Here is a 144,179-nt window from a genome sequence, read left to right as displayed (position 1 = left end):
GGATGTTAATGGGCTCCTTCACACACCATCTTTTTCTCTCTCTTTTTTTTTTTTTACATTCCAGAAGTATTACAGGTGCAAGTGGCTTAAGTTAACTTTTATATAGAACTATGTTAAAACCCGTTAGCCCACTTCTGGAAATTTCTGATGCTTCATATCACATTACTTAGAGGAATTCTCTTAGTATTACACAGCACAGCAAGGAGACTGACCACCTTTGAGGTTTTGAGAAAAAGGATATCTCTGATTCTCCGAGTCCTCTGTTAGCAGCTTGAGGTCCAGGGTGCAGCTTTGGATTAGCTCATCCAGTTTCTTCTCTTCCTGAGTCAGTTCGGTCACCTCCTTCGTGAGGCCTTGACGCTGTGCCAGCATGCCACCGTCCTCTGACAGACTGCAGCCCCTACGGATACAGAGAGGGAAGACGCCCTTTCAGCGTTTGTAAAACTTGACCCTGGGCTATGGCAAAGGGAAGAGGCTGGCTTTTACAGTGCAGAGCAAGTCCTTAGCTCCTTCTCCCTAAACCTGCCCACAGCGAGTCAACGTAAACTACGATTTCCAGAAAAAGCGTCTTTTTATCATGACAACACGTTCTGGAACTACCACCAAGATGGAAAAGTCGAATATTTCTAAGCTCTTCCAAAATCTTGCTTCCAACTCCCCTCTCCTCTAACCACACCCTGAAAAAGACCGAGGAAGGCAGTAGTTAGAGATACATACCAAAAAACTTACTCCGCTTGCAAAAGCGAATGAGTTAATCCAGTGTTCAGACAAAATGCTGGTTTCTAATTTCCCTGACAAATGCTATTTATACACTGAAAACCTGTCTTAACAGAAGAAGAAAGCTTTATCCTGATAGAAGGCGTTTTGGATGATTGCTTGGAGCAAAGTGTTAGAATGGAAGGTGGGAGAAGAAAAACACTGCTGCTCCGTGACAGTGAAATCAGCCAGCAGGAATGGAAAAGGATAATGAATACTCACATCCACTGAATGTTGTTTTTGGATTTTTTCTTAATGAGATGGATGCCTTCCAGTACATTGGTGATATCGTAAATCCTCCTTTTTTGCACCTTGAGGACCTCTGCTGCTCTGTTCAAATCTAAGACCCCATCAGGAGATTGGCTCAGCAACTGAATGAACTTCTTTGTAAGAAGGCCAAGTGATGTATCATACCGAGTCTTTTCTGAAGGAGATTTTGGAGCTTGGAAAGAAAAGAGAAACGAAACCCCAGATAAATCAGTTTTCTCATTTTGGTTCTGAAAGCAGCATCCAGAAATGAAAGGATACATATTACAGATATTTCTTTCATTTTTACTAAAGAAATCTCTCAAACTTCTGCATTAAGAAGACACAACTTACGACTGGGTATTTATTTGTATTTCAAGATGTACTTTTCCAAAAGTCACAGGTACATGAGCAAATACATACTTTTTTTTAAATGCAAATATTTCCGTTAGTCTGACAGATACATATAGCAATATTTTACTTAGGCTTTCACTATGTGAATTCTTAGTAGTATTTTTAGTATCTATTTATCCTGGCAGCAATACCAAAAATTCCCCTATGACGCTCCTTCATCAGGCTGATAGCCAGCTTTCATCAGGGTTTGATTTTCCCCTCTTGTAAGATAAGTGTTTCACATGCAATTAAGCAGGACTTAGGTGTACTTCAGTGGGTGAACACAATGACAGATTCCATCAGCGCCAGACTCCACAGCTTACAGAAAACTCAAGTGAATTAGAGGAAATTGGCGCAAGTTACAATTTATAATCATCATTTCTGCATAACCAAACAATGCTCAAACTGGGCAAGAGTATCCACTTCTTTTAAATTAGAAGTCAGCAAACGACTTGGGTCTCACGCGACAACTCGCTGTTTTCACACACAAATGTAGCACCTATTACTTAACAGATGAGCTTTTAAGAGTTTAAATATGTATATCAGAATAATTTCTAATTCTAAATGTTCAAGGCCTTTGTGTCAAGGGAAATGAGTCAGCCATTATTAGAAGTCTGCTGGGCTGGTACATCTCAAACCTTTCATTTGCTTCAGGTATTACGCAGGATGGATCTTTGGCTGATCTGGTGGTCATTTTCATGTTTTCAAGGTTCAGGTCCCACACTTAATTGCAGAAGTCAGTCAAAACTGAAATCCTACCTGAAAGCAAACCTTTAGACTACCCTGAAATATTTTGAAGGATATGATGACTTTTCAATGAAAACCGATTCTTTTTTTTTTTTTTTTTTTTTTTTTGCAAAGAGAACCTGCTGCATCTCGTTCTTTGGTAGATGCAGGGCTTGTCTGCACTGGGAAATGGAGGAAAATTCATGCCAATTAGGTGACCTTGTGAATTTAGAGCAGGGTGTTGCTTGTTTGTTTGTTTTAATTTGAGGTTTGGAAAAGAGTAAGAGGATCAGAGTGAGAAGGGCAAGAGGCTACTTGACCCCCACCTAAAATGGCATGTGCTCCTGATCACGCAGCAAGGAAGTTCTCTGCACGGCCTTATCAACACTGCAGCAGCATCCTATGCTCTGAATGGTACTGAACTTCTGTGAGAATGCGCTTCAATTTAAAATGGGACTTCATTGAGCTTAATGAAGTTTAGTTTAATTAAAACAACTGTGGTGGTTTAACTTGTCTGCTTTAAGTTCATATCTTCAGCTAAGTTCACTTTTCCCATCTGCCTCAATAGAAACAAGACTTAAACTGGTGAGGAGGGACGAGTACCCCTTCACATCTCTTGCTCCTCCATCACTACCCCTGCTGCCCCAGTCCTCCTTTTCTCCATTCCCCTCTCTCTGCAAGCCTATTTCTCCTGCTGAAATCCCCCAAACAAGATGGCAAGGCTACACCCCCAGCTTCTGTTGCAAGAAGCCTACTGCCCAAGGCAATACAGATGTGCAAAAATTAATACTTGCAGCAACTAAGCAGTGGCAGTTATAATCTAGTCATATTGCAGGGAGAGAGGGCAGCTCAGAGCCCACAAAAAGCATTTCGCGTACAACGCTGCTGGGGCACAGCTACCGGTCTTTGCAAATCCCTGCCAGGGGGAAGAAGCCCTGCCAATCAGCTGCTGTAATTTTAGCAAGGAAAGAGGAGGCTGGCCTGACTAGCCTTGCCTAATAGCTGTGCGTTTGATCCCGTCATAACATCTTGATTCCTCAGCATCTACCTCTCCTAAGCATCCCCGAGTTCACATCCTTGGCTGGAGAGGAGGTCCTGGACGGAGAGGCTGCAGGGTGCCCGGCAGGCAGCGGGACAGACCTAGTAGCCAGGAGCCTCTGCGGCCTCTCAGCAGCTCTGCACCAAGCGATCAATGCACACTGCAAACACGTTGTGCGCTGCCTGGCTGCGGGGTTGAGTATGTTGCACACACATCCAGGTGAGGACAGTAATAAACACACGTTTTTAGCTAGGTAATGCAGCCTGTTGTACTGGTTCACTCTGATCTCAAGCTAGTAAAATCAAAAACTCTGTGCCGTACAGCATGCTACAAGTTCCCTTACTTTTTGGGCTATCTGGACTTCTTGTCGCAGCTCTTCCTTTCCCCTTTGGAGTCTTTAGTCCTTCAGCAAGATACTGGTGGCCAGTTTCTCCTAGCTCCAGCCTTCGTTTTGCCTGTTAAAAAAAACAGTAGGTTTTTTTTTTTTAATTGATGAATTGTTAAGAAGTGTATTTCACTTTATCAAACACAATACTGGGGTTACAGGAAAGGCAAACAGTAGTGAACTTTTCACAGCAAGGCCCTGTATCAGTACAGGTTCATACCCCGCATTCATCACAAGGGAATCTGAATATTTATGGGAATCCAAAGGCGGACTTCAGTGTTTCACTCTCAAAGGCTAGGTTGATGGTTTTGTTTGGAAAATTCAGCAAATTTTTTTATTTGAAAAGCTGAGTGACAGTTGTATGACCTGCTTCGGTCTAATCTGGACCTTTTTAAATACATATGAAAGATTTCTACCTCCACTTCAGTTGAGAACGTTTCAGTTGAGAAAATCAAAGACACACGCTCAAGCACACAGGTATGCACCCACAAAGCTACCTTTCTTTTGAAAAACTCCTATATCCATATAAGTTTGTGCACAGGTAGTATTAGTGCAAGTTATATTTTTCCTTCCCCATTGGAAAGGCTGGCTTTGAGAGGACCAGTGACTTCCACTACTATGAGCTTTCCATCAATGAAATACAAGACATGACATCAAGAGCGGCATTGCACAACTGTTCTCCTCTGCTTGTCAACAATTTTTGTCCTCATTGAAAGCACAATCACTACATTTATTTCACATTAACTAGCACGTTTGCAATAAAACTGCCTACATAAAAGCAAGGTGGAGCAAAAGTAGTATCAGAAAGATGATGCCTGAAAATCAGCTAAATGTTGCATTCAGCTCAAAGGAAAGCTGTGTACATCTTGAATAATAAAAATAATGAATGAAACTGTTAAGCTATGCAACACACAGACACACTGCAATGAAAACCACCACCAATATGAATCTTGTTCCTAGACAGAAACACAATCTACTATCTTTGGAAACAATTCTATACCCTACCACGCTACTCAGGTTACTGAAATTAAATCTGGGGATACTTGTTATCCTAACAATAGAAAGAACATTACCTGGGAAGACACAGGAAAAAGAAGAAAAAGAAGATTTACGTCTAGCGAAGTTTAGCCAAATAACTGTTTCCGAAGAATGTTGTTTATTCAATTAGGTAGAATAATTCAAAGTATTTTATTTGCTTGCTCCTCAGCGAACCAAGATAAAATAATACATTCTGCTATGGAGTTGTAGGCAGATATTTCTGTATTGTGGATTTAGCTTATGCATTTTACTTTGGGTCTGTGACCAACAGAAGGCTCTAAATAAATTAATTTATATGCATTTATTTATGGAAAGCTAACTAACGTATTTGTACTGGACTCCGTTTGCAAACCTCAAACTTATTAAAAGGCAAGTTAAAGCATATGAAAGTTGTATAAGCCCACAGTGTAACAGCATGTCCAGAGCGCTCAAGCCACTCTTCTCTACATTTTGTGCAAAGAGGCAAGGCACTAATTCATCGGTGACAGAGCAAAACTGAACTAACTGCATCCTTCTAACCAACGCAGGCACCAGGCTCCCAGCGGCTCATCGGTGGCAGCTTCTAACAGCCTGAAACACCTCTGCTCCTCTCCCCGAGACATCGGCTCTGTAATCCAAGGACACAGATTTTAAAAAGGTCAACTGTTAACAAAAGCATCCAGCTAATGTGTTTAGCCACCGTAATTGGATTAAATTAAGATTACAGCTATTCCAGAAGGAGAAATACATTTCACACTTTTTTTAAGTAAGTGTTTTTCCACCCTGAGAACTATAAGAGAAAAGGAAGGAGGGGTGAAAAGGGAACAACTCAGGGCGTGGGAAGACTAGGCCAAAGGGATACAATTAAAGATAAAAGAGAATCTCAAAACCAGGTGTGAGAAGGAGGGGAAATGCTAAAGACTTAAAATCCAGAGATTTGCAGCGGCTCTCTCCATCAGAAGAGAAACTCCGGTTTGGGCTACACATCAAAACTTTTTGTCTCAACTTGTTTGCAAGACACAAACAACGGTATTTGGCCCCTGCTTTTGTGGTTAGACACTTACAACTTTCTCCTGTGAACTTCAAATAATCAGGTTTGGTAGTGAGAGAACAAAACCAGCACCCTTTGGCTGGGCGCAGCAGCACAAGCCCCTCCGCGTGTGTCGGGGGGTGTTACAAACAGCACGCTCTTGTCGGTCTCACCAGCGCACCGTACCTACGGGCAGCGCAGGACTGTGGACTGGCTTCTGGAAAAATACCAGAGGGCAGAGATAGGACAACAAGATGCTTATTTTGTAGGGCATGAAGTATACAGAAAACCTGAGAGAGAGATACAGAGCAAAATATTTTAGAGGAGTTTAAAAGAGCTTGGTGAAGTTACCAAGAGGCAATTTTAGCAAACCCTGGGGAATGTTTAATTTCTGGCCAGATGTTACACATCACTCAGCAAGTGCTTTCTTCCCCTTCCTGTTTTACAAACTTCATAACAAGATGCAGGATTGAAGTGGTATATTCTCTCAATTTCTTCTTCCCTGACTTACAGACCAAAGATCCTCTAGTGCCTTTTTCTTTGCACCAGAGATGCTGGGTGACTCAGAGTTTCTCTCTCCCATCTCCAAAATTATTCATAGTGCTTTCTGATATCAGACTTCCATTGAGAAATCTCAAGATCTGCATTCAGCAACCAGCAGAATCAGTAACCCTTTTCAAAAAAAAAAACCACTTGATTTGCATAACTTCTGCTACAGCACTATATTCATTATTTGCAGTTTTTGTACAAATTTTGCATTGTCTTTATTTGCATTGTTTGATCAATCATAGCATGCAGAATCTTCTGACGCAGTACGTGGGACCTGCTAAGTAGCAGCAAACCAAAGGACACCAGCCCAACGCATCCCAATGACCGGGAAAGACAAGAAGTACAGGGACCAAGAACTTCCCAGCGACATGAAACTTGAGTGCGATAAATGGAAGTCAGGTTCCTCAGGGGGATCGTGAAAGGATCATAAAGCATGTGGGGCAATGAGACAGGTAAAGCCACAAATTGATACATCCAGCAAGAGAAATAAAAGTAACAGGACAGCATCCTGTTGATCTGAACCAGACACCTACCTGGTGGAGACCTAAAAAGTCTGGCATCAACTTTTTTGACTCCATTTTCTCTTTCAATACTACAAGCAACTGCTGATATAGACACAACTATGTATCCACTGTTCAGTGCAGACCACTAAAGACAGGTGGCACCTTGACTCCTATGTAGTTATGCCCTTTTAGCTTCAATCCTTTTTTTTTTTAAAAAAAAACATTTATTTTTAAAAAAAAAAAAAAAAAAAAGAAACCCAGATAGCTACCACAATTAACATCAGAGCTAAACCCACAAGAATGTCTTAATGAGAACACTTGTGTCTACAGGAAAATAGTTTAAAATCTACTAGGATAAGCTAAGTATTTTCAAGTAGACAGGACCTGATGAAATTCACTTTGCAATACTCAATCTCAGGATTAACTTTTAAGAAGAGGTTGGAGGCAGGTATGCAAATGGAAGACTAGAAAAAGAGCAAATGCAGTTTATCATGAATTGAAAAAAGGGGTAGAAAAGGTGCAATCAGGAAATTACAGCCCACCCCTCCTAATGGCCTGTTTCGACCTCACAGCTGCCTGGGTCTAACAGGTTGCTGCCACCACCTCTTCTCCTGCGTCCTCCCTCCACCCCTGAGCTACCCCTGCTCCCCTGGTGCGGGCAGCACCTGACCGATGGGTCCTCATCGGACCCCGCGGGGAGCTGGCTCAAGGGGTCACAACCAGCAGAAACCTAACCCTCCTCCAAAACAGAAGCGAGGAGTTTTCTGCCGGGTTAGCCCTTGCCGGGTGACTTGTCCGCACTGAGGGCTGCCAAGCAGGAGCAGCGGGACACCCTCCATCCGCCTTGGGGCACCAGCTTGGCATTCCAGTGGCTTCGCTTTCGTGTCACACAGCAATCAGCTTCAGTTCTTGGGGAAAGAAACTGGCGCCAATTAAAAAGAAAAAAAAAAAAAGTCAGAGCGTTACCTCGTAAGAGTGTAACCGATAGCAGAGCGCTAAGTGTTCTGTAACAGCCAGCGCAGGGTTTTGTCAAGAGAGCAGAGAGGGAAGTGCTGTGGTGGGGGACAGCCAGCACCAGTTTTTGAAGACTGCACCATGTCAAACCAAAGCCTCCTTTTCTATGAGGCTTATATTTCTAAGTTTGAGGGAAGAAGCAGTAAAACGTCCTCTAATTCTTTCCAATGATAAAACCATGGAGCACGACTTTGCCAAACTATGCGCATTTGAAATTTTTCCTGCTAGATGTCTCCCTCAGCTTTATTACTGGACACAAGACAGTTGCGCTGTTTGCAAGAGACAGACCTAAGAAAAATTACATTACCTGAGCTGCCTACTGAAAACGCTTTGTCTGAAAAACTGCTGCACCCATTATGCTTTAGCAGACACGTAAAATTTGACAGAAGGATGATCTGAGTCACGCATGTGCCTTTCTGTTCCCTCAAAATCCCAAACTTAAAAACACTTGGAAAAGCACAGCTGGTCCATTTTCAATATAAACATTAACAGCCAAATTCCATTTCAAGCAAGCGCCACAGCTCTTGGGCCTGCCCAGGCTATGCACATGCCATCTCCTGGGAGGTCCCATCCAGGACCAGACACATCTAAGTCCCCTGCTCCCCTAGCAGGCATTCAGGGTATATTAGAGCAGCAGCAGTCTGATTTAAATACAAAGGGACAAAAGTTGAACTCAGAATGAGAGCAAAAGTAAACTGGGACAAAGCCTGCTGAGATGGGGATAGAAGATAAAATAACTTATTCCAAAAAAAAAAAAAAAAAAAAAAAAAACCAACCAAACCCGAATGAAGAGTTGGAAAGCAACTCCCACTTAGGGTTGACTGAGCAGGGAAAAATAGGAAGATTGGAAATGACCAAGCATAGCAAGGAATAAGTTGTGTGCATTAAGTGATAGCTGACGGTGAACCAAGCAGCAAGCCAGAGAAATGTGCCTTAGCACTCAGCTGTGTCTCCATCGGTGTCTGAGAGCGAGGACTAAGTTGGGCAAGTTAAGCAAGGGCAGATGACTAAGGCTGGCGTAGTCTCTAGAAGATATTACAATTGCTAGGGGCAGATAAAATGGCAGCTTTTCTGTATGTCACCACAATGCTGATATTACTGGGGAGGGGACGCAAGCCTATCCAGAGAGCACAGATAAATTTTGACCGCAGCGAGGAAGCCGTAGCACAGATGCTTTAACAATCCCCACACGCTTTCTATAGGCTTTCCTCCCTGTTTTCAAAGTTAAGCAGTCACTTAAAAATACAATTTAAAAGCCAGGGTTCTGAGGCATGAACTCTAGAAAGCTGTTCTGGAGGTCAGGAGCTGCAGAGAAGAAAGCAAACACCTTACATGAAAAGGTAAATTAAGCTGGAGCTTGATGAGGGAGAAACACAAGAGAAGCAGCAAAGAAAAGAGACACCTTGGGGTGAATGCACAGAAATATTCACATGCTAGGGAAATTTCTCCACTGAACAAGGCTGTGCCTTTTGAAGGTGCTCAAATGAACAAACTCTGGTATGCGGAGAGCCCCGAGTGCCTGCCAGAGGGCTGTACCCAGCTGAGGGCATGGCAAACACTACAGCTAGCACCAGGAGAGAACGAAAAATGGGGAAGGGTGCAGAAAGGAAAGCAGGGGAGCTCTCAGCAGGGAAGGGGCTGAGCTCTGCAGGTCAGCTCACAAGTGAGGAAGCACTTGAGGATGGCAAAAAGATGCAAGAGGACTATCCGAGTTGCCGCCTTTGGACTCCTAGTGACAACTCCTCGTTCCGTGCCCTATTTCTGTTGAGCAACGAGGAGATAAATTTGCAGTCCAAACGGCTGGAAGTGAGAGAGATATCAGTTTTCCATGAAGAAATATTTACCCCAGTGGTCTACACACAGACACCAATAATTTGTACCATACTACCCTTCGTTTTTAAGTAGTTAATTCTGACAGTATAAAACCATAAAAAGGGGGTTTAAGAAAAGGAAGATAAAGAAATAGCTGGGAATTAAACTATTTGCATGTAAAAGTAAGTGTGTTCTTTAAAAGGGAGGTTTCTAAAAGGCCTCTCAACTCTTCCCAAAAATGTCACTTCTCTGTCAAAAGTAGACATTCCCCTACTACCCTACACAGAGGAACAAGACCAGGAATGGCCCTTTAATGAAAACATGAGCTCAGAATTAAGTTTTACACATAGCTCATTCATTAGACTGAGGTAAAAGCATATAAAAAGATACACAAAAAACAGTGCCTTGAAAATTGAATAAATTGTAAAACCAACAAAGAGAAGAACAGGAGTCTGAAATATCGCTACTTATTAGTCAGGATTATTAGCTGAGTGACAAGCAGCTGGTATTTAAAGTAACATTTAAAAGAAGCATTTTAAAGCAAATGAAAACACAGCTTACAGAAATCATCCTGATCAACCTACTCCAACACAAAAGCCTCAAATTTTCTTCTCAGAAAATGGCAACTGTAGTAAAAAGGGGACAAAAAATCCTTTCCACTATACCAATTTACATTTCCTAAACTATCAGCTTATTTTTCAGCTTATCAGGTATCAACTTATCATAGTTTTGACTGAGGGAAGTTCTTCTCTAGCTCCTATATTGAAATTATTCATTCAGCTACAGTCAAATTGCTTGTTTTTAAGGTAGATGAATATTGAAAGAAAATCCCCTTTGTATGTCTTAATCAGGTTTATTGTTCAATAAGAGGCACCTCACAATTACCAAATTAAACTACATTCTGATAATCTGCAGCCTCTCCTTATTAGGCGTTTGAACCTGAGAGTTGAAGGCTGATAGTGTTACTCTGATGAAGTTTCTTTCAAGGCCTAATTAAACCATCCTATTTCCATCGATTTTCCATTTTCACAATTCCCTCAGAAGTATCGGGAGTGTCAAGGAAGCCACGAACTGTAAGCACTTGAATATCAAACCGTAAAACTTATATTTAGCTCAAAAAGTTAAAGTGTGGGCGGCCAAGTTTCAGCGGCAGATTCTTGTTTGAAAGTAGGACCCAAGCCAGAGGAACCTAGCGATGGCTTTCCCTTCTCAGGTTGAATATGCAGAAAGAAGTAACGCAAGTGTCATGACTGCCTCCCAGTCATTACTGCAGAACATCACACAATGCCATTTTTAACACCCACCGAGAGGAATACATTAGCTTTCGGATACGCTCAGCAGTTAGAGCGCGGAGAGCTCGCTCCCGCGCTCGCAGCACTCTGCGCCGATGCCCTGCCTGTGGCAGTTCACACTTCCCTCAGCCCCGGCCTGTCTGAACAGAAGAACATTTTCAACCGCTTTTAAGCGGAACACAGTGACCTGAACTTAACCAAGAAAGTAGCGAAATGTAGCAATGAAAAATTGTGGTTTCTTCCTAGACCTACAGCAGGTCATTTTTTCTGAACGAGGATTAACATCTCAAGGTACCAGTTCCCTTTGACTTTTATCCTGATATCTTGTGGAGAGCTGAGCTGCCAGAAGGTCAGAATATCCCAGAGCCGCCACCGCCAATGTAACTCGGGCACAGAGGTAAGCAGACAACCCATTTTCTGCTCATCTACTCATCTGATCTACTCGGATGCCATGGGATCAGCCTACGCCCCGTCAGGCTTGCGGTCAGTCTAGTAGCCACTGCTAAAATGTGCAGCTTATCTTGTTCTCCTACGCTGGTGCAGTACTTCGTATTTTCTTTGCGCTAGAAGGGGAAGGACATTACAACGGTTGTGCAAGAAATAAACCAAAGCATAAACCACGTTTCAGGCCTCAAACCAACAGAATTACACCTATGCTGCATAGGAAATGAATCATCTGAGATCTTACTATTGCAACTTTTTCCACCAAATACGAAACAATTACTTCTTACTGGAAGCAATGGCTTTGCACTGTACTAAGCTTGAAGGCTCCAGTTACCACTTCATGTTGAAATACGAAAAGCTATTTTCAGGAAACTGCACCCAGTTTTCATCTCAACTGCTGAACTGCCCAAGGTGAGGAGCACCCAGGTGCCTGAGCAGGCCTGAAAATGGCGCCATCTAACAGCTGCTCCCTCAGCCCAGCGGCCGCGGGAGGCTGAGCGGCACCCGCCCGGGCAAGCTGGGAGCTCCGGAGACAAACCTTCCAGGCCACACGCTGACCGACAGCCGAGACTCGCCCGCAGAAGCACAAACAGACCAACCCGCATCTCGGGGGGAAGCCTGACTGCAGGTTTGTAGGGTGGCTGGGTGCAGCAGGAGAGCTTCCCTCCCCAGCGAGCGTGGCCAGGGCCATGGTGGCAAGGCTAGCCCTGCCACCAGCAAGCTTTAACGCCAGCCTGGTCCTACAAACTGATGTCAAAGCTACCGGCCGTTCGCCTACCCCTGTTCCCAAAGATACCACTTCAGCAAGGCTGCCGCCGTCAGAGCAGAGCTCAGGGGTTTTCAGCTGCAGTTCACAGCAGTAATTTCTCACCACAGACATCCTTTAAAGAAAACAAGACTGTCATAAAACGGGCCTGACACTGAACTTTCAAACTGATGGCAAGAGGGCGGGGGGGCAGGACGTGACGACAGACCGGCTGCGTAAGAGACTTCTTGGTGTAATTGCTTTGTATTGCTTATACATGTAACAATTACACCGACACAGGTCCACTTTTAACGTTACCCATCGCGATCAAAGTAAGCCAAATAAGAAAAGCGATAGCTTAAATTCACACGGCGTGCAAGAGGGTACCACCTCTTCACGTGGCGGCAGAGCTGCTTGCAATGTTTCAGCCCTTCAGGAGACTTTCAGCCTCCTGACCGGTGAGGCTAAAACTGAACTGGACCGAGGGAAATAAATCTTCCATATCATTTTAAGGTTGGTCCCAAAGAAAAACCATCACAAAGCAGTCAGTCTTAAAATATATCCTAGAGATTATTTTGTCTTTTGTATTTAAGGACTATTTTTAAAAGTACTCTTTTAAAAGTCATTAACTCCAAAATAAGATTGCGATTGGATTAGTTCCACTGAGTGGCTTCCATTCTACGTGTAGAAATTAGCACAGCTACTTAAAAAAGAAAAACTTTCAAACACTGTCAGTTGTCTGCCAAACTGTCTACTAAACAAACGAGCTCTGGGAGGGGGGAGGAAGGACATTAAGGGAGCTGGAGAATAGGATAGGATGAACTTCCTTGGAGGAAATTCCAGTAAATGCCATAAAGTATCAGATACAGAGGTTAAAAACCAAAGTAGTAGTATACTGGGCATATATATCGCATAGGAATTGGGAGGAGAGTTACTCCTTACTTACAGAACATGTAGAATACAGTCATAAAACTCTCTAGGAAGATGGAATTAATAAGATTTGATACCTACAAAGTGAAAAGGGAGGAGGAGGAGGAGGAGGAGCACTCGCTATCTCAGTGTAGGTGCACTGTCATGATGCAAGATTGGGCTTGCATCACCAAGTTTGCTCACTAAACTGCCAGCCGAAGCCACAGCATCTCGAGCTTTGTTTTCCTTGGATACAGGACACCTACAAGAAAGGACGGCATCTGTGGAATGACACCAATGAAGTTTCTGGAGTGCAAGTTTTCTTGTCTGCACAGGTCTGCGGTTTGAGATTTCCCATCCTGGCACCCCAAACCTTCCTGCACTCCACGCAAAATGCCCATACTGAGTTATACCAGCGCAGTGCCAAGGGACTGCATCACTTTACGTACTGACAAGTGATTCACAGGGAACCAGCTAACTTGTACATTCTTTCAAAAATTAACAACACAGAGAATCCATACACAAACACTTCAGAAACTACAGCACAGAGCTACAAACTAGAAGGCAGTAAGTTTTAAATACTCGGGCGCACATGAATGTTAGTGTTGGGTATTCATGCTCCCAAAGGAGGAGAATCCTTTCTTAAAAAAAGTCAACACCGATCTTGACTCCATATTTTTAATTCGCTGCCTGAGGCGTGGTGGTTCTTACATCTAACTACTTGTTCAATTAATGTAATTAGCTATGAGAAGTCAGATCTAAAGTAGTAAAAACCTTTTATTTTGAAGTACTTCCTTAACCTAGTTCCACACAAGTATAAAAACATACAGTTGGATTCTCCCAAAGTCATAAATGTACTTTGAATCCATTTAGGGTGATAAAAATATTATATAGATTCCAAAGGACACTGTGAAAGTTGACAAAAAAAAAACTTTCAGGAGACAACCAGACCTAGATGAGATGCAATGATTGGCACTTACAGAGCCAGACGATGAGAAATAACATAGGGTCCTAAGCATTTACTGTAATACAGGATAGTTCTGTAGTTATGTAAACCGTGGGTTTTTTTTTTTTTTTTTTTTTTAGTTTAGTTTAAGGAAGTCCCAACATTGTCCCAACAGATTAACCCTGAGAAGTTATATTTGCACCTACAGGTAACTATAGTGCTGACTTTGCATGGAGAGACCGATTTATCATTCGCAAGAAGTTAATTAGCTACAGTTTTGAAAATGAAATTACTAGTATCAGATAAATAAAATAATCCTTAAGTAACCTTGAAGAATTTAACACAATAACCTTCTCCACATACCAGACCTCAGAGTAACAAAAATAAATAACAAGTGCCCAAGAAACAGGAAACACAGTTTACATATCCAAAAGCAACTATTCCTAGAAGCAGTCGGAAAGGAGGCTCCAGATCAGTAGAAGTCACAGAAACGGACAAAAGCATGTAAGAAGAGAGAGAGAGGTAGAGAATCACAGATAGCAGGGACATAGAGACCCTGCGTGTGGCTGACAGCCCCCTTCCTCCTAGATCAGGAGCCGGTACTGCTATCAGAAGGTTTCTTCACAGCACATTTCTTTGACTAAAAACTGAACTTGATTTTCACCTAGCCTGGGTTGCTAAACTCTAAGGACCGACGATTTCCTCCCTCCCCACGTCAAGGTAGGCAGCTGTTGCATATACTCTTATTTCACCGGTCGGTTTGGCAGCAGACAGCTTACGTGGTTGAAATGGCACAAAGACAGACGAGTTCTTAATGTTTTAAATTCTGTGTAATGTCACAAAGAACAACTAATCCACCGAGCTTTCGCTGTGATGCACATCCTACGTCGGCAGTGTTTCATATCACTCCATCAGCCACACCAAGGAGCAGAACAACCTGGGAGTGCTGGCAAAATGAAGATAAATTATTTGGTTCAAATGGCAAGATTTACTTATTCCCAGTGACAGAGAGGGAATGAGAACAAGACAAGACGACAAACAACAGTTCATGAAAAACGCGAATGAGCCTTGGTAAACTAAATTCTCTTTTTCACATCTAGGTAAATTCTGTCATGCCATGCACGGGGCAATCTAAAAAGCTGATGTGATAGCCTAATTTACAAGACAACATCCAAAACAGATGTGTCATCACAGAGAATAAATTTCAAGGGGAAAAGAAGAGAAAGTTGCTGTTCTTTCTCATATTATGAAGTGTATTTCGAAAAAGTATCCCTTTTGGCTCTGGTGAAGCAGAACATCTCAGGCCATAAAGTCAAGCAAGGACTTGACCCTATGTCAAAATTGCCCCACACCAGACACAATCTGTCCATTCCACTTCGTCTTTGTTACTATTTATTCCCTAAACTTCCCCTTGAGATGGCTTCTCCAGAAAAATGAATACTACCTTTAACTCTCAAATTTTAAAATTAAATAAATTCACATTTTTCTCTCTAACCCGCTCTTTGATCAAAGAAAAGAATCTGACTTTCTAATATGACCTCCTACATATCACAGACCACTACATTTCCCCTAGTTGTTACGCAATTAGTAACATTAAACTATCTTGTAGCCAAGGATAGGAAGACATTGCCTTGCAATTTTAGAATCTCTGTTATGAGAAAGTTAAACGAGCAAGCACCTGTCAGGAAGGACCATAAAGACGGTTGCTCCCACCCACCAAAAAGCAGGCAGATGGACTTGCTGACCTCAAGGCTGTTGAGAGCATAACTCTGCAGAGAAATTACAGAGCAAAACAGTCATTCTGTCAAAACTTGAAGGTATCAACTCATGATTATTTTCCCCTCAGTTAAAAGAAAAAAAAGTCTGATTTCCACTTTGAGTTTGCATTGTTTCAACTTTCAGTAGTAAGTTCTTGATGTGCTCAAGTTCAACAATTTAAGAAGTCCTTTAACACCAGAATCATCTCACAGAGTGGCTGAGGTGGGAAAGGACCTCTGGAGATCATCTAGTCCACCCCCCCACTTCTCAAAGCAAGCACAACTAGAGCAGGATGCTCAGGGCTGTGCCCAGTTGGGTCTTTAGTATCTCCAACGACAGAGACTCCACAACCTAAGAAACCTGTTCCAGCATTTGATCATCCTCGCTGTAAAATCTTATGTTTAAATGGGATTTCTTGCATTTCAATTTGTGCCCGTTGCCTTTTGTCCTGCCACTGGCCACCGCTGAGAAGAGCTCAGCTCCACCTTCTTCACTCCCTCCCATCAGGTGTTTATACATCTTCTCTCCAGCAGGCTCAACAGTCCCAGCTCTCTCAGCCTGTGCTTGTATATCAGATGCTCCTAGGCCTCAATCACCTTTGTGGCCTTTCACATCATATTGGATCTGCTCCAATATGTCCATGTCTCTCTCATACTGGGAATCCCAGAACTGGACCCAACAGGCCAGACGTGTCTCACCAGGGCTGAGCAGAGGGGAAGGATCATCTCCTTCGACCTGCTGGTAACGCAATGCCTCATGCAGCCCAGAGGTCATCGGTGGTCTTTGCCATAGGAATGTGTTGCTGGCTCGTGGTCAACTCGATGTCCACCAGGAGCCCCCCCCGGGCTTTTTCTGCAGAGCTGCTTTCCAGCAGGTTGGCCCCAGCCTGTCCTGGTGCCTGGAGTTATTCCTCCCCAGGGGCAGGACTTTGCACTTCCCTTTGCTGAACTTCACGAGGTTCCTGTCAGCCCATTTCTCCAGCCCATCAAGGTCCCCCTGGATGGCAGCACAACCGTCAGCTGTATCAACCACCCCTCCCGATTCTGTATCTTGTATATCAGTCAAGTCATCCCTTAATACTAATTTCATAAGCAAAATATTGCTTAAGTCGCACTGTAGGGCATTTCCTTCAGACCCCAAATAATTTTTGCTGCCCTATTTAACATCATTTTCCATTTTCAGCATTTTCCCTTCACAAGCACTAGCACTGAATTGTGTATGTTATTTTAAGTATCAGCTGCATCAAAACTGTTCACTGAGGCAGCAGTATCCCCCCTCCTGTTCCTTTTTTTTTGTACGCGCCAGGATGCAAGCCTCAGTGCCATCGCTCCTCGGCATTGCGCTGGAAGCCGATGTGCAGTTGCTTGTCCGCTACAGACTTCTGAGAAGTGCTGCTTTCCAGGATACAGGCCCTCTTTCATAAGGCATAGCTTGCATTCCCTGTTCTCTGGCATACAACTTCGCCTTTGGCTGTATTAAACATGCAGTGTGTTTGAATGTGCCTACAGAGCAAGTTGTGAGAGCTCCATTATCATTTACTATTCTGCTAGCAATTACTATCAGCAACAGGTTTTTTTGTTTATTTCTGGGACAATGATGAAAGCACTCCATAGTATTGGAATTAGTGCAAATACTCACTGGAATCAATCAAAAGGATCCTTTTCCTGTCACTTAGCCAATTTTTAATCCAATGCCATACTGACAGTTACTTTTTTTTTTTAATCAAAGTGCTTTACAAAATTAAACATCTTTTCTATCAGCCTCATGCACATGTCAGACAGCTACATCTTTGTGATCTTTTAGTTGGGGGGGGGGGGGGGGGGGAGGCAGGAAAAGAAGCAGGGTGAAGGTGGGAAGAGCTGGCTGTTGGATACTGCTGGTAAACATTTTAGGAAACACCACAAGCGCTTTTTGCAGTGCTGTATACAGGAGAACCCCATCCTCTTAATTGCACGCTACTTAAACTCTACAGAGTTATTTCAAGACTGTTGGACATCCCAACTTTTAGGAAAGTTTTATGGATGCCAGAACAAGACTGGAAGAGCAGAACATTAGCAGAGAGGTAAAAGAGACAACACCTAGGACGAAAGCAGAAACTCAGGTGTCTATTCATGAGCTTTAATTTCTATTCATTACAGCCTAAAGTTCAGAGAAAGCCCATTTGGCTTCTCGCACTGCTGCCTTCCCCCTCTTTCTCTTTCTGCTACCTGCCTTGCTGTATAACCATGCAGTTATTAGAACCATCCTGTAGGCAAAGGACAGCTAAATGGGATTTTCCAGAAGCCTGGAGAAGTATTCCAGTGGAATCTAGCACTAAAATATCACCTATTAAAGGCTGCACTAAAAATTCCTTTCTTTAAATAGATTTCTTCTCTCTTCAGAATTATCTACTCAATTCAGGCTCATGGATTCCTCCACAAATATACTGTAATCTGTTCAGAAGATGAATGACCATATGATTTAATCGTGCCTTCTTCACAAAAACCATAACTTTCTCTCTTATGATTGGTACACCTCGATCCTTTTCATTTTCAAATGCAGTCCCATTTATGAGTCATCATTCCCTCCTCTCACACGCACACTTCTCAGTCTCTCCTCTTCTTTTCATCCTTTTCCTCTTGTTTTAGTAAAAGCTGTAGGTAGGGCAAACTAAAATAGCAAGTTTCACAACTGGACATGAGACATCCTTAAATTTAGATCAAATGAGCCCTTTCAAAGTACACAGGATCTTTCCCTCCAGACAGATTTATAAAAGCTACATATAATTAGGGAAAGGAATAGGATCAAAAATAGCCTGTGTACGATGGCCTTTCTCAACAGTATGTGGACAGGAAGAAGGACAGCCATATTCTCTTAGCAGCAGGAGGAAGGGTAAGACAACTCAGGGCAGCCATGGGAAGCCCCCACCAGCCTGTAGGCTTCCTAGATTACTAAAAAACCTGAAGTGTGGTAGATTCTCCCCGAAAAAATCCTCCTTTTCTACACTAATTTTTTTCCCAACCCTAATTCCAAACTATATCAAACTGTAAAGCCAAGATTACCCAAGAAAACTCAACTACATTTCACTATCTGAGGTTGCAGGTTCTTACCCAAGGTGAAGCAAAAGCACTTGAAAGACAGTCTTGGAAGAAACCTGCTTTGCCAGTCATTGGTTTGTCTTGGAAGTATAAAACTCAAAAAACCCAAAAACCTGTCGTCTTGCCTTGACACCCATAACTTCTACCCTTTCAACAGGCGCCTGTTGATGATAGCAGTGAGACTCTTCTTACTCCCGACTTCCCTCCCACGCTTTGCGCTGGCAAGAAGCCCTCACACGCTCTGCACTAACTTGGAACAAGTTCTGCAGCGCGGCCCTACGCTTTCCACAGCAAACTGGAAATTTCGTGTCCACTTTGGCTATTTAATTCAATAAAATGTATTTACAAGAAAGTAAATATGGCAGAGTTACAGTGTTCCTTGTGTAAAAAACTGAACTCCAAAATAAATAAGAATGCCACGCAGCTTTCACATTTTACTATCCTGCAGATGTTTCAATGCACAATGGTGCTAAAGAAAGTATTGGGAGAAAGACGGAAATTTTGGCAGCTGCCATGGGGAGAGCTGAGGCTTCTGGCAGCGGGCAATGTGAGGAAAGATTGCGAGATAAACACATCTGAAGTTTTTTGCTGAAGTAATCAATAACAAAATAGTTATGTTCAAAATTAGGCAACAGATTAAAGTGATAACTCTTATTTTGTAGCCCTGTTAGTTACAGGCAGTCTCCAGAGTTAATTAGTTACTACCACACTAGTTGAGTTTGTGTGTGGAGGTTTCCTTACAACCACAATGATACACCTCCTTTTAAGCTGAAGCTGAAATTCACTGGTGTATTTTGACCACAAGAGCCGAATTCTGTAGCGGCATGGAACAAGCAGGGCTCTGGGTGCTCTCGCCGCCACGCAGGCTGGCTTCACCCCTCCATTGAGGGGCAGAAAGGAGGCTTTGCTATGAGTGCAGTCATGAAACTCAGCCTTTCTCGATGTACTTTCCATATGACTAGCGTTCACTACCACTCATCTGACCAGGAGCTCCAGGAGCCTTCCCACATTCATAATCCATGCAAAATAAGCCCCTCACCTGTGGCTATTGGCAGTAAAAGCCATCCCAATTGCTGTCTCCAGGGATTCTGTGACCTCTCATGCAAGACCACGACGCCTTTACTTTTATCTGTTAAAAATCAGTCATGTTAAATCCCTGCTAAGAGCAACTGTACCTGTCAAAGCAGCACAGCCAGTCATTCTTCAGGAGGTATTTTCCGATAGCGAGGATTTCTGAGAAGGCCTCCAGTGTTACACTCTCACTCTACATACATAACTTCTAGGCACAAATTACGTTTATATCTTCACCTACTTCAATGCCAGCCATCAGGCTGTAATTAAATTACATGTAGCCTGGGAGCCTTGGTCAGGGACTGGAAGCCGAGCGTACGAGGCACGGTACAATCACAGCACAGAGAAAACGCAGATTCGCAGGTTAAGCAACTCTGCGAATTGGGAATGTTTTCAGCCATGTTTTCTCCTCCATGTGCTCACAAAACCCCTAAACTGCCCCCAAGCCTTTGAAAGCTGAAAGCCAGAGATGGGGAGAGGGCACAAGTTCCCTTCAGCCCTTGGGCGCTGCCAGCAAGGCACTGGCAGCTGCACGCGCTCGGTAACCTAAGCAGTAAGTAACAGCACAAAAGCTGCCTATTTCTTTACAGAGCCATCTGTTAGGATTTCGTTACGCACAACTCCACCAGCTTCTAGGAGATGCTAAGGTCGCGCACAGAGCAAGGCTCCGGGTCCGCTGCCGCACCAAGCGCGGCATCCCACGCGTGGCAAGAGCGCATGGCCGGAGGGCGCGTGCCGGCATTTGCAGCCGAGGGTGCACCTCTGCACCCCGCTGCCAAGGGGCAGCCCCCGCCAGCCACCTCCACCCCAGCCACGCTGCCAGCCAGGCCAGGGAGCTCGCTGGGCTGAAAACTAATCGCTCACCCAGTGTTAGCTTTCAGCTGGAGCGGGTCCCCAGTCTGGCCAAGCGCAGGGCCGTATGAGCCGGGGCGCCGACGCGGGGAGGCGGTGGGAGCGCGTGAGCGGGGAGGGAGGGCAGCATGACCCCGTTCGTGGTGGCACCGACTTGGATCGCCTTAAGCTGACTGTGAAACCGCATCCCCAAAGTGTGCCCCAGGATGGTTCCAGGAAATCCCCTCCGTCATGGGAAGCGCTCCTAGTAGCACAGACCCGATCCCCAATTCATCTTTTCCTTCCTACCCCAGCAGGCAATTAAGGTTACCCTGACTACGAGAGGATTACATTTCATTTCCGAGAACATGCAGATAGGAAGCAGGAGGATAGTTTAGTTTCCAAGACAAACAGCCATTCCCGTGCTGCTGAACTGAATGGAGCGAACGCATTGCTCTGGGGCACAATGGTGAGGAGCAACGGGAAGACCTTTGTCCCTCACTCACCCACTGCAGATACCTGTCACGACTGGATTACTTAGCGCTTGAGTCCCTGTGTGAGGCTAGTGACCATCTTCACATGGTATTTAATCCTCTTCTATATGTTATTGTCTTTGGTTATAGCGAATAGTTTACTAAGTGGCACAACTGTTTAATAATAGCACGTGACTATTGAATTTAATATGCTGAAAGCAAGTCTTGTTCTATCTATCCCAGAAGAGTATCTTCAGAGTATAAGAAGGAAGAAACTGGAAGCATCAGTCAGCAATATTATCACTCTGCTCTCACAGCTGGAGCTGCATCCATCAGACTGACTGCAGAAAACAGGGAGAACAGAGCTAATCAAATACTACCACCTTTCTTCCTCTCTGTTATTGCCTCTCCTAAGATTGCCCACATTTGTGGTTAAATGCAGGGAGTCAAACTTCCTATAAGCAGTGTCGTTACGGTTCCAGATTTCCACTGTGGTTCAGCCGTATCACAGCTCTGGAAAGGCATATTGGCGTATGCTCAAACCACCGCCTTCGCTCGTTAAGGTGAAAAAATTCCATATTGCAACTCTAAAAGGTTCTCACCTGAATCACCTCGCTGGCTTGTCTTCTTAAACATCTTAATACTGAACTTAAAAAAAATTTAAAAAAAAAAATCACTCTGTTGAAGTTGGTAGTCTGGATAAAAACACTTAGTGAAGGGACTGAGCGATTTCACCGTGCTAGGGGAGATGCAAGCAGCTAGTTAAACCGGAGAAGCAGAAGCCCAGCTCCTCGGGATCCCCAGCGCACACCTCATTGCACTGCTCCTGAGAAGGGCTCCTGCTCAGCCCCCACAAGCCCCAAGGCTGTATATGCATAATGTCCCGTCTTTCTGTCTGTGTAATCAAAAGCCTTCATCAGTTCTTTTGCAATTTGAAGCTCACATCACCAAGATCAATAGTCCAATCTCAGCCGTAGCCAAGATGCTAGATGCAGCTGGCTGATCCAGTAGCAGGTCTAGCAACTTGTCCCCTCAGAGGCTCTCAGAAAGCAAGTCTGAAGAAGCCACAAACTCCACAAAGTCACAGGTATTCCAAACATCTGCTGGTAAACGTGGCTCCTCACAAGAAGAGAAGCTCCTAAGTTTGTCTTGAGAAAAGGATCAGCTCATTGCAAAACGGACAGTGAAGCATACTGATTTTTGGACCATTTTTCTGAAGAGAAAAATCGTATCGGGATACCACAGCCCTGTGATGGTAGTCAAAGTAGACCTAAGAAATTCAGTTTCAACTCCACCTCTGAAAGCGATAGGAAGCTAAGTGAAAGCTGAAGTTTCTCCACTCTATGCACTCACAAGAACAAGGACGCAACTAGTCATGGCTCTGATCAATGTTACTATCCAAAAAATTCCAGTCTTGCATGTGTGGGGTGCAGATGCACGAACAGGTGGAGCTGTAGCGGCATGTGCATAGAGATCTCCTCCATGCAAGTGTGCTGCCACATCAGTCCTGGCCTGCATGCCTACCTCAGTTCAGACTAATACACCTACTAAGTTACATTCCACATTTTTCCTCAGAGAAGAGCAGACTGTGTACCTTCCCGCACTCTTAATTCAAGATACTCTTAATTCAAGGTTCTAGCTGGGAACATCCCTGTACCTGCTGCATGCTGGGGGTCAGGCCTCACAGCCCACGCAGTCATGGAAGGGCACTCAAACACAAGGCAGAGTAACAGAGACGACAAAAAGCATCGTCTCTGGCTTTCAGGGAGAGGTGAAATAATCGCAGAAAGTGTCCAGCATTACTTTGCAGCAGAAGGAATGATACATTTTTGTATGATTTGCACAACATTAACCAAAGGGCCTGGGGCTGAGCTAGGCGAAGTATCTGGCAGCGGCTTTCCAGGAGGAAAGCAACCCTTCCAGGACCATTCCAGCTGCTGGCAGGCAGGCTGTCCCTAATCTTCTAGGCATGCCACACTTGCACGACCATTGAAAGAGCCAGTGCTGCCCTGGTGGGCAAGTACGTTTGCTGGGATCTTTATGTCACCTCTCTTGTGTCATTGCACTATTATGTGAAGTCCAAGAAATCTAAAACTGTTCCAGATCTGTTGGCTTTTTTCATTTCAGTGGGGCATCACCATCAAACAAGTCAATAGGCAAGCCAAAGTATCTGATATTTTTAGCTAGATACACTATAGCATCTCACAGATGCCTAAAGTTTTCTCCCTGCAAGGTCTTAACAAGATTCCTCCCTTCTCTGTTGCCAGTTGAGCAGAGTTTGGGGGCTGCTTTCACATGCTGAGGCAACCGAGCTCTTGAAATGGCTTGGAAAGCCACATTTCTCCACTCCACATGAAGTACAGGCAACAGATAAAATGCCCGCCTGGTACAGCTGGTGCTGCTTCCCCCCCTTGGAGGAAGCAGGGAAATGTGTTCAAAATGGCACTGAGGCCATTGAAAGAGCCAAAGGGGAGTCAAGAAAATAAAAACTAGGCAAATCAGAAGGGGAAAACAAAAAGGCCGAAATTCAGATCTGTTCTTACTAAACATGGAATGATTCAATAATTCCCGATTCATTTTGAGGCAGAAATACCTGATTCCAGCCTTAAAGAGTCCATCTTAGTCTCTGCATTGCAGATGAGAACAATCACATTTTTGCTTGCTCTGACTTACTGCTAAATTGATTATTCTCCACGACTGGGAAAGAAGGAGAAAGGAGGGAGATTGTAGTCACCCTTATAAAATTCTTTAAGAGGGTGAAAGAATTGAATGCATCTTACTTTTCCTAGCAACCCTCTTTCCTAATTCTGAAGCAAATAAATCACACTAAGGATAGTATCCTGAACATATGGCTTTCTCTGAATAAGGGGAATTTGCCTGCCTACAAGCTTGCTTTTCTTTTTTTTTTTTTTTTTAATTTTTTTAATTAAATATATCAGTCTCTGGAATTCCCTACACATTCCCCTTCACAGCAAAGTGGGTTTCTGTCCGTCGTCCCCCCTCCCCCCAAAAAAACCCACAAAAAAACCTTTATAAGTATTACCTTATTTCTGTCCACAGAAGGCTGTACCTCAGCTTAACATCTAGCCAACGGCATGCAACCTGTTCACTACTGTTGCATTCACTTCCCACACGTTCAGCAAAAGCATGATATTACCAAGCCGAGAAAAGGGAAGGACTTCAGTGCCCCAAGGCCTGCAACAGTGTCTTTAGAGAATGGGTCGCAGGCAAACAATGTTGGAGGTCTCCAGATGATCTTGCACCTTTCTTTACCATCTTTCTCCTAAACACCTACAAAGCACACTGCTCCAAGTGCAGCGACTCATGGGATGCATTTATATTTTGCCATTTCCTTCTCCGTGCACAAGACACCCTGTTTTGCACAGTCTGGACTTCGAATGCTCCCCGGCCTTTCTGTAGAGCAGCTGGAGCAGAGGACCACTGGGAGGGATACTGCTGACCTCGGGATCTGGAAGAGCCTTCCTGCAGGGGCCCTGCAGGCTCTCGGGGGTGAAGCGGCTGTTGCAAGGGCCCTGAGAAGGTGGAAACACCCCCTGAAGCTCCTCACTCCCCTACCTGCAATCCAAGGCGGCAGCTGGTGGCAACGCGCATTAGACGATCACAGAGAAGTTTGCCAACAGGAATGACAGGGTAGCAAGAATGCCAAAAGGCAGTGGTCTGCTTTTTTTTTTTTTTTTAAAGTAACAAATAAAAACAAGCAACAAAAATGTGACTAGCAATTGAAATCAGAAAGGAAACTGAAATGATTTTACAGAAAGAAGTATGAACAAAAGTCATACCAAAAGCCACCTGAATTTTTCTCTGACTATCATATGCGATTTCCCATGTTCATTTATGTCATCTTCGCGGTGTCAGTTTTCCAGAGAACAATTCTCAGCTCAGCACGACAGAGCAGTAATACCGACGGGCATGCAGAACATTAGCATGTTATAAATAAACTGCTAATTTGAGGTGGGAAAAATCATCAAGGCAGCTCTTATGATTAAGAACCAGAGAAAGAAAATGAGAAACTTGCTTATGCTTTCAGGACACTGTCTTTTACAAAAAGAGCTTTTTCTAACCCCCAGTTCCTGAGGGGAAAAAAAAGAATAAACCCAGTGAAATACCCACTGTCAAGACAAAGCAGCCAGTGAAAATGCTATTATAATTTTTAAAGCCCTCCCTGCCCCCACCTCAAGCAGTAAGCTGTCTTTTCTACCGGCTCAAGAGGTTTGTGCTTAAAAAGAGTACTACAGCAGAGTTGTGAAGTTTCAGCTTCCTCTCACCCAACTCGCAGTTTTACATAACTCCCAAGAGACGGTTTTAGGCTACAGATACCGCGCAGTCAAAAAAAAAAAAAAAAAAAAGAAAAAAGAACAAGGTGCAGAACTATTATACAGCAATTTGGATCTGGGTTATTGGAGCCACTCGATAAAAGTCTTACCATGAAAAGTAAAACTTTATTCTGCTGAGCCGACGGCCAGGATTATTCGTGCTTGCGATAGCCCTGATCACCACCCTCCGTCTGCCCCACGCGGGGTTCCCTTCCCACCCTGTCCCCGGTCTGCAAGGACAGATAACGCCCCGCCGCGGCACGGCTGCCACCCCGGGTATTATTTCTGTACCGCTCCAGCATTGTCGCTCTTTACCAGCATGCCACTTACTAAGCAGTATTATAAAAATTTCTGCGAATATCTATGTTCGCCACGAGCGGGGATAATGGCCTCATTGCAATAGCCTTGATAAAAGCTCCAACAAGACAGCTTTCAGATATTGCCACACAAAAGCCTTCTGTCAGAGCTGTAACCAACATCAATTCCCACTACGCAAAGACATTAGACAAAGTGTGAACTAGCTTACTGTACGGGGACAAAAAACTGACTGTCAATGTGCGGGAGCAACGCTGTCTAAAAACACGATGCTGGCAAGGCAAAATAACACCAGCATATATACATGGTAATTGCCATTTAATTCCAGAGTTAGCAGCACAAGAAAACAAGTACTGAAGGCACTATCAGGTTACTAGCATCACTCAAGACATTATAATTCCATAGAATTCCATTTCTAGCCTCTCTGGTTGGAAAAATGACCTTACAACCAGCAGATGTTAAAAAAGCCCAAGCAGAGGGTGAAGGAAAGCCCAGTTTCCATTACAGAAGCAGTCAGAGAACGCAGCAAACCCTTCAGACCTGATCCTTGAAGAATGTATTTTCTAGTACACCGTAGATAACCTGATACACAGGAACTGCCATTCCACGCGAGATCCTCCCTGCACATCATTTTATATTTTTTACATACTTATCTACTTACACTGTGGTAGCAACCAAAAAGCCAGAAGCCTACTGTCAACATAAATGGACCGTACCAATATAAATGGCAGGCCAAGAGGTTAGCTTTTTACTTCCAGACCTGAAATTTGCCAGATGACACCGCTTAAACGGGAGTCTAGGTAGGAGGGATGCAAGCAAGTCTACATGCCAGTTTGTTTCTGAACAACATGCAAAGCAAATTTGAAAGCTAAGTTCCATAGAGAGCATAGTACACCCGCTCTACAGAGAAGTGTTTCACTCTAAAATTACATCTGTACTTTAAAATGTGTAAAAACCATGAAATCCTACAGCACGGATTCAGTGGCTTGCAGAAAAAAAATTGTATCTGTTACTGCACTCCAATTTTAGTAAGATTTTGTAACTAACGGGTAGAACCAAAATTAAGAGAAAGTCATATTTAGAGAGAACTAGGACAGTGGATCGATAAGCCTGACAAAGTATATAGGAATTCGACTCTTGCACTGCATGGTGACAGCCACCATGGAGTCCTAAACCAGAGACTTTTAATGTCACCTTAATTAACAAGGAAGGAAGTTTGCCAATGAGTTTCTTCCCCCGCCCCGCTTTCTAGCAGTAAGTTATGCAATATGCAACAACCTTTGAACCAACAGCTGTACAACAATCAAAAAAAAAAAAAACCAAAACCAGAATAGCATTGTAAAGAGGAGAAAGTCTTTCAAGAAGTTCATTAATGAAAACTACTGCTAGAATCCATGCATACATTAACCAACACATACATACCACAACTCGGAGCAGGAATGATGGAGCTGAAGCAGCCAAGGCTAAGCAAACACCTCTTGTTATCCAGTTTCCCAATACAATTTATTTTTACCAAAATTAATTGTTTACGTGTTTTCTATGACTTTTCACAGATCTTTGCAAAACGGCTAGCGGCTTGCAATTTCTACGTGATGAGACTCTAAAATCCCGTCAGAAAGATACAGAAATGAAAGCCAAAATAATAGCAGCCTCTGCTTTTAACAGTGGCTTTTTCATATAAAGCTCGAGATACCAAGGACCCGATGTCCGCAATACGGCAACTGAACATCACAGGAAGCACCAAATATCTTCCTAAAAAGCGGGTCCTAGACCCTTGAAGCAGGGCACCTGAAAATGCCATCAGCCTTAGGCAGTGGCCACTTCTGGGCCTAGTTGGAGCCACATACATGTTGGATGAAATCTTGAAAATAGATGCCGATAATAAAATTAAGTCTCCTACTTAAACGAAGTGACAAAACAGGGTACTGGTTTTACTTCTAGAGGTAGGAATAAACAAAAGCCATACTTGCCCACATCACTCAGCGCAGTCACAGAAAAGATGCCACCTGATTCTGAAAAGGTGATCTTCAGTGCTCCACCTTTCCTTCGTAGCTTAGTCCTAGGCAAAAGGCCCTGGGCACAAAAGCCCGAAAGCTGGAGGCCAGGCACGTGCAGTGGTGACAGGGCCAGCGTGTTCGTTTCCACACTATAACAGGGCAACAACTCTTCACATTTGTAAGTAGGACAGGAGAGACACAACACATGCCATTAACCTTAGGCAAGTTCAGTTTGCCAACAGCTACCAACACATTTGCGATGTATTCATATATGTACAAAAGGAAGGCTACAATGCACGGAGCGGAATGCTCCTACCACATAGCAGAGGCCATTTTCAGTATGCGCCAGCTTCATCAACATCTAGTCAAACTCTTGTCTTCTCCCTTTACAGGGCTTGCAGACGGAAATATTTACCACAGCTTACGGTGAGCCCACAAGCCATTTAGAACTCCACAAATGCCACGAGATCCAGCAAATAGCAGCACCATCCAAGCAGACAGCATAGTACTTCAGGAGACACCCATGCCAGGCATAGCACTTCCAAGTGTGGTTTTGGACCAACTCACTTGAGGAAAACAGAAGTGAAATAGTTCCCTTTTAAAGATGTGATAAATTGGGCAATTTTGCCAAGTCTGTCTTCAAACAGAAGAAGACAGAACTGGAATTGAAACCGAGTCCAAATACTTCAGCAGCAGCACCTCAAGCGCTGCAGCAGCCCCGTCCTGGAGGCACCGGCAGCACACCACCGCCCCGGACACGTGAAGGGGCTTTCTTCCCCCCGCAGCAGCAAACACCATTCTGCTCTCGAAAAATAATGCAGGGAGTGATTAACTCCGCCAGCCAAAACAAAAGCCTGAAGTCCAACTTAGTCATTTGTAAGGAGGAGAGTTGCCACCATATATACACACTCAGTGCTGCCAGCTGTAAATGAGATTATTTGCAGATACTGCAAAACCCAGAGGTTTAGTTACACCAAGAGCTTTCCATCTGCCGAAGCCTCGCTCTGGGCATGGCTGGATCTATGTTACCACCACGGGTGCAAGAAGCCCATCTAAACTAAAGTCACCGCCTCCAACCCATCCTTAGCGGGCAACTCCTCCGCACGCCAGGATTAAAGCCTGAGCCACCCTCCCACCCCTCCACACCAGCACCAGGACCAACCCTGCCACCAGAGCCACGGCCATCAGCCCAGCACACACCTTCAGAAGCAAAGCCTGAAGGTTTGAAAGGTGTCATACTTGAGGGTACTAAGAAAAGCTCACATCTTCGTTTCCCACCCAATTCCCCTGGACGGGAGGGGTGGGCTGAATTCCCCTCCCACAGCCACACCAGACCTACAGGCCCTGCACGGGACAGGGGCTCCAGAGAGGAACGGTGCTACTTCATTTTCCTTTTTGCAACGAGCCGTTCCCACAGTAGTCGGGCACACTTGGCCCCTCTTCTCCGCACCTCTGTTTCCCACCCGGGGCCAGGTTCAGACCTCGTGAAACAAGCTGGCTCTGAAAGGGTCTCTGGCTCCTGCCAGGCCTGCAAAGTAGGCCCACCATGCCTTCAAAACATCTTTTGAAGCCACCAATCCCCAAAAGCTTGGCGAGTAAAACCTCACAACTAACACACGTTTGTTCTCAAGAATCACGTGATTCTTTTATAAAAGGACACTTCTATTTTAACATTAATCGCTTTCATTAGAGAAATTAAATGGTCTATCATTCTTCAGCTTGGAGAAGACAACTGAGGACAGAAGATAATGTATCATAAACTGTGTTGAGAAACATATGAGGAAATCATTTTCCCCTACCGCAATATCTAGGATCACCCAATGACACGATAGACAGCAAGTTCAAAAAGAAAAAAAAAAAGGCAGAAATAAAATTATTTTTTCTTCCATACAAGATAACTAAATCATAGATAGAACTTGTTGCTACATAAGGTCAGAACTACAGCTAGATTCAAACGGGGATTAGACAAAAATCACAGGCCATTGGTAGCTACAGAACTCGGTGCAACCCCTGACCAAGGAAGTGCTCCCTCACAGCCAGCAGAAGGGCTGTCCTGTGCAAGCCCTCTTCTCATGTTCCTTCCTCAAACGTTTGCCAGTCATAGTCAGAGAAGCAGGAGGAGAACCTTTCATCTTGCAAAACACAGCGGTTCCTAAGCTTAAAGATATTTTTTTTTTTTTAAATGCTCGCACATACTCACAAATGAGCACGCTGTAAAAGTTAACAGAGCAGCACCAACGTACCTGGGATAAAGTGAGGGGAAAGAAAATGCCTTTAATTGCTCCATCAGTTGAAGCAGCCTCTACAGAAGAATAAACTGGCCCTAAAGTGACCCATATCCAGCCTTTGGCAAGCAGGCTGGTGGCACGAGGAAGACACCTGCACGGTAAGAACAGCAAGACCAACTTCTGAAAACTGAGGCTCGGTGAGCCAATTTAACACCTCAACACCACTGCATGGGAAAACTCCTGTCTCCTTCCTTCATCTCACTCATCCCATCTTGGGCCACCTACACTCAATACCTGCCACATGCCAGACCTAATTGCTCATCAGACCCAGCTCTTTTACCTTGTTAAAGCAGCAGAAAACCAACTCACCAGCACAGCTGGATGCTCCCCAGGCACAGAGGTGCGGGGAAGAGCACTGCCAGGCCAGGGGTAGGGTGAAGCAGGTGCTACAGAGGAGACGGTGAGGGAGAAGCAAGCCTTCTCCTTCCAGCAGCAATAAAGCCTTTGAGTGGCTCAGCTGCTCATGGAAACCTGCCAGAAGCCCTTATCATCGTGGAGAAAGAAACCTACCGTGCTTCGGTAGTTCTGGTGCAGACGCAGCCACACCAGCATAGCTGGACTCTGTGTGAGGACAGCAAAGCCACCACCAGCAAGCTACAGGCTGTTGCTGTACATTTTTATTAGGATGCCTGCTTTCCACTAGATGCTTGTTGGCACAGTTAGGGCAATCAGGATTTACGCCTCTTTGAACTCTCCTCAGACAGCTGTGCCAAAGGACCATGTGGTACCTCCTTGGGCTCAGAAGCAGTCCGTCGCTGGAGGAGATGGATTTAAACCAAAGAAACTCCCTTAAATGCTATTCAAAAAGCAAAGGCCCCGGACACATGCTAGCATTCATTCCTATTAACACAAGCTATCAGGCAAAGAAATATGAAAACAGCTCTGAATATGAAAACACCTATGTCTTCTACACAGACAAAACTTTATTCCTGCAAAATAAAGAAAAGCTACTAATTAACTACCCACTTCTTTTATGCAACTTACAGCTTTCTCTCCCATACCTTAAATCCTTGTTCAGCATTTATGTCCTATTTGGCCTGCTCCTTTACCTAACACCTAGAAGAAAGACTGTGCCTTACCCCATTTTTCTCCCCTTCCAGCTGTGACTTGCTGAGAAGGAGGGAGGACGAGGTACTTTCTAAACTACCAGAAAAATGAGAGAGGTGCTAAGTATTCAGTTTGGAAATGTAAATCCTCCCGCCCCCTTCTGAAGTATGCCGAACCAGCCTCTCCACAGCTCATGTCATCTAAAGGCCACAGGAGTTCTCTAAAGATATTCTTGTTAAGAGGATTTAGCCCCTTTTAAAAAGGACTTAACATGTGGGTGGTGTCTCCATTTAAGCATTTTCTCATGGCTAAGAAAATGGCCCTCTTCTTAAAGGCTTATCTTTATAACCCAAAGACAGTAAGAAATTCTCCACTATTTGAATTAGAAACATTTTGAGCAGCTTGCTTTTATAGCAGCCCCATTTTTAAGTACCGGGATTTGCAAATGGTAGTGACTTTCTCACACCAAGCGAGAAGCCAACACCAGCGAGAATGCTTTTGGGGTACCTCCCCGAGCATTAATTTCTCCCACATTTTCATGAGGAGCCGAGTCGATTCGCAAGCTTGCTGCCACCAAAACGACAGGGCGTCACCACCCCTGTGCCCTCTCCCTGGCCACTGCCTTCCCTTGGTGGTCCCTAGCACTTACCAGACCTTCCATTAGCTGGTTCAACCTGCCTGCCCAGCAGAAAGCCCTTTATTTATTTATTTTGGTCAAGGTTAATTTTCCATCCTGGGAAGCCAGCGGCAGCAGGCCCCAGCAGGGCGCAGGAGGGCAGCGGAGGATGCAGGACCGCCAGCCCTGTGCAGCAGCACTGACCCCGTCTCCGGAGGCTCAGGCTTTCCCCAGGAGCGCAAGCTGATGGTTGCTTTGCAAGGGTTAATTCTTCATTACCGCTTGTGTTTAAGCCATGGCAGGGGTTCAGATCTGCCTGGTAACACTTTCTATTAACTCCACAGGAATCGTGAAAAAGCTCCTCAAGTTGAAAGGGCGGGCAGCCTGGGTCACAGCCTCCCAGAGCCTGGGCTCACCAGGGTACAAAGGCCCAGTTAGCAACCCTCGGCCGCAGGAGCCACCGCAACAGGCAGCGACAGCGCAAGGAACAGGTTTTGGACAGTATCGAGACACCTGCTTGGGAGATGGAGGAGTGTGCAAACTCTCATCTCTCCGAGGCTGAAGCTGCCTGTTGTTGTGGACTAGGCCACCTTTCAAGGCTTTTCCAGCACGGTTAACGCTTACACAACCATAGATAAAGTAATGAATTCCCAGGGGGGAAGCGGCTTACTTGGGCAAAAGAAACTTTTTCATTGCTGGTATAGTCAAACACCTCCCTGAACAGCCTAAACTACACTGCTGTACTGACTCTTTTCCAGTCGTACCAGTTTATATTTGGAAGTGATGGGTGGGTTGCCAGGGCAGTTACATCTGCAAAGATAGAGTATTTTCATAACCCTAACCAGCGCAGGTGTGCTGGCCAAATTTTAGACTTATCCCTACAGTCTTTTGCATAGCAGGGCCTTGTTTTCAGCTGAGGGTCTCGGTCTCCATGCACTGCTTGCAACTCAACTAATCAAGCGCTAAATTTATATTGGTGCTGCTCGCCTGAGCTCGCTGCCTCAACTACCCAGCGTTTTCTCGCTCCTCTCACCAGTCTCTGGTATCAGTTTCTCAAAACAGCTCAGCTAGGAGCCAACCAGGAAAATACCCTCGCCTCCCAGTCCCAGAAAATCCTCTGTGAGTTTTGGGGAAAACTAGGTGGGAGCCGGAAAACTGCGAAAGGGCTGGATCGTCTCCCCGCCAAGCGGTTTGCGGAGCAGAAAGACAAGGCAGAGCACTGGGAGGCTTCAGCCTTACTTCCCAAAAGACGGATCTGCAGCAAACCAGCGCGGCTCCGAGAGGGGCACTCACGTGAGCGCGGCTGTCAGGGCAGAGCGGGACGGGCAGCCCCTTTCCCGGCGTCTGCCATGGATGGCTTATCGCCCTGGGAGGGTGCCAGCCCCAGCCTGTAGATACCGCCGGCCTGACCACTCTCTTCCTCCTCCATCCCACATCGCTCCCCAAAGTAAACACGGGGGCTGAGGGTATACAACAAGCCCACTTACAACTTGCATGGGGACTTTTTTTGCAGGCAGAGCCCAAAATTGCCTTCCTGCTTCCAAACCTTTAAGAGGGAAAGAAGCCCTCCTAGACTCTTATGGCCAGGAGTTTCTCCCATTAGAGAGGTGAATGCTATACCAAAAAAAAATGCACTAAATTCATATTTAATGGTCTTGTAGCACCCATTAAGAAGAAATTTTAGGAGTCCCCTATGACGCCAACATCCCTCCCAGAAAGCCGAAAAAGCCTGTACAATTATTCTCCCAGAATCATCCTGTTATATATACTCCTTTTTGTATTCGCTTAACACCACCTTCTAGGAATCAAACCTTTGACAGATCAAACCTAGGACAGAAATATTTACAAAGCAGCTTGAACCAGCCTGCTTGACGCCCATACCTTTAGGATGCGCTGAAGACCAGGAGCTCTGAAAAACCAAGTATCTTTTACAGCAAAGATACTTATTTAAAAAAAAAAAAAAAAAAAAAAGCTTTAGATGGGATTTGACAAGCCTTGAAACTTCCATCACTACTTCGGCAACCAACACCTGCAAAAACCCACACGGAAGGCAGCTCCTGCCATCCCCACCGTCTCCCAGCTGCACGAAGGCGCAAACGCTGCTCCCAAGCTCTTGCAAAAGTCCCTCAGAATTACAGCAGCATCTGATACCTGGACCATCACCGACTGGGGGGGGGGGGGGGGGGGGGGGGTGGTAAAACCCCGTCTGCCCGGGCAGGGCCGCGCCGGGGCGGAGGCGGGCGGCAGCTCACCGATCCCCCGCCGCCGGCGCCCACCCCCCGCCCGGCGGGGATGCCCCGCGCCCTCCCCCGCTCTCCAACTCGGCGGAGCCCACGAGGGCCAAGCGCGCACCCGAAAACAGCGAGGACAAAGAAAACCCCACGGGGGGGGGGGGGGGGAATTATTTGGGGGGGGCGGGCGGAAATTTGGGGGGGGGGGATTTTGGGGACGGGGGGTGCTGTCGGTGCGCGCCGCCACCCCAGGAGTCACTGACCTGCTGCAGGGGCATCTCCGAGAGCGGCGGGGGCCGGGGGCGGCCGGCCGGCGGTCGGGCTGTCCCAGGCCAGAGGGAGGAGGAGGAGGAGGAGGAGGAGGAGGAGGAGGAGGAGGAGGAAGCGGCGTCCCCCTCCCCGCCCGCCCCGGCTCCCAGTCACAGCCGCGGCCTCGGCGCACGTGTGCCAGACGTCACCGGCGGCTCCGGGGGTGAAGCGGAGACACCGGCGGGGCACGGCCCGGCCCGGCCCGGCCCCTCGCCCCGGGGGGAGCGGGGCCCGGCCCGGCCCCGCCGCCGGCTCCTCGCTCTTTGCACCCGTGCGACGGGACGTGGCGGGGGATTTTTTTTTTTTTTTCTCCTTCCCCCCTTTTTCTCCTTTTTTTTTTTTTCTTTTTTTCTCTCCTCCTTTCAAATAAGACCCGGCAGCGGGGGGTGGGAAGGAGGCAGGAAAGTTTATTGCAACAAAGCGCTGCCTCCGCCTTTCCTGCCCTCCCCCCCCACCCCGCCCGCCCCCGGGCCCGGACGGCGGCGGGGAGAGGGGCCTGCCTGGCGCTGATCCCCCACCGTCCCCCTCTCCCTCCCGCGGGGACGGGGGAAAAAAAAAATTACCGGGGGGCGGCCTCCGCCTCCGCCGAGAGCGGGCTGCAGCAGCGCCGTCCTGCCGGCGGGTCCGTGGGGGGTGCAGTACAGCGAGCTGCCAGCGGGCTGGCCCCCGTCCGCCGCCGGAGCAAAGGCACCGGGAGCCTGGGAAGCGGCGGCGGCGGCGGAGGAGGAGACAACACAGGGCGCCCCCGCCGCCGCGCCGGTGCTGCGGATCTGGATGAAGGTGCCGGCGGCAAAGCGGGCCGGGAAGGCGGCGGGGGCTGCTCTGGAGTCCGTGGACGGTGCGGGCGGCGGCGCTGCCGGGGCCGGCGGCTGGAGTCCCCTTCTCATCCTTCCCTCCGGGTCTGTCCCCGCAGCCGCGTCTCCTCCTCCCCCCGTCCCTCCCCCCCCGGCCTTCCCAGCTCCTTTCCTCCTCGATGCCGAGGCCCCGCGCAAAATACTGGGGGCTGCGGGTGCCGGGGGGGGCCCGGCTGCAGGATGCGGGGCGCCGGGGGGGGACGGAGGCGGCGGGGCGGGCAGATGCGGCGGATGGAGCGGGGCCGCTCCCGCTGTGTGGGGCCGGCTGGAAAATGGCTCCAGGAAGCGGCGGCTGCTGACAATGAATGAAGGGAAAGGAGACGGGTTACGCGCCAAGGGCCTCCCGCGAAACTCGGATTTCCCGCCCTCTTTTCAAACCAAATTTGCATGGCCCCGCCCCCGGGACGCGCCCCGCCCGCCTCGCCGCCTCATTGGCCCCCGCCGCCTTCCCCGCCGTCCAACGGGGCGCCGCCTCCCCGCCCCTCTCCCTCCCCACTGGCCCGCCGCCGCCGCCCCGGCGCGGCCGCGATTTGCATGCCGCCCGCCGATTGGCTGCGGGGGCGAGGCTGGGGGATTCCCCCGCCGAGGAGCCGGGATGCCGGTTCGCCGGCTCCCTGACAGTGACAGCTGCGGCGGCGCCTGCCGCAACGTGCCCGCCGCAGGGGCCGCCCCGGCCCCGCCCCCCGCCCCGAGGCCCCGCCCCTCGGCGCGGCCGGGCAGCGCCCGCCGGGTCCCCTCGTCCGTCCGTCCGTCCGTCCGTCCGTCCGCCGCACCCCCAGGCCCGGAGCGGGAAGGCGCCGACCCGGCCGGCGTGCGGAGACCCCGCCGCTGCCGCCGCGCCGGCGGGGCTGGGAGGTGCGTGCGGCCCCGTTCCGCTGGGCCGGGCTCCCGCCCGGGGCCTCTGCTGATCGGAAGGGGTCGCCTGAGCTCTCGCCGCGGCGTGCTCGGAAGGGCGCCGGGCCCCGCAGGTGAGGCGTGTGGCGAGGCGGGTAACGGCGTCCCGGCGCGGGATCGCACCCTCCGGCAGCCGGAGAAGCACCGTCCGTCCTCCTCGTGCTTCTGCACCCCGGCGCCCGCAGACCAGCCCGGCCGCGGCGCGCCGTTTGGTTTTTTCCGCGAAAAGAGAGCACCCGCCAAAATACTCCCTTCCTTTAGGAACCGGGTTACCTCCAAGAAGGAAAACAGCGGAGCTACGTCCGCCAGCTCCTTCCACGTTCTGGGCAGCATCTTCACTCATTAAATGCCCCCTACACTTAAATGCCCCCTTAAAACTTATTAAATCCCCCCACCCTGCCCAGCACCCACTACCCGTCCCCGGTTTTCCCATGTTTCGTTCCCCCTCCCTCGCACCCTGCCGCCCGTGCCCCGAGCAGACGCGGGGCAGGCTGCGCGTCCCGGCTGCCGCCGCCGCACCGGGCGGACGAAGCCCCTTCCCCTTGACAACGTTCCCCGTTCCCAGCGCTAGCAGGTACGCGAACAGGTTGCTCCATCACGTCTGCAGCCCTGCTTATGCTTCCACGCCAGCTCAAACAAGAGCAGATGCCTACGGCGTGATGCGGTTGCACGTGAACCGAGGGCATCTTCCACCCTGGGCATGTTTTCCATCAAAGGAGGAAATTCTGCTCCATTTGGCACTGGAGAGGCCTCAATTCAGCTACTGCATACAGGTTTGGGTACCACGTTCAGGAAGATACAGCCTGGAGAGAATCCAGAGGAAAACAAGAACAATAAAACATGGTCAGAAAAATGTGTCCTACTACAAAGGTTGGCTTTTGTTTTGTCGAGGTGAAAAGGAGGGAAGAGAACATGGCAGTGGTGATCTGATACACAAAAGGGCACAAAGAGATTGCTCTTCTTCCATAAGGAAGGTAATGGACTTTTTAAGCAATATTACATTTAATCTAGATAATTGGGGATCAATAGATGTTGAAGTGAGGAAACCCTGCAGCCACCTACCCAGGGGTACTGAAGAATTTTCATAGATGAGGAAGACTTCTTTTAGGGGTGATGCAAGTTTGGGCTGGGCATCCAGGACCTTTCCAAGTCTAAAAGCCTTTCCAAGTCTTCATTATCGTCCTTCCAGACCCAGCAAGAGCCGGGCTCAGCTGAAAAATTTCATGTTCTTCTGCAGAACCTTAGCATTGTTACAAATTTTGTCTAAATCTGCAGTTCTGCTACTGTGGACTGCTTTTAAGCAGTCAGCCAGCGATGTCCAACTTTGTGCCCGTGCACAGCGTGAAGCGGCTGAGAGCTGTGCTCAGCGTGGCCTGGCCACGGCAGGTATGGCAGCACCTTGCTGGCCGGGTGAGGCGTATCCTCAGTGGAAGCGGGGAGAAATACAAATCTCTCCCTACTGCAGGGCGCACCTTCGGTCTTCTTCTGGAGCATCTTTTATGGTTTTCCTCTGCCATGGTCTCTGCCATCTTCAGCAAACTGCCCATCATGCGAGGGTGTCCTAGGCCAGGACTCGCTGCCTCGCAGCAGGAGAAGGTTACTGGGGCACATCCGAGGGCCAAAGCAGGGCAGAAGCTGAGGAGTGAGGGCGGCAGGTGAAGGGGGAAGGAAAAGTCCAGATATAGAGAAAAGTGCGGGCAGGCAAGCAGTAAGCTTGCTTATAGTTCAAAATAAACATTTTTTTTCCATGTATGGGAATAGTAACACTATATTGCTTTTGCATATCCTAGAGGAAAGGGAATGGAAATAACACAAAAGAACGGTAACCGTGGGCAGCTGTGAAAGGAGTAATGGGGACTCTTCAGGAAAGAGAGGAGAGGAAAAAAGGTATCTAGGAAACAATGTGGATAGAGACAAAAGTATAAAAAAAAAGAAAGAAAAAGGGGAAAAAAGGAAATAATCGAGGATCCTGCGAGATGAAAAGAAGAAAGATGGGCCATGATGTTATGTCATAAGGAAAGAAAAGCAATAAAGAAACAAAGCAGAAACCTATAGCAAAGTGACAACAGCAAAAATAGAGAGTCCTTAGAGCAGACCTTTAAAAAGAAAGAACAGAGAAAGACTGAAGTATAAAAAGAGCCAGGTAGATACAGTAGAAATAGCCAGGACGCCAGGAGCAGAAACAAAACACAGTCAAACAGAGGAAGCAAAAGAGGCAGCGCATAGGCTAAGGCACAGTACACTTCGGAATTCACTTTCGTATATTGGTTCTTTCATTATTATTTCTAGTAGCTCATTACTCTGTAAAGGGCATAAGTCAAGCAGTTGAAATAAAGTAAAGCTAAACTATTAACAGTTAAATCCTATATTGTTTCTTTGTGTGTTGTTTTTTGTTGTGAAGGAAAAGGGTCTGGCTTAATACATAAGAAAGGCTAAAAGTTTTCAAGAAACAAGCAAAACCGTGTTACACTCAGAAAGACACTTTTAACTGAACTGCAACAATCCAGAAAGACAGCATCTATTTTTCCAAAAGTAAAAGAATAGAAAAGAAATCCTTACCCCTGCAGGAGAAGAAACTCTGCCAGGTAGCATTTCCCCGTAACCAGATGTAAAAAGCTAGTCCCAGAAACGTGCCCCAGACGAATGGGATGGCCAGGAGACGCGGCCCGTATCGTCTGAATGGAAAGGTCGCATGTTCCTGTCTTCTGGAAGTGGAGCTGTGCTGTGACTGTGGTGGGGCTGGTGGAGAACCTTCAAACAAAAGCATGGGGTTCATCTGAAAAGCAACTTTGCTGTCCATAAACTGACTTGTGCAGAAAACACTGTGGGAGAAGAGGTGCGTTTTCTTTTCTTTAAACACAATTCTGTGGCAGATATTTCAGTTTGCAGCGGGACCTATTAAACGTGTAATTCACTTGCTAGAGCTAATGGAAGGCACCTAAAGGAAGTGGAAAGTAAAACATACATAAGAAGTGTACAGAGAGCTACATGAAGGAAGCTAATTGCAGGCCCAAGAACCTCTGTTGGTCTATAAAAAACAAATTGCTGCCTACTGGGATGTCATCATCCAGGTATCTATTGCAGAGAAAATACACTGCAGAACTCAAAGGCTTAGGAGAGACCATGACGATGTGCAGCTGTGATTCGTCTGTCCTTGTGAGTATGGTACTACGGTACTATACTGCTATCCTTGTGAGTATGGTCTTTATCTGTATGATGATATGCAATTTTACCCACGCAGTGTCATTTAGGGAAAAGGCTGTGTTTGTCCTGAAAATGGGGGGACCTGTGTAATGAGGATTGCTTTCTTTGGGATTCTGACTGTTGTTGCAGGTAGTGGAAGCAACAACGGAGATTAAGCTTTGCATCGATGTTAAAATCATTAAAAGCTGCTCTAGAGACCTGGATTCTAATGTGACTTCTCCCACGAAGAAGATTCTGGACAATGTAAAAATGAAGACTGCAAAAAAGTTCCTGAGTTAAAAAAACTGTCTCTAATAAAGCTTTGAATAGTAATAGGCAGTAAATAAACGTATAGCCCTGCACATGGAACAATTATGAGGACAGAAAATACTGAACAGCTACTTACTACATGAGACCTGCCCGTCCTTCATACTGAATGAAGAATTGTGCAGGAATAATGTTCACATAATGAAAGACTGCATCATTATGCATACATGCAAGGGGCAGAACTGAGATTGTACAAAAAAACCACTTTCCTAATTATTAACCTTTAAGAACTCAATTTCTTCAGTTTTGGAGCTTGACTTCAGAAGCATCCAAGAAAGAGCTGAGAAGGGAAGGATGGGATTATGTGCTCGTGATCACACATCTGGAACACAACCTGCATGAGAGCAAATGGACATCTGGAGGGAGTACGGAGAGAGGTGGGATACATGCTTCCTGCTGTCACTGGAAGTGTGACATCCAGGTCATTAAAGAAGATGGTAAACACTGTGGGGCCCAGTATTGACCCCTACCAGACACCACTAATGACTGGCCTCCAGCTGGACTTTGTGCTGTTGATGAGAACCCTCTGGGCCACACAGTTCAGACAGTTTTCAATCCACTTCACTGACCACTTAGCACAGCCCATACTTCATCCATTTGTCTATGACGATGTTACAGGAGACACTGTCAAAAGCCTTACTGAAGTCAAGATAAACATCATCCACTGCTCTCCACTCATCCACCGAACCAGTCAATCTCACTGTAGAAGGCTATCGGGTTAGTCAAGAATATCTTTGTCTTCATAAATCCAAGCTGACTGCTCCCGATCACCTTCCTGTCCTTCACGTGCTTGGAAATGGCTTCCAGGATAATTGGTTCCCTCAGCTTCTTAGGGACTGAGGTGAGGCTGACAGATCTGTAGTTCCCCAATCCTCCTTCTTGCCCTTCTTGAAGACAGGATTGACATTTGCTTTCTTCTAGTCATCAGGAACTTCTCCCAGTCACCATGACCTTTCACAGATTATCAAGAGTGGCCTCACAGTGACGTTGGCCAGCTCCCTCAGCACTCATGGGTACATCCCATCAGGTCCCATGAACTTGTGTACATCCAGTTTGTTTAAATGTTCCCCAACTTGATCCTCCTCTACCTAGGGTAAATCATCCTTTCTCTAGACCTTCCCACCCATCTCTCAGGAATCCGAGATTCCTGAAGGCAAATCTTACCAGTAAAGACTGAGCCAAAGAAGGCAATTCAGTACTTCAGCTTTTCCATGTCCTTTGTCACCAAGTCCTTTTCCCCATTCAGCAGTGGGCCCACATTTTCCCTCATCTTCCTTTTGCTGTTGATGTACCTAGAGAAGCTCTTCTTGCCTTTCACATCCTTCTCCAGATTCAACTTCAGGTGGGCTTTGGCTTTCCTAACCCCATCCATCCATGCTTGGACAGCATCTCCATATTATTGACGGGTCACTTGTCCCTGCTTCCACTTCTTACATGCTTCCTTCTTACGTTTGAGTTTTGTCAGGAGCTCCTTGTTCATCTATGCCAGCCTCTTGCTGCCTTTGCTTGTTTTCCAGCAAATTGGGATGGACCAGTCTTTAGTGTGGAGGAGGTCATCCCTGAAAAGCAACTGATCTTCTGGTCTCCTCTCCAGGACAATCTCCCACAGGATTCTTCCAGGCAGATACCTGAAAAAGCCCAAGTCTGCTTTTTTCCAGTCTGGCTCGTGATCCTACTTTTTTCCTTGCTCCCTCCACTCATGATTGCCACCTTAGGATGACATCTTCTGAGCAGCTACTAAACATTAGTGAATCCCTGCTAAACAATTGCAAGCTGCGATGTTTAGTATGTTTCACTTCTCAGAAAAAAATAATTTTCAGAAAATTGTATTATTAGAGCTATCCTTGACCAAATTTCAAGGCTTTGCTTCAAAGAAAAGCCTGCCAGATATTTTAAAGACAGCTTGTGTTCCTTTGCCTCGTTTCTCAAGTAGTTTAATAGTTCTGGCCAAAAATGTCAGGCCAAGGCCATCATCTTTGTGAAATTTCAGACCAAATTATTTAGCTTTTAGAAGGCGACAGATGATTGAAAAACTGGGTCTCAGAATGAGAAATGCTGGATAACCTTAAGTATAGGCATGCCTACCCTCCCAGAGAATAATATATAGGCATCCCTTCTGGAGAGCAATTTGAGAATAAACATGACGGAGCTGCAGTAAAGTAATAGCAGATTCTGCTTTTGTGTAGGGGGCTAGATATTTGGGACATTACTGGAAATAATCTAATATGTTTCCACAACCTTTGAACACAGTTTATGTCATTAGACCCTTTTTCCTCTTAGCTGGAACTCAGAGTTAAAAACAAACATCCAACTAACCAACTAAAAAAAATGAACCCTTAGAAGTAAATGCCTAAAACCTGGGCAAATTCATTAACCATGTCTACACTTACGAAATTTATGGGGATTATAATGATATTTTCTAGGATAGAGACCGAATTTTAAAAAACAGAGAAACGAAACTAAACAAACTAGACTGACTTCCTTATTCTGTAATTTCTACTAAGAAGGTGATCTGAGAATTTAGGAGGGAAATGACTCCTGTGAGCAGCATGTGACCTAGTTACTGGATATATTTACTTAACAGTTTCTGGAAACATTCACAGGCCTATTATCCCTTAATTTTTAAAAGGCTTCAACCTTGAAATGTCACTTTGGTGTAAAAAAAGAATTAGACATGAGCACAACCTTTTTTACCAACGAGCCATCCTTCCTCTTTCAGTGGTTGCAGGGAAAGCAGCAGACCACCTAACTAGAGCAAGGGCATACAGTAACATAGCATAATTTGGTAGCATCTCCTCATTATACCTGTGTGACATCTATTAATCCATTAAAGTTCAAAAGAACTTTGTGGTAGAGAAATGATTGCCTGGTTCATGTGAGTTTATTTTTCAGAGTTAATGATTTTTTTTTTTTTAACTGTTGGCAAGCTCATCCAAGTCTGTTGATATTCCATAAGAATCTCAATGCTTTGCATGTAGTCATGTATTTATGTTAAAAAAACCTCCTGTATATATCTATAAACTTGTTAATGTCTTCCATTTCTATACTTCACTACCTACATACATTGGGAAACATATAATTTTGATATGCAGCAAATGATACTTATGAAAATACAACAAAAATCATGCATGCATTATAAATTCGGTATGTCAACATAGTTCTGCTTTAGGGAGGATTTTAGTGAGGAACGTCGAGTCTGACTGTCTGCTTGAGGAGATGGAAGGGCGCTACGCCCCTATCATGGAAAGACAGAAACATAGACTTGACCTTGTGCAGGCTAGTTATCACAAGGTGACTTTAAGTGTCTGTGTACTGCAGGATTAGGGGATCGGCTACTTGCTGGACTGGTGGCCCTTCTGTTGCAACTTTCTGCCTTTCCTCTTGTGGGATTACATCACCCCTCACAGTTTTCACCCTCTGAGAACATGGCCCAGTGCGAGGGGTTTCACCAGGAGGGAGAAGAGACATGGGCTCCGTTGCTCTATGGCCAGTTCCTATCCCTTTTGTCAATTCAGTCCAACTTTACAAAAAGAGTTAATGTCCGTAGCAGCCTCCCGCACCATGTCTTCACACAGCAATCAATTGAAACCTTGTTCATCTTGATCAAGTGCTATTTAAGACACAAAGCAACCTAAAATAAAGCTGCTCTCAAGCCATCTAACCCTCTTAAGTCTCCTACTCAGACCTTCAATCTTTAAGTTCTTTCAGCCTTTGTATAACTGAACCAGTTGCCTTCCAAAAGACCAAACAATCCCTTGTAATCATCAAGGGATCACTGTCTGTGAAGAGACTCTGCACCCAGAGGGGATTGCTTCGCCTCAGCTCCTGGCCTCTGGAGCATGCAGAAGCCTGTGCGACAGCTATCCATGCAGGCCCTGAACCTCACATGCTCTTAACTTCAGAAGAACCGGCTTCAAAAGGTTATTAAGATCAGGTATATAATATTGATGATACATGTTTTGTTCAATTTTGTGTATTTTTATCTTCAAGGGCTTCTTTAAAGAGCAAGTTATTTAGGGCCTTTTTGGGTGAGAGACAGTTCCAGGGCATGCTCAGAGGAATCTGTTTCAATTTCATCTTCTGAAATTTTCTCCAGTTTTCCTCACTGGAGCAAGGGCTGCAATCCAGGTCTCTGGGTCGATCCCTTGAAATCGTTTGCTGAGGAGTTGCTCTGACAGCGGTCTGGCTGGCAGTGGAACAGCTCCATTGGAGGGTGCCCACCGCCCGCGCACTCTCCTAGGACAGAGATATATGTTCAAACCCATTTTCCAAAGCAGGCAGAAGACAAATTTGAACCCAGGCCTCCAATATTCCTTGTTGTGGGCAAACAAGGAGAGAAAATGGCAACTTCTGCTCAGTAAGTAACTTGCTGTGAAAAGCTGGAGTAAGGAACCCTCTGAAGCTTCCTGCTCATTTTGGTGGGTTTTTTTTTTGAGGGCGGAAAGCCAGCTTTTAATCTTGGGTGCCCGTTTCTCTCCATGCACTGGATAAGAAGAGCTTGTGTGCTTGGTTCAGGCCCGTAGGTGTCCCTAGGCGGCACAGGAACGGCTGCTGAGCACACAGGTACAGGCGGGAGCCGGGGCTGGGGACGAGGTTAGGTGGGTGGCAGAGAGCGAGGAAGAGCATCAATGGCTGAGTGGCTGGGGGACTGTTTCCTTCCCTGCGTCAGAGCCTACAAGACGGGCACCGCAGTGCTCAGCTTATATCCCCCCCATCAGTCCAGCTCGAAATTACCTCCTATTAGAGACAGGAGCAGGACTACTTTATCAGGGTGCTGTCTCTTCTGTAACCAGAAGCTTTTCATCTCTCTGTACACAAGGTCTCCTTTATCTTTCTTTAACTAGTGGGCTTGTTGTAGGAAAGTTATACTAGTGGAATGTCTTAATTCAATCCAGGTTTGTTAGGTTTCTTTTCCACATTCATCCAGATCAGATAAATCACATGCTGTATTTACTTTTTTGAATGCTTGCCTAAAGAGTCTATGCACTGAGGCTGTTTCTCATAATGTTCTGACTTTTGGAACCGACTCTTTTATTTACAGGCTTTGGCAAAATGGTTAGATTTATTATTTATTAACCAGAAAACCAACAGCCCTTTCTTTTAGAAAGGTACAGAGTTGCACAAAGTATACTGTGCTATCAAAATTACAAGTTTTGTTCTGGATTTTTTCATAATTCCTATTATCTATGGTTTGATGAATATAGTCATTACCATTTTTGGAGATGGACATCCGTTTCTTCCTTCTCTTTCACTTGCAAACTTCCCTAACATTACATGAACTCTTGTTGCATCAAGAATTTTTTTAAAGTTTGCTTTGAGATCATAGTTAGATTTTTTTGTGCCTTGGAAAAGGCATTTTTTTACTGTGCTTTTAAATTTTTTCTTAAGTAAATCCACCTTTCACCTCACAGTGGGTTTCTATAAGTAGAGTTATATTCATCCTTATCTTCCTCTTTAATATGCCTGGATATAACATCAGTTAGCATTTTTCTTTGGTTTGAATTGTTTCGTCAATATAGCTTTTGCAGGAATGTGGCCTTACTTCTCCAATACCTGGCAGCTTGTCCAGAATCTCATACTTCATCATCACAGGACTGTAACTGCGAGACATGCATTTTGGAGGCATCAGAAGTATTTACAAAAAATAATAATACTTTCAAATAATGCTTGGATATTATTTCAGCATATAAAGGCTTCAGAAAAGCATTCTATTTAGACTACAGTGGAAGCCAAGTTAGCAAGAGCCCAAGGTTTCCACACATGGTCAGAACTATCCCTGTGGACTATCTTCTGCCTTCCCTGTCAGAAGCTAGGTGCTAACAGAGCATGATGCTAACGAAGACGTGTGGGGAAATCCTGTTTTCTGACTGCTGGCCTTCTGTTTGGTCCAGAGCTGTTCAAATTAGGTACCTTTTGGAGACACATGAATGCGGGGTACAAGAAGAGCAATCCAACATTGCTCCAACATCATCCGTAGCTTATTCAGGCTTGAGCACTGACGCTAAGAGCCTCTGCTCTTAGCCTGTAGTTGCATGCACAACTCGAGCAGGCAGAAGCTGTCACAGCCACCAGAAGAAGCAATTCTGCCTTTCACGTATCATTTGTTCCTGTCCCTGTGCTACCCCTCCCTTTGCTTGTGGCTGGGGAACTGATCTGAGTTAGAGCCAACTATTATTTGGGCTGGGTTAGTCTTAGCTTCTATCAGTTCCTGATCTGTTTCACTGCAGGGCTGCACAGAAATTTTTTGTGCCAACACAAGGGAGGGGACAACGTGGAGGCAGGAAAAAAAGAGAGCTGAGACACCACCAGCTCAAGGAGTTCATTAAATTCCAGCCTTTTTCTTGATTGTGCTTTGCAGGAGTTCAGCTAATGAGGTCAGTTGATTTTTTGCTGTTTTGCCATGTTTCAATTGTTCCTCATCCATCCCTGCATCACTGGTGATCTACACCACTTCCCATTCCTCTGGGCTTTTTTTACCACTCCTGCTTTCCAAGGTGGGACGCTGGGAGCACCGAGTTCAGTGAAGACGTGGCTGTCACAGCTGCCTGCATTCCAGGCAGGATAGTGGAGTCTGGTGGTCAAAGAGAAAATTGCAACCAACGAGATCTCACCTTCCACCGCCGAGATCTTCAGCAAGCAGCTTTGGCCTTACAGCTTCTGCTCCATCTGGACAACAGCCCCACGCAGGCTTCCTCCTGGCTGAGCCACAGCTGGACAAACTGCTTAACACTGCACGCTCCTAACAGCAGCCGCTGTACTATGTTGACTGTAGAAGGGATCTTAACAGGGCTGATGCTTTCTCTCGTTGCTGTGGCTCTGGGTTGTGTTTGCTTTGTTGGAGTGCAGCTGCAGATCCAAGTTTCCTCAGCCCTGGCAGTAAAAGCTGATATAGTAGAGACCAAGCTGGCGTTGTCCCACTCTTCAGGACTCTTCTGCATAAAATGTGTGTAGGGGTGATACCATCTGCCCCCAAACTCGAGGGAAGAACCAGCTGCAGATGCAGCTGGGACAAACAGCTACAGGAGCAGCTGTTGATCAGCCTCTTAATCTCAGTTTTACTGCACACATATCCTTGGCAAGGTCCCACCTGCCTACTTTTCTTATTATTTGCTTAGGTTGGCCTTTCTCAGAATCTCCTCCCACCAAACCATGCCACTTCCTGCCACCGCTTCATTGCAGCTGACTTTGCTTTGATCTCACCAGCCTTTGTCTCTTTGAAATAAAAGTAATCTCTTTATAAGCGAGTGTCATTACACTCTGTGGGCACCATTGCAAGGACAAGGATTATAAATATTAAAATAGTTGGCTGTTGAGGTTGTGAGTGATAGTGGTGAGATGGGAGGGACTCCGAGTAATGTCACAAAGATGAGCAAATCTTTCTCCCTTCCTCTGAAGAACTTCCATATGCAAAAGTGGGGGTGCTATCATGTGGCTGTCAAAGTCTTAGAAAATGATGAAACTTGTGGAATGGGCAGTTGTGAGATAAGACGCTAATGTAAATTGCTCTGTACTTCTAGTAGGGAATAGCGTCTGTTGTGATGCAGCCCTTGCCCCCAAGGAAAAACTCTTGTCAGGTTTTCTGGTCCCTGTGTGTCCCCAGGTTTGAGCACAATCTGGTCATGCATAAAGATTTTAGGATTAAATTCTCAAAATGATCAGTCCTGCTATGCATCTTTTACAAAAACAAAGAGATTGAAGTCCATGAAAATCCTCATTAGCCACACATCAATATTCTGAGTCTAAAGAGAGTAGCTGTTGAAAGAAGCATATACTTGCAAAGCATATTATTATTTACCAAGGTGAACTGAGGGGAAATGCTTCTCTGATTCTAGCTCTTTTTTTTTTTTTTTAACTTTGTGTAAAATATCTTTCTTATTATAATCAGAACAAAGATAATTCATGTCTCAGATTTAAATTCTAAACTTAGCAAGTAGAAAATAGAGGCTTGTGCTCTGTTTTTCATAAACAATTTAGCATTTCAATTTCAGTAAATGTATGATGCAAGTTGAGTTAGCTGTGCTGGGGTATAAATGCATTCTTGTTTTGGTCCTCAGTTCACTTTTATGTCTGACTCATCTGGGAAGATCTTGTCTTTCTGGGAAAGAGATGGCAGCAAATCAATTGGGAAACAGCAGATTTCTTCAGATGTCACATTCATCTGATTTTGCAGTATGCCATTTCTAAGCTTGTGAGACAGATGGGAAACCTTAGGAGCTTGGAAACTTTGGAGACTGTTGCACTGAGATTAGTGAGATCTTCATGAACTAGTCAACAACTTCATCAATGTTGTATCAAATGTTATGTCTCTTTGCATTCCAGGAAACACCATGGGTAAATATGCAATCTCTCAGAGATACAAGAAATCTCATTTTTGAGGTAAAGGGCAGCAAAGACAACAGGATAATTGCATACTCCTGATTTACCCAATGGGGCAGCACTACTGAAATACACAAAAAGCCTGAGAAGCAGTATAAAATGTGCTGCCTGAAGATTGCTTTCTTGATCTAAGGACTGCCAGAAGCCTGCGAAAGGGTGCCATGCTGCAGAACAAAGAGCCAAGCCTCGTGCGCGCGTACTTGACAGGTTCACATGCTGCTGATGGAGGATACTGGTGTTGTTAACTTAGCAGAGAGTTGTAGAAGCAGAGGATGCTGCCAGGACACGTGGTGGCTATGCAGGTCGGTCCCCTGCTTGAAGCTGAACTATTGCCTGACTAGATCAAGTCAGATGTCACCTTGAAATGGAAGCGTCATGACAGACAGCAAGAGCAATCCCCTGATTATCAGCTTCCCAATAACAAGTTATAGATTTTGGTTTTCTCCCTGATGCGCTGGTCATAACCTTACCCACACACACTTCCTCCGTTCACTGACAACTCCCTCTTCTCTTCCAATTTATAAAGCCCTACTCACCTACCAAAAGACCCAATGCAAAATAAAAACGAACAAAAAGATATATATCCAAGTCTTCTCAGCTGTTGCTCAGAATTCCTTTCCACCCGCTGCCACTTTACAGTCATTTTAAATTATTGTGGACTTAGGGAAGCAAGGGTTGCTGCTGAAAAAATACTTACAAACCTAATAACTAAGTGCAGTCAAGCTTTTTTAATAGCTAGGTTTCCTTGGTGGTGCCTATTTAGGCTGATTGTGATTTAAGGTTAAAAAAAATCAGCTGTGCTAGTACAAGTATGAGGTCAGTGAGTAATTTGGTGAATACTGATTTCACGGGAGTGCCAGCAGAGTATGTTAATAAAGTCAATGCTGAGCACTACAGCTTGCTTCTGCCTGCCATTGAGGCGCTTTGTCTAAAGCAGGGCTGTCTGTTTAATCAGCATCTTCTTGTGCTCATTGAAATTATAACAACAACTTAAAACTGTTATTGCAGCTGCTCACGCCCAGGTGTCTGCAGATCGTCTCTGACAATGTTAAGATGAAGTTACCCTTCATACAAAGTAAGCTGCTTACATCAAACTGATGTGCAAGCATTAACGGTGTAAATTGGGATGTAAATGAAAGGAACAGCAGAAGTAACTCTGCTGTTAACAGGCAGGGAATGGGGTGCAGGCTAAGAAACAAAAATCATCCTCTGTTTCTGAGTTTTGCTTTTTCCTCATCTTTTGTTTCAATGAGACCCATTTAGGTTCAGATGATGCCTATCTGGAGATCTTCTGGCACCCCGTGTGCATCGTTAACTGTCTGAGCAGGGTACATTTAGAAAGCAAGGGTTAGATAGGGGTTGGGAAGGGAGGTGGTTTTTCTTCTTCTTCCCTCTGTCCTGTCCCAGAGGTGGGCCCGAAGAAGGTAGGGTGAGGTGTGTGGGTGGGTTAATTCAGTGTTCTGTACCTATAAACTGTTCCATTGAGCAATTCTTTCCCTTGATTTTTGTCTAACTCATAGTTTTGCTGAGGAAGAGCTTAGTTTTTGTGTGCTGCTGAATTGTGTGGTGTTGCACTTTAATTCCTCTAGGTCTGAATTTAAATAAATGGTCTAATTTGTGCCTTTTTTTGTAAGAAAGAGAGAAATAAACAAAGAAACCTAGAAGCAAAAATCTCAAGTGAGGTTATCTGTCCAGAGATTTATGTGTTACTAAGAAATTAAAGAGCATCAGGGAACGCTTCTGGACATGGATTTTATTTTATTTTATTTTATTTTATTTTATTTTTAAACTTTTAAATTACTAGAACAGTTGCTGGCATGGTTTTGGTCCAGACTAACCACTGTTCTCTGAAAACAGTTCTGGGCATATTTCAGGAGTCGTGGTGGGCCCAGGACCATTCCTGGTAAACAACTTGAATGTGGCTGTCCTGTTTTGGAGGGTATTATGGACTCCTAAATTTCACTGATATATCCTACTAGTTCACCCAATAACTTGTGTTTTATTAGAATACTAAACTGCAGTTCCTGGAAAGAAACTAAAACTTGATTTTAATATCAAAAGAGATGGAACATTTCCCACTTTTTTTTGAGAATTTAGTCCTCTTAATCACTTGAGGTTACAGTCTGTTTCAAAGTATGCAGCTCCAATTTCCAGTCACTGATTGTTATTTTATTTTTTTTTTCTGTTAGCGTACAGTCATTCAGTACTTCCTTCTTCAGAAGATACTTATACACTGTAGTCAAACCCGAATTTTATATCCAATTGTGTTTTTCAGGTCTCTGTTCATAAGGCATTTTCTACAGCTCTGTAATAAATACTGCTGCTCTCTTCTGTATCAACACCCATTTTCAATATCCTTTTGAATAAGGATAACTCATGCAGTCACGCAGACTTCTATTGCAGTCTTAGTTCTCAACTCCCTCCTTCCTACCCTTTCTCTCGGCATTATTTTCCAAGCTGTGCCAATTCTCAGCATTGCACTTGGAGACTTTGTTCAGCTAGTGTCTCCTGTAATTCCTCCCAGAGTCACTGCTGTCCGGTCTACAGCCTCCCATGCTGTAGGCAGAGCCTCCGTTTCTTGTGCAATTGTATGTTTGGCTACAGTTTGTTTGAAAAGGTCCAGGTCATCCCGGAATGACTCAGATCGCCCTGTACAAGGGCCCTATCCGCTCAAGTAACTCTAATCAGGCAAATCCGTGTTGTCCACAAATGTTATGGGAAGTGATATTTACAGCCTTGAAACAATTTTACTATCTTCATTTAATAATAACCACAAATAAAATAAAGATGTCGGACTAACAAGGCCCTGCGAAAGTCAACAGCAATTCATTGACCTTTATGTCCTAATTTTTTAAAATTTCTTTAATTCTTTTTTCTACATTGGGTTGCTATCTCTTCATCCATTTTCCATTTATTGAACATTTCTTTGAGTACTGTCCATTTTATTGTTAATACGGCATATTTTTCTCAATATATGCCGACTAGGTTTTTTTTTAAGGAGCTGCTACAAATCAGATGCTTAGTGATGCCATTCAGGCTTCAGCATCATATTCTTTGGGACAGATTTCTCTGAGCATGGAGTGGTTTCTCAAGACTAGAAAAGCCTTAATAAGGCAACCTCCTGAGCCAGTTTCACTGTAAACTACAAGGGGACAATGTCAAAAGGGAGCTATCTGGCAATGAAAATAATAGTATTTGAAAATGCAGGTAGTATTGTGCAGAAGCTTTTGCCTGGCCAATTTTGTATTCTCACCGAAGTCTTTTATAATGTATCCATCTAATTCTAAAAAGCAATGTATTAGAGAGAGGGGAAAAAAAAACAAAACAAAAACAAAACAAAAAAACAAACAAAAACACAAACCAAAAACCAACCACAATTTAACCTAAGTAGCAGTTGATGAATGTGACTGGTTGTAAATCTGGAGTAAAGTCTGATTGTAAGTCTGGAGTAAAGTAGAAGTTAAATCTTTTATCCTCATCTGTTTTGATATATCAAATACAGAGCAGAGCCCTCCATGAAGTTCAAGGTTCTCAAGTTTCCTGAGGCCAAAGCCATAGTTTATAGAGTCAAAATAAACAATTAGCACAGCTTTTAAAAAAAACGCAGCTAATCCATTTCTATTTGTTATTAGCCCAGCTGGTCAATTATTTGCTTCTCAGCATGCCTGCTAACCATCTAGAAGTTTCTACTGTTCTACTCCTGACCATGTATAAGATACAGTGTTCACTTCTAACTATTTACAATAGACTTTCCTCTTTACACTTTAGCTGTTAAATAGGCTCTTGAAATATTTGCTTGGAGTAATAAGTATTTTCAAGTATGGAGTTTCTTGCTTTTCATGTTCACAGTCTTGAATTCAGAAATGAACTTCGAGCGCTAAAAGCTGCTCAGTTTTACTTTTCAGCAGTAAATAACTTGGGCTCTCTCGTAAGTTACAGAACTTTGCACTGTATAAAATGTAAGCCAAACGCAATCTTCAAGTGTAGTCACATACTTAGGAAATAATTGCTGGCATTTCCTCGTAAGGATGAAGCAGTAGCTGGGTTTTTCTTGTGCTCAGCTCTCTTAGGTTGGGGAACCCCAAAGATGGTGCCAGAAACCTGAAAGCAAATGCACAGGACAGCCTCAGGCACATCCTGCAGAGGTGAAGGGTGGCTTGTTTATGTAGAAGGAATATTCCTGCCGGTAAAACTATTGCAATTTGCAGATGGCAATGAGTATGTTATGCAACAGAGTGAGCACCTACTGAAAGGACCCCACTTTTAGGAACAGTGTGGTTTTTGGATCTACAACTTGTTCAGAATCCTTAGTGAGCTGGAATAACTTTACGTCACAACAAATCTTTTAATCATTTAGTGGTTTGCATTTTCTTGTTTTCTTTCCGTTACGTCCCTTGGGAATATTAGGATTATCTGTGGGTTTTGCACCCTGTGCCATATCCAAAAATGAAGGTGAATGCTATATCTGCAGGGATCTTAAAGCAACAAACTTGGACTTTGCAACAGAATATTTTTATTTCTTGATACCAGCATGTGTGAGAAACCAAAGGAACAGTCTGAGCAAGCAGTCAGCTCTTAAGTATCTGCACACCCAACCCGAGCTGAATTAAGCAGAGGCAGATTCGAATGGGAGTTGCAACATTAGGTCATGCTTTACCATCCTGTACAGCACAGGCTAGTTTTAGCCTTCCAAAAGTCTAATGTAAAACTCTGGGAGGCTGTTACCAACCTGACCTTCCATTCCCATGCCCAGAAGAGCCTTGCAGGAGGAAAAATCGCTGTGCAAAGCTATGGTTTGCCAATGCAGAGGGGACAAATAGCCTTGCTTTTCCTTCCCTCCCCCAGTGTCAAATCTACAGTGCAGGGCCACGTGGAAAAGCTGGCAAATCCAATGGAAAAGGAAAGCAGGGATGCTTGGAGTTAATATACTTTCAGCAGTATTAATTCTCTATTGCACCCTATTGTTTTCTCCTGCACGTCGCAGGAGTCAGAGTGCCGTGTGGGGAGAGTCAGGCCACGACAGCACCGTCACTGAGTAAGCTCCTCCGCAGTGGCTGGGGAGAGGGCTTTGCCTGCGTACATGGGGGTTTGGGACTGCAGTCCTAAGTCTTGCTCTTTTTCAGATACTGTCCCACTGCCTCTTCATTTCACTGGTCCCACAGCCTGGGTGCAGAGAAGATGCTTCCCGTTGGTAGCCACAATGGAGCACCGGAGCTGGAACCACTTTTTCTCATTTTCAAGACAAACAACACTTGGATGCGTCTCTCTGTTTACATGGTAGATATAAACTGCAATCCTCTATGGTTTGAATTTAAACCAAAATCATTACACTACTTGCTTTCAAGACATCAGGAAGCTCTTCCTAAAAATCTCAGGCCAGGCCCCCAAAATCAGTAGTGGCATTTGAAAAAACCCACATAGCTAGAATATATGTTGCCCACAGTGGCGCTCAGCGGTGAGCTACGGCAGCAATCTATAAGACACATCTGCAGCCTAGCTAAAGAAGATAAATTTAAGTTAGATCAGAAGCCTAAATGCTTCCTCGTAGGGATAACTCAGGCAAGCGGCAGCCTTCAATGGAAACTACAGGAGTTCAATAACTACGTGATGGCGATCACCCTTATTGTCACCCTTGGCTGTGCATGGGATGGAAAAGGAGATATTTCATTAACTGTATAGAGGGCTGTCACTACAGCAGATCTGTACCATACTCTGACAAGCAGAATGCAATTTGTCAGTTCCTGTGTAGCAAATGATGATGATATCCATTTAAAAACATGTTTGCAAGCAGTCAGCTGGCAAGTGCATTGTGCACCGGCCCATCTCTTACCACAGTAATTGGGTCATCCAATTCAGATGAAGCTGTTTTGCCCATGTTGTGACAGAAGCGATGACCTCATATGTAGAAAGCCTGTATCTGACCAGGGATTCTAACAGTGGCGTATAGGCAAGAAAATACTTCTGTGGAACCAACTGGGAAGAGCAGACCCCCATTAGGCACGTGCTCAGCTGAGGCTCTGGAGCAGGTCTAACTGCGCCTCAGAAATGACGCTGAAGGAAAACAAGGAAAAAGGTTCTGAAAGTTATCGTTGCAGAGAGGACTGCAACCTACGTAAAGAGAAGGTTGCCAGGACTAGCTGTCTTCCTGTCCAGTGCTACAGATCACCAGCTTCAGCGCCCTTCTGTTAACACCAGGTACCACCCATGTGAAAAAATGATACTGAGAAGGTACTGGTGTATTTTAAACTTTTAGGGTGGCAATTTTTATTTGGAGTGTCCTTTTTAAGAAGAGTTAATAACAAAGTTGGTTTCCGATTTCAAGATAACCAGGGTTTTGGTTACAAAAATTACAAATTTATAACGCTCATTTTACCTGTTCATGGGAGGAGAATCAGGCCTTCTTGTACATTATTCATTTTCTCTTCTCTCTCTGTCTCTCGGGGCAATTATCCATTAGAATAACTTTGCTAGGATTATAACTCTCCTCTATCCCTATACCTGCCTTTCTTAAAGTTAGGCTCTAGTCTGAACAAGAAATGATGGTTACAAAAAGCGTATGTTACCTAATCAGACTAGACTTTTCTTTTTCAGTCTTTAATTCCTGAACCTTTTGATTTTCTCTTCTGAGACAAGCCCCATTACTGCATGTACAGAATGAGTTTCTGAGAGTTCAGATGTCCATGATGCCTTGGCCACCTCTGCAGTACAAAGTCAGGTAAGAGCTTTTTGTAGTGAAACTCAACAGCTTCTCACTGACATAGATACATGGATAATACATAAAACAGAGAAACTTCCCCTCAAATGTAAGTGAAGCACCTTATAGCTTAGTTTAAGATTAAGCACCGAAAATATATACTTATTCTCTGAATGAAGTCCAAAACTGATTTAGTGGAAAGAAAACCAAAGTAGGAAGACAAAAGGAGAGTTGAATCCTTCTGAAATGAAGCTTCATCACGCTCTCCCACTAGTTCAGACTTTGTGACCACCAGGGTGACTTCTGGCCTTATAGCCAGTGAATCTCCACTGCCAGCGATGTGTGAGTGGAATTTTCAGCTACATCAGCCATTTCCATCGCTTCTTTCATGCTGGACTTTAAAATTCCCCGAAGTAATTAACAGAGTCTTCACTTGAACAAGACAACAGTTGCTGAAAATCATTAAAGCCTGACTTAATCTAGGAGACTACGTCACTGCTGATCAATCCATTTCTTAGATGAGCCTGTAAAATATGCAGTGAACAACGTCCAGCACATTTTTGCCAGCTTGGGTAAAGGGGGGGCGGTCCTTTGTTGCTAGCGATGAGTGAGCTGACTTTTGAAAGAGGAGCTAAATGGTAGGACTGAGGCAGACAGGGTAATATTCAAACATCTTTTCACTATGTGGGACCATGTCATCCATGTAGCATCAAGCCCCTCAATGCAAATAATCTTTGTGTACTCTTCCGTTGCACCGTTCCGATGGCACTTGGAGGCCCAGTTTTCTAGGCATCCGCACCATCTTACCCTTGTGGAAAATGCACGCTGTGTGTTATGAGATTGGTCTAGTTAGACCACTAATAAAACTAAACATTTATTTGGATGCCCGGCTTTATAGTAGGGCAGATGATTTTTTTTTTTTTTTTTTTAATTATTTTCCTGCGCTGCTAAGAAATCTGGAATTTGTTCACATACTGTCTCTTAACACTGTAGGCATCGTACGCTCTCTGAGCAGCTGCTAAAGCAGGCAATACTCAACTTTCACTAAATTGTTTTCCTTAACCAGGTCTCCTTTTTCCTGCAGAAGTAGCCTTACACTTATGGGACAGCCAGAAGGTGTGTCAACATCCATGGTAAGTAAGTGTATAAAATATCTGCTGACAGATGTGATTGACAGGAGACTTCGAAGGTGAAGGTCTCAGTTTCTCTTCCTTGTAGTATGCACAACCTTTCTTTGATGATCCTGGCTTGAGGCAGTGACACGAGCTCATCCACCCAGGAGGGTCTGTTCAGTGGCTGCCTTTAAAACAAACATCATCAATGTTTTACAGATCAGCCAGCAGGGGTCCTGCCTTTGCCAGTGATGAAAATACACTTAAAGGTCTCATTGTTAATTGGGTCATGTTCTTTCTGGTGGAGCTTACTGGGCGTTGAATTCAGTCCTTTCCCCCATGCATATAAATATTATACTCATAATAGTAATCACAGCAGTAATACATTTATTATGTTTATTATCACTGCGCCAAGCAGCTGTATTCATGGGGGAAGACCTTATTTTGTTGGATGTTAGACAACCACAGAATAAAGGAGGCGGCCCCGGCTGAAGGGGCTAGTGATCTAAGTAGGAGGCAGGATTCAAAGCTGGATATAGACCAGCTGGCGTAGGAGGCCAAGGAAACAATAAGACAGCACTAATCAGTGAATACGCTGTGATCTCAGCATAACAACTCTCTGTTGACAAGCTTTCAGTAGAAAAGCGTTTTTTCCCCCTTGAAACAATAAGGAAAAAAAAGCTTTAAGAAGTAATTAAAAAGAGGATAGAATATTAATCTTGCGTGTTTATTGGGGTCAACTCCTAATTGTAAAAGGGCAAGTTCAGAAGAAAACCCAGGAGTGCTTGTTTGAAAATCTAACATAAGGGCTAACGCTTGTCTTAGGGTAGACAGATAGACAATTGGGAACCTAGAAAAGTAAGAATGATACAAGACGGAGCAAAACAGAACACGCAAAAATAGGAGTGACGTGTCCAAAGAGGCGAGTTCAAGAAATAAACTTTGCAGTAGTATTCTGATTGGACAAGGGTAAATTTAGCAATGCTGCAGGAAAAAAAAAAATGTTTCAGTAATCAAAACAAAAGACAAGGAGAGCCTGGAAAGGAGATTTTAGCTGAGCATGTGTTGACTACATCTCTACAGGTATTCACTCAAACAGAATAGTGAAGTACCAATTTAAAATAGAAAAAGGCAATTTCTATCAAACAAATAGATTAGAAAATCTTTACAATCCAGAATTTCTTGTAGTTGAATAATTAATACATTGCTTCTCTTAAATAACACTCATCAGCATCAAATCATTCTTACCCCCAATTTCTTTTTTCCTTTGGACGTTATTTGAAAAAGTCATGACTACCTACACCTAGAATAGTAGTACACACAATTAGACCTCTTGAACAGTCTACTGTAGGACAAAGTGTTCAGTTAACGCTAGTGTTACTAGATATCTTATTCAGGCTGTATGTGTTGTGGAGCAGTGGATTTAGCTAACAGTGTTATCTGATAGCATTAGTGGACAAAAAACTTTGTAGATCTTGGCTCTCTAAATCCATGCACCAGTACTGAATGATTCCGGCAATGTAACTTAATCATTTCCATGAGATTTTTAACAACAATTGAAAGGGCTTGTTGGCTTATATAATTTTACATAAAGAAAAATTAAACTTGTAATGTTACACATACAGCTTTAAAAACATCAGAATAGCTTTCTGCTAACTGTAAGTCTTGACTGGTTTGAACATCTTTTTTTCCCACCTATTATATTTGGCGCAAAAAGGATTTCTAGAAAAAAATATTAAAAAGAAAAAATCTTGTATCTTGATTGACACTATAAATTGACTAACCCTCATGGAGACACTATCAACAATTCCTTCTATTTTTTTTTTTTCCTAAATAAAAATAACATAAGGAATTGGAACTATTTCTCTAACTTTCTGGCAAAGTTAAAATGACTTTTCTCTGTGTTGTACAGTTTCCCCTCTAGATGGTAGAAGAGAACAGTGCACTTACACTGTGAAGACTGGGATGATACTAAAGAAAAACAATGTTGCCGGTGAAGTACAATGCAAAGAAGCTGAAAAGTCATGCTATATTAAGGTATCTTTGTGTTCTGCTTTCATTTGACATAGGTAAGAAAAGTTATGCTGCATACACTGATGGTTCCTAGTGAACTTAAACCTGGAATTTTGAAGGAGCGTTACTATCAAAAAACTTTCATGCGCTACAGTTTGTTTTTACATGACTGTTCTGAAAATCCCTTCTTAAGAATTCGAACATCATTATGTAAATAGTTTTTTAATATAAAACATTATTTCAATACTCCTGGACATCTTCTGTTTTCTTCATAAAATCCTTCTCTTGATATCCTTAAATGTAGTTGCACTGAAATCTCCACGTGTCCAATAGTTCCTGCCTGGATCCTGAACTGCTTCCATGAACCTTTACCTTTTCCATATTAGTATGAGTAATTCTTATTAAACTCCAGTTTTGGAAATTTCTCACTTTGTAAATCACAAAATGCCCTTCCCGGTTTTTAGTTTCAAGCTGTATTACACAGAGAGTCTTCTACATCTCAAAGTCTTCCTGAATGAAGAGTAGCAGAGCTCACAAAAAGATCCAATATAAACCATCTTCTTTTCCACTCACTAGTAAATGGAAAAAAAGAATCCTTCTATATTTACACGTGCCTGCCTTGTGACCACTGGTTTTATTAAAAGTCCCTTGCAGCAGCAGGAAAAGAAACCAGGCTGCAAAAACTAGACACGGAATGCCTCATGCTGGTAGAATGAATCACAAGCTATCAAGTATACGTAAACCTCTGTTCATTTCTTCGGTTGTTTTTAATTTTACATTAATACATCCTGATTCTAGTTCACTATTATTTGAAAATATTAAAAATCATTATCCAATGATCTCTGAAAGAGGATAAATGAGCAGGTAACATTCTGTTTTGATAACAGTGAAGGCCATCAGTGCTATGCCTTTACCTAGAAAAAAATACCCAACCGCTGTCTCTCCCAGTTGCTCAGCTTTGTTTCTTCCAATATCATGTATCTACAGTTCATCCACAGGCCACCATGGTCCCTGTGCCTGAGTTTCCAATGTCAAAAGGAATCAGGATTTGAAAACAAACCCATTCCCCTTCATTCTGAAGCAAAACACCAGACTAATTTCTAGCTCGTCTCTGGTGAGGTTCATTCACCCACAAAAGACACCTTACGGCACTTGCGCATCATTATTTCCTTAACTGTGGAATCAAATTCTTGGTTTCTCCCCCTGCCACCACTTTTTCCAACATTTTCTGGATCCTTCCAAAACTAGTGTTTGGCAGGGTCAGAGTTAAAAACACCTGTGCGAAGGTAAAAGGGATTTTTTTAGTGGCAGACTAACATTTCTATCGATGAGATCATTCTAGATGTCTTACAACATTGTTACGCTGTGCCTTGGGTGCTACGCTGGCAACCTTCATTCCTGCATTTCCCAACTATTACATGACTGTCTTTGCGACCTCTCCATGTTGTCCAGTGAATTGCCTCTTACTGTTTAAATCCTAAAAAAACACCTTCCACTGAAGAGTAACACTCACCGTATGGGACTGTATCAACCAGGCAGGGTCAGAAAATCACAGAGCGGCACTCACTTCCATACACAACTGGTAGAAACTGTAGACCAAACGACGAAATGAGTAGACACTCAGGTAACTATGATATAATGGGGAAATTATAGCCATTGTACAGAAGTTACACATCACAAATCCATTAGTGTTCTTTGAACACTAAGGGTGATCCTGCCAAGAAAGTATATTCGTATTGCCAGATTGTTGGGGGTAAGGTTTCTCATCTACAAAAATTAAATAATCAGAAAATAGCAGGGACTACTCTCTCCTGGTTTAATAGCTGTTTAGAAGTAAATAAATAGAGGCTGAGAATAAATGTCTAGTTGGAAATTAATACGAAGGAATCTGTCCTGTTGAACACATTAAGTTTTCGGAAAAGGATATGAGAAGACAAAGTCAGCAAGGATATGAAATAATTCAGGATAATTAAAGCTTGATTATAGAGTTGCAACAGATTTCACAATGTTCTGTTGTGGAGCAATTTAAAGACTGTTAATGTTTAATATTGATAAATGTAAACAGGAAAAAGCAAGTCTTGATTATACATACATGTTAGGCTCTAAATTACCTATTACCTTTGAGAAAATAAACTTGGAAGTCACTGGGGATGATGTTAGGAATTCTCGGTAAAGAAATATAGACAAAACATTATGTTACCACATAAATCTATAGTCTCTCCCTTTCAAAAATAGACACAGAAAAGAATGAAAAGGAAGAACAAAGACATCCATAACTTCCATATAATGAGAGATTAACTAGACTCCTCAGGACAAGAGACAACTCAGGATATATAAAGTTACGAATAGCATGGGGGAGGTGATTAAGCAATGATTACTCACTTATTTCTCACAGCACAAGAACAAGACAGCACCCAATGAAATTACAAGGCAGCTGCTTTAAAACAAACCAAAGGAAGTACTTTTTCATATAGCACGTAATTAAATAGCGGAACTCACAGGATACTGTGGAGGTCAAAAATATAAGTGAATTCAAAAAATATTAGACATGTAACATAGGCCCATCAGTGGCTATTAAACATGATATTCCAGATGAAATTTCCATCTTTGGAAGTCCTGATGGCTAGAAGCTGGGAGAGTACAAAGTAAAAATATTGCTCTGTATTTGCCATGTTTCTTGTATACCTTGTCTAAGTATCCACAATTGTCACTGACAGAAACAAGAGACCTAAATAACCTTTCGTCTGACTGCTTATGCCTACTTTTACACCTTGTAGGTGGTCCAGCCAGTAGAGGAGGGGGCGGCAGACAATGACATACAATTTCCATGTGCAAATTAGTTTATAAATCAAATACGGCAGTGGTGCAAAGATATTCAAGATTGAAAGATATTCAAGCTCGGTCCGTTCAATCTCACTTGAGTGCAGGAGAGCTTTCTAGTTTAAGTGCAGTATATCATGAATGTACCTTTGCTGAGCCAGTTTTGGGTCCAGGAGTGTGCTCACTTGGATTTAGCCCTGCTGAATGTCCCTTGGCTCCATGCAATGTCAGTTCAGGTGTCTCTTATTGCAGGGCTTCCCGTTCCAGGGGCACAGACTCTGCACAACGTGAGAGCAGGGGCACTGCACTGCTGGCTCCGCACATCTGTACTACCCTGTAACCAAGCTAGTTAAGCTCCCGCAGAAGGACGTGCAGCAAAGACTGCATTGAGGAGACATCAAACCAAGCTTTGCTGGTCACAGCTCAGGTTTGGAGGTGGAATCTACCCTTTCCTTCTTTTGGGACTGTACCAGACTTCTGTGACTGTGAGCTGTACAGCTGACAATATTTTGCTTATGTGTTTGAAAGCTACTAGCTAAACAAGAAAAGGAACACTGAAATTCATGAATAGTAGTTTTCAATATTAATAATTCTCCTAATAATAACTCCAGTTTTCTTTCATCCCGTCTTGCCGCTCTCAGCTTCTCTTGTCTCTCTCCGAGGTGCTTTCATCCCAATACCATCTTGCCTGTCTTCTCAGACTTCTGTCCTGCTCCCTTCTTGCTGGTACACCTCCCTCACCAGTTCTGTCCTCCTAACCATAGCTCCCTTTGCTCCTTTGGATCTGTATCCAGCTTTGCTCTAGTTCCCTTCACTGGGCTTCTTGTCCTCACCCACTTCAGAATTGCCATCTTCCTCCTGGCTTTCTCCATCTGTCTTTTTCTCCTTCCAGCTGTTTTCCGGAGCAGCTGTTTCCACCACCGCACAAAGCCCAGATGGCCGAGTACTGACTATAGACAGCAGGCACGCTCTTCTCAGTTCCGGTGCCTGGAGCCCTGTGACATCCCACTCTGCTTCTGTAGTGGCAGAAATAGTTGGAGTCTAGTCACATGGAGGAAAAGTGAAGGGCTGAAGAACACTTATGGTCTTCCGAGATGTTACATATTGACCTCCTGAGCCTCCACACGGATCACCTGTGGGTTTTTTCCCCAGAACTCTGGCAGTTGGTCGCTCTTGAGTAGTTTCACAAAGACAATGAAAGGCATTTCCTTGATTCCAGGACAACTGCCACATCTAAACTTGAAGTCATCATCCCAGAGGTACAAGATTTCCACAGTGAAAAAGCTTCGAGAAGATCTGTAGTGTGTGTGTAATAAATCACTTTTATTCTGTTCCCAAAAGCAGGTCAATGGTTTTAGCCGAAGCTCAACAAGCAGCCTGCTTGTGGCGGACACAGTCCGTGGAAAGTTCCATCCAGATAGTTTCAGGCTGGCAAATTTTAAACAACTAGAAAGAGGGACTTCTAATGGAAAACCTTAGGAAGTCTTATGCATGGCTACCCAGTCCTTCTGAATGGTTTACTCTCCCTACTTACAGTATGTGTGTGCATGTATGTATGCATATATATATTTATATATGTTCAAACTGGTACCACTTAAACAATACTATTAAGAGAATGTCATTGCTGTAAAACTCCTTCCCTACTGAACAATTTGTGCATGGGTTTTCCAGCACAGCACTCACACAGCATAAGCAGGGCACTTTGAACACGTCACGCTACTCTTTTAAGCTGCTACTACAGTTTCAGCTACCACAGTTGGCAATTATTCGAAGAAGAGAGAACGATGAGCCTATTAAAGAGCCTGAAACCGAGCCTGCAAAGAACCTTTGGGGTATTTCAGGTTCTAAGCAGGTCAGCAGCACGAGCTGAACAGAAAGCTCTGCAACGCTGCCCGAGTTCTCCTTGCAACACAATACTACATTGTCCGGGGCAAGCGTAAGAACACTCCTGCAGACAGATGATCTTGGCAGAAGTACCTTTTTAATGGCCATATTTCACTTACAAGATAAACATATCAGTTAAAACGCCTACTCCTTTTTCATTTTTTTTTCCCCTACCAAGGAAAAGTCATTATTTCCCCAAATCACACGCATCTTCGTTTCCAGCAATGTGCACCCCAGGCTGAATGCTTGGTAATTCTCCATTAAAAACGTTAGTACTTCTAAGAGTGATGACTGAAAAAACCATACTTATGTTAAAAAAAAAAAAATTAAAATAAAATCTTACAACTGTTTCGGTTGTGGAACTCCAGCTCTCCCCTAGCTTGGGACAGCTGGAACTGGCAGCTTGGCCCCGCAGGCGTCGGGGAAGTGAATGCTTCTGACAAGAAGCCGGGTCAGGGAAGCCGGTTTTAGCTGCGGCTCTCGGTGCGTACCCGGTTGGGCCGAGCTCGCCCGGCGCCCGGCAAGCCCGGTACCGCTGCCGGCGGGTGCCCCGCACCCGTACCAGGCCCGCCCGCTGCCCCCACAGGCACACGGCGCCCTCGCCAAGCCCCCGTGTGCCCGCCCCGTGCCCGCCGCCGGGCACGGCCACCGGGGCGCCCCCCGCTCTGCCCCTCTCCCGGGCCCGCCGCCCTCCCCCCGCCGCCGGGCACGGCCACCGGGGCGCCCCCCGCTCTGCCCCTCTCCCGGGCCGGGCCCCGGCGGGGGACGCGCAGGATGTTTTTCACTTCCCGTCACAAACGCGACGCGGCGGGGGCGAGGGGCGCTCCCTCAGGACGGAGCAGTTGCCTTTCAAATTCGGATCCGGCCGGGGCAGCCGGCCGTTATAACGGACCACCCCCAGGCGCGGGCTCGGCCGCCTGCTCCCCCCCTTCTCCCGGGAGCGGCGGGAGGCGGCAGGTGAGGCCCCGGGCATGGCGAGGGCTCCGGGCTCCCGGCTCCCCCGCCGCGAGGCCCGGCCGGCGCCCGCCCCGCCCCCGCCCGTTGGCGGCGGCCCCGCCCCGCCGAGCGCCCCCTGCGGCCCGGCGGCCGGCGCAGCGGGGCGGCGGCCGGCGGGCGCGGAGCGGGGCGGAGGGGTGCGGTGCGGTGCGGTGCGGTGCGGGCGGGCGCGCAGGTGCCGGCGGGCCGGGGGCGTGTGGCGGCGGGGGGGATGCAGCATGGCCGAGCCGCCCGGCGTCCCGCACCGCACCACCGGCTCCACCTTGCTGCACCCGCTGAGCGGGCTGCTGGGCATCCCGCTGGACCAGGTGAGGCTGCGCGCCAGGCCGGGCCGGGTTTGCGGGGGGACGGGACGGGACGGGACTCCTCCGTGTGTCCCGAAGCGGGGGTCTCCCGGCGCGGGAAGGCTTCTGTGGCAGAGCCGAATTAGCCCGTGGCTGTCACGCCTTGCATCTGCCACAGGGCCCTGGGGGCAGCGCGGAGATACCGCCCCCCGCGGAAAAACTGGGGGTAGAGGGGGGTTTCGGCGAGGGGAAGGCGCTCGGCGGAGCGAGGCGGGGTCGGGTCGGGTCGGGGTCGAGGCGTGCCGCTCTGGCGGGCTGGCCGGCCGGTGTCCGGTGCGGCGAGAGCCCTTTATTTTTCCCGGCAATGCCTGGCGCTTTTGGTGCTCTTGCAAAAAGCCGCTGCTGCTGCTGCTGGATGCTGCACGTCACGGTGCTGAGCCGACTGCGGGGAAGTTTGAGATGCTGGAGGAGTTCAGGTGCTTGCCCACCTCTGGTTAACCGCTTGGGCGCGGGCTCCGGGCGGGAGGGCGGGTGCAGCGAGCCCGGTAAGACATCGCTACGTTCAGGCACTGCTTTTGTGGCTACAGGTCTGTAGCAAGGCGGCACAGAAGTCTCCTTCAGCCTAGCACAAGTGCCCGATGGAACCACAAAGCGCGCGTATGGAGATGCGTGAAACGCACAGACGCGAAAGCTGTCTTATGGGCGAGCAAGTTTGTGCGAAATGCTTAACGGTGTAATATATTTTTGGCAGTGGTGTTGTCTGGTTGTTGATAGGTTCCTAGTTAAACTGACCCCTAACAGGCAGAAAACGTTGCTCCCCCCCCCCCCCCCCCCCTTTTATTGTCTCTCAAGCCTGCGTGCACCTGCTGCCTTCCCGCATTCTTTCAGCAACAAGGAAGTTAGGTCTGGAAGTTGGTGCTGACCAGGAAAAGTCTCCACCAAACCATGAGGAGGCTGAGCTGTGTTCTAAGAAACCAGGGCAGCGCGGACGTGCTGGTGAAAATCAACAGAAGATTTGAGATTTATTGGCTTTCTTCTGTTTGCAGAGTGGCTGGTGCTATGTGTCATTTTTTACTACTGTTTGTTTTTAAAGTTGAGTAAGAAATATATAATTTTATAGCTTAAACCCCTGTATCTGACCATGCCAGTTTTCCCTTTTTTAACAGAAAACAGGCTTTGATGCAAAAAAGAGATCTGTTGCTCAATGCTAAAGCAGTCAAACAATAAAGGCCTATAATTACCTATAAGCTATTAATTTAGGAGAAGGTGCATGAATAGCGATAGCTTATTTTTGAGGTATTCCATGCCATGATTGATGAATGTGGGAACACCAAAGGAACCAGGAATAGCAAACATTTACTGTTCCGGCTTGTTTGCGACGCCATGGCATACATACAGTGTTAGGCTGACTGGGTCACGGAACAGGGAAGACTTGACAGACTGCAGTTTTCCTTTCTAAGCTTTCAAAAACTTGTCCTTTCATTCAGCCAAGGTGATACAAAGATGATGTTGTCCGTGGAGAAAATTCTCCCCATGCTCTTCCGGGCCTGAGGATGTTTTGCTGCATCTGGTTACGTGCTGTGTTTGTCCCAGGGCCCCGGTCCCATGGGTGCTGATGGTGGGCACCCGTGCACCTGGTGGTTTGCATCTTGAGCCCACACTGGTAAGCGGCGGGCACATGCTCCGGGGTTAGCAGTGTGGCTAAGTGTGGCACCCCGGGGCTGTGTGAGCGTACGTGCAGGCATAGGGGCTGTCCCTGCGAATGACCCTGCTGGCTCCAGCGGCACGGAGCAGTGATGGGCCAGGAGGAACCCCGCTTGCTGGGTTCATAGCAGAACTGCAGCACAGCTGTGCTGAAATGTAGCTTTCCTCACCTGAAAATCACCTTCCCACCCCCATCCCCGATCCTGCTTAATTGTCCCTGTGAGATTATGCTATCACTTAAAATTTTAAGTCTCCCCTACCCCTCTTGCCCTGCTGCAATGTTCTGGACCATGCCAAGCATCAGGGATTTCTGCTGCCCTGAAGTAGGAAATACCCAGATCACTGTGTGGAAGCGTTGTGCCACCACTGTTCCCTCAAATGACATGAGTTTCAACTCTGACCTGCGGTGCTAATGCCCTCGGAAACAAAATAAAAACACTTTCAACACTTTCACAGAGCTCTTTTGCCAGGTGGGTTGGCTACCTTCCTCCTTAGAATGAGATAAGTCTTTTGCTGAGGGGGAAAAGAAAAGTTCACTTGCTTCTCTGCACAGAATGGAGCTTTGCATATGAAAGACCATTGTTAGATATGAATCCTACGTGCAGCAGGGACTGGTTTTATACAAGTCCCTTATTGCAATGTGGACAGGCTCTCTAGGCCTTCCACTCGGTGCCTAGGCTGCAAAAGGGGGGGTAATCTCTGGTTTGTCTCTGTATGTCAGCGTCATCGTGCTCGGCCTGTTGGATGGTGACAGCCTAAATCTCCCTCTGGTCCGTGTAGCTGGCGGTTCCCCATGGCTGGCCCTGAGCCTTCAAAAATGCCGAGAAGTGCCCAGAGAGCGAGAGACAGGCTGCAGGTGGAGTTTAGACCCTCTGGATCACTGTGGTACGTGAAAGCCGTGCGTGCCCGCCTCTCCGTTAAGCGCACAGAGGACTTGTCCCTTCTTTTATAGAGATGGTTTTCCATGAGGCCTGTGCTATGAGAGGTTTCAGTCTACGGGCAAGATCAGAAAAAAAGTTGAGATGAAGGTCTGAAAAATGAAAGTCGTAATCATTACCCTTTGATAGCAGGGACAGAAAAGCTGCAGTAATGGTAGGTGGAAAATGTTTTGTCATCTGATAAGTAGCTATTGTATCACTCGCTACGGGAAGCATGGTTGAATATGAAAATGTCATTTTTCACATTGGTTGTTTTCTTAATTTTAAAAAAATTACAGCTTAAGTTTAAAAACAGTGCAGAATTACAGAAGGTGCAACTCCTAGCTGTGCTGTGTACCTGGCAGACTGTTCAGATTTTATTTAGCAAACAGTGTACTGCATGAGAACACAGCGATGTTTTCTGCTTTAGATGCTAAAATAATCCTGATGTCTCAGTGTGTATTTGCATCTCTCTTTAATGGATGATTTATCTTTGAATTCAGCATTGAAATATTATTTTTTAATAAGTGCTATATTCAGTAACAAGACTAATGAGCTTGAAAGAGGATGACAAGACTCTGTGTTTAATTCATCCTCATATCCCAGGAAAGTAGACTTTGAAGTTTAGCTGTCTTGTGTTCTAAAAATATCTGGCTAGGTCAGTGACATACCTCCAGCAGCATTTGGAAAAGAGTTTTGGGTTTGTTTTTTTTCCCTTATCACGTATGCCCCAAATCACTTATTCTGAAACATCATCCCTACTGTATGCTTATACACTAACTTTTGGCAAAGCATATACTTTTTTGTCATATGTGCCCTAAATCACCAATTTTGGAACACCATTCTCTACCATAAATCGGTGAGATATGGGAAGTTAACCATTAAACTCTTAATAGTGTAATTTCTGTGAACACAGTGCATGTGTGTATAAATACAGTGAAGAAATAAATATGCTATTTAAAAGTATATTAAAAGTAAGTTTAATGGCATTGTTTATCCATATGTAGTTTTACCATACCTTCCTAAGCTGTAGGCATCTCTAGAAGTAATTCAGATTCAAAGGGTTAAGACATACGATTAAAAAGTTTCACTTCTCAAGGTTATTTTGCAGTACCCTTGATATCCCAGGTTGCCTGTTGCCTTAGAAGCAGCAGCCCAAATGCAAGTCTTCAACTGCCATACAACAAATCTTACATTTTAACAGGCCTTACCCTGACCTATGTCAGACAGTACCAAGTCTGTTGACTCTCAGGGAAATATGTTCTGTGTTCAAGGAGACTCTCTAAAAAAAAAATGTATGAGCATCTTCTCAGGTCTATATCGGAAGGCTTTTAACTTCAGTGTTTTCATTGATGAGGCCAGCCCCAAAGGGGAAAAAATGTGCATTTAAACTTAATTTTGGATGCTTTGGCTGCTGGTTGTACACCTTGTTTTTCACTTTAATCCTTTCATTGGAGTTGGTTTGCATATTTCTGTTTTGGCAACAGTTTAAATAAAGCACTGATTCTGTGGGGGGACTGTGGGACATGCCTCCGAGTCTTGGGATAGCTGAAGTATTAGAGATGTCTTCCCACCATTCCTTGAGTTTGAATAGCTCTCTGCACAAACCATACTGATGAATTGGTTTAAAAAGGAGAAGGAAGAAAAAAATATATATACTTTTTTTTTTTTCCTTTTACAAAAATCAGCATGAATTCTGATCCCAAAATCAGGGCTTGTTTTGTTAAATTTCACATTTTTCAGCTCTTTTACTGTCTGACTTCAGTTTTACTTCTACACTTTCTTGTTTAGCTAGTCAGCAGATGTGTTAGTTCCAAGCCTCTTTGCATGAGTTTCTAATCCACTTTTTGGGCAGTGAAAAGCCAAATACAAAATCAGCTTTCTAGGAACTCAACAGACTTAGGCTGAGAACTTTGAGGTTCCTTTAATGATTGTCAATAGAGGCATTAGTAGTAATGCTGAGGAAAAAAGGTAATTTGTTACAGATTGAAGCGAGATAACTGAAGATGGAAGTTCATTGAAGACATAAGTGGGGTTAGTATCGGATTTTTACCCGAAAAAAGCTACTCTAAGGCAACAGCAGCAATTGTCCATGTTTGGTATGAGCTATGCTACATTTTAATTTCCTAATGCCAGTCATTTTGCAATTGAAAATTCTGTGTTTTCATTTTGAATCGCAGCAGTACTTGGCAGATTTAATGCCTCCCTGCCTGACACCCTCAACTGCAAAAAATAAAGCTGTGTACCTTTTAGTTATTTGAGAAACAGTATGCAAAAATGAAATTTGAAATCAATATCTTAAAATACATTTATAGAGAGATATTACTTAGATTGCCAATACCAACTTTAATTTTGATATTTTCCAACTTTTGAGTACCCACATGTTGTAAAACTTAAAAGAAATCATTAGCTTTTTAATATAATGCCATGAAGGACATAACACATGATTTGACGAACAGAGGCATTGTCTTGCCGACGCTGTTTTGGGTCTCCAGTTAAACAGGTGCCTGCAAGCAGGGCGGTTCATAGTGCTTGGGGGCTGCACGGCTTTTCTGTGCATTTAGAGCAAATCCACTCTTGAACTTGTTGCACTGGCTTGTGCAGGACCCAAGATTCTGTACGTTCCTGAGACAGAGGTATAGTACTTTCCAAAGATTAAGGCCATCTCCAAAGCATTTATTTCTGTTCAGGTCAGCTATTACTAACAATTGCAATAATACACGTTTTCCTGTGCCTTGGAAACACGTGCTGCCTTTTTCAACATGTTCTCACTCAGTTTGGCACTGCAGTCTTGAACCTCATGGCTGATGTCTTGATACTATGGGTGTAAATATTTCCACATCCCTCAGGCCTTGAAAACAAAGTCTGTCCTTATTAAGTTTTTCATTTGGCAAGGGACAAAAGTGCAACTGGAATCAGCCACTTGCAATTTTCCCCCTTTTAAGCACTTTCCTTCTCATTTGTGTTAAATGAGATCTGGAAAAATAAATGTTGAAGGGCTGCGTAAAGTTTCCTGAAACCTTCTCTGCACATTAATCACACCAGCACTGATTTAGTGGTGCTCTGCAGCTATTTTGAGACAATATAAAGTAGTGACGAAGACTCTTGGGCTCCAGCCTAGGGGTCTAGGCACCGAGCACAGAGCTGGCTCTGTGCTTTCAGGGGAGCCCCTGAAGCTTAGGATTTACTGCATGTTGGCCAGCCTGGCACGGTATTTAATGCCCTGGCTGCTCCTTGGCTCCTGTTACAGTTCACGAGAATGGGCAGCACTCGAGGCAGACTTGCCAAACTGCAAGTGGTGCTGGTAATCCCTGGGCAGGGGAGGCTGCAGCGCTGGGCTTGGCATCAGTGCGGAGGTGAATCCAACCTTTTGTACTTGTCCAAAACCAAGTAAAAAGTCAGATGTCAATGGGCCGTGTTTCTCTTTGGAGTGAAAAAATCCTTCTGTATGTGCCCTGGTAGTTACAGGTAACCTTGAGGGTACCAAATCTCATCTCCTGGATGCTTGGGTAGTCTAGTGAGGGTACTTACGGAGAGCTTCCAGAAACTCAGGCTTGCTTTTAAAAGTACAGCCTGATGCATAAATTTCTACTGTCCTTTACTAATAGTGGGAGTGTTTATGTTAACATGTAGTTTGGATCAGGAGTGTGCTTTGGGAATGAATCTCTTGACTGTCCCCACTTAGCACGCTTTGTACACGAAGTGGCCCCGGTGCGTCTACACCAGGTTGCTTTCTGAGAATGTGAAGCTGAAGGATTTGCCCCAGGAGCCTGCAGTGCTTCAGCTGCTGAAGGTCACATAGCCCGCAGCACCCGAATTCAATTCCTCTGAAGTGAGACCCTCCAGACAGAGAGTCACGTGAGTGTGGGGTCCTGATCCTCACCCGTTTTGCTCTTCAGACCCACTTCTGCTGCACCACAGCGCTTGCTGAGATAGGCATAGTGGAAATCTCTGCCCTCCACTTGGTGGTTTCTTCAGAGCATAGCACTGGTCAGGCTTGTTTGGTCACTTCTGACAATGTGGAATCCGGTCCGTTCTGCATGGGGCTCGGCTGGGTCAGCCTGTCCTGCCTCTGCCAACGGCGAGAACCGCACATGGAGAGAAACGGTCAAGGGGAAACCCTTTGGGTGGTCCTTCCCCAGACCAAGGTGGGATTTGATCATTCTCCCTTCTTACGACCTTGATTAGAAATGTTCGTTTTCACCACTTCTTTTTCCTCTGGCTTAAGGCATTTTAAACAGCTTTTCCAAAATCATAGGTGAGCACTGAAGCAAAAATAAAAGCACAAACAATAGTTTCTGACATAAATGTTGTTTTTAGAACTTTTTGGGGAGATCTACTTACATTATGTTGCATCCTTAATGGAGTTGGGTGGGAAATAATTTTTCTACTGTGTTTTGTGTTTCCCTCATGATAAGAAAATTTCAGGCTTAAAAAAAAAAGAAATCTCAATAATGTGAGAAAAAAAACCTTCTAAACTAATTTTTGAATCAAATAAATTGAAACATTTACAAATTCCCAAAGTGTTTGTTCTCAATTATTCCTCTAAGTTTTAGTAAAATACCTGAATGAAAAATAATTTTTAAACCAAAATTCAAAATATTAACTACACAGCCTTACCAGCTTGGATTTTTTTTTTTTTTTTTTTTTTGAACTGGAAATGGTGGTCATTACTCTGAAAACTATTAAGAAAGTTAGTCAATCAGTCTATAGCATGACTGTTGCGATGCTATGTGCTCTTAGACAAAACAAACCATAATATTAGAACAATTCTTCATTCTTGGTTTCTCTCTTTCTGGATGCTTTGTCCAGGTGGGATTTGAGGACTCTGAACATTAACCTGGTGTTCCTGGGTGGCTGGGTGGCTGGATAATAGGAATTTTGCCTGTGTCCTCATGTGACACTGTGCAGCGTAGTGGGTGGGATGCTGTCTGAAAGCATGTGAGCTACCCACCTAGATGACTTATGCAAAGGGCAGATAGACCTTAGTGTGTGTATCTGCCTGGTAAGTCCCAGGCAAAAATCTGGCAATCCTATGGAATAGCAACTTAAAAAGTTATTGATCAGTGTCGGATTCTATTCTGCAGTTTTCAAGTTCAGTGAGTGTGTCAGGCTGGGGACGTCTGGGAGGGAAAAAGGAGGCAAGAAAATACTCCTTTAGATCAGTCTTTGGGATTGCACGCAGAATACGAAAAAGCTAAATAACAATTTCAGGCCAAGAAAGAAACTTCAGCTGCTGGCTGTCATGCACAGGGTGAGCATTTGCTTCTTCTACAGGCCCTGGTCTTGTGACAAAAGCTCTAATTGGACTTGAGCACTTTCTTCATTTGTGGTTTCTTGTTCAAGTGCAAGTTGGCACTGGTATGCAGATAGGGCAGGAATGGGAAAGGCAAAGTGACAAGGCAAAAAACAAGACATTTGAGGACTCCCCGAATAACTTCCATGCTTGTTTTCATGCTCATGTATCAGTTTTATTTTAAACTTTTTTGTAAAGGACCACTGAGTAGAAAAGATTTAATTATTAACTCTCACACCTAGCTTAAATGACATTATAAACTGGTGAAAAACTGGTGAAAGTAGGTTTTTTCCTGTTATCAGTGCAAGGGAGTGTTAAAGAGTAGTGCGGTATTGACTTTGTTTATCTCATGTGTGCACACACAGAGGGCAGGTTCAAAGCACTGACTCCTACGGTTTGCAGTAAGTATTTACATCAGCAAATTCCAGCTGATAGATCAATGATTTAGCTATTTGAGAGAGAGTTTTAGAATTACTTTGTTCACTCACAAGCGGAGTTTAAGTTGTCTTACATTTGTACTTCTTATGCGGCAGGGTTTCTCAGGATGTTTTGCCAACTATGCTGTATTGAAGGTGAAAAACGAGGGTAGATAAATGGTTTAGAGACAGTGACTGGGAAGTTAAAGGACGTACTTTTTGAGTTAAATCCAGTTTTTGATGGCAGCATTACACATCCACAGTGAGTTGTGGGCACTGTTAGCACCCCCAGCTGTTAATGCCTTTGTGTGTATGTTTGTGTTCATGCTGATTCTCTTGAGGCAAAAAAATTGTGGTCTGTAGTTGCCACAGCAACAGGAACACTGCACTCAGTGCATGGGTGGGTTTTGCCTATTTTATACAAGTATGTTGAAAGTGTAGGCACATTGCTGTGGTACATTGTGAAATACGAGAGACTCTTGAGAGAGGAAACATTTGTTTGTTTTTTATTCAGAGAATGTAACTTTAATTTTGCGTTACCTTTATTGCTACTTCTCTGCTAAGGCTCTAGTTCCCAATTGCAAATGTAACATTGCAGAGAGGAAAATGGGCTCAGCACTTTGGAAAAAGAAAGTTTTAGAGCTGTTCTGCTGATGCTAACCAGTAAATAAAATGAGGATTAGAACAAAGAATGGTCCAGGGCAGAGGGAAATGGGTGACATAATTATGTTTCTGTCCCATTGTGGTTGCTCTTGTCAATCAAAAGATGACTATAGTTGTTCTTTGCTATGAAACCAGAATGAAAATATGAACAAGGTAAAAGAGAAAAAAATAGAGGGTAGACTTTTTTTTTCTTAAACACGCAAAAGCAAAATGAAGGAACCGGGTTGTTTGCTTTAGAAATGTGACTGTTAAGAAGGATCATGGTGAAAGTATACGTGAGCAGCATAAATGAAATAGATCTAGGACTTCTTCCCTTCTGTCTCCCAGTATTTCTCCATGTGAAGAAAAAATGTGGTAACGTTGGAAGGCTGCAGATTCAACACTGATTAAAATGAAGGTCTTTTTCATGCAGTCCAGAACTGGACTGTGAAACCCATTTCAACAGGAGGATGCTAAGGCCAAGAACTTAGCCAGAGCCTGCGTGGACTTGGATGTTTATATGAAAAACATGAGTACCTAGAGTAAGATGCTTAGTAGCTTAAAGGGGAAAGCTTTTGGAAGTACGTGTTCTTCTGCTGGCGCCTTTCAGGGCCTGTCCCCTCTGCAGGCACTGGTTTCTGGCAGCTCTGCCTCTGGTCTTGCTGATGCTTTTGGGATCCTGAGTCGCTGCTGGCAGTCCCAAGTGCGGCTGCTCCTGTTACGGATGAGTGGTTCTGCTAGAGTCGTCATCCCTTCCCAGGGCTTAACTTGACACTGGATTTATTACTGGAGTTTCTTCACATGGTGATACAGCAGGAAGCAGCAGGTCTCTGTAGGGAAGATCAGCCAACGCCCAGGAGAGGTCACTTCTCCAACATCCCACTTTCAAGGAGCTCAAGCTACAGCTGTCCTTCTGTTAGTTTATATAGAAAGTAACTGGCCCCTTTTATGCTTTGCAACGTATTTCCCTCTTGGTTATCCCCTTACTTGTCTGTTCTGATTTTTAACTGTTGGAGTTTCTTTTTGTCCGTGTGCTGAGCATGTCCTCTCTGTTCAGTTCATGCTGCATATCTTTAATGCTGTGTTTGCGGGTTTTGTGATCTGCATATTCTCTTTGAAGAGACTACAGCAGCAGGTGTCTGGTGTAGTCTGCCTTCATCCTTTGATAGGGTTCTGACATCCTGATCCGTAGTCTGTTATCTGTTTATCAATCATACATTTTACGTGCGCCATTACCTCAGTTGCCTAACTGTCTCAGTCAGGCTTCCTGTTTTTTTGGCCTGGATAGAGTTGAGTCAGGGTTTAAATGATTATTAGGAGAAAATTGATTCTGTATCTGCCTCCTCTTTTCCCCTGACGCTTCAGTTTTTGAGCATAGTCACTAATAAGGGCAACAAACCAGACCAGTTTAGAAGCCCCTAAATGGCAGGTGTGCCTCTGTTTCCTGTGTCTAGGATCAGGTCTTTGCAATTGCTTGGACTATTTCTGCCTATGAGACAGTGGCCTCATTTATTTGCTGGCCGGTGGAACTGCTGGCTTGTGCCCTGGAGAGGCTTTGAGCAGTCAGTGGGGACCCAGGTCCCTGGTCATCCTCTTCCGAGTCTCCTCTCGCTTGTCCTGTATAAAGTACGTGCTGCTCATTGCTCGGGTGCCTTCAGCATCAGGGAAGCTGAAATGCTACCACGCTCTGCCCTTTAGTGCTACAGTAACAGTGGGAAAAGCTCTATGAGCATTTTGAGATATCTTAAGTTTGCTAAAAATCAAACCTGAAATTCTTTCTCAAAGTTCTTCTGAGATAGCCAGATGTTACTGGTATAAAACCTTGCAATAGAGAGAGAGAGAGAGAGAAATAAATTTTGCAAGCCAGCTGTGCAGGTCATGCAATGCCCTAGTTCTTTTAAAGCATGATTTTTTAGGCTTTGTGTGTAAAGGGCATGTCTGAAAGGGAAGTTATAATTATTTGTGCAACTTAAAGGATTATTGAATTTCTTTTCCCTGGCTATGTTCAAGTTCATAGGGTATTTCAAGAAGAGCTTACTTGGAGTTTCTGGAATTTTGTTGCTGTACTTTGTTTCTTGGACAGCAAGTTGCCTGTCACTGCATAGTAGGAGCATCACTGTAATAATTCTAAAATGGAAGAGCATTCTTTTCTTTTTTTCCAAACTGTTAAAGGGGAAAAAATGAGACTTACTCCTGTTGCCTAATGATTGCTGTCCTTTGTAAAGGAAAGCAAGTTTCTGCTATTGCTGACTCATAAGCATGGCAAGAATACGCCTGGGGAAAAATATAATACTGTGGTTAAGTAATACAAACTTATTTGGGTGGGTTTTTTTTCCTCCTGATACGACAGTTGTCTTTGGAAAATATCAGCGTTTTAACCCAAAGTTCTGCTGTACTGTATGCAAATAAAAGGATGGAACTCTGGTGGGGGATATATAAAGAAGGCAGCATGCTTTTAATGAGGCAAGGAAATTAAATCTTTTTTCCTCAAATATAGTATAGTGCAAATAAAATTAATGTATAGCAAAATCCAAGTATCTCTTCCTTTTTTTATTGTTTACTTTACATTTCTTTATGCTTATTCACCAACTGACACTTGCTCATGCCATGTGTTTTCCTGTTAGTTTTTGTTTTGATTTGGTTGCTAAGTTTGAAAACTAGGAAATCTTTTTTTTTTTTTTTTTCTTTTCTTTTTTTGGAGGGGATAACCCCTGGAATTTGTTCAGAGCATGACTTTTTGAAAAGGTACTAATGATTTCCAGATAGTTTAGTGATGGTTGAGATGTTTGACTTGCACGAAGTCCTGAGTGCTTGTCATCTCCAAGTTACTTGTTTTCAATAGTGTCTGAAGTTGAGCACCTAAAATTAGACATGCTCCAAAGTTCAGCTTCCAGAGATACTTGCTGTAGATATAAGGTGCTTGTAACACAGGCATAACTAAACAGCTGAGACTACGTTGTCTTCTTGCATGGTTCAAGATCCAAAATAAATGAGCATGAAGTGAGTGTGCTGCAAATTCTGAGCAGAAATAAGGAAGGAAAACCCAGCCGCAACAGGATATTGTCGCTGTACACATTTTATTGGTGGCTTTTCTTCCTGCCACAGTTCTGAAGGGATTAAAAATAAGTCTACAGCCCATATGAATGAAGGTTAGATAAATATATACTAAATAGCATAGAGGAATAATTTTACTTTTAGACTGTAGAACAATAGGGAAGAGCAGCATTTTATGACTGTGAAATCTCATGACTGTGAAAGCGAGTATTTGAAGCTGGCAGATACAGAGGCTTGCTAATTCTACACAGTCACTGTTATAGCAAAGGAATGAAACAAAGATAATTGTGCTTGAATTGAAAAAAGAAAAAACAAAACAAAACCAACCCATACACAGCTCTTTGGAAACAGGCTAAAAAAAAAATGAAGAAATGAAGCTATCTAGAAAATTTGCTTGCCAGCACAATCAAGGGCCATGGTGGAAATGGGGGACTCTGCAAGCACCTGCAGAATATAAAGTTTTCATTGTTTACAGAAACAAAGAGAGTGAGTTACTAGCTGTTATGTTTGCAAAGAAAATTGGCAAAATATAAACTGAAAATATGATTTTCCCAGTCAAATAAATGGCTCTGACTAAAGTTTACTATTAAGAAAGGTGGTTCTGCATATATTCCCTCCCCTTGTGCCATGCTTCTTTTTCTTCTCTTGTGAAAAATCTCAATTGGGCATCTGCACAGGTTGAGCTGACTGAAAATTAACTAAAAAAAAAAAAAAAAATCCAAGCAGATTCACTGCAGATCTTCCCTGGCCCTTACTGATGGCTTCCCAAAATCTTCGTGTATCCTCTTCTGCCTGTGAGGGGGTTCCATGTTGAAAGGAATATTTTCTGTACCTCTTTTAGTAGATTTTGTGGCTCTGCAGTGTTGGAAAGGGTATGGTGGCACCCTGAGATCGGTGCCCCATATTTTGCTAGGTTGGAGCATGGGCAGAAAAACATAGATCTTCACCTCTCCATGTTGATATACCCTGAAGTGATGTTTTTAAGCTCAACGGAAAGCATTTTCTTTGCTGTTCACAAGTGTTTTCCTTCCCTTCTTCTGCAAGTGCTGTTACTGGGTGTTTCAGAGATGCAAAACTGCTTAGAGAAGGAAGAGGGCAGGAAGAACTGAGGTCTGCAGCACCTGCTTGCAGAAGCAGGAAACTGGGTGCATGTGACTGCACCCATTGCGTAGGAGCACTGTTACCCTAAAACTCTTCGACACATACCTGGCAGTAGATACACGAGTAATTTTTTTTCAGAAGTGCCTCCTGATTGGCGCTCCCCCTGCCCCGCTTTATTTCAGGCACTTGAAGTGGGCTTAGTTTATTGCAGAATACCAGCTTCTGGAATAGGATACCATTCTGTGATGTCTGTAAGTGGTAAACCAAAAAGCGGAGCACCAGGAACTGTGGGTCATTTTTGAAAATTTCATTTCTTACAACTAAATGGAAGTCCAGTTTCACAGTCCAGAGATTTCTTTTTGCTTCTGTTAAAGTTAATGCATGTAATATGGCTACTGTTCACCTTTGTAAGTCTGCAGTGTACATTTCTACATCTAAAGTCACTCATCTAGATTTTTATAGTAGAAGTACCTGTTTTAGACTTGTGTTTTAGGATTAGATGAATTGCAACCTAGAACTGCCTTTTTTCCCCATTGACAATAAAAGAAATTGAGATGAACTAGCTCAGGTATCGACATCAGTCTTAGGACAGGTAAATTCTACCCCTTCTTCTAGCGAAGTCCTTGCATAAATTTTTAAAGCATGTCCTAATACACTAATTTTTACAGTGCCCTTGTTTTAAGTTACTATGAACAAGATTGAGCGTTTAAATACAGGATGTTCCAGATTTTCGATGTGTAAGAGCCTAATAAATTCTTATATAATACCATTGCAGTGCTGAAAGGTTTAGTCTTTCATCAAGCCACTTAATTCCAAGCATAACGTGCCTAAATTTAACACAGTGCTGACAGTTTCTACAGTGGGCAAAAAAAGCCCCACTTTCTTTTAGTTTAGAATAACTTGTGGAGTTGGCACTTTTTTTTTCCCTTACTGATGTTTGTTTCTTTCTGTTGCATACACTTACTGGGATATCACTGGGATAATGTGAACAAAGGTGCCCTGTTTGTATTGGTGTGTATTTTTAAAGACCACTGACACATTTTTGCATAGAAAAGGAACTGAAAATAGAATCACACAGGCATTGCAACAGCAATGATGGGGCAAGTTATTTTAGATGTGCCAGTTCCCGTTCTAGTGAAGGTTGCACTTTAAGCCTATTGTTTTATTTTTAAATTGGTGAATATGTGCAGGCGCAAGGCTTTCATCTGGCCTGAAAGTTAAGTGTGTTTCTGAATTGGGACTTTCGAAACGTTGCTATAAGGATCCTGCCATTCCTACATTCATGCAACTCCCATTGGTATTCAGGGAATATAATTTACATTGAAGCCACAGAAAGGCATGCCAGTGGGGTGGCTGGGTGTACACACATATGTATGTATTGTCTTCCTTCTTTGCATTTTGGATTAATCACCTACATACTTGTGTCAGTTACATAGACAAAATGAAAAGGTGCTTGACTTGCTGTGCTGTGTTCTAAGTTTTTAAAAACTAAACCTTGAAATCTAGGGGAAAAAATGCAGATCTATGTTGATGCTACTCTTAGGACTGCTACTTCGAAGTCATTTAGTGAAGAATACAAAAGTAGAAACCAGGCTGAAATCTCCAGAGCAGTTAGTGCTTTGCGGCTGGTGAACTCAAGCTGAATCATGCCTGATGAAACCTGTCTCAGTCCTGCTTCTTTTTTGTTGCTGACCCGCTGTCTGTGGTGGATGAGGTGATGGTGTTGGAGAGCAGGGGCTAGGCAATGCTCTTGAGAGGTTGTGTGAAAATAATTGTTTGGGGTGTGGGAGCACTCATCAGGTCTGAAAAGACCAATTGGGAACAATATCTATTATCCAAGAATTCATTTTGGAGAAAAAGATGGGTAACCAACCGGTGTATTTAACTAATGATTATGAAAACTAAGGATCCAAGCTCCAGTTAGTTGCCTGAGCTTTACAGGTGGCAAAGAAAGGGGCGAAACAGTGCTGTGGTGTCCCTGCCACGGGAGATTCCTAGAGCTCTAGGGACTTTCAGAGGAGGCTTTGCAGGCACTCAAGTCTCTGCTTTGTTGCATTTTACTCTCCTGGAGTTGTTGTTTTCCTTGTTCTGTTCATTTTCACTTCAGCATCTGTCTCCTAACTTTACATATGCTTAAATCGGGTCTTCTGAGTGAACCCTGTGAGAAGAGCTGGAGTGATGGAGTAAGGTGATAAGGTCAGCCTGTTCCCTCTGCATCAGTATGAATCTACGCGTAAGCAAGGAGGGTAGGTGGTACAAGATGCCATCTTTCCTTTGAGAAGTACAGGATCCCAGTGACTTCCTACTTCCTGTGGAAGCCTTTGGAAAAGCAAGGCAGGTAATCCTGGTGGTTTGTTTGGTTTTGGTTTTTTTTTCTGTCAAAATTCCCATTTGGATAATGACATTTCACTCCTCTTTTTCCTTTTCTCATTAAAATATCTTCTGTACTCTGACCTGCTGGCTGTAGTTCTGCTTTTAGAACTGTCTGCCATGTTATACGATGCGATACTATACCTCCACAGAGGTATGTCAAATTATTCTTTTTAAAGTACTCTTTTTGGGTTAAAGGTACTACCTTAGTGTGCTACCTCACTGCTGAGTAGTCTGAAGAAATGAGGCAGCTCTCCTAACAACCTAAAGGCATTTTGGTTTAAAAAGAACACCTGAATGACTAAAGGCTCCAGCTTCTTTGATTTTACTGCTGCTTCTATCACAGGTAGGCATTAGTGCTGGCTATCTCAGGTACAAGGGAATTTCATCATGCTATGTTTTGGCATTGCTCACAGAGACAACAGTAATTACTGAGTTACAGGTAGTGGCAGAACATCGCTGCACGTAAATGATCACTACTTAAACATCTGTCCAACATAGGGTTATTACAGTTCAATGTTAAGAGCTGTTGACAGCAAGCTAAAGCTGTATTTGGATCAGGTCCACACATTAAGTTTATCAGCCATCAAAGGTAAATGTATGGGTGTGTGACTTAGCATTATGATGTAGATTTGACTTCTCAAGCTTACTTTCGACTTAAATGTTTTTCTTTTAAAATTTCTGATGACTTGGGGTTTAATCTGCTCTATAGCTATATTTGTGTGTCCTGCTAGTGATTATTCTGCTAGTGACTATTCTGCTTCATCGAGGTAATCCAGAGAGAACATCTGTTTCAATATAGTATAAATCATGGAAGGATATTTGACCCTGTAAGTAGGGAAACAGAAGAATTTACCCAGGAAAACAGCACAACAGGCCAAAATACTGTTGATTTGGCATATTCTACTTTACCAACTCCATATTCCGCATGCGACAGCAACAAAAAAGCCAGGGCTATGAGAACTTAGTGCTGCTTCTGAAGAGGACAATAATCTTAAATTAGTCATGCATATACGCGCCTCTCTCTCTGTCTCTCCCCCATGAGAGAAATTATATTTTCAAACCTTTGCTTCTTCCCCCTCAATCTTCCACAGGGCTCCTACAACACAAAGTCAGAGAAATGACTTGTTTCAGTATGATACTGGAGATGTGAATTTTCAGTAGTCATATCAGTATTTCCCCACTGTAAATGAATTTGCCTCCTCTCTGACCCATGCTGTTTGCAATTTGCTGTTTGCACAGTGCCTGGCTGTAGACACAAAATACAGCATCTTGCAAGTGACAGTCAATTCTGATTTCTTCACAAATGCCTGTTTGTGCTGGCTCTCAGCGCACCGAGTTCTGTGCAGAGCGATACCACTGTGGGCAATAAGGGGAGCTACACAGACGATGTTACGCAAATCCTTTTCCTTTGTGGAAGCCTAAGTCAAAATTCTAGCAGTGGGAACCTTCACATGGTTTCTGTGATATTGCCCTCCTTTTTAGGGGTGTTTGTCCCCTCCCTGCGTAGAGTTAAGTCATCTCTGCGGAGAATATTTGTCCTTATGGTTCATAAAAATAGTCTGGAAGATCAAAATATTTTGAAAAATTTCAGTAAGGATCAGATATCTTTGAGATGATCTGATTAAAGAGTATTCCATCTCTCATTCTTAACACACCCATTTTAAATATCACAATTTGGATGTTACGAAATGCTATCATAACAGCAGGTCTATTTTTCAACATCAAAGTAGAAATGTCTCCAGCAAAGTGAACTTAAACATGGTGTTTGCCAGGTGTCTTTGGTTATATGTGCAAAATAATCTTTTAAACAGTGAAAACAAGCTATTGCACTTCTGTAGTTCCTGCTTTATTTTTTCCAAGAAAGACACCATCCTGGACGATGAGGCTGATCTCTGGCAAAGTGGAATGCTTTATTATGGCATCCCCTTTCTAAAATACTCCCCAAGCACTGTTGGACTCCAGAGACAGTGGTTTGACTTGAGAAGGAGTTGCTGTTGCTGTCAGTAGTTTCTATTAACATGGTTCCTTATGCTTTTCCAAATACTGAAAACAGCTGTTTGGTGATCTGTGGTAAGTTAGTGAACAGAGGAGAAATTCTAATTTACCAGATAAAAACCTTGTAGCAGCCTCCTAAACTAATGCTCAGTAGCTCATTAGCAGATAGCAGCAAATACAGAGTATCTTGACCATGGGCTACAACTTCGTCTTTATACTGAGCCACCATGGGCGGCCTCTGTTCATACGCTTTTTTGTTCAGCAGATGAAATGCAGATTTAAAGCCTTATTCTCTCATTTCGCTGGTAAGCGCAAGGCCTGGACTAAAAGTAGAGGTATCTCTTCTGCGATATCTATAATCTGAGGACAGTCTGCATCATCTGCGGCACGTTGAGGTGGGCATGGACCTGGATGCTAGCTGGGAATACGCTGGCAGCCTGGCTGTGCCATAACACACCTGTGCCTCTGTCTGTGAACATGTATGAATGTGCAACATGCCTGTTTTTTTGTCCAAAGGTTGTGTGTTGTGGGGGACACCTTGTCATCCAACAAGTGACAAGTTAGCAGTGTGATTTCTCATAGTGATTTTCATAGTGAATGAATTATAGCATTAATAGGAATTTTGCTTACAGAGGACTGTCCGGTTTGGGTAATGGACTTAATTGCCATTTGGAGTTCGAAGAGAACTGTGTGGTCAATTTGTTATATCCTCCTAGATTTTTGGAAAGTGAGATCAGTTCTTCTGGGAGGAAAAAAGCAGTAAAGTAAAAGGAAAGTATTTTTGTGGTGAAAACAGAATGCAGGATTTTTCTTCCTGATACTTAACTATAAGGAAAATGTTAAAAGCACTAAAATAACAGGCTACATGCTTAATCTTACTTATTATTTCTTCCTAGAGTGTGATCTAGTAACCCTCAAATGTCTATTACCACCTCTTTAAATAGGGAGTTTTGCAGATGCAAGGCTTGTGGGATGAGGGGAATTGAAACTTCCTGAAGTAGGTGATTAGTATCCTACCCTGAACTACAGTGAGTGGTGACCAAGACTATTTGTGATGATTTGGTGGAAATGTTTAAAGCCAGGCTTTGCCTCCTCTTGTGTTTTCTGTTTCCCATCTCAAGAACTGCTAGCTAGGAAAAGAAAAAGTGCTTTGCATTTTCTCCTGGTAAGATTTTTGTGGGTTTTTTCAGTCATTTTCCAGTGCACCAAACAACACATTTACCGTCTCCTTTTGGAAATGCCCTATGGCTCCGTGACTTTCCTGTTAGAGGAATTTGACAAATTGCTATAATTGCTACTTTTTTTTTTTTTTTTTTTTTAAACCTCCACCATGGAGCTAGTTTGCCCCCAGAACAAAAGGTGATAATTGTTCCCACTCAGTCACTCAGTGTTAACAGCAATAGTCTCATGTCCTCCAAATGCTGAGATTTTGAGAGACACTTATTTAATGCCAGGTATTTGGAACTTTTATTTTGTGACTTGCCAACTGGTCATTGCCCTTAAAAGTGCCCACCTGCAGGTGGTTAATGGGACCCAATAAAAGATAGGGCAAAAATTTTCATGGTTTTCCTCTGAGAATGGTTAGCAAGTTGAAGACAAGACTTTCCCATATAATATGCCCTGCCTGTCGGAGATGACTGAAAAGGTGACTCCAGATCCCTAGGAGTTTGTGTTTCCCCTTCCTACAGTACCCGTCCAACATTTGCCAAGTTGGTTTCACCCTGTTAAAAATAGGAGAAGGTGCAAAGGCTTGAGGCAGGTGGAACTAACCTTTTATGTACCTTGAGGGCTTTGATTTTAGCGTAGTAGTATAGGAGGATCTTGAAACCATTATGTTTGGTTATTCTTGTGTCAACATCATAGGTGCTTGGTCGGTTGGTTTGACCTGATCGCTAGCTATGCATAAAACTCAGTTTTGCAGTCTAAACATGACTTTGAGTTATTGCTACTACAGAATTTGAATGGTTAAAGGGAGGAACTACAGTTTATTTTTTTTCTCGTTGTTCATATCTGGTGTTTACATGCTCTGGATCCATTTGCCCTTTTAAAGTTGAGACTACTAGATATTAAAGAATTCCTTAACCAGACAACAATAACCATCAACCCAGTTGGGCTGGAGCTGTTCCAGATTTTCTCGCTCTCCAAAAGTGCAGATATCTTGTTTCTGCATTGCAAGGCTGTCTTCAGCTGGCTGTGACTCAGATACAAGTCTTCCAGATGTCAGTGCAGGATACTGTGATGAGACTGCCTTTCTGTCTTCCAATGTTTAATCATGGAAAATGAAAGGAAGATAGTATCTTGTTTTGGCAACATATCACATGCTCTGATTCCTAATTTTATTACATCTTACTTGCTAGAGCCCGGAAGAAAATGGCTGTAAAAAGCAAAGGTGTTTCTTTTCTATTAGACGAGCAAAGTTGAAACCAGATGTGAAAAAAAAAGTGATGGCAACACTGAATGGATGTGACTAACTAAACACATGGGTTAAATGACTTATAATCGTGGGTCGGAATGAGAAGGGTTAATTCTCATATAATTTGTTTTCTATTTCCATGTTATTTTTGTGTGGACACCATTCATCAATGTTCAGAAGCCCTCAATTTACTGTTTACAAAGTGTTTTTAGCAACAGTGGAAATAACCAAATGGGAATAATATGAACCCTTTCCTCTTTGGGAAGGGAAAGGGAGGAAAGTGTGACTGTTACTTCACTTGTGATGCAGTGCAACATTTCTTAAAATCTTAGGGATCTGTTTACTTAGGTACCTTAAATATGCAGAGTGAAGTATAAAATTAATGGTAAATGGAATGCAGTAAAGTCACTGTCAGATGAACTGTCAGTCTTCGTGTGTATGCATGTGAATGCTGCATGTGTTTAAAATGTTACATATAAATAACTAAATAGAGGCGGTGGTGATATGAAAAGCTATCATATCCCTCTATTACTCTGTGGGGAACAGACCAGATCTGATCTGGTACCAAGTTAGTGCTCAGTTTTAAATACAGAGTTCAGCCTGCTAGGCAGAACAAATTTTTCAGCACTTGGAAAGTAAAGGAGCTCCTCAGTTTTACTGGTGTCTTGACTTTTGTCTTACATTCCCCAAACCCAAGAAACAAAGAACTTCCCTCCCTCTCTTTGTGACAGGTCATAGTTAAGAAAAGATTTGTCCTGGTTTATCCCTACTTTCAGTTTGGCTCAGGTAAGCTCAGAATGGATTGATCTGCAGAAGTATTCTGCAATTGCTTAGCACCTCTAAAAGTCAGTCTTGCAGTAAACTATGTGCTAGACCTTGCAGTGAGCTCTGCACAGCTAAGTTTGATCTTCAGACTGAACCCCATAGAAATCAGAGGTCATCTTGGTGCATTCAGATTCCAAGTGCAGGCTTATAGGTGGACAGATAGAAGAAGTATTCTCCAGTACTATTCCACAATGTCTTTGTCCAACAGGTACCAAATACCTTTTGGTATATATAAAATATATGTATTTTCTATATATATGTATATATAAAATATATATAAATACCGATTTCTTGTTCGTTGGTATCCCTCTCCCAACTCCACTGTTGATGAATCCTTTTAAACTAATCATGTTGTTTGCAATGTGTATGTGTTACTGTAAATGCACACAAAAAACCTTAAAAGCCTTAATGGTAGACAAAGAAAAACAAATGCAGCATGTTGTGTTTAGGGGCAGTGCTGTCTGTCAGAAAAACATGGCCATGGGGGAAAGGAAACTGGAAAGCTGCCGAAGAGCTAGGGTGGCTGCAGTTCAGAAGGGAGGGCAAAGGTATGGATGTTCTCAGCCAGTGAGCAAAAATCTTCTCTTTCTGCATTTCAGACTGCATTTTTTCTGTATCTGGGAGTCGATTTCCCAAGCAATGCATTGGGTGCAGCCTTCTCACTTCCCTTATGCTGTTGCAGTAGGTCACAAAATGTTCAAATGACACTCAGGAATCCTGATGTGTGTGCCTCTTCAACACCATCACTGTCATTTACAGATCCTGAAATGTAAGGTTAATCTTTCGGTTTTTGAACCATGTCTGTAACTTTTAATGGTGTGTTGTAGCCATTCCTCTGCAAGGTACTTTCTAGCTTAATTTGGTACAAAAAGGGTAAATGAAAACTAGTATTCTGAGATTATTGCTTGCTGAGTACATTGGATCTGTGGTGTTTGGCTGCTCTACAGAAACAACCCTTATAAATTGAAAGCCGATGGAAATGTAAGGCTAGTGTGTATTTTTGCTTTTATCCTGGTACAAGGGTTTACCTCGACTCCTGCAAAAGCAGCATAGAGAAGAAACTGTTTTGGCTAATTTGCACAACAAAAGCAAGATGTGATAGTGGCATGGCCGGTGTACCCGTGCTGACTTTAATCCAAGTAGCACAGGTAACACATGCTCAGAGGAATTGATTATGTGGGCGAGCAACAGCATGTATATGCAAGGCTGTTGTGCTGTCGTATGCCGTATGTTAGCTTGTGATGAAGTCTCTGCTGCTTCCTTTTTGCTGCTGCTGTCGTTACCTGCTTTAGCTACGTAAATGCTGTTATGAGTGTGTCTGCCATGGGATCTCGCACTTTCATCTTGCTGTGTGTGTGAACCTCTGAAGTCGCAGCATTTTTAACATCTCGGACTGAACATACAAGAACTGGATGAAAGTAAGAAGCAAACATTTGCTTATCCTGATGGTTTTTACTGGTGTAAAGCTTCCATGAGTGATGCTGCATGGAAGGGGGTATTGTCTTTTAAACAATCATCAGCCACATCAGGTTTCTTGGAGTCTCTGCGCTTTCCTTCTTTGTACTGAATCGGAGGGGCTCTGCATGCCACAGGTTTGAGCTCCAGTGGATGTACTAGTATGACCCTAAATGGGAGCAGGCTGAGATGGGATTAAGGTTCACTGAATTGTCATTGATGAACTGGCATCCATCAGTCTTGGAAACTTGCTTAGAAAGGATGCAATCAGAGCAGCCCTGTAGGGGATGTCCTCTCTTCAGCCCCTTCTGCAGTACCTCTGGCTGTGGAAGGCGCGGAGGTGGGGAGTTAGTCTTTTGAGTGTAACTGTATTGTAATAGACCAAACGAGAGCTTGGGATTTGTACTACAGCATCTGGGTTTCGTGAGACCGGTGCAATTTTTTTCTCACGCTTTTAAAATCTTGCACAGAAACTAAGAATTGTCTTATTTAAATAAAGCGTAAAGTATTGTCATAACAAGACATTGTTAATTACTTGCTTTTGGGTATAGTTCTATGATACCGTCTGTTATAAATGCTGGTTGCTTATGTGAACAAGAAATAGATAGATAATTGTCTCTTCTCCAAAGAACTAAAATTCAGCATATCTAAGTATTTAAATTATTGCATTATTCTATTGCATGGCTGCCTGCATCACTGAAATAAAGGAACTACAGTAATGTAGCCAACAAACCTATAATAAAATCATTTGATTGAACAGCACCATGTTGGATCTAGTCCACCAGAATAAAAGCAGTTTGGGGCTGTAGCATCTTGTTAAACACAGTGTAAATGTTTTTGACAAGAAGCCTTGTTGAATCCAGCTGCCTCTGGACAGCCAGGATGTCAGAGCATTTCCAAGTGAGATATATCATCCTGTCCTGGACTGATAGCTTTGGATAATCCTCTAATCCAAGTGATTGCTTAAATGTTGCAGCCTATTTAGTTTTGCTCAGTCAAGGATGACTTGATGCTGGAGAGCTCAGGGTGGATTTTTTTTTTTTTTTAATAAAAAAAAGGATTGCAGCTGAATAAATGAATTTAACTCCAGCTGTCTAGGGTCCAGGCTGGACTTAAGGATGTTGTATCCTAGTGGTGTATTGGTCTGTTAGAGACAGCTCCTGAGCTCTGTTGTTCCTCTGACTTCTGGGATTTTTGCTGAGTCTGTCGAAGAGGTGACTTGAAGAAGGCAGCTTGTTGTCAATTTTCCTCTGAGGGCACTGAAGCTTTTGCTGGTCCTTGTGTCTGACAGGAGTAGCCTCTAGTCATGGACTACTTGCCCTCCTCATATACCTGTCTTGTGCTCCCACTGCCATCGCTACCTCCTTACAATGGGGCCAGACTGCTTCCCATGCTCTAGAGAGACACGCAGTAGCCAAAGAACAATTGTGGAGAGTTTTCCTTTAGCTGTCTGTGTGATGGTAGAGCAAAGTTGTTTTCTTTGCACTGTTGAACTGCAAAAAAACTGCTAAGTTAAAAGGCCTGCTTGGAGGATGCTGTGGAGTAGAGGATTTCAACTAACTAAGAAGGCTGTCCAGTTATTGCTTGTGAAACACTATCACATCAGGATTGTTGATTATGCCCTTGTTTGGGGGTTTGTGGAGAAAGTCAGGCACCGGGGCAATGCTTCAGAGTCCCAGCCTGCTGCTTGGCCTCTGCCTCCCACCAGAAGGACAGAGAGGGGGGTGACATCCCCTGCACCTGGGCTGGGCTGGTGTGCCTGTGCTGCTGGCAGCGCAGCAGAGCCCTGCCCTGGGGAGAGCGAGAACGGCCCAGAGCCCGCCTGTACCTTGGACAGCTGGAGCCTGCTCTTCCTCCTGTCTGAGTTTTTGGGTGGCTATATGCTTGTTTAATCCCTTCTTTGCTGGCTAAGGAAAGTTACCGCTTGGGCTCACAAGTGAGAATGCTAAGAAACAAAAGATTCATTGCTCTCACTTTTCCCTGGCTTTTCCTGGCTTCACTCTTTATTGTTCTGAGAATGGAGAGACTGCTTCCCCCCTCCTCCAAGAATCACAACCATTTTTTGTTTTCTTTGTCTTTTACAGATCAATTTTGTAGCCTGTCAGCTGTTTGCACTTTTGGCTGCATTTTGGTTTCGTATTTACTTGGGTCCCAGTCATGCCAGCTCTGCTGTTCGCCATGCATTTGCCACCCTCTTTGGAATATACTTTGCTGTCTTCTGCTTTGGGTGGTGAGTATTTAGTCACCATGTAGACAAGGCTTGGGTAAAAATATTTTTAAACTTCATGTCGGCTTTTCTGGACTACATCTTTTTAGTCTTAAGGCACTTCCTATGTTGTCCTAAAGAAAAAAAAAAAAAAAAGAATTCCTAACCAGCATAACCATCCCAAACCCTCAAAGTAAAATGAGCCATGAAAGTATTTATAAGTGAAGTATTTAATCTGTGATGTTTGTTCTGGAAGTTAAAGCCACACCAGTCTGCTGTGAAGATACCTCTTTTGGAAAAAATGCATCTAGTTTGAGCGTGCACTTTGAGCTAGCCTGCTCTTTCTCTGAATGAAACACATTGACAATGTCTTGTCAATAAGTATTGATCTATGTAGGATATGCAGGCTATATAGATGTCATTGTGATAATCCATGTTTACTAATACCCTGATTTGACATCACATTTATGTCATTTGCATGGAAAAATATTCCCTTGCTCTGAACTGCCAGCCCTTCCAGGTCACGTAGAAATTATCTAAATACTCACTTTGTTGTCTTCAAGGTATTCCATTCATCTTTTTGTCCTGGTGATGATGAACTATGGTATTATGAATATGGCGAGTATTTCCAACATCCACAGGTGAGCTGATGTAGCTGCAAGTCTGGAGCTGCCTCTCTGACAACTTCTCTCCTTTCATAGAGAAGCATGAGGGGTTTTTAGGACTACCTCCTCTTCTTTCCTGCCTTTCTTTCCCAGTTACTTGCAGGAGCTTTGTTCGTTCAGTTACAGAAGCAGCTGTAATCTCAATTTGTGGTTTTTGCATTGATATATTGCATTTCTGTATTAAATTGCTGGCCTCAAAAGTTCACTTTTGTAGGCTTAATAATTTATGCCCAAACCTCTGGTTTCTTAAACATAATGAAGTCATATTCTCCTTGGTCTTGTATCCTTGAGGATGGCTTTTGATAATTCTTTTTAATGTGTTTTCCCCCTTGCTGTTTGGCCTTTAGGTATTTTCCACTTGTTCTTGAGTTAGAGAGTTCAAATAAGGTCGCTGTGGCAGCTTAACTCAGTGATCTATGAAATTAAGTCTTGCATTTGGTACTGGGCTTTGAGCTTGAAAAAGTAGAAAGTACCAGAAATATCATTGCTTTGAAGCAGAAGCTTACGGCATCATCATGAGAAGTTCTCGACCATGGGATCTTTCTTTTCCCTATACAAACGTCTTGGAGGAAGGAAGACACCTAAGACTCCTAAAGTGCTTTATCAAGCAAGTGCCTTCCTGGCAAAAAGCGCTTTCATATGAAAATGAAAACTATGTGGTAGTTATATCTGCTTCTTTCACTGAGTAAGGTGACGTTCATATGGAAGAACTTCTCTGCTCAGTCACTGAGCAGTGTGTGCCATACTCTCCGTTAAAGTTCATCACGTGGGAATTTTTAAAACTGTTTAGGTTGAATTGTTTGCTTCCCATCCATCTGCACAAACAGAAATTTCTATTTGTAAAACTGCTACTTTATAGCAGGCTAGAGGGATGAGCTGGTAGTTTTTTCCACTTTACTTTTGTGTTGGCCTCCCTGAGAACATGTGGTTAATACTGTGGTTTGGTTTGGGGGTATTACAGATGATTTCTGTCTCTACACTGTGTGGCTGTTCTGTAGCTGCTGCTGAATGCCCACATCCACATCAGTCTGCGCTGGGGAACGGAAACCCTTTGTCTTCAGGGCCAGGGCTGTCTGAGGGTCTGATGCTCAGATAATCATCTCCCCGTCTTCTTTATCTCTTCCTGAGGTGGCCCCTCTCCAATATCCCAGTGGGAACCATGACTTATGATTTCTCTAGGATTGTTTAGAAATGTGAACTGTAAACAACAGGCCTGTCTATGTCAGTCACTAGCATTTTGCACCAGCAAGATAGGTATTAATCAAGGAGGTTTTTTCTACCCCCTCACAGAGTGCAAAGCCCAGAAGTCCAGAAGTAATTAATAATTAAAAAAAAAAGTAATTGGACAATGTTTATGAAGGAAATGCCATCTAGAGCCCAGAAGGAAAAGGTGCTAAAAACGTGTATAACTTGTCTCCTGGTCATTGTCCCTGCCCATCACTTGGGGGAAAGCAGGAGTTACTGATTGTACATCAGAGGAACCAAGTCTACAGAGGGAATCATCCAGTACTTAATTATGTCTTCCTAGACAAGTTGAGGTGATGGTAGGGAAACGGGCACACTTTCAACAGGAAGCCCTCTTACTCTTACTGTTTAGCCAATTACTCGCAATGGGAAAAATAGCTGTATACTGCAACAGAAATTAAGCTGGTTCATATAATTTCACCCACTGCAGCGAGATACTCATGTGTTGATTTCAGTCAATGTGAAATAGCAATCCAACATGCTGAAAAACCTTAGGAGGGCTGGGAGGATTGGGTTGGACTTTTCTACTGTACTACACTTGCCATAGCAGTGTGACTCAAAGTACATCCACATTATTAATTTTGGCAAAATAACAGTTGTCGTGGTTTAACCCCAGCCAGCAACTATGCACCACACAGCCGCTCGCTCACCCCCCGCCCCCCGTGGGGTAGGGGAGAAAATTGGTAGGGTGAAAGTCAGAAAAACTCGTGGGTTGAGATAATAACAGTTTAATAATTGAAGTAAAATGAAATAGAATGGTAGTAATAATAATAATATAATACAATAATAATAATGTAAAGCAAGTGATATACGACACAATTTCTCACCACCCACCGACGATGTCCAGCCCGTTCCTGAACAGCAATCGCCCCTTTTTTTCCGGCCAGCTCTCCTCAGTTTATATACTGAGCATGATGTCATATGGTATGGAATAGCCCTTTGGCCAGTCTGGGTCAGCTGTCCTAGCTATGCTCCCTCCCAGCTTCTTATGCACCTGGCAGAGCACAAGAAGCTAAAAAGTCCTTGACTGGTGTAAACTCTACTCAGCAAGAACCAAAACATCAGTATCTTATCAACATTATTCTCATCCTAAATCCAAAACAGAGCACTCTACCAGCTACTAAGAAGAAAATTAACTCTATCCCAGCTGAAACCAGGACAGTATCCACCCCTTATTCCATACCATTTACGTCATGCTCAGGTCCCACATTATCCAATACATCCTCATTAACCACCACCCCACTTATTCTATGGACCACTCCTGTAAAATGTCTGTAAAATGTCCATAAACATCCACAAATGTCCACATAATGTCCATTGAGTTCATTTAGTCCGTGACTTGGGCTTCATCTGTCATAACAGTCTTTCAGGGCAGGAGAGATGGTGTGTGGTGTTAGATTGTTGCATGCTGAAGCCAGTTCTGGTTCCATCACCGCTGTACTTTGCTTGGTTTCCTCAAAGTTCATTCTTAATTAATTTGAGTGATTCTTACTGTATACTGTTGATATAGCATATAGCAACCATAGTAGTGATGACATCCAGTATTATATAGCAACTAACATTATACAATTCAGTTCATTGGCTATTTTCACCCAAAATCAAATGCCCTTGAGGTACACATCGGACTTCCCCATCGTCCTGCATCACCCACCAAGTACATCCAGGTCCTTGAGCAAAAGCAATTCCACGAATGGGCTTACCTCTGCCTGAAGCAGGAGTAACCCAGACCGTCTTCCCTGTCATATTTTTTAGGTGGATTACAGGGACTTTATCCCCCTCTACAGTACGTAAAAGTCTTGACTGGGCAGGGCCAGCTCGATTGGCAGATCCCCTAGTGTTGACTAACCAAGTGGCCTCTGCTAAATGTGTATCCCAGTGTTTGAATGTCCCACCACCCATTGCTTTTAGTGTAGTCTTTAACAGTCCATTGTATCGTTCGATTTTCCCGGAGGCTGGTGCGTGATAGGGGATGTGATATACCCACTCAATGCCATGCTCTTTGGCCCAGGTGTCTATGAGGCTGTTTCGGAAATGAGTTCCGTTATCTGACTCAATTCTTTCTGGGGTGCCATGTCGCCATAGGACTTGCTTTTCAAGGCCCAGGATAGTGTTCCGGGCGGTGGCATGGGGCACGGGATATGTTTCCAGCCATCCAGTGGTTGCTTCCACCATTGTAAGCACATGGCGCTTGCCTTGGCGGGTTTGTGGGAGTGTGATATAATCAATCTGCCAGGCCTCCCCATATTTATATTTCAGCCATCGTCCTCCATACCAGAGAGGCTTGAACCGCTTGGCTTGCTTGATTGCAGCGCATGTTTCGCATTCATGGATAACCTGTGCAATAGTGTCCATGGTCAGGTCCACCCCTCGATCACGAGCCCATCTATATGTTGCATCTCTTCCTTGGTGGCCTGAGGTGTCATGGGCCCACCGAGCTGAAACCAGGACACAGTTTATTCAAGCTGCTTGAGAATAAGCTTGAAAAATGACAGTTTAAGGGCTGGACGTGTCCATACAGAGAGCCTGTAAGAGCACTGGATCCTTCATAGTGGGGCTCCAAGGCTTGTTTTTTTTACCCCCCCAAAATGCAAGTGGAAGAGAACAAATGAAATAAAGAAACTACATAGTTTAACCTGCATGCTCCTTTCCCTGGTTATTTTCTGCTAGTTTGCTCTCTGGTGAGGCTGCCAGCCTTCAAGGCCTATAAATGGACAAACTAATCCAGCATCAGAAATGCTCCCAGCTGCGGCAGCAATTCAGTATATCTCTCCCTGTTTGCCCCCCTTTCAATCCAGTTGCTTTACACTTAAGCATTGAGGCTTATTTTAGATGCTTCATCCCATCTATCACAGTTACATGTCTGAGCTGGGTGACTTGCCTTTGGAGGGATGCTTGCCGTTCTCGGTTGATGAGAGGGAGCCCAGGGATCTCACTGAGGCTGGACTGGATGCCTGACTGAGATAAAATAAGTTAAATTCTGCCCTGAATCTCCTGAAGAAGCTGTCGTGTCCCCTCAGCCTGCCTTTCATCCAGCTGTTTGCTGTGGGCCACATGACCTGCAGGTTGCCTTGCAATCCATCACTGTCATTCACATTGCAGTTTATTAGTCCCCAGGGAGGAAAAAACTCATTTCTTTTAAAGCCAGCCATGATTCAACAAAGGTCTGGCTCATTTTCAGTCGTCTGGTGACTGTTTCTCTTGTTTGATTTCACCTTTAGATCCCCACCATGATCAATCCTCCTATGGGTCTGGGGGGACCCCACTTGGCAGTGTGTGCTACCAGCCTGCCTTCCCTCCCGTGGCTCAGCTCTGCTGGGTGTGCAGGATGTGCAGTCTCATTCCTCTGGAGGTCTTTGCATCTTCTCCTCCACATGGCTATCTTCTCTCGATGCAGGGGACACCAGTAGACCTGGTCCTGGCCTGTCCATGTGATGCAAGGCTTTCGTTCTGGTATCCCAGCTCTCTGTTGCACTGTCTAGTTTGCTTCATTTGTCAGTCTTGTTTCCAAATATCCATCTGCTTCTTACCTCCCCAGTATCCTCTTTCTTGCTTGGGTAACTACAGGGAGAAGTTAGTTGTAGGAAAGGCTGCATCCGCCCCACCTAAATGCTGCAACGCCTCCAGTCCTCGGACCATTCAACTCTTAAGATAGAAAGAGTCATGCTACTGTCCTGCCTAACATAATTTTGTGATCATCTTGAAAAACAGAGAGGGAATTTGTCAAGCTGCACTTAAGGAATGCTTCTTCTGGAAAGCGGTATCTTTCAGCATTTAGAGCTGAAAAGATTAGGCTATGTGTAATTATCTGCCTTTATGCAAAATCAAAAGAGAGAAAATATCTTAAACTTGAAATATTTTAGTTTCTGGTAGATCTGAGGAAGAGTTGTACATGTAAATAAAGAACATCTACAGATAAAAAAGGCAATGGATAACTTCAGCAGCCCACATGCAGTATCATCTGGTTTCAAATACTTGAGTCAGACAGAAATTTCAAAATAATATGTGAGGGTGGGAACTCTGAAATTGAAATTCCCGGCTTGAAGTGATGCTGTTTCTTCTTTTCTTTTTTCCCACCCCCCAGTGTGAGGAGGCACCTCTGTAATGTTTCAGCTGGGCACACAAAACCATCAGTCCCCTTTGAAAATTTCTGCCAGATCTTGTAACATAGCTTCAGACTTGTTAACAACCTAATTTGCAAAAATCAAACTCCACTCCTAAACAAGCCCAAACCCAATTTGAGTGATTATAGTTCTTGTTGGTACTTGTGTTGGTAACTATGTGTTCTGTATGTTATGTTTTTAGGTACTCCTTTGTCGTAGCTATGGGATACCTCACGTTGTGCCACATAAGCCGAATATACATATTTCATTATGGTATTCTCACTACAGATTTTTCCGGGTGAGTGAGTCTGCAAGCTGGGTCCTGTGTCAATTAGTATTAGTTAAATTTTAGTATGTTTGAAGAATAGTTTTTATGTTACCTGGGGAGCGCCTGCAACTTTGTTTCCCTTAAGCTTTTTCTAAGACTTTTTTTTTCTTTTTAAGGCAGGAATAAACACTCTGTGATTTCTTTTTTTTTTTGTTTTTTTTTTGCCTTGACTCGTTGTTTCTGCTGTTTTCTTGCTAGACACTATCTAGTTAGGAAGGTAGAGCCTTCCACCTAGAGCAACCTGTGAGGATAAGTCTGCACAGTCACTTGCTGGAGCTGGAGGAGCGCTTATAGCTCTGGCAAGCAGCAAGGCTGGTGCTCTGGTCCTTGGTGGTCTGCCCTGAAAGGTGGGGTGGGCCACTCTCCTCCCACCTTCCTAGGCACAGCCATCTGCTCCGAGTCATCCTTTCCCCCGTTCAGATTTATCCTGATAAATAACTGGGAAGGTGTTTCCCGCCCCAGGCACTCCAGCAGGCAGGAGGGGAGGACTTGGGCCGGGGGTGAGTGGCTGGGGGAGCTGGGAGGTGGGTGGGTGGCTGGGTAACCCGGGCAGAGAGACACAAGATCAACTTTCACTCTCGGCGCTGGTCTTACGGGTTCTCTCACAGGGGCAAGTTGTGGCTGCTGTTTAAATAGCACAACTTCTTATATGCCATGCATTTCTGTGGAACAGTGTTTTTCATATACTCTGTAGGCTCTATTTGATTTCACTGAAGCAGTAGAGGATGCTTTGCAAAAATACAGACAGCTAACTGTATATATTTTGTTTATGAGAGGAAAGTATACTTTTGCATGACTTAAAAACAGTGTGCTAATCCGTATTCCACTTGCTTAATTGAATGTCTTGAATACAGAGTAATTAGTAACATACTATGAAAAACCTCTGTAAACTGGCACAGTAAGTTACAGATGCCTCTTCCAAGCTTCTGTCTTCTTATAGACAACTGGAGTTTTTTGCTGTCTGTGTGCATGTGCCTCTGTGTGAGGTGGTGGTTGGTTGAGGCATTTAATTAAATTGTGGGGGCAAAGTTCTTCTGAGACTTTTGAGTTTTTTGTTAGAGGAGCGGGCAGAAATGGGAACTCATACATTTAGAGAAATTTAGTTGATAATTTTTTCTGCAGTTCTTTTAATACACAAAAGCATGTCCTGAAAGAGCATGACATACCAAGAAGCCTATAAATGGGATTGGAATGCTATAGCTCTGTGTGTGTATGAGACGGAGACAGCGAGAGAAATATGAGAGAGCATGCTTTTCTGAATAGTGCGTTCAGAAATGCGCTGTGAGAGGTATTAGCTGTCTCTCTCTGAAGACGGTGAATAAAGATCCAGCTGAGACTGGGGGTGGAAGAAGAGGAACGGTCGTTGTTTATATTATAGACTAGGTAGCATTTTCTGCTCTCTTGATGAAAAGGGAGCTACTCTTATCTAATGATGAGCTTGAGGATAATAATGGTACTGAAAGAATAATACCTGAACTTGCTCTGTTATTTGATTTTGTCCTGATGCTTCAAAATATAAACCAATTCTTAAACTTCAGTCAAACATAAAACTGCCAAGTAGTAATCAACTGGAAAATATAGTATGGATATGAACTGCATCTTCATGGTATATTTTAAAAACGAAGACTAAAAAAAAAAAATATTGTAGTGGTATTAATAAAAATTTGCAATCCAAAGTGCTCAAACCTAAGTCAGCCTCATAAATCTGTCTTGAAACCTGTTTTCCTCAGCTGTAAATAATATGTGCCCACTGAGGCTTTATGCACATACCTAAACAGATATGATGACCCAGAGAGACAAAATATACTCCCTGACCACAGTTTTACCATGTCTGAGCAGCAACTGAACCTCCTCTTGCTCTTTCTCCCATGTTTGATGGTTCCACATCTATTGCATGTGGTAATAGGGAAGCATTCAAACAGGCTCCTGGCTGGAAGGACGGCCTTAAAGTTCTCCCTCAGGACTCCAGAAATGACCAAGACAGAATCCATGGAGCGATGCCCATCTCCTTCCAGCCTCCCACCCTTTTGGGTGAACGTGGCTGGGGATATACACTGAGAAGGCAAAACACTGGATTTAAGGCAGTCTTTAAGAGGGAACAAAAAGCCTGTCATCTGCTGACTTGTACTTGAGGTGTCAGTATTCCGTAAGTCTCTGGTGATATCTGATTGCAAGGAGGAAGTTTTAATGCACATCAAACAGGCATGTAGCCAGTTCTACTGCCATTAGCTTTCCAATGTCGGTTCCCTGAGGTGACGAGCTAGGCGTTAAATGAGTGTTTCCCAACGTTGGTGCTGGAAGCTGGCATACCTTGTTTGTTTTCTTGACCTGCTTTGTGCGCTTAACAGTTTGCATGCATAACCTTTTTGATGTGTGCTTGCAAATTTATTTTTTTGGTTCTTTAGTAATAGTCGGTTGTGCTATTTGTTTGGAGTCCCCCTATTTTGAGAACACAGCTTGTAAAATGCAGGTAGAGATGTCCGGAGAACAAGGTGACTTTTGAGTCATGTCTTAAGTAAACTGGAAAATGGAAAATCAAACTGTGACTCACTGCTTCAAGGTTAAGAAGTAAGGAAGCTTTTTCTTTGCTGATGACTAGTTAATTCTTCTAACTCATGCAAAGGGTAGGTTTGGTCACTGACTCCCACTCAAAACTGTACTCAGGCTGCTTGCAGCAATTTCTTGATTTAAGTGTTTCACGTATTGCATGGTACTTAGGTGAAAAGTCCATTTTTTTAAACTACATGCCAGGTTTTAATGAAAAACAGTTCCAATTTGTTGTTTAATTTTAATTACTTTTTGAAAAAATTTTATATATTTTATCAAAGTTCTTTCATCTATATTATTTCACAAAAATGTGGTGACATAATTTAGTTTTCTCCTGACTACTTTCTCAAAGAAAACGATTCATTTTTGAGCACTAATTGTAAAATAACTGAATGCTGTGCTTCCCCCTTAATTCAAACCAGTCTTTGAGAGAAACATGCATATTTTATTTTGCTTGGTTTGCCATGGCATTTATACATTGTATAGGAATACTAAATCCTAACTCTTTCTCTCTCTTTTTTTCTCTCTTATTTCTTCTTCTTTTTGCTAAGAGGATTATGCTGGTAAGTTGCCTGGTTTCTATACAACTTTATAAAAATGGTAATACTAACATACGGTTTGTTGTTGGGTGTTTTTTTTTTTTTTTTTCCCCCTCTTCGTATCACAGGCTCAGACCGAGTACAGTAATATTATGGCTTTAGGGAGAAATTAGTTTAAAATAAATCAAGGGATATGGATTGGGATTTTTTGGAAACTAGTAATAGGTATGATTTCAATCTAGCAAGCTACATGAACAAATGCCATAGCATGTGATCATCTGGACAGAATTCAGAGGAGCTTCTCATCCATGAGAAGTTGTGTCTGCTTTAATCCTTTGCTTGATTAAGACCATAGAGCTTTTTGGTTCCCTCTTCGAATTCCTACAGTGTTTGAGCAAAATTTCCTAGTACTGCAGCTCATTCAGTGAATATCAGGGAATGATCGTGCATATGTGTTTCTTGGTGCCATTCCTTACAGAAAAGGAAGTCAGTTTGTGAAAATCACCGCACACACTGGCATTGCTTTCAGTCTTCTGTTGGTTTTAAAGAGACCAGAGCTGAATTATCAGAGAGACTCGAGCGGTTTTCCTCCCTACAGATGTCAAATCCGTACCTCTTACATGAGTGTTTTGGTGGACATCACTCTCCAGAGGAAATGGACATCTTTATGTGTTCCCTCTATCCCAAATGCAGAACAGCAGCAGCATTCTCCGCAAACCGCTTAGAAAGGGATGGTCATTGAAACGGCCCTCTCAAAAAGCCATATAAGCAGATACTTTAGTAACAAGTGTCACTTCAGGTAGTGAATTTTTGTCGGGTGGTCAGTGCTTTGTTGCTGTTTTTTTCACCTCTCAGTGGCTTAGTATCAACCACAAAAGAAAGGAACAAAGGTGCAACAGCTGGTTTTTACAAGGGCAATACTTTTACTGATGGAAACAACCATAGATGTACTCCGTTACCATGTTAAAACGCAGTGCAGAAATACTAACGGGTCCTGTGAGTTCAGTTGGTTATTTTTATTTTCTTGCCTTTTAAATGTATGAAGTGCAATATGTTGCATGCAGTGTATGTTCCAGCAGCTCTGGGCAACTTGAGTCTACAGCCAGTCCCCAGAGGCACTACAGTAGCGCACGTGCAGGGTGAGTAAGGGGAGGTCAGGCAGTTTTCCATGCCCGCTCGCTGCGTGGCTGCTCTGCTGGGCGTTTGGCCGCTTGAAACTGCACTGGGATCGATTACCGTTGGTTACACAGGAGCCCTGCAAGAGCCGCAACGTGGGAATTAGCCAAAATTCAAGCAAGCAGTCAGTACTAGATAGCTCCACATATCTAGTGCATCCCAGGACAATTCTCCAAATGTAAATACTCTTTTAAGTTAAATGCTTCTGTCATGAAGGCATAAGAAATGCTCTTTGGGAGCTTTCCCCAGAAAAACACATGAGGCAAATTGGAAGTTGCTTTGGAGGCGTGAGCGTGTTTAGTGAAATATTCTTCCTCTGTGTGCTTCAGCACTTCTTCATTTTGCTGTCGAAAGCAGAAGTAAGAAAGAGCCCTTTGCCAGTGAAGCCGTTGTGGCGTCTCTGGCTCGGCGATCCCCTCAGCAGCACAGTTAATGTTGTAGCAGAGCGTGACTGTGTGAACTTCTCATCATGGCTTCAGGGCTAAAGAGATAAACCTGAAATAAATGTTTGCTGTTTTGGAGTCTTGTCTGCAATGAGCCTTTTGACTCCACCTCCTCTCTTAGTGAAATCAGGTCAGTGGAAACTATTTCTAGCGAGTGTGTGCCAGACTCCTCCATGGGATTACCTAAGGTCAGGCAGACTCTGCTTGGTAAATGTCTTTTCTCTCATAAGCATCGAAGCTTGCTCAGTGCAGAAGCCAGGCTGTGATACGCAGAGGATCCCCACAGCAGGCTACAACCGATGCTGATATCTTTAGTTCCACTGGCCTGTGCTTCTTGGCAAATTTATTACGTTGGGGCAAGCCATGTTTAACAGTGACGTTAACTGGTATGTTTTCATTTGGAAGGTTTAATTAGGGGGGTAAAACCTTCTATCGAGCATTCTCTGTAAACTGTTGCATCTTTGTCTTGTATTTTTAAGGCATCTAACGTAAGGGAAAGACAGTTTTGGGGCTTTTTTATTTGTCGAAATTTCCTATTTCGTACTGACTCCCTGGGACAATTTCTTTTTTTTTTTTTTTTTTAATTTTGTTATTTTTATTTTTTTAATTAAAAGTTGGCCAATATGGTTTGTGTGTAGAAGGTACTATGCAGCTACAAGCTGAGATTAAACTCTTAGCCAATACATAATACATAGAGAGGGGGAAGAAATTGCACCACAGGTAAATCTAATTCTGTGCTTCTGTGCTAGTTTGTAACTGTAGTGGTTGTAGAATCATAGCACTTGGTATGTAACTGCAAAGCGATTGGAAGGTGTTCAAATATGATCCAGTTCAAGTCATTTAGGCTTCTTAAATATGTGTTTTATTTAAAATGCCCTGTTTCTAGGGGTAGATCTTCATGCTTCATCTGCAAATGCAAGTATAGTAGGTAGATTTTCTTGAATTCAACCTAATAATTTGCCCCACTCCCAATAACTTGTGCATCTCTCAAAATCTGGGAGACAGATTTTTGGAAGTTTTATAGCTTTAGCTCCCCTTCTTGTTTGTAGCACTTCTGGCTTTTTCCAGTAGAGACTAAGGTTTAAAATATTATCATGTCAGAAACAGTTGGCTATATGTGATATGGTGCTGTATTTTGCATATTAACTTGCTCAGTGTTTTATTGCTGTTTAAAATTGGAGGTTACCTGAAAGGCTGAACAGAAGTGACAATTCGGTACTCTGGTATTGCCAAGTTTTAATAATCAAAACTCACGTGTGTGTTTAGGAAATGATGATATTAATTTTTCCCCTAAATTAAATGTATTTTTCTTATCTATTTTTTTAATATTGATTCAGGACTTGCATCCTCATGCATTGCTCTGCAAATATGGGGGAAAGAACTATTTTTCATTCTGAAGAAACAAAAACAGTCTTAGATTTGCTCTATGTGTGTGTACATGATGAGGAGAGACTAGTGAGTCCCCAGGGAGGAGTGGACCAGGTGTGGGTGTGCAGAAGGTGGGGGGCCCCCACACCCCAAAGGGGTGCCAGAAGGCGACAGAGCTCCAGCACTGCTATTGCTTTGTTGTGCTCTGCCCTTTCCTGCAGCGAAGGCTTGGTTCCCCAGTGAGATCAAGTCAGTGGGGGAACAGTAGATGGGCGAGGGAGGAGGAAGATGCTCCCTGTTCACCTGAAACCTTGCTTACCCTTTGTGTGGAGCGTTTTATGGTATCTGATACTGATCTTGTGAAAGATTCAGAGGGTGTCATCCCATTGCCACTCTACAGCAGGTTTCCACCTTCCCGAGTAGGGTGTGGAAGAGATATGTACATTTGTAATATGATGATGGCAGGAGAGAGAACTGAAGGTATCTCAGATGCACTTTGTGGGTCTCCCTCCCACCCACGGTGTCAGCAGTGTCGCTTTTGTGCTCACTTGTCTTCTCTGGAGTCAGGATTTGAGGGGGGCAGACCATCCGTCTTTTCTGATTAAAGTGCACGGGAGGCTGACTTGTTCTGCTGGGTTACAATGTGCCGTCAATGAGGCGATGAATTCCTAATATAGATGAAGAGAACCTCTCTCTTCTCTGTGTTTACACGTATGACCTTAGTGCAGGCTGCACTTCTGCTTCCCTCGGTTAATCAGCACATCGGGATTGTTTGCATTTTGGTTCTCTCTGGCTTACGGTGGGGGGCCCAATTTTCTAAAAGACAAGTGTCTAAATTTAGGCACTTAAAGGCATATGGTTTTGGCTCTGAGCCTGAGGTTTAAAGTTACCCGCTTTAATATTGGCATAAAGTGCTTGCTGTAAGAAACATATGCAACAAATTGAACCAATTTGAAACAAGTGTTAATGTTCACCCATAAAGCTAAAAGGTCAAGCACTGACAAAATAAAAATCTGTGTTTATTGCAGTAAAACTGCTGGTTCACTGACAGCCTCTGTCTCTCTTAAGAATTAAAAAAATCTGCTTTTTCGTATGCTTAAATGATTGGGATTTATGTATCTTTGAAACTAAAGCTAAATTTTGTCTGAATGGGAAAATCTACTTTGAGAAATAGGGTGTTGAAGATAATGGTGAAAACAGCTTATAAATAACTTTTCTTGAAAGATGAATTGGAATAAAAATTAGAATTACTATTTCACAATATTGGAGTTGTCTGGAAGGTGAAAAGTCATTGTTGAATTTGTTCATTCCTTAGCTTCAATCAGTGGTCTAGGTGACCCAAGGAGAGCTGCTGTACAAACCCTTGTGTTACAGTTGTATTCCAGATCTGTGTGTATTTAAGATTGTTCTGGGGTTTATGTGCAAGCTTTTTTACTGACATTTCAAGTAGAGACTGCTGAAAGGATAAAAATAGTTTCTGATTAAGAAATTGGCTGATATTGCATGTTCTCTGTTTTTGGGTAGAAAATGCAAATTACCCATGCAGAATTACACGTGGACTCTTGAAAAAGATCAGCCATATTTAGTATTAAAAAAAAAAAAGACCACTTATGATGAAAGAATGTCTTTTTCCAGTATTCTTGTGTTTATCATGCTCAGCATATTAATTATCTTGAAAATCAGTTTGATTTATCATAGTGGGATAATCAGATTGGAAACAGTTTATGTCAGCCATTGGGTTTACATTTGATTGTAACCACTAGGTCAATTTAGTCGAGGATGATTCAGAATCTCTTGAAAAATCTCTGCAGAACATGAATATTTGGCTGTTATTTTAGACAGAGATAACATTGAATGTAACTTTTGCTTTTTTTCTTACCTTGAGAAATCGGTGGGGAAAATACAGTGCTCCAACTAAAAAAAAAAAAAAAACTTTCAGCTTTTTTTCTTTCATTGAATTCCAGAAAATATATTACAATATTTAAAATGAATAGCCATAATATTTGGAGTAATCATCTACGTCTCTTTGAAAAAAGTTCCATATACCAGTCAAACTCTGTAGATAGCATGTACACAAACTCGGGTTTTAATTTCCATGTTGAAGATATTTGTGTTCAAGCAGAAAGCTCTGTATGGTTTAGGTTGATAATTTATCACCAAATCAAGAAACAATCCATTGTATTAATCCTCAGCGAAGACAAAGTTCTTCTGTGGAACTGGTTTTACGTATAATCATCACAATTAACGCTTTTAAAATAATGATGTATCCTCATCACGCCTTACGACCTCCTGGCTATTGTGGTGGCGAAGGTCTCGTAGGTAGCGTGAGATCTGGGCACCCTGTGCTGGTGTCCCCAGTGGCAGAGAGATGGGGACAGGCAGTGTTAGCAGGTGCTCGCCCCTCGCTTTGCCTGCCATGGGTCCTTCCAGATCACAGGTGTTCAGCGCCGGGTTTTGTGTTTAGGGCTCCACAGCCCTTAGAAGCTGTATATGGACCACAGTTAGCCCCGGAGCCTCTGCCTGTGAGGGAGTGGTTAGTTGTCCCCATGGTTTTCCCCCCTTCTTTCTTCTTATGTACCTCTGAATGCTCCTGGCTGTGTCCTTTACCCTCATGGGGACCAGCTCCTGATGCCACCAAGCTGAGTTTTTCCTTTTTTCTATTCCTTACCTGCAGCAGCTCACATTTGCCTACAGTGCTAAGAAGCTCTGTAAAGGTGGATCTGGAAAGTATAAGCAGCCCTATTGAACGTAGTGGTTATTCCTACGCTGCTGCTTTGGTTGGCCCAAAGCTGCTGGGTTCTTGTAACCTGTAAGTGTGGCTCAGGTGCAGCTAGCTCATGTTTTTGGGAGGCTCCAGATCCCACATGCCCAAACATCTGTACCATTGGATGGTACATCTTGGACAGGCTATCCCCAAGGCAGTTGCATGGCCAAGAAGCAAGTGGGAAACTCTGCTGTGCTGACAGCTATTCTGGTATTTGCACGTAGTCCTAATTGATAGGGCTATTCATGTGGGGAAATAAGCATGTGTATCTGCAGAGTCGACATTTTCTTAGGGCACTGGGGAGACAGACAATAGGACAGTAACAGTAAGAAGAGCCAGAGTTATGTTACAGCAGCATTGCTGTACTCTAGTGTTGCATCGTACAGGGCTTCAATTTTGTCTTCGCCTGAAAGGAAGCCCAGTGGACTGCAAAAGCTGATGTTTCCTAGTGGTGTGATTTCTTCTGAATTACAGTTTGCACTGCTGCAGGATGGGGAGACGTAAAATAAGGCTTTGTGTTCACTTAGCAATTAAAAATTCGAGTGCGAGTTACTGTGGGGTTGTTTTGAACCCAGGCAATTGTCTTATGCCTGAGTTCCTCCTTCAGTTTTAATTGGATGTTTTCCACATGTTGCTAATACAGTTATGCCTTTTAAAGGGATAAAGACATTCAGTAAGAAAGTTGGGAATAATTTGTATTACAAGACATGTAACTGTTGTTTCTGTCTTTTTTGTAGTCCACTGATGATAATTACACAGAAGATCACAACACTTGCATGCCAGTTACATGATGGTAAGAAAAGGAATCGCTTCCCATGGGCTGAAGACAGCCTTTTTATTCCAGTGCAATCTGTGGTTGAGTTACAGAGTGGATGAATGTAGTTCAGCAAGTTGCTCCAAACGAAGAAGAAAAATGCTTTGTGGAAGAAAATGAGAAACTTCAAGTTTTGATCAGTTCTCTAGAATTAAACTGTCTTTGCAGTAACAAAGACAACCGTTTTCCCCTTTGGGGGCTCTGCTTCCTTGGGGCCCAGTTTGGATTTTAGCTGGTACCAGCATCTGCTCTTTAGATGCTACAGCGCATCTCCGTTAAGCTCTCCAAAGCTGTTCTTGAGTCTCAAAAATCAAGAGTTGTGTTTGATACATAAGTTCAGTCATTAACATTAATGTAGTAAAAATATGCAATCACGGATATATTATTCAGTGATAATATACTCCATGAGTTGCGAGAGATGGAATTCAATAGCTTTTCCCCAGTGCAGGGAGAAGCACAATTGCAAGCAAAATAACATTGTCTTCAGTCTTGTGCTGTGCTGTGACAAAGAGCACTATTATTTCCCAGTAAAATGCCTGTGTCTAGTATAGTGCAAAGGCTAGAAATGTCAATTGTCATCAGTACCGTTATTGCTCATGTCTACTGATGTTGCAGTGTGAATTTCTGATGGTCTGAGGCCCGTTGCATTATAAGCTGTGGGTGACTAAATAAGTAGCCTGCGATAGAGTTGTTATGATCTAGGATTTAGGCGATGGCCACGCCTCAGACTGCAGGGTCTGGCATTGTTTACAAGCCAAGTTTACACAAGTGGGTCTAATGCTTTTAGCTGGCTATAATGGGTGCAGCTTGAAGCTCGGCTAATTGACCTTGTTGACATTCATGTTGCTGGGGTTTCTCTGCTTCTGTTATTTAAGCTAGCCAGCTCAGGTATCGCTGCGTGCCACAGTGGTGTGCAGCCTAGACGCACACCTAGAATATTGAAGATAAACGAACAGGCAGAAAGGAAAAGACAACAGCAGAGGCAGGTGCGTTTTAAGCAAACCAGAAATCCTACAGATTAATGGTGGTGGAAAAGTCTCTTTACATTTTGAACATCCATATATGGAGCAGTTGATCAAATGGAGGCAGCTTGCAGTTCAAGCATTAGTGACAAATCTCTATTTGTAAAAATTTAACACAGCTGCCCATAAATTGAAACAAACAAAATACCCAACCCTTTAAGTAATTAAGTGCTTAATTGTTTCCCTGGAACTCACACCCTCCCAGTATTTACAAACTGAAATAGTGGAGAGAGAATGGAAATGAGCAGCTTATCAGCAGTCTTTTTAGGAAATGGGTCTTGTGTGTGTGTATCGGTAATTACGGCCAGCAGGTTTAGAACAGTAGTGCTAATTGATGCCAAGCCCCTGATCTTGTGAAGATGTATACATGCATGCTCAGCATCAAGTGCTGTGACTCATCCCATGGTGAGTTGTTCTGCTGAAGCCAGTGGGATTCCTCACAGTATGTGCAGCTAAAGCTTCAGATTGAAGGTTTTGAGATATTTGCTATGAGCAACATCTCTACGCACTGGCCATCGTACCAGATTTTTCCATAGTTTTCCTGGGACAGCAGGTCTGTGCTCTACCTCTGGCCCCAAAGGTTTCATGCACTCAACAGGAGATTGCTCGTCCAGTCTGGACCTTGTACAATTCCAGATTATTACTGATGTGTGTGTTTAGGCTTGCTCCAGCAGCAGGCAGCCAGGCTGCTCGTTCACACCAGTGGAGCTTCTGTTTCCTGAAAGCCCATTTCTCTTCCACTGCCCACTCCTCCTGCTGTGAAATGCTCCATTTCTCACCAAGGAGCCAGCGGGAGGCTTGTGCTGAAATGAGCCAGCGGCTTCTGGGAACAGAGGTTTTTCCAGCCCAGGACCGTTACTAGAGGCTGCTGGGGGTCGCTGCCAGTTGTGGCATTGCGAGTTGCACTGTGTGTGTGGGAATACTATGGCTGCTCTTCCTGAAAGTGTAGCAAGGGTGAGAAAGGGGGAATGAGGTAAGGAACTGGGTAAACAGGTAGGGTAGAACATGAATATACTTGACCTAAAAGTTAGCAATTGAGCTGTACTACAGCTGCCTGTGACAAAGAAATCTTGAAGCTTATGGCTTTAGAAAGTTATCTGTGGGGTGCAAACATAAGGCTTTGGGGATAGCTTTCACTGTTTGGCTTTCGGAAAGATCTAATGTGACTTTTCTTTCTCTCTAGGAATAGGGCGACAAGCTGAGGAACTCACTGCTGAGCAAAATCGGCTTGCTGTAAAGTAAGAATTCAGTTCCCCTAGTGATTTGTGTTTAATTTCTTCCAAATAAGTTTAGGGTTTGTTTTTTTATTTTTTTTCCCCCTTAGCAATGTCAGGACCAACTTAGTGGCCCGGCCATGAAAACGTTTCCTGCTTCTTTCCAGTCCATGATAAGCCAAAAGTCCTGCCTGCTTTTTCAATTTGCTTGAGCAGTTTTGTTTTTGAAATGCTGCTGTCAGTGCCCTCCTTACACAAACATAGCTTCTCTGCTATATTCCTTATTTCTTCAATCCAGGACTTCTGCCTTCATCATCCTGTGCTGGTCAGTAAAGCACTGAAGTACTTGGCAACATCTCATTGACTTAAAGATATACTCCACGTGCAACAAAACTAGTCTTTGCTGAATCAACTCTCATATTCAGGCTAAGACTGTACTGTATGGACTTTTTGGCTGTTGTCTTCATCCTCTGTGATATGTTATTTTTCCAAATAGAATACTCCTCCTCTGTGAGCAAACCACTGTGTAGTAAAAATTCATTTTGGTGTGACTCTGACACTTCAAGTACTACTTTTCTTTGCCATAAATTTTGGACACTGAAATTTTATTTTTCCTGTCTCCCTCCGTAATGTTAATATTCCCAGTCCTTCATGTTATGTGACTAGTCTTCTCATTTTTTTAGGGGGAGGCAGCATGTAGATCATATGTTTGCGCGCCTTCTTTTTCTATTTTGTCTCTCAATACAAGGATGCAGGTGAACTCTCTCCCTTTGTTTTTGATTTTTTTTTTTTTTTTTAAGAAGAATTACTGTTACAGAATTAGTCTTAGAACCACAACTACTTTTCACCATGAAGTATTTTTTTAAGGCCAAGGAAATTATTTCCTTCATTTCCAAGGCAGAAGATTCAGCCATCAGAAAATCTGCATAAGAGCTTCTAAAAGTAAGAAGGGAGTAATTTCTTGAGAAGCAAAAGTCCTGTAGGGAGACTTGTATAACTTTTGCTGTGACCCATAGCTTTGTGTCTATTTTTAAAGCTCACAGCATAATATTTAACTGCACTGGGCCCTTGTGACCATATGATTAATTCTAGTCAAATTCTCGCCAAACAGGCTTTTTTTTTTTTTTTTTTTTTTTTTTTTTTTTTAACTTGTACAGTAGATGAGCTCATAATAGAAAAGTACATGCCAATAGCTCAAGTGTTGGTGGCAGACAAGTCATAACTGAAGAGTTTTAAATCCCCTTTGGTAATACAGCCTTTTGTCTTCCCTCCTGTTCTTGGTCTGTTTTTGTTTCTCACTCATCCTCTGTACATTCCTTTGTGCATTGCTCATGTCTCCCCACCCACCCATGTGCAGAATCTAAGTTGAAACTAATGACTTTATTTTTAATCTTACTGTAGAGCTCAGAAGCCCGAATCGCGGACTCGATTTTGCAGAACAGAAAGATGAGCCTTACCCCAAATAGTTTGCTGCATCTTTCTGTGAAATGCTTTCACCAGAGAACATATCATTCAGGCATTAACATCTACAATAACTAGCAGGGTGAATGCAGAAAATCCTGGCTAAGCTAACTGTTTATTCAAACTAATTCCACTTCAGAATAAAAGTAGGCAACAGCAAATTTTTAACTGTTGCTTAGTTTGTTTGCTAGAAATTTATGTTTTGGTCTGAAAGAATTTTAAGTGGGTTTTGGTTTATGCGTGTCCATCTGTGTCTCGGACAGGAAAGTCTTGAAACACTGTGCCCCAGTTTCTGTTCTCATCTGGGGACTCCTCATTTACTTGGACGGTGACTGTTAGCACATTTGTGGAGAGCACTGTGTATCTCAGTGCAGAATTTAGATGTTGGTGTTTTCAGCCACATAAATAAAGCAAGCCCAACAATTTACAAATCACACTAGCGGTGAGAGGCCTGTGCATCTTTCTTTTCCATCCTACTGCTCTGTAGCAAGGACAGTGGATCTTCTTCATTTTACATGTAATGTAAAACCCCTCAAGGAACTTGTGGGATATGCACTTGCAAAATGGAAATAACGAACACTCTTTGACTTTCATCTTCAGCTGTCTTTTGATTTATGTGTTTTTTTCCCCTTAGTTCCTTTTCCTGTTCATGATGCAATACAGGCAATTACTTCCTTTATTTGCACAGTAGGACAGAGTGCCTCTTCATTCTCTTCTGCTATGTCTCGCATCACACTTCCCATTTTTCAAAAGGCTGAACCGAAGGGTGGGTGAGAGCTCCTCTCAGGCCTGAGAGTCCTGGTCTTAAATGCTCCCTGCCCTGCGGTTTGCATAACAAGGCAAGTTACTGCATTGCACTGCTTGGTGAGGCTTGTGTTACTCAGCTTGCGGTCTGCCAGCCGTTACTGGTCCCTGCCACACTGGACAGTAACAATTACCAGCTTCTCACTCCTGGTACTGCTGGCCTGTTTAAAATGTGCAAGTCAATTTGTTTGAGAGTGGGTATTTAAATTGATGACTGTTTTTAACTAAAATATTTCTAGTAATAAGATTACAGCTTTTCAAATCAGTAGCATTCGTTCACCTGTAGCTTCAGCACTTCCCCGTTACCCTTGTTCTGCCTGCCATCTGCCAGACATCGCCGGGATATAAGAGAGGCTGTGCTTCATCTTCAAAACAGAGTGGGCTTTCAGCTGGGGGACGGGTGATAGGGGAGAGCTGGGGACTGAGGCAGGCAGTACAACAAAAAGCATTCGTGAAAGCCTTTGGTGTGTTTTACCTTGGTTTTTTGTTTTGTTTTGTTGTGTGTGGATGATTTTCACAGGACAAGACCTTCTTTACTGGAGTATTTAAGCTATCTCCTCAATTTTATGAGCATCATAGCTGGGCCTTGCAGCAATTACAAGGATTATATAGCCTTCATTGAAGGGAGGCATGTGCACATGAAACTGTTAGAAGTGAACTGGAAGCAGAAGGGTTATGACAGACTTCCTGATCCTTCTCCAACTGTAAGTTTTAAAATGACAAGGATTTATTGCAAAGGGCAGGAGAGTACAGCTTTGTACATGATTCTCATAATTAAAAACTAAGAAGAAAACCCATTTTTGGATGATCTTCCCAGTAAGCATTACAGTGGGTTTTTTTTTCTGTGAAGTGGCTGCTGTTTTTATCACAGGGTCAGGGGTGAAGGGGCTAGTGTCTTCCTTTTGAATTCCCCAAATGCGTTTGGCTTGCAAAATGGGTCATTGGTTAATGGGTGTCCTTTGTGCAGCGATGGGAACGGTCTGCAGGTTCTGACAATGACGAGTTGCAGTTCAGCTCCAGACCAAAGAGGAAATATTGGGGGGGGAAGTCAAATCTCACCTGTAGTGCAGGTGATGTTGGAAGTACATGAATCATGGCTAATCAGGAACTGTAGCTTGTCCAGGTGCTTTGCAAGAGAATCTCACACTTTAAGATGACTTGGAGGTCATTTTTCACATACAATTAACACTAGTTTTATTTTATATTTTTTTAATGTTACTTAAGACCTTCTTATAAAATGACCTTCTTGTAAGGCAGGATAACAGCATGAGAAACAGATTCCTCTCTCTTACCTTAAGGCGACACTGAATGTGTAGCTTTGTGAGTGTGTGCAGAATGTCTCCTCTGGAACTGAGTATGTGCCTATACATACCTGATCCCTGTTGCACACAGTTGCATTTCTACTGACTTCAGTGGTCTTACTTCTGATTTACATTACTCTGACTGAGGTGAGAATAAGGCCCATATTGTGTTAGACGCAAGTCAGCAGAGAATACTAACATTTGCATTGTAACTATTTAAAGATTAATTCATTGCTGAGTATGAAGAAAGTATAAAAAAAGTACCTGGGATCAAAAAGTGCATTGTTATTCCAATAGTATATTGCACTTTTATTAGTCTTTTGAGAACATGAGTTAATTTTTACATGGTACCCAAGTGCCAGATTTACCTTTTTAATTATGACTGTATCCAGGAGAGTTTACTCCTGATGTGTATTTGAAATCGAGCTTCTAACTGCTGATGTGATTGTCAGTAATGTTAGTATATAGAAAGCTACAGAGCGGTAATAGAAAACAGTATGGCATAGAAAATACCCTATATCATGGGAAGGTATGCACGCTGTATAAGACATACATTTTTTGGACAAGTGCTTTTTAGCAAGATCTCTGGATGGTAGCTGAGCAATACGACCTACTATTGTACTTGAATACCAATGGTTTTGGCTTACAGGAGGAATCCAGTCTTTAGTTCCAGGAGATGACAGTCCGTATAGGGAAGATTTCTCCTTTACATCATCGGGTTTGGATTTTTGTTTGTTTCCTTTCTCATTTTAGGACCTTCGCTAACTGATGTAGGAGTCTCTTGTGAAGTTCATCACCAATTTTGACTTCTAGTTGTCCTTTGTACCTATCTACAGTAAAACAAATTAAACCAAAGCTTTGACTGTGGCCTTTTCTTTGTTTCCTCTTCTAAATTAATTATTATCAACTCTGTCAGTGCTAACTTCAGTGGTTCTTGAAGCGCATTGTTTTTGTATATCATGAGTGTTGCTTTTTTTTTTTTTTTCCTTAAGCAAATGTTTCTAATGAATGTTTCATTGTTTGTGCTTTTTAGGGAGCAGTGATGTACAAGCTGTGTATCACACTAGTATCTCTCATTTTATTCTTGACACTTACCAAGAACTTTCCCATGGCATATATTATTGATAATGAATTTCTTGATAAAACACCCTTCTTGTCAAGACTTGGTTACCTGTATGTTGTAACACAGGCAGCAAAACCGAAGTATTACTTTGCATGGACGTTAGGTAAGTCTGGCTACATCACTTATTTTTGTAGGTAACAAATAAATGGGGGAGGGGGTCTGAAACATGGCGGGGGGGGGGGGGAGGGGGGATAAATTAGTCCCTAGACCTGTAGTTCCCGTGGGAGGTGTACACGTGTTCCTGTAGGCATTCGACCCAACTGAAGTGGGAAGATGGCAAAAGTTTTCAAAAACATGCATAAAATCTCTTCTAGCTTGTCTGACATCCCCTGCCTCTGGAACCAAATCTGCTTTTCAGCCTCTTGCCAGTAAAGTCAATGTAACAATTTCCTCTTAAAACTTTGTAATTGTACCAAAATACTTTTTACAGGAATTCTTGGGAAAAAAAAGTTTGCCTCCTCTAAACCTTGATTTTTACGCTTTATTCATAATTTGCCACTTGTATCAGTGGGGTTGGGAGGTTTAAATGCGTCACACTGGCTCAGGCTTTACAAATATGTTATAATACAAACAGACCTCTCTCTTCCTATGGGACATCTTTAGCACATGCCTCTGTATAAGAAAGCTGTAGTGCTTGTTGGGGGGCTGAAGTTAGGCTTTGCCTCCAAGGCACTGTGTGGTCCTGTACACACGTTAGCTTTGAGCGATCAAGAGAAAGGATTGAAGAACCATGGGGAAGGTGGGGAACAAAGGAGGTGATGGGAAGGACCCAAGAATCTCTGCAATGAAAAGGAGAAGGGAAGGAAGAGGGCTCGTTATAGAGAAGCAAATTTCTTTTCTTGGGAGCCAGCTAGACTGGTGGTCAAAATAATGTTTTTGTATTTTACTTTCTTCCTTTTAGAAGTCACCTTTCCCATCTATGTGTGAGGAGTCAAATCCTTCTAGGCCAGGCTGAAAATGGAGACACTCAATTTTTTTGCTAGTATTACAAGACTTTGTTTGTAGGGGAGATCCTGAAAGCCCAGCCAGCAATGCATACACCTGAAGCTGAGAAGAGTGTCATTGAGATGGGATGGAAAGAGCCAGGGAAATTCATTGCGAGGCTGTGATTAAACTGATGGGAATAAAACTGACAGATTGAGGGAAGACAGCCAGGACTGGCATCTGTGGGATGGGAAAGGCTTTGGGATAAAGAATTACTTGCTCGGAAACTTATTTTTGTGGGATCCAATGTTAAATTGTTGCTTCCGTTTTTTTTCTGGCATTATAGTGAACTAAAAGTCCATTATCAAAGAGAGAAACTGAACTTGGATTTGTGACGTGACTAAGCCGTAGAGGCTGTAGAAGTATCTTACAAATGAGGGGTTTCGGGAAAGTTATGCATTGCATGCTGGAGGGGGAGGCCTCTATTAGTCACATTAGAAATCCAGGCAGCGGAACAGCAGACACTTTATCCTTTTGCAGTTTAGCTCACGGTGGCATGGCCCAGGGCGTTATAAAAGTGCCTGCTGAAACAGCCGATAAGCGCTTCCTGTTCTCAGAAAAGGACAGTCACGCTATTGTGCGAGAGCCGCGCTGCTGAATTCCTCCAGATCCATGGAAAAACGGAAAATTCGGCTTCTCGCCGCATTAGCGATAGTCATGGGAATGTGGCTGCAAACTTAACTTGGAGCTGTCGATGAAACCAATTTGGGACTGAGCACCTGCATCCAAGGAGCTGTGAAAGCAATACACCAGAACTGTTCAAGTCAGCAGGGAAACCTCTGCTGGGCTTTGTGGAGGCTGGTGTTTTGTGAGCAATTCGAGGGTGGACAACTGCAATTCTTCTGTGCTTCGCACCTTGATCTGCAGATGGCAGCTTGGGAAGCAAAAGGCGGGTGGGCCTGCTGTATTACTATGTCCCTGGATTTCTGGTTTCTTGCCTTTGGCAAAGAAACAGTAAGCGGTCCCTGCCACCCTTAGTGCAAGGAGGAGCAAATCCAGGAGTCCCACTGCTCTGGGGTAACAGTTACGCAGAGCTCCAGTCTCTGCGATTGGGCAGGGTCCTATGGGCCAATTTCAGGCAGGGTTGTTGTTTGGGCGTTGTTGTTGTTGTTTGTTTTTTTGGGTTTTTTGTTGTTTTGTTTTGTTTTTTTTAAACAGGGATAGAATTAAAAACTTTGAGACTGACCTTTCCATCAGTAATATCTAGCTCGTTTAGTAAAGTGGAAAATAAAATGGAAAGTTTCAGGTTAGAGAAGGTTGCTCATTTATTTATTTATTTATTGTTAGTCTTGTTGCTTTTAATTAGGTTTTCTCTCTGGTTTTGTGCTTTGGGATTCCTCCACAAGCTTGTGCCTGTACTCATAGCACTGACAAAGCAAAACCAGTTTTCATTCTTGGGAAAGAAATGCTGAGCTTTTTAAAGCAGAACTTAACCAGGCTCGTTAAAAAGGCAAAAGCCTTACCTGTATTTTCACTTTCTTTTTTTCTTCCAATAATCCTCAGTGTTGATTGCATCTAGTGATCCAGAGATAACGAATCCCTTCTGTTTTCTTAGTATTCCGAGAGAGGATTTCTGGCAGGGGTGCGTTAAAAGCAGGATCTTGAGACCCAGTGATGAGAGGGGAGGTAGTTGACCGGCACCCTGGGAAAGAGCAAGAGTGCAACATGTGAAATGCCTACCGTTACCCAAGCTTTTATTTGCACTTAAAGTAGTTAAGTCTGTAATTAAAGTTACTCAATATTTGATTTGTAGAGATGGTGAGGTACTTAGGGAGGCACTGAGCAACAGGATTAGCAAAAGGCTTTGTCTGCGGAAGTCTGAATGAAAGTCTTAATTAAAACAACCATGTTGGAACTCAACAGAAGTGGCAAGCATATCTTTGAGACACTACAGTTTTTCTGAATTCTGGAAAATGCTGTGACATCCAGGTACCCTTTTGAGGAAAACGCTAATTCATTTTGTGGCAACTCTTGTATATCTATCTCAGATTGATAATAAAGGCAGAATAATGGGAAAAGTGATTTCTATCCATTTTTATTTTATTTTTATTTTATTATTTTATTTCTTCTGCCCAAGGAGTAGCTAGTCTTTCCTCTTGAGGAAATGACTCTTGTGTTGCCTTATAGCAATGCCTCTTTGCTAAGAGGAAGCTTCTCTTTGAAAGAGAGGATGCTAACTGCTATAAAGCTGGTCCGAATGTGTGTTTACTGTCATACTGACTCTTAAGAAAACACAGCTCCTCCAGCAGTCTGATTTGACCCGTCTTGCTTTGACTTTGCAGCAGATGCAGTCAATAATGCAGCTGGTTATGGATTCAGTGGAGTTGATGAGAGGGGCACTTTCCGCTGGGACCTGTTGTCCAATTTAAATATCTGGAACATTGAGGTGAGTTACAGGAGTGGCTGCATTGGCATAATTATAGAGAAATGGGCGTGATAATGGGGAGAAGCTTTGCTGGAAGGAAAATTGGTCCATGCCACCACACTGCCCCTCTTTAACATGGAGAGGTTTTGTATTTTATCTGTTGGGGAGATAAAAAGCATCTGTCACGCAGCCTTCGTTACAGTCTGTATTCGGGTTGCATTTCTAAATAGTTTATAGAGGGCTAATAAATGATTAATCAGATGTTTAATAAATGAGCAGTCAATTACTGTAGATTGTGGCTGAGTTCAGCAGGTCAATAAATTGCTCACAGCTATGATTCTCCACCATCTGTGGTGTATTCTGTTTATTTACTTCTAACAGTCTTCCACTTTTGTAGCCCAGTTGAGATGGGTGGCAGTAGTAAAAGAGGCCATCACGAGTAGGCGTTGCACAGCCACTTGCAAAGGCCAGGTCCCTGCACGTGGTTGGAGTGCCTCTTGTAAATGGAGAAAAGCAAGGGTCGGAGGGATAACAGGTACAAACTGAGCACCCTGAATGGGAACTGGCACGGCCACGTAGAGCTTAGATGGCTGCTGATCTAGAGCTCCATCCAGCAAACCATACTGTTTTTGAGAAACATCTGTCACACATGTTTCTTGTGACTGCAGTATACTTTTAACATCCATTAGTCTTTTGTAAGCTATTTGTGTTTGTTTCTCTAATGCAAAAGATGGCCCACATAATTTGTTTGCCCAGAAGAATATTTTGTGAATGCCAGTCGGATGTGAAAATGTTTGTGTCTGAGACTGCTTTCTAAAGGTTTTTCTTTAGAAATAGGAGGAGCTTCCCGCTGTAATTCTGTAGTTATGATTTTAAAAGGAAAAGCAGATGAAAATAAGTTGACTGCTTTATTGCTGAATGATCTGTGACTAAGTGAACGTGATTTAATAGCTCTTCTCAAAAATGAAAGAGCCCCTGTAATTCTTCATTGAAAGATGCCAAAACTGGAAGTATCATTATATATTCTCTTTCTCAACATCCTTTTTCTGTCTTCTTTTTTTTTTTACCTTAATTAATCCTCAGTGTACATCTTTCCTTGAGCAGTACAGAATACACAGCCCAGAAATGCTTTATACTCCTCAGTGATGGCAGCACCCTAGATACCACTCTGAGATCTTGAATCAATATCTGATTCAGTTTTGGGACAGGAGATGATTCCCACCTTGACGGGCTCAGGCAGTTTCTGCTTGCATGAGGAAGGTGAAGTGCAGGCAATGCTCTTTAGTCAAGTCAAATTAAGGAAACAGGAGCCTTTGCTCCTCTCTACTCACTGAACTGTAGACCCCTCAAAACTATTTTCCTTTACTGGTCACATGGGCAATAGAGATCAGGGTGGAGAAATTGCTTCCAGGAGCATACAGAGACCATTACTTTGGGTAAGCCTTGAACTGTCGCTTTATGCACCAACAACAATTCCAGGAGTTGGAGTTGAAGTGTGACTGTACAGTGTGTTTTCAGCAGGTATAGCCACCTGTGTATGTAAAATTGCTTAAGAGTTGGCAACCTGAGTGCTAAATGTGACTAGGAGATGACCCGGTCTGTAGTAAAGATAAGCACATGGCAGGAGTTATGAGGGCATTAAAATGTGATGGGGGCTAAACGCATGTGGGGGACTTGAAGAAAGCCTTGGCAGCATGCATGCTTTGACAGCCAGTGACTACTTTCTCCCTTGATAATGTAACAGGGGAACTTAAAAGATGCCAAAAGAGAGTGACAGTATTAGTTGGAAGAGAAATTATATTTTTCTTGGCTTCTCTTGGTGCAGTAATGCAATTAAAATGTGGCAGTACTGCATTGGGAATTGCTAATCATTTTAACTCTTTAAACACAGAGGATGAAGTGCTAGCCTTCAGGAATCTGCGTGAAAGTGCATATTTCCCTTGGAAACCTTTGCCTTTAATCCATCTTTTGAGTGAGTCCTTCCGTTCGGTTGACATGGGAACATAATGTGGTGTCACTGAAACATGTCCCTGCTTGGTGAGGAGGTCCTTCGAAGTTTCTGTCAGCAGGCGAGGAACAAGGGGGAGCAGGGATGGGGAACCACCAGAGGTGAAGTTGATCGGAGTTAGGGTAACTGATGCTGAACAGAGTCCAGCAGTCCCCTAAAGCTGGGAGAACTGGTGCTGTGAGGAGGTACAGGTGGTTCTCCCAGGACCCTGGAGTCCACTCTGGTTTCTCAAGTTGGGCAGCAGGCTGAGAACTGGCTTCTAAATTTAGTCCTAATTTTTTTTCCTCCATGTTTTTCAGTCTTCCCCCTTCCTTCTCCAAATAATAATGCAGTTCTTCTAGTTTTTATAACACTTTGTTCTAATAACACCCTAGGGAAGTCCAGACCTTGTAATGGGTGGCAAGATATCTCTTCCAAAAATGAAGCTGTTTATGAACTGAAGGGAAAGGCAAGCAATTAAAGCAAGAAAGCTTTTCAGATTTCCCACAATTTGAAAAATAACCAAACATTGTATTTAATTTTGCAAAACAAAGTGAGATTTTTACAGCAAGTGCCAAGTGTTAAGAGTGAGCAATCAGTCTAGTTAATGTCCTTCCCAAAACACATTAGTATAATGATGGGCTGTGGCACAGTCTTCACAACAGTTAGCTACTAGATTTAATATTTTCCATGTATCACCTCTCTAGTTTAAAATGCAAGTATTATTTTACAGGTTTCAGTGCTAACATTTCATGTGAACTTCTTTCTTAGACTGCAACAAGTTTTAAAATGTACATTGAAAACTGGAACATTCAGACAGCTGCCTGGCTAAAACGGTAAGAGCAATGAAACAGCAACATGCTTGCGAGACCTCAAAACTCTAGATGGCCTGGAAAAACACTGACTGGTGAATCTCATGAACGTATAGCCTCTTATCTGTCTGTATTTCCTGTGTCTGTAACAGTTGTTGGAATACGAGGATATTTGGTGCTATAAAGTTTTATTGCTGCAAATGTAAAATGCCCACATTTTATATATGAGCAGCAAAGCCATAAACGAACTGTTCAGATCTTCCATAATAAAAAGTAATAGCATTTTGATGGCATCTTTTAGGCTGCTGTTTGTCTCCATTATTCTTGCTGTACTGTTTCACTTTGCTACGTTATGTTTCCCATGCGTACTACTACTGGAGGCGAGCCGTGTGTCACTGGGATCCGCTTCAGCTAGAACTGGAGAGAAGTTGAAATCTTCAGAGCCCCAGTGTAGTCTGGTTTGGAGTCACCAGAAGATGCTTGCTAGGGAGTCCCTGTTTAGGATATGGAGAAGAGACTTCTTATAGCACTGAGAGGATCTGTTTTTAACCCGTGACTGTTAAGGCACATATAAATACTAGCATAAGTCCAAGTTTTGTAGATTGAACTGTCTCCTGTTACTCATTACACTTTCTGGCATGATTAAATGTACAGTCAATGTGGTGTCTGAAATGCAGGCCCAGATTTATTGTAGTTATCATAACTATTTTTATTGGTAAATATATACATCTTAAAAGTCAGTGTCTACTATTTTTTTCATGATTCAAATTATGTTCCTGGTAAGAAGTGCATTATCTTGACTGGTTTCTTTGGAACAGAGCATTTCACTTAAACCTCAGATAGCCAAATAGACCAGCTAGTGTGTTCTTGAACTGGTATAATTCACTTGTCTCTTTGGAGTGGGATTCTGAGCTGCTAACGTTAGCAGGAATCCCCTGCTTTGCAATAGCTTACAACACTCCCTGTTGTTCCCAGCATCTGCCAGATGACAGTGCCTAAAAATACTGCCATTCACCAGTGAAGGGTGGGGTCATGTCTCTTTGTCCCTCGACTTGCTGTTGATCTGCCGTCAGAGTTTTGAAGGGTAGTGTGTGATTTCAAATAGAGGTATAAAGGTGAAAGAGAAGTCTTGCCTGCTGTTTGTTCTGTTACATATTTAAATGCTGTGAGCACTGGGAATATTTGTACAGGCAGCCTTCGGATACTCTGCATAAAAGCATGCTTCCTCTTTCCATCTAACCCTCCATCTAAAGGAAGGGAGAGTGCCTCGTGCCCTCATCTGTAACAGAGGCAAGATAAGACCATTAAAAAACAGAATACGACCTTAAAAACAGAGAAGGGTTTGAAGTGGTGTCCACTGTATGGTTGTATTCAGCCTCTTCTTGTTTTGTTTTTGTCTTTGCAGTGTTTGCTATGACAGAGCTCCCTGGTACCCTACGGCTTTAACGTTTATCCTGTCGGCCCTGTGGCATGGTATCTATCCTGGATATTATTTTACGTTTCTCACTGGAATCCTTATCACACTCGCAGCCAGAGCAGTATGTACCTTTCATTGTTCTCTTCTAAAGCCCACGCTAGATACCATCCAGCTGTCAGCTGCAGGGACCACTCTGACATGGTCAAGCAGCTTGTCCCTGCTGTGAGCCCTCTTTCATGCCTTTGCAGGCTTGATGTTCACTGAAACTTTGTACTGCATTGATGCTAATTACAAAGTACCCCCAGCAGTTATAACCAGCACCAATTCTGCATGTCCTGCAGTGCTATCCCCGGCTGTCAGAGGAAACATTGCTTGTGGGTGTACAGTTGGTAGTGCTACCAGCTATGTCCATGCAGTCAAATTAGCTTGGGATTCAAGGTTAAGCTTGAGTCCAGACATCTGCTAGGTCATGTTGGAGTCCAGACTTCTGCTAGGTGGTGTTGCCCATATGCTGGCATGTAATTGGCTCTGGGCCCAGTCTTTCACAAGAAGACTGTTATGGGTTGAGCATTAGCCCAAACTTGAACTCTTTCACGTGGATGTAATTGATGCAGTAAACTAGCCTCTGTGTTTATGGGCCTCATCTTGGGTAGAGTCACCGAAGACAGAACAGATTTTGTGTCTCACTGTTGTTAAATTTATCACTGCTGATCTTTCGGGCTGAACCAGCCAGTTGCGCAGGGCTGGGAAGCACCATTATTGTCTTTCAGAGTTTGACTATGGATAAGCAACCAGGTCAATTTGAAAGGTGAATTAAACTAGTGATCAGTATTAACTGCTATGGCTAGAGCAGGTTGCTGAACATGTGGTCTTAACATGTGCTTTGCCTCTCATTTATGAGGATTTCATAGATGTGAAGCTAAACCAAAATCTACAGAGAACAGAACACGGTGCAGGTATAAACACATATTTGTTCATTTAAAGTAACTTTGTTTCACCATTGAGAACCAGTGATAAATCAAAATCAGGAGGGAGGAAGATCAAATCATAACAACTCCCCTCCCCAAAGGTGTATTGTGCCAGATACCCAGCATGAGAGTCTGCTCCTGTGATTATGACAGAGGAAACTGGGGGACACTTCTCTGTTTGCCACCGGTTAAGTGTGGGATCTTGGATATGCCAGTCAGTACACTTCTGTCTTCCTTCCTTCTCTTAGTGCTTTCCAACTGGTGTACAAACTTTTTTCTGTAATACTAATGCTGATGATAAGTGGAGAGTCATACACTGCAACGTGTCTTTGTGACTTTGCCTAAGAAATGAATTTATGTAATTTTCTGTTTGCTTTTCCCTGACCTGCAGATAAGAAACAATTGCAGACATTACTTCCTCTCGTCAGTGCCTCTCAAGATAGCCTACGACGTTGTTACCTGGGTTGTCACTCAACTAGCCGTGTGCTATACTGTTGCACCGTTTGTTATGCTGGCTGTTGAGCCCACAATTAAGTTTTACAAGTAAGTTCTCTCCTCTTGACTTGTTATTCTCCAGACCAGCACAGGCTTTTCTTAAATAACCCCAACCACACTGAAAGGCAGTTGGCATTTCATCAAATTGGAAAGGAGTTCAAACAGAATGCTTAATAATGTGTAAGGGGTGATTTTTTCACTCCCATAACTTCATGAGATAATAATAATAATGCCAAGGCAGAGCACTTCTCTTCTACTTCTCAGTCTGTCTTTGTCCTGATGTGACTTTTCACATATTCAGATTCCTTTTTCAAAGCAGTCAAATCTCAACCATTAACAGTGGCCAAGGCTGGAGAGGTTAAGAATAATGTGAGTTGGCAGTAGGAAGGAGTCGATGAGAAAAGACCAAGTTTCCAGCTGCCAAATGAGTAGAACAGGAGATGTGATTGGTCAGCAGGAGCTAAGGAGGGTGCCTGGCAGAGCATTACTTCTTGAAATGAGTATGCATTTCTTTTTGAATACTTCCATAGGAAGTGAATACTTCCCTAGGTTCCCTAAAAATAAGATAATACTGGTGTTGCAGAGTATGTTGGATATACTCTAATAAAAATAATTTGAAATAGAGAAATTGAGAAAATAATTTGAAAAGGGAGACTGGACTACATTGCTTTACTGTTCTTTCATTCTACAGTGAACTATCAACGTAGAAGAACAGGTTTTGGTTAAGAAGAAAGACAATTCCCTCCTCTAATATAAAAGACATAAAACTGGTAGTCAAGGTAGCTGCTGTCAGTAAGTCCATTTGAAGGGGGTTGAATTCCTGTTTCTCAAAACATTTGATTTCAACACAGAAACCATATAAAAATGACTCCAAATCTTTCTTAGTTTTGGTAAGATGCTTTCCCAAGTACCTTGTTATATATAATTTTTCTCTCTTTCAAGACAAAAGTAGCAAACAGCAATCAGAACAAAAAAGGAGAGAAAAGACTTAATATTAAACTTGTTTATAAATTTGCCCTGTGAGTGAAGTTGGTTCCCTTTGTGCTACAAAAGGCCATTCCATGTAGTAAATATTAACATTATTCTGTGAGATTACATTGCTAAGATCAAAACTACAGAAATAAGTATGTATAAAGAACTTGTTAGCACTATGCCAGCATCCGTGAAGGCAGAAATATTACTTTTACCAACATTCTGAACAAAGAAAATAATTTTCCACCCTTGCCCCAAGTTGGGTCATCACCTTAATATGGTTTGCCCTAGTGGCTTCAAACATAGTTAACACTTAAACTTACAGACTGTTAAGCAAGGAAATTGTAGGCCTTTGGGCAAGGGTGTGAATTTTTGGAGCACTGCACACCTAGCAGTCGCCTTAAGCACCTTACAAGGCTATTAACAACTATGGTAAGAAGCATAAACGAGACCATAGAAAGGTGCATCTGTCTGGTTAGGAGCTGGACCATATTGCTCCCAGACATCATCCTCCCCAGGCTGCCAGAGCCTCATGTAATCGGTTTAAGTAATTTTTTGTTTCTGTTCAATCTTGTGTGTACTGAATTATTTGAAATAAAAACATTTGATATTTAATAAGATATCAAATAAAGATATCTCTTCAAAAACACAACCCTTCTGTAAACATCATTACCTGACCTTCCCCAGTTAAAAGCTGAGTGTTCTGATTTATTTCAGATCTCAGCACTTTGAATTAATTTTTTTTTTCTGTCACTTTTAAAAAATTTTTTCAAAGCTTGTACAAGTTTTATGTCCTAAGCATGAAGGATGTTTCTTCAGAATGTAGCCTTGTATACTCTTAACATTAAAAGAGAGATGGGCTGCATAAGTCTAGGGTTGAATTACATGGGTTTATCTGAGCTGTCAGACTTTGGATTCTGGAGTTTGCTGATTGATTCCTTGCCTCATTAACATCCATGACATAATTTGCATCGATGCCAGCAGATACCACGTGCATAGGCTGTGTGAAATTCAAGGGTGTATTTTATGCTTTCTAGGTCAGGTTCATACTTTCTGCATCCATCCCTTAGTGCTAAATTCTGCGTGGACTTACTGAGGTTACACAATTCATGTTATTACTAACAAAAATGTAATATTCTCTTTCTGCTTTTATTCCCAGGTCTATGTATTTTCACATGCACATTCTAAGCATCCTGGTGTTGCTTGTGTTACCAATCAGACCTCAAGCCCACTCCGTAAGAAAGCCTCAGAATCAGGCCGTGCAGAACTCTGTTAAAAGCAAAGACAAATGATGCCTCCAAAGAAAATTGCTGACATTGGGAAATTGAACTGTCATATTGGAAACAAACGAAGAAGAAGAAAAACGGGTGGGATGAGGGTCGAAGTAGAAGAAAGTGGCATTCCTATTGGTTATCTTAAAATCTTACTGGACAGGGCAGAAAAGAGCCTGAACGACTGTATTTCAAATTATTCCAGTTAACAGAGATTTTTACAGGCAACGTTTACAGGCTCATGGGGCATTTTCATTTTTTTAATAAATATTTTTATGAAGTGTTTTTATATATTTAAACTTTTTCACACAGACGCATTTTTGATCTTTTACATAAATATGCAATTATTAATCAATAATCTTGTGATTAGAGGGACAGGAAGCAGCTAGTAGAGAGTTAGACCAGCTGCCTGATAGCCTGGTGCTGTGGGCAGCTGGCAGGGCAAGCTTTTCATCTCTTGGCTATCGAGAGAGGTGGTGCAAGTAGAAAACTACGGACGTGGGGTTGCTCAAGGTGCTGGCGCTGACTTCTGCCCTGGCAGGGAGAAGAGGGAGCAGGGCTTTCCCCGGCAATCTCCAGAGCAGGGACTGCAGCCTGAGCTCGGCAGCAAGGGTATTTCACATCCTTCAACGTGACACCTGCTGGTAATGAGGGCAAGACAAGTCCCTTGGGAATAGGTGTCTGGGAGCACTGGCAACTGGCTAGGCCAAAATCTAAAGCCAAGTAAAAGGAAAACAAAACAAAAAAACCTTTAGAGTAAAAGAAGGGACATACACCTTGTGATCTGTAGAGTTGTGCTTCTATAATGACACAGCTGGTGCTCGTTGCTACATCAGCCTTGTTTTGCAGTTTTAGAGCGATGCAGCACTTCCATTTCAGTATCAAAATAACCGAGGAGCCATGCAGGTTTAGTGTGTTAAAGCTTGCAGTTACGGGTTAAATCTGAACAAGGTTTGTAACGGATCAGACTGTTCTACTCAAAACCATCCCGTCTTGTGGAGAGGTTACTTTTCAGCAGGATAACACTACTATGAAACCTGAACAGTAATTATCATACTCATAATAAATCATCTGTACAACATGTTGTGATGTGATATGATCACCACAAGAGTCAAGACCGAGTCCTTGTATGATCTCGACATGTGACTTAGCCTGTCGATGCAAGTTTCCCTGCTTCTAAAGTCCTTGGCTTACAGGGCTGTTGAGAGGCTTAATTTCTAAGAGGAGGTTGTGCATTGAGATAACCCACTGCAAAATGCTGTGTCAGGTTTTTTTCTTTAATTTTTTTAAATCCACTTACCCCAATAAAACAGGCTGGTACGACACATCAAAACCAACTAAAACATTTTTTTAAAAAATGACTGTTTTCCAGGACTGTTTTTATCAGGATTTTGTAGAATCAATTCCCCTGTTAAAGTATTGGTATTGCTTTATGATCATTTAACTGACGTGTGATTGAGCAAAGAATCTGCTGTCTACTGCATTCTGATTTTTGTGTCAGATTTAAAATTTTGCAGAATCCTAACATTTTGGGGAGAAACAAATCAGTGAAACCAAAACAAGTTCCAAAAAAATATTTGGGGTTTTTTTTTTTCTTTTCTCTGGTGGGAAGTTTTTGTCCTGTGACCACCGCATGATTTAGAGCATAGTTCATGGAAGAGTTTATTTGGTAATTTATTTTGAAGGCAAGATTAAAAGGTTGATCTGAACAAACAAATTGCTTTGTGTCACCGCCTGGCGTTATTAATGACAGATGTCTATTATGAAAACAGGTGAGCGGGTGTGAGATCCCTCACACGTGTGAGGGCAGATGTTCAAGTCTGCTGGATGTTACAGAGCAGCTGGGCTTTACATCCTGCTCCTGCTGCAACGGAGGCAAGACGACCCCGGTTCATTTTTGTGGCAGCTTTGTCCTTAACTTGGCCAGTCCTTATTTGTCCTCATGCCTGTGTTGCTCTTGTGGCACCAGCCTCACCTGGGTATCTAACATTTCCCTTGAGGTCTGGCTGTGCCAGCCCTGTTTCTTGTGGGAGGGAAGCAGGGTGCATCCCCAGGGAGGGTGGGGGCTTGGGCGCTGCTGGCATGGAATCCCGTGGGCTGAAGCCAGCCTGCGTTTACCTCCCAAAAACTGGAATGAATCGCCATGAGTGCTGGCAGAGCCAGCATAACGCACATCAACTCCGCGCTTCGGCAAGCCTGTAGAAGGCAAGTGTTTCCAGCAGGTTGCCTTTAGCACCTGCTTTGGAAAATAAATGCACTCAAAGGGGGTTGCGGGTTTGTATCTGCTGCTCTGTGCCCTGAGATCTGCCTGCATAGCCCGTGCCCTGGTCTGCAGCCCTTCCTGAACTGTACGTTCAAGAGAGGCCAGGTATTATCAGTGAGGTTTCTTTTCTAGTGTTTCACATAAGTGGAAGTTGCTTAACTCTGACGCCATCGACTTCTGTTGTAGTTTCAGCTTCTACAATGTGATGAGTTAGTCAGGGCTAGTGAGTAAACTCTTGCTCTCCGGTCACGTTGTCGTCTCAGCCTGAACCTCTCCCTGAAAACAGGAACCCTGGGCTTCAATGAGAACCGGTCATGTGGATTTAGTATGATATGTTATGTGAATTTAAATGGTCTTTTTGAAACGTTGCATTTGCAGGGAAACTTGCTTGTTGAATTAGTCTTAAGGCTGGGAGGGAAAAAAGGAAATTATCTAAAATCTTTGCTGTACTGCGTTACTGTGGACTAGGCAGCTTCCCTAGCCAAACATGGCAGCCTGCAAAGCTAACACAGAGTGGATTTAAATCGCTGTTAAATATTCCTTTGAAAAAAGGCTGTTAGCTTTGGTACTACCTTTCTCGATCCATTGTACTGAGTCTTCCTCTCCTTTTCTTCTCAAGGGGAGAAAATTTGGTTTTATAGAAAGACTGCAAACAGCCACTACTATTTAGAGGAGACTCGTGCTAGTAGCGTGCATCTACTTTGCGCAGGAGTATATAACTTTAAAAGCCAAAGTAGAAGTTCAGGTTATAGAAGTGTGATGTTGGGAACTCAAGTACTGGCCTTGCATTCCTTGGTCTCTGCTTGGAATACTGTAATTTGAGGGTGTGCTTCAGTGATTGAAATGGATGATACTGGTTATCAACATGTTATCAGTTTCTCATCCCTCTGTGGGTTCCTTGTGCTGCAAAAAGCTGAGGAGCTGAAGCTTCTAGAGAGATTCTGAAGACAAAAACAATCTTGATGGTTTCTAAGAGAGAAATATGGGACTATCAGACAGAAATGAAAAAGGTAGGTTGTACTGGATTGACAAAGATTGTATTTTAAATATAGGAATACCAAAAAGACACCACCACCATCACCCCATTTGATTGAAGGCAAATTCTAGCTGCATTAATACTAAACTAGGAGTTGAGATGCACTTAGGAGAGAGGACGGACTGAAGAGTAACACTTCATTTCAGCTTAACTATGGTTCTGGCATTTAAAGAAGCAACAGCTCAGCAATTTCCTTAGTAGACTGGAAGCACAAATTACTTTCTTTTACTGTCCTGTAAGCTGCCCCCCTCCTTGAGTACATTCCTGCATGTCCCCTTGGAGCATGCCAAGCAATGGAGGCAGCACAGAAGTGGGATACAAGGTGGGCAGATATTTTTCCTCCCTTTTTGGCCATTCTGTTCTGCATGCATACATTGCACATAGCTGGGATTTTTGCATCACTTAAAATGAGGTAGGCGGGTGAGAAGGCCATAGATTTTTACTCTGTTGGTAGGTGTTTGCATAAACCTGTGTTTATCTCTCTGTTTGCACATGTAAAAGCAGGCTCAGCAAACTAGGTCTGGATCCTTTCTTAGAAATACAGGTTGAAATCCCGACACCCAAGGAAGTCTAGCAGTAAAATTCCTATCAGTGAGGTCAGCGTCTCTGATATTAAAGCCTTTATCTCCTTATCCCTGAGCTGGGGACTTTAGAAAAATATTCTACTGCTGCAGTAGTAAAGGGACTAAATGGAAACTTGTCTTTAACATTTAGGAGTGTGTTACAAGGAATGCCTATAGTCCACGTGTTGGGGACGGAGGAAGAGCATGTCTCTCCTCATCCTTGCCCAGGACAATGTGACATGCGTGGTTGCATATTGAAATATCAAATATCCTTCGAGGTACCGTTCTTTTTCCTTATGTCACTGAACTGATGTACTTCAGCTCTTGGGGGCTAGAGGCGTTCCACTGCGATACAAAGCGGGAAGCCTTGCCTGACATTTCAGCGTGAGTACGAATGCACAGTATGCGCTCTAAAAACATATTCTTTTGCGCGGCATCAGCCTGCTGCTCCCTTTCTTCTTAGAGACGACAGCAATAATATGCATGAAGCACTTGGATTTGCTCTGGGTGGAAACGGCAGCCTTCTGAGTGCTGATGTGACATAAAGTGACAACGCGTTTGCTCGGTTACATTTACGAGTAGTGCCATCTGTGGGCGACCGGACCTTGGCGAACGCTCGAGTGAAGATTCAAGTGTGCTGAGGGGGGGACGCTGCTAAGGCGAAGGTCTTTGCATCAGTGCAACCGCGCTAACTGCAGGATAGTTGGCGGTTTTCACATGTGCGGTAACAAACGTGTTTTGCTTTGGGGCAGGAGGGTGAGAGAAATTGTAGATTGTACAATTGTAGACCAATTGTAGATTGGAAAAAAATATTCTTACAGGAGGAAATGCTGCCTTGCTGGTAGAAAAGATGGTCTTTATATGCTTTAAGGACTTGGGGTACACTCTCGTTCACCTGACTCAAATGTGGTCTGTGGAAGGGAACCACAGGACGGGGGAAAATCAGTTCTGAGAAGTGCCCCGAGACTGCCCTCAGGACCCAATTTATTGTCCGTCCACAGAGCAGCTCTGAAAGTGAGACCCCAGGCTTGCCCGGAGGCTTTGCTACTGCAGGGTGGTTCCCTGCACAGGGATGAGGAGCCGCGCAGCTTGCCCGCGAGGCCCTGGCAGGCAGCAGATCCAGGACCGTGCCATGCCCACAGCCGGATTTCCCGATCTTCTGTCAGACGCTGTACAGGTAAAGGCTGTGCCCAGCGGCACTGCAAAAAGAGTTTGGAGCATATCCAGGCCAAACCAGTCGCTGTAGGACAAGGTGAAGGGAAACGCTACCAGCGTCCCAACATGCTAAGCAACCCTTGCCTTGTCCAGTGATGGAAACTGGTACCCCTCTTCATCAGAAACATCTTCAGATGGTGACATTGTTACTGCTCTGAGGCACCTGGATTTCTCTCTGTTCATGAAGATGCCTATTTGTTCTTGCCTTGGTGGCTTCTGTGTTAGTGCACTTTAGTTTTTCTGCTTTAATTTTTTTATTTGTGTTTGAGAAAGACGGTGTTATGTAGCTTTTTTATATCTGATCAGGGAGATACCCGACTAAAGGCAACCTCAAAAGATGTGGTGAATAACGTGAGTATAGGAATACATAATGTGAACACATTCTAAGTCTATTAATTTATTTACCGGTCTGTGACTCTGATGTGGGTTTTTTTTCCCCCCAGCACTCTTAAATGACACCTTCCAGCGTGCAGTAGATGGTGCAGGTTTCCCCTGGAGGTGTCTTGGGAAGCAGCTCAGAGAAAAAAGCCCATTTCTGACACCCGCAGGCTCCCCCGGCTGGCCCAGTCCGTGGCTCCCCCAGGGCAGCCGGGTGAGGGGCTGCCCAGGACGCTTTGGGGTAGCTCAGGGTGCCGCGCGTTTCCTCCTTCTCCCACCCCGTGAACACACGTGCGATCTGCGGCACGTGTGAGAGAGAGACTGCTTGCAACTTCAGCCCTCGATGTGCAAAACCCGGGTGCAGGGCCCCTCGGATATGTGAAATAAGACAATCCTCGCACAAACCATGAGCAGAAAGACAGGTCGCTTTGGGCAGCAGACAGCAGAGATAATTGCATAGGTGGGGACTGGAGATACGTAGAGATTGTGACAAGGGACCACAAGCAGGAGTAAAAGGCCGGTTTCCGACGTGCCAGCCTAGAGCTTCATGTATCTGCCACCAGAGGTGGCGGCAAGGTTTGCCTGCTGCTCTGGAAGGAGCCAGGGCTGGACCCAGCAGCCGCCGGGCCGGACGCAGCCGCTGTGGGAACGACCGTCTGCCGCGGCGTAACCGCAGGACCTGCGTGGCGCTGCCGGAGGGGACTGCAGCCTCGTGAAGCGCCCCGCTCTCTGGGTACGTGCGTGTGCCTGATTGCCAGCCCAGTGCATTTCCAATCCTGGGCTGGTCTCTCCCGTGCTTCCCCCCACCCCAATGAAATTAAGAGATGCTCTTAAAATATGAAATGTTGTGAAGAATCTTTAGTGCCTTTATATTCGCCTTCTGATCTCGGCGCTTTTGAAGCCTGCACATTCAAGCTGTTCCCAGCTGCGAAGGCCAGAAAGGCTTTTGGAAACCACGGGTCTCAGTAAGACCGTTTCCATGCTGCGCCCAGTCCCCTGACATGTTTTGCACATGATGTAAAGCCACGATGATGGGCACGGGAGCCACGCTGGGCACGGGAGCTCTCCTTTCTCCTCGCGCCTTCCTGCCCAGAGTTTCGGCTGGCAGGAGGGACGGTGGCAGAAACTGCCCGGAGGATGGGCAGCGGCATTATCGGCGGCTTTCAGAGAGCTGGCTTCTGCGGAGAGGTTTTGTTTGCAGCCAGCCGCGTGGTCCCAGCGGCATGCTATTGGCCTGCCTCAATTAGACTTCTTGACTGATGGCCAGTTTAATGAGCCTATGTACAGAGGGTCATTCAACATGGCAATTATACCTATAAATCTATTTGCAGCAGGGCTCGAATAACCTTTTGCACACAGTTCTTCATAAAATGACTGTCTGATTAATTAACATTAATTTATCCACTGTATGGAACCAGATGCAGTCTGTATGAAAGCCTCCGCTCTGATGTGCAGGCACTGCATGAACTGGGAGGATTTGGGGATGGGAATGGCTCTGATGTTGTTTAAAGCCTCTCTTTTAAATTTTTTTCCCCTCTTTCTTCCTCTCTCTCTGGTCCCAGTTGATTAACATTCCAGGGCAGCATCATATAACAGGGGGCAAAATTCAATTAATTGAATATGAAATATTTATAACCCTACTCTATGTGTCTATCAGAGAAGGGTCCTTAATAGATCTTCTCATTAGCATGGACTGGTGACTCACTTCTCTGCTTTCACAGTCATTTGGAATTAAAATCCAATTAATCTAATGTCCCTGTGAATATTATTAAACTATTTGAAAAACTGCATAGAAGAGATATGAGGCAGGGGGTGAGGGGCGAAGAGAAGAAGAGGGAATATGTCTTGAGCTCATGAAGATTCATTTCTTCTCTGTTAAACATGTAGTCTGGAAAGACTAATTCCCTGTTTTCTGGAAAGTGGATAGCTAATTCTTAATATCAAAAGCTTGAGAATGGAAAAATAACTTGGTTTCTACAAGCAGAACTGTGTCATCTTTGAACAGGCAAAGAAATGCCCTTACCTCCTCCCGCCTTTCAGGTTTCTCCTAACTTCTTGGGTGCTAATGTTAGCCTGAAGCAGAGGAGAGATTTACACAAGGTGTTTAGGCACCATGAGATAATTTTGGGGCTCGTTCCCAGCTCTTCAGCAGTGTGCAGCTGCCCTAGGCTGCTGGGCTGGCTCTGTGGCCAGAGACCCCAGCTGCCCGTCCTGGGAACCGGGAGGGCACCGTGTGTCCCTCCGGACCCTTGCGGGCAATTTTCCTTCCCGTGGGAAGGGGAGCGTGGGGAGAGGCAGGGTGGGACCGTACCTTCCCGGAGCGAAAACAGTCAGGGCACGTAGATCCCCGGGCTGGGGAGCACTCCTGGACTGCCTCGTACAGACGTAGCCTAGAGGACTATTTAATTGTTAAATATCTCTGTCTCTTCAGTAGATAGGGCACTGACCTGAAACTCAGCAAGGAGGGATCTTAACCATGAATTTCACATGCGAACTTTGAGCAGGAGGCAAGTTTCTAAATTGCATATTCCCCTAATGGGAATGACTTGAGGACAAAATCCTTTAATGACTCAAAGGAATTCAGAGACTGCTGCGAGAGCGTGTAAGTCAGGAGATGAATATTTCTGAGCTGGAAGAATATTCTGGATATTCAGATACAAAATGTTCCTCTTCTATTTTAAAAACAATGAATTAAAAGATCTATCCATAAAGTTTGTTCTGGTGTCATTCTCCTTTTGTTTCAGGTGGAAGTCGCCTACCCCTTTGAACACTGCCCCCTTTTTTTTTCCCCTCTATTAGAAGCTTAGTCCAAACATTACCACAGAACATAAATACACATTAAGATACAACTACTGTACATCCCAATGTCTTTATGAAGCCTTATAAAGCCAGACTTTAGAGAGACAGAACATAACTTCCCCCGTGACAGAGGTACAACCCATGGGAGACACTTAGCTGCAGAGTAATGCTGCTGTACGGGCTGCAAACCAGAAGCAAGGAATACTTGTGTGTATTGGGAAAAGGTCAGGCTCAGTCACTCCTCTCCTTCGGCACATCTGGAATTTTTGTCACCCCTGTATCAACTGGTTCCGATTTATTTAATGTATCTGGTAAAACTGCAGACTGCGACTGTGTGGTACAGTGAAGTACAACATGCAAACCTCAACTGCTCTGGACTTGATGCAGAAAATAAATGACAGGTGAAAGTATGTATTTTTAATTCACCAAGGGAAATACATGCCTTATGTACCTCTTTTCTCATTACCGTAACCCCAAGAGTCATCTAGACCTTTTTAAAGTTGCTTAATTTACTAGTAATGAAAATCTCATCAGCAGTTTGGTTTGGTGCTCACTGAGGATCTGAAGTCAGACCCAGCAGAAACATATTCCCATTCACAGTAAATCTGAGTGAGAAGCCTCTTAATTCAAACCACAGCTTTTCAGGGAGCAGAAAGCAAGAACTCAAATCTTAACCCTCTTCACTCTGGAGAAATCACAGTACCTGAAAGGCGGTGGCACCCCACAGGACAAACCCAGAACGCCCTGAGGGTGCACTGTTGGTCTGCTGAAAGTTGGTGCCACTGTGAAAAGCTGCTGTTCGGGCCTTGACAGCATTTCATACCTGTTTTGTCTGTCTGTCTATCAATCTATATTTATTTATTTATTCCTGGTGACCTGCTATGAAGCATACAGGGAGGTGGCTGAATCTGAACTACAGGCTTAAGATTTTATTGTCTAAAGCTCCAATTGGATTTGCTTCTGATATTAGAAGAGATTGGTTGCAGCAAAACTCTCGAGTCCAACCAAATAAAGAGAAGAAACAAGTTTTTCTTTTCTGTAACTGTCCTTTTTCTGCAGCTGGTCACTGGATGTTGCCCCCCATTTATTCTTATTCCCTCTTCCATCCTAGCCAGAGATAAATGTGGCAGCCCTTCTCAGTGGCTTCCTTCTCCCTTTGTCTGTTGTTTATGGTCTATGTCCTAGCTTAGGCTCCAAGCCCCACTGGTCAGGGACAAATAGTCTTGATTAACCCTTTCCCTGGGATCTTTGCAGCAGGAAAACAGAGAGAAAGGCAACATAAAGTGCACTTGTCCTGTGCCACGAAGATTGCGCTCCCACTTTGCGCTGGTATAAGATGACTGCTGCTGCTGAAGGGCAGTGGAAAATCAAATCCAGGGTCTTTTTTTCAATCATCTTCTGTAGTCCCCTGCACACTTCAGGCGCTGTATTAATCATTATAATTTCTTCCACATTGCCACTTTGTCTGTGAGCTTCCTTTGAGCAGTGTTTTCTGTTTTGTGCTCTCTTCCAGCAGGCTCCAGCTTTTCTGGAAGCGGCTGCCTGAGCTCTTTCCCAGGGCGAGGGTATGCCAGCCAGTGCATCAATCCACTTTTGTTTTCATTATGCCAGCTTCCTGCAAAGTTTTCAAATTAATTTTAATGCCTCCCTCAGTTTTAAGGCCTATAAAAAGACCTTGGTTCTGCCTACCTTGGTGAACTGGGACCTGTTCAGGAATCCGGAGGATGCTTTTGCCTTGGTGCCGGGGGTAAATGTTTCCCCTGCCTGCATTCAGCGGGTTCCTGGCACTATCGGTCTGAAAACATCCGGACCCTTCCCAGCACCCTGGGATGGCAGAAGGTGGCAGAGGATGGGGCCACGCTTCAGATGTCACACCCCTGCCCCAGCCGTGCTGGCTTGGGCAATCCCAGTAGGACAGTCCTGAGCCTCGTGCCCGCGTCCCCATGCTCGGGCAGCTTGTCGGAGCCAGGGTTGTTCCACGAAAGTCCAGCTGGAGCCGAGGAGGAGCGCTGAGCCTGAAGTGACAAGTAACATGGCATTTGTGTTTTTCCTATGCAAGGTCAAAAAAAAAATGGAATAAAGGATTTGGTCTGTGTCTGGATGGCAAGTCAAAATGGTGACAGCAGCTCACACGGACTTATTTACTTTAGCTTTAAACTAGCTGGCTCTGCGGCAACATGGACCTCGGTGTGGGCTCAGAGCTGGCAGCGGCGAGGGGGGATGAGGACATCCTTGTACCCGTGAAATCTGTCCGTGTTGCATGCTAAGCCAGGGGTCTATCGCCTGTGAATGCCTGTGGGTCTGTGGACAACTGCGAAGAGCTCTGTGAGGAAAAGGCCAACCTGATATCAGGAGACTTAGATTTGTGATTTAGGCATCTTGACGGTCAGTGAAAAAATGTTTAGTGGCCTACAGATCAAAAAAAAAAGCTCACCATGGGGCAAGATGCCAGATTGCACTGGGTAACCTCTTTTCTGCTTTTCGCTTAGCTCTCTGCTAAGTATCTTTAACAGCTCCCTTTTCTGACAAAAGAAAGGATGTGTGCGGTGAAACAGTCTGGAAAGCAGTTGTCTGGGTAGCCATGGGTTGCTAAGGCTATGTTCCAAGGGACAGCTTCTTACTTTCCAAGAGCTGTCCCACGGTGACAGGATTTGAGGGGACAAACCAGGCTGCAGAGAAATAACCGTCCTGTGCCTCTGGAGTCACAGGTCTACGTCAGTGGAGACTGGCTGTGAGCTGCCATAAGCCACGACGGAGGCAAATAGCACTCAGCCACTTTGCAGTCACAGAAGCAGTGTAACTGAGGTTGGGGGATCTCTGGAGGTCAGATGGTCCAGCCCACTCTGCCACTGGCATGGGGCTGACACAGGGAGGAGCGAGGAAAGAGCAAAATACTGATGAAGGGGTCCCACAGCCGTCTTTCTGTAGTTCTCCCTTGTTCACACCAGTGAGGCACCCTGCCACTCAAGTCAGCAAGGTGGTGTTGGCAGAGCAGGGGTGTGGGGGGTGTGGGCGAGACCACAGGAGAGACTCCTGCCTTCCCCTACTCCCACCTACCTTTCACAATTCAGGTGTTTTAAATGACACAAAGGGAAGAAACTTCTAAAAACTTTCTATTCACAACAAAGAAAGCGAAAAAGCTGCCAGTTTTCCTACCGGCTAAAGCCTCATGGTCTCGACTGGGACATCACCTGGTGCATCAGGAGGCTTCCCCACTCAGACGGTGAAAGGAGCTCCTCTGCCAGTGCCCACTTGCCCACCTAGTACTCCACAGCCTCAGGTAAGGCTGAGACCTGGGTGGCTGAGAGATAGCCTAATTATTACTAGTTTTTTTTCCTTCCCAGCGTCAGGCTGCAAATGAAAATACCTTTTCAGCTGTCGTATTATTACCCATATGGATGGCACCTTTAGCGTGGGCTATTCATTGCTATAATAGCTGCACCTGTGTATAGCACGCGCGCTGGAGCTGCGGCAGCTGTGGACTGTAATTGCAAAACATTATTTTCTGTTTCTCCCTGAAAGCTTTTTTTTTCCTCCTGTTGTTGCCGTGAAGGTCCATTTATAATGACTGCAGACCTCTTTCTTTCTGCAGGGCTCCCTCTTCCTATTACACCTATTTCTATACACTGGAGCTCTTCAAAGAGCACCCGTGCTAGCGCACGTGCCATCTCACGTGGGCGTGCGCCCAGCAGCCCCCACGCGTGGGTCCGGTGGCACCCGGGGCAGATGGGGCGCTTGCCGTGGGACCCGGTGCCTACGGTCAGCCGAGGGGCCAGGCTGTGCCCATCATCGCCACCGCTGTGAGCCATGGGCTTTTATGAGGGTTGGCATGGAGGCTCCGAGATGATTAATTCATTTGTTCCTCGAATATTTTGCCCCTGGGTGCCTGCATTGCTGTGAATCAATTTAGTACTTTCGGGCCTGGATTAGTGCAAGTGCCGATGGAGCATGCACAGGAGGAAGGAGGGGGATGGAGTACGGGGGAGCGGGGGACACCCAGAACATAGCTAGCAACTCTTAAAAATGAGAGCTACAGAGATGGAGTGCTTTAAAAATTTTTTTTTTCCATTTGTTTTTCAGTCCTCTCCGCTAACATGCTAAATTCAGTTCACGGAAAGGCAACCAGCTAGTCAGTGATTCAGGTTGTGCCTTATAAATCAAGGCTGTAGCAAGGAATTTGAAATGTATATTGATGCTGGCTGTTCTCTTACCTCCTGCTGTAATGAATTCATGTCTGCAGACAACAGACACAATTATTATGGAAATTACACGCACACACACAAACACTCAGAGGAAAACAGGTCTTTTTTTTTTTTCTCAGAGCTCTTGCTTTACAGCTCCTAGTTCAGGCCTCCAGCACCCGACCGGGCTGTCACGGCGTGCGGCAGGATTTTGCCGACCTTCTCGGGCAGCGGCTGTTGGACATCACCCGCCGGCCTCCCCGAGGCGCTGGGTGTACGGCTGGGGGTACCACCGCCCCCCAGCCTGCTGCCCTACGGCAGGAGCATGGAAGTTGGGTGTCCAGCTCCGGGCTGAACGGCGGGACAGCAGCGCACAGGGTGGCGTGGGAAATAACCGGGCGCCCACCGCTCGCGCCGAGGAAGGTTGCCGTGATTAAATTAAATACGTAAACCCAAATCCCACTCAGTGTTCAAGAACAAAATGTGGTATTGCGGTGAAGGGAATCAAACAGCGAGTGAACAGGACTGAAAAGTCGAGCAATCCACGTCGGCCCCTCAGCCGGACACCGCCACTGCGTTTTCTGCGGGGCTGCAGCCCCCCCGGCGAAAAGTCTTACGTCAAAAGGAAGCCTTCGGGCAGAGGCGTGACGTCCCGCGGCAGCGCGGGGCGGGAGCGGGGACTCCCTCCCCCGGCAGGTGGCAGTGCTCCCTCAGGAACTGGGGAACGGACGGGTAAAAACCCGACCCTCGAAACCGGCGATTTCTTTGCAGATGCGGCTGCAAAACCAAATGAAAATGAGGGCAGAGCGCTGGGACCCTTTTTCCTTTCTTTCCTGCTTTTTTTCACAGGTAAACGCAGAAGGATTCGTCTTTCCTTTTTAAAATAAACCCTGAAGATTTCCTTTCTGTGCCTAAAAGTAAAAACAAACAGACCTTCAGCTCACTAGCAGGTTAGATATGAGAAGGTATGTATATGTTTTCAGTGTTGCCAACCACTAGCGATATGAGTCGCCGCTACATTTTGTATCAGTGAAAGGGCACTGATGGCTAAAATACTGCGGCTTGCACATAGATGGATTTCATCTGAGGCAAATGCATTTGTTTCTCCTCCAGCCCCAAAGACAAGTTATGCAGCTTTTTGTAAAACCTCAGGCTGTGTTTTGTTTATTTTTTTCTTTGTTTTTTGCGTAAGTGTTTCCTTCCTATTTTACTTCCACAACATTACGGGCTCTTCATGGCTCTTTGTTAGTGCCCCAAAGGTTAAGGCAAGGGCCGGAGTACAGTGAAGGCGTTTCAGTGAGGCAAGAAAAAAGAAAAATCATCCAGATAGATAGATAGATAACGATACATCTGTGTGCTGCATACAAACCCTCCTTGAATGCCACAGCTTCGTGAAAGTCGCCGTACCAGGAGCTAGAAAACGTTAGTGTATTGGAGGGTTTTTTTAGGGTAGTTTATACTGAAGTTTCCTGAATTCAGACTTTTTTGGGCTGCATGTGTATGTGAAGGCTGTTCTGCAAGTGCAAGGGAGTTACTGAGGGGGTTGGATGGTGGCGTGGTGCGAAGGGTGCTTTGTAATGTTATGTGCGTTTCATGGCTGCCTGTATTGCTGACCCGAAAATGCTGGTGAGCGGCATTTGCAAACATTGCCATTTCTCTCAGGTCCTTTGAAAGTGGCACCCAAAGTCCACTCTAGAAATTTTCCTGAAGAGGCCAGACATCTGTGAGGGACAAGGCTGAGTGCTCACGGCCAGCTAACCTCCGTCTAGCACATTGCCTTTTCCCTCCCCTGTGAATTTAGCGCGTATGGCAGAGGCCGGACCGAGAACCCTCGAGGGGAAAGCCCGCTGTGCACAAAGCCAGCGCAGCAGCAAGGGGGGCTTCCCTCGCACCGCTCGCCTCCGGAGGCACCCCAGACCTGCACGCGAGGTTTTCACACAGTCCGTGCCTCGGGACGCCTAGACTCCGTTTTGAGTCTGCCAGCGTGGTGTTAGTTAGCGTTACCTGCCTCAGACACTGCAGTAAGGCCATGAATTGCTTCCAAAGAGGCTGTTGAGTGGCCATTACAGAGCAGCGACGTTGGGTCAGTAGCTTGCCGGGCTGAAACTGTAATGATGTGGTGCACAGAGGACATGGGTTCCCACCTAGTCTTGTTCATCACCATGCCCCTTGGCCTTCCTGGCTTGTTCGCTTTGAAAGAAGTCATTTTACAAACCAACAGGACACCGCGGAGGAATCTTCCTTGTGGTGGGGAACAGCTTCATCGGGATTTCAGAAACTATACTGAGTCTTTGAAGTTTCTCCTGTTGCTGTTCACATTTTTCTGTGTGCTGGATAATTCAGTTAGGGGGAGCCACAAACAGAGAATTCAATTTCCTTCGAAAACGTTGTTTTAAAATATGTTTCCTAATTAAGAAGTTAATTGCAAGACAGAGTGAAGCATTGGGTGTAAGCTGGCTTTACTGGTGGGTTTGTGTGACCACAACTTTTTTGTGCTTTTATTTCGGAGAAGAAATCTTAAAGGATGGCTGAAGCGTAGAGTTTGATCATGATACAGCAGTTCTTACCTCCACATCACTGGCTAAAACCAGCTGAGGGCTGCGTAGATAGCTGTTACCATCTGTCGGTTGTGAAATGATTTGATAGTTTCGAGTTGTGTTTCTATGGGATGAGTTTCTATTTAACAAGAAAACACCAGTGAAACAGGCGCTCTTGCTAATCGTTAGAGAGGCCAGAGATTGAATAGATGATGGAAACTGAATTTCTTTCTCATCTAGCTCTTGTCAACACTGCATGAAAAATAGAGCAGGCCTCAATTCGGGAAAACAGCTTAATCAAATTTTGAACTTTCAAAGTTATTTTCATTGTGCAGGGACCAGAATGGACTTTTTTATTTCTTGTGAAATAGGCCACAGCATCCTTTAATGAAATTTGTAAGCAGAATAACTCTTGAGATATTTAATTTACTGAAAGTATTTTTTTTTTCAGATAGCCAAACAACTCTGTAGTAATTTCAGTGCTAATTTTGTTAAAAATGATGACCATTTTTTGCAAAAAGGAGGGAAAATCCTGAAAAGTGTCATTTTTTCCAACTGAAATGTATTTAATACAAAAATTCTCTGTTGTTCCCAGGTGAAAAATGTGTCCCAGCCATCACTGAATGATCATTCAAAGCCAGATTTGGGTTTTCTAAGGTATTTGTTTTGCACGGAATAATTAGTAGCGACACTGGAAATCAGATCTTTAGCTGACGTTCATTTGAACTCCCTGCAGTCACCTGTCTTTGAACATTTTTCCAGATTTTGAAGTGCTTATACTGTGGGGTTTTGTTTTTTGGTTTTTGGTTTTTTTTTCCGCATTACAACAATGCCAGCAGACTCGAGTGAGGATTAGGATCCTGTTGTGAGCAGTGTTGCACAAGCGTGTAGCAAGAGCCAGTTGCTGCCCCGAAGAGTTTTATAACCAACATAATGAAGGCAGACGACATTTGGGAGTAGAAGCAGGCAAATGGAGACAGAGGAACTTGTCCAAGGTCAAAGCTGAGATGAAATCCAGGTTTCCAGCATCCTTGTCCAGGGCCTGACTCATGACTGGCTCAGACTTCCCCACCCTGACCTCTTCTTCAGCATTTTGCAGTTGGGTGGACTTTTCCTCTGGCCTTCCCTCTCATTTCGCACCACTTTTTGGGGAGCCACCTCCTTCGCGGTCAGACCTGAGAGGAGATGGCCGAGAGGAGAGGTCAGACGTCAAAGGAGAGGGCTCAGCAGCTGGCTCGCTGAGCTCCGAGCCCTATCGCCGCAGTTGCTGGAGCCAGATGCTTCGAGGGGACAGAGAAGAATCCCACAGCAGGCAATTATGAAATGGCTTACCCCTGGGAAAGTTTCCTTTGAACTGCTGTCAATTAAAGGATGTGGCCTCGAGCACTACTTTTTTTTTTTTTAATATTTACTATTTAAATTCTAGATGTTCTTGTTACCCAGACTTGTTTATGCTTGGTCTGCCTAATTTAAGCTAAAACACCTCCTCAGGGCAGAGATCTGGTCGTCTTAAGTTTGTAAATTACCACATCCCCCCCTCTAAAATTGTATAGATTGTAATAAATAAAATAGCAGTGCTGTGTCCTACTGGTTTTAACCAGCCATTCCCAATCTTTCCTTTGCTGTTTGGTGTTGGTTAGGCACACTGCTTGGGTTGAAACCACCTTTGTCCCAGATTTTAAAAGAAAAGAAAATTGTATTCAAGGAGAACCAAATCGTATTCAAAGAGGTGAGGACCATCTTTGGGATGTCTGTATCTTTGTTTCTGCGACCTTTTTGGTCTGGGCATCTGAGGCACCAAAAATTCCTCAGCAGTGAAATTTGGTATCAGGAGTCAGACCTTCAGCCAGGATAAGTCAGGCTGCTTCCTCGACGGTGGGGGGACTTCAGGGCATGGCACCTTGGGGGCTGCTCCAGGGGCACCGACCAGACAAGAGTCATTTTGGGGATGGCTTGCGAAGCGGTGTGAGCCCCCCAGGGCAGAGCTCCGGAGAGGCCATGGCTGTCCTCCTATCTGCTCCTGGCACGGTGGCCAGCCAGGCTGAAACCAGCATGTGATGGGAGAGATGGATAACTCTGGTCCTCCCCAGACTGGACGAAGGAGATGTACCTCACATAGGGTCTTTCCCAAGCCGGTATTTTAGATGACTTCGAGTTTTCAGCCCAGAGCTGTGGAGAACATCTGATACCAACTATCCTGGAGCTTGCAGGGCTTTTCCCTAAAGTCTGTTAACTGCTCCAGAAAGTGCTGGCAAACCTGAGCTGTGCAAGCACTTACTTAGAGCAAATTGCTTGTGCAACGTGTTCCATAGTGCTTCGTGCACGCACTAAGGAGGCGTGTGTGCTGAGACCGAAAGCGGCCGCCGCCGCTTTTGAATAGCAGGAGGTACCACCGCACCTGTGAGACTTGTGGTCCTGATGCAAGGCGTATTTAATGTCAAGAAAGGCTTGGCACCTTTATCATAACCCCTTTGAATCATACACCTCCACCATGATATTGTGGATGGCTTTTTCTCAGAGCAGGATAAAGAAAAAGGTTTTTCAGGGCAAGACTAGTTCATTTGACATGGTAGCTTGAGTTAAATTTCACTGTGCTTGTCTAAATCTCGCTAACCTAGCTGTGAAGCAATTGAGGAAACCTGTTACAGCTACACAAATGTTGTGAATTAAAAAAAAAAAAAACGCCACCCACATCCAACTCTCTCTGGTCCAGCCTTACTGAGAAAAAATGGAGATTAAAAAAACCTCATGTGAACTCTGGCCTAACCCTTGTCCCCAGGTCTGGCTGAGACTGAAGATGAGTCATTTACTGTGGTATGATGGTGAAAATGAGCATCTGGATTGGGTTTCTAGCACGCAAAAAGCCACACTGTGCACACCGCAGTCCTGCGCGCTGACGTAGGATGAAACACTGATATTTTTTTTTTAACAAGTGGATTGCCAGAGCTCTTATCCATCTTCCTTCACCCCTTTCCCTCTCCTACAGCCACATAGACCAAACTGGGAGAGGCCACACAGAGGACCTCCTACCCCATCGTGTGCTAGCCTGCATCCTCAGAAAGAAGCAAGCTCCCTGCCTGCCTGCTTGGGAGTAGTGCTCAGATGCAAGCCTTCACCACAGATGGCTGAAACGGAATTTTCAGTCCACTGGGTGTGTTATTTCTACCCTGTTTGAACCAGAAATATGTTTGTTTAAATATTTTCTCTGAAATTTCACTTTTGGAAATTTGCCTTGTAGCATTTCAGAACTAGTTCACTTGGTGATCTGTTTAATTTGGGAGCTAATTATTACAATTTTATCGTATCCCTTGATGTCAGTTATCAGAACTATCCTGATGTAATTGATAAGTAATACAAATAGTACAAGAACTGAAATGAACTACCTAAAAACATTTTGATATTGGATTCTCAAATTTCATTTCAAAACTCCAAAATCTGACCTCAAAATGCCAACATGTTCTGAGATGAAAATGCCTAACTCATTTTTATTTCATTTCAGTATCTTTTTAATGGGGCTTTTATTGAGGTCATTACTACAAAGTTAGTACATTAAGTATATGTATATATACTTAATTATACATTAAGTACATATACAAAAAGTCATTACTACACTTTGGGTAAAGTCTTCAGTTTTTCATTAGAAATGCACTCTAAAATTCTGCCGCCACTACCCTGACCTGCAGCAGAGCCGCTGTGAGGTGATGTACATCGAGTCTGGATGAGAGGCTTTTGCCTGGGTCTTAGAGAAATGTTAAAGGCAAAATCCTGTTTAGAGTTTGATTTAAGGCCACAGTAAATTTATCATATTGTGTCTTTATTTTCTCAGACCTATCTGGGCTCCAGCCCGTTAGGAGTAAATGCTCAGAAACTGTGTAAAAGTCGCTGCCTACTTACATGTTATACCTGCCTGAGCCAAGCCATGATATCGATATTAAATATGATATGAGGTATTAACATGTAGATATGGTGATGGAAAGGACAAAGAAAGGGTTCCTGCCATATTACCACGTCCCTTTCATCACTCCTCTGAGAGGAGCACGGAAAGAGCTGAAGGAGGAGTCAGAAGAAGACAAGGTTAGGAGATAGGGCAGGAAGCATCTAGGTTTAACGTTGAATATGGCGAATCTTGAGGTCATTTTAATTTCTGGTGGTGGCGAGTTCCACGCCACATAAATCACAGGTCTGTGGGAGAGTGGCCGGGTGCTGCTGTCAGGAGGAGATGGATGGCTGGTGGGGAGAGGTGGCCTCCCAGGTGCGCCTGGCTGGGCCAGGCGCAGGCGCAACGGGCAGCTTAAACCACACTCTGGCTGCACTGAGGAGTCTGCGTCCTGCCAGTGGGATGAGGGGGGAGGTTTGCTCCCGGGGACCCGCTTTGCTGAGCAGATGTGCTGCTCTGCTTCGCACCCATGCATAGCTCCATTTTTTTGTATAACAGCAGGAAGCATCAAAATTGTGCCTATCTCACTCACCCTGGGGGTAAGCAATAAGCTGTCCCAGGCAGGTGAGAAGCGCTTTGCTTTGTATCTTCTATTTCTTACCTCGCAGTGCTCAGTCCAGTCTCCAGGGTGGCAAGGGCTGACCCCCAACAGCCCGAGCAGGCATGGCCATGGAGAGGAAGACGGCTGAGGCCAAACAAGCCTCCCTGGCAGGCGGCTGATGCTGCCGGTGGCCTGGCAGGATGCACAGAGAAAGGATGCAAAGCTGCTCGTACCCCATCCCTCTGGAGAGCCACCACTCCTCCTGCCAGCCTGGCACCCAGAAACCCTTCTCCTGACTGAACCGAGAGCTGGGGCAATCCCTGGGATGGCTGAGCCTTGCAGGTGGCCTGCACAGCTCGCACAGAGCGCTGTCGCTGGCCCTTTGCATGAGTCTCCTTGTCACGGGACAACAGCAGGGTGGCAGGGCTGTACTTCACACGGTCACACCCCGGTCGTCCCCTCCTATCTCTGCACTCCTTTCCCTGTGCTGAGCAGAATAGCAGAATGAAGATAATGATCCTCATTTATATCAGTTAAGGTCTCAGCCCACTCTGGAATTTACTTCATTAGGACTGTAGGCTGAATTTGTTTTCATTTCTCCTACACTAGTGCCTTGCTGCAGTGTAACTGGCACCTCTTTTTTAGTGCACTGAAGTACCAGAGTTGTCTCTTCTCATTTCTTTTAACCTTCTTCAGCTTTCTCTTCCTCCCCCTTCCCGCTTCTCCTTCTTGCTCCCCATCCTTGCAGGTTGTTTACCCGCTGTCACCCAGCCTCTGACGCCAGGCGTCATCCGGATTCATCAGCCGCTAGCAATGAAAAGGCAGCAGGCAGGGACGCCTGCCGCACTGGGTGCACCCCTTGGCCTGGGGGGTCAAACCCTGCTCTCGCTGCAGGGGGCAGGCACCTCTCCCTCTCCCCCCAGCTATAGCAGGTCAGAAGATGCACTTAAGCCTGCATGGGGTAAGAGGTGCTTTCGTCTGAGGGAGGGCAGAAAGATCCCGCTGCCTCTAGGGCCAGTAATAAAAAAGCAGGAGGGGCAAGAGCACAAATATAAAAAGGAGGGAAGCAGGTGGGGACATTGGGAGTGGAGATCACAGCCTGTTGCCTGTAGCTGAGAGAAGTGTATCTGTGCGTGGTGCGATGTGGCTGTGCATATCCTACCCTGATATGGTCAAAAGCGGTACTGCATGTCCAGCCCCGTTCCCCCTCCGACCAGGGGCTGGGACAGGACTGCCCTTTGAGAAAGCATCCTGGCCTCAAGGATGGGTCCTCCTCTTCCCCTTACTCCCATTTGTGCCTTTGAAATAGGAAAAGGAAGCAAAAGGAAACCTGTTACGAGGCTTTTTAAGGGGCCCTGACTCTCAGAGCTTTGGCCTGTCCGTGCGAGGGGAGCGGAGGTTGTGGGGTCGTGGCTTTTGCGGCAGTAAGGTCCCATGCGACGTGAGCAAGAGCCGCAAGAGGAGCCGCAACCCCAGAGGAGCCCACCCCAGCGGCGTGCCTGCCGTGGCGGCAATGCCAGCACATGGGCAGCGCCCGCAGCGCCCGCCATCTCCCTTCTCCTCCTCCGAGGCCTGTGGGGCTGCGGTTCCCAGCCCACGGGCGGGGGGCCGGCTCGGCGTCTCGCCAGTTGCGCTGCAGAGTCCCCCCGCGCTGCCGACAGCACCGGGGTGGGTGCCATGGCTATGGGACCTGTTTTCAGGGAAGGGGACGCTGCGGTGAGGTTATTGCCAGGCTTATCAGGTTTTGCCTGATTTCTGCCATGAGACTGGTACTTCCTCCCCTTCTTTTCATCCAAGTCCCGGTGCTCCCTCTGCTGGGAAAAGTAAAGAGGTGAAAACCAACATAAACCAGGCAGAAATGGCCTGAAAAGCGTTAACGTGATATTGCGCTTTCCGCTCTGTGGCACACCTGCGTAGCCATAGCTGCAGCAATGTCATGGCCACTGACTGCCTGTGGACATACACAGACAGGTTGGTTTTCTTTTTTAATAGGCTTTCCTGTGAGTCTATGCTTTAAGAGATGGAGGGCCTTCTTTCATGACAGCCTCGCTTTAATATAGCTTGCCCAGCCCCTCTCTTTGCCCCTAACGCGGGACTTTTTCCAAAGCCTGACCCTAAACTCTGGGTGCTGAAGACTGGTGGTTCAGCACACCCATCACTTCTTACCCTTACACCTGGTGTAAGACCCTTTTAGAAGAGCCCTAGAGGCAAAGGTTTCCTTTGGTGGGGGTAACCCCATGGTACAGATTACCCTTTTCATGTAGCACCAGTGCTGCATTTTAACACTGGAAATATGTTTTCTGAATAAGGGAAACGACAAGGTTTAAATGTGTGTGCTTGTGTGGTGCACAAGCTTGCGTCTGCATGTGTGCTATCAATGGACGGGTAGACAGTGTCCGCCAAGCTCTTCATCCGTTTTGGAGGTGGTGGCAGCACATTTGCTTCTATAGAGAGCTTTATAGACTTGTTTCCCATCAATGGGCAGCCCTGACTGCATTAATTCCTTCCATTGAAACAAATGAGTCTGTGGCTGGATCTGACTGCATGGCTTTCAAGG

General features: G+C 44.1%; 2 protein-coding genes across 5 annotated transcripts in view; one reads left to right on the top strand and one right to left on the bottom strand.

Annotated features, from left to right (window-relative positions):
* The window catches only part of E2F3 (E2F transcription factor 3), a gene marked incomplete at its 5' end in the record, with an annotated part of 43,216 nt that extends 8,176 nt beyond the window's left edge, over nucleotides 1-35,040 (bottom strand). Inside the window, 4 exons of one of the 3 annotated variants that reach the window (XM_082309062.1) lie at nucleotides 216-400; nucleotides 979-1,198; nucleotides 3,504-3,615; nucleotides 34,717-35,040. In XM_082309062.1, coding sequence (XP_082165188.1) covers nucleotides 216-400; nucleotides 979-1,198; nucleotides 3,504-3,615; nucleotides 34,717-35,040 — 841 coding nt within the window. Of the gene's footprint in view, nucleotides 1-215; nucleotides 401-978; nucleotides 1,199-3,503; nucleotides 3,616-25,460; nucleotides 25,535-34,107; nucleotides 34,159-34,716 lie in introns of those variants that run through there. The other 2 variants (XM_082309063.1, XM_082309064.1) reach the window with 2 other exon arrangements.
* Nucleotides 35,041-63,500: 28,460 nt separating this feature from the next.
* On the top strand, nucleotides 63,501-123,536 carry MBOAT1 (membrane bound glycerophospholipid O-acyltransferase 1). 2 transcript variants are annotated; one of them, XM_082330141.1, is made up of 13 exons: nucleotides 63,501-63,614; nucleotides 87,866-88,011; nucleotides 88,551-88,628; nucleotides 94,200-94,295; nucleotides 103,900-103,955; nucleotides 106,182-106,236; nucleotides 108,998-109,181; nucleotides 110,812-111,004; nucleotides 114,168-114,271; nucleotides 117,009-117,073; nucleotides 118,455-118,587; nucleotides 119,826-119,977; nucleotides 122,061-123,536. In XM_082330141.1, the coding sequence occupies exons 1-13, from the start codon at nucleotides 63,525-63,527 to the stop codon at nucleotides 122,191-122,193; spliced, it is 1,485 nt and encodes a 494-aa protein (XP_082186267.1). In that variant the 5' UTR covers nucleotides 63,501-63,524; the 3' UTR covers nucleotides 122,194-123,536. The 2 variants fall into 2 exon arrangements, with proteins under 2 accessions (XP_082186267.1, XP_082186268.1); XM_082330142.1 differs by lacking the exon at nucleotides 94,200-94,295.
* Nucleotides 123,537-144,179: the final 20,643 nt, after the last annotated feature.

Source organism: Platalea leucorodia (assembly GCF_965183815.1).
Source record: "Platalea leucorodia genome assembly, chromosome: 1".
NCBI classification, from domain to species: Eukaryota; Metazoa; Chordata; class Aves; order Pelecaniformes; family Threskiornithidae; genus Platalea; species Platalea leucorodia.
This window is presented reverse-complemented; position numbering and strand designations above follow the sequence as displayed.

Excerpts from the sequence above, each read along its gene's own strand:
- MBOAT1 (XM_082330141.1), top strand. The coding sequence starts at position 63,525 with ATGGCCGAGCCGCCCGGCGTCCCGCACCGCACCACCGGCTCCACCTTG. Across the intron at positions 63,615-87,865 it reads TGGGCATCCCGCTGGACCAG|ATCAATTTTGTAGCCTGTCA; the intron begins GTGAGGCTGCGC and ends TGTCTTTTACAG. Across the intron at positions 106,237-108,997 it reads CAAAATCGGCTTGCTGTAAA|GACAAGACCTTCTTTACTGG; the intron begins GTAAGAATTCAG and ends TGATTTTCACAG.